The 144,179-nt window shown below is 42.0% G+C and overlaps 3 protein-coding genes across 14 annotated transcripts; 1 reads left to right on the top strand and 2 right to left on the bottom strand.

Annotated features, from left to right (window-relative positions):
• Nucleotides 1–27,230: 27,230 nt before the first annotated feature.
• Nucleotides 27,231–89,322, bottom strand: DNMT1 (DNA methyltransferase 1). 6 transcript variants are annotated; one of them, XM_076068744.1, is made up of 34 exons: nt 89,063–89,322; nt 81,100–81,159; nt 79,726–79,833; nt 78,599–79,046; nt 75,743–75,845; nt 75,548–75,623; nt 75,213–75,259; nt 74,982–75,039; nt 74,711–74,794; nt 73,878–73,987; nt 73,113–73,231; nt 72,648–72,740; nt 72,044–72,195; nt 70,296–70,483; nt 69,022–69,202; nt 67,989–68,086; nt 67,165–67,321; nt 66,061–66,176; nt 65,001–65,205; nt 63,586–63,725; nt 62,415–62,594; nt 57,309–57,524; nt 53,177–53,369; nt 51,903–51,993; nt 50,528–50,656; nt 49,960–50,242; nt 47,685–47,826; nt 42,654–42,820; nt 40,704–40,881; nt 38,153–38,345; nt 35,964–36,127; nt 31,589–31,705; nt 29,414–29,510; nt 27,231–27,931 (listed from the first exon to the last, which is right to left on the bottom strand). In XM_076068744.1, exons 2-34 carry the CDS (start codon nt 81,124–81,126, stop codon nt 27,906–27,908), a joined length of 4,686 nt encoding a protein of 1,561 aa, XP_075924859.1. In that variant the 5' UTR covers nt 81,127–81,159; nt 89,063–89,322; the 3' UTR covers nt 27,231–27,905. The 6 variants fall into 6 exon arrangements, with proteins under 6 accessions (XP_075924859.1, XP_075924857.1, XP_075924858.1 ...); XM_076068742.1 differs by having other exon boundaries at nt 81,111–81,159; nt 89,063–89,321; XM_076068743.1 differs by lacking the exon at nt 89,063–89,322 and adding an exon at nt 88,174–88,268 and having other exon boundaries at nt 81,111–81,159.
• A 1-nt stretch (nt 89,323) lies between these two features.
• On the top strand, nt 89,324–111,722 carry FIRRM (FIGNL1 interacting regulator of recombination and mitosis). 5 transcript variants are annotated; one of them, XM_032958952.2, is made up of 25 exons: nt 89,324–89,393; nt 91,790–91,892; nt 93,090–93,126; nt 93,412–93,500; nt 94,108–94,212; nt 95,487–95,627; nt 96,838–97,000; nt 98,125–98,209; nt 98,371–98,509; nt 98,795–98,881; nt 99,298–99,362; nt 100,117–100,265; nt 101,640–101,772; nt 102,400–102,586; nt 103,428–103,510; nt 105,724–105,775; nt 106,067–106,156; nt 106,711–106,887; nt 107,887–108,009; nt 108,456–108,551; nt 108,901–109,014; nt 109,437–109,541; nt 110,025–110,105; nt 110,402–110,536; nt 110,962–111,722. In XM_032958952.2, exons 2-25 carry the CDS (start codon nt 91,794–91,796, stop codon nt 111,181–111,183), a joined length of 2,757 nt encoding a protein of 918 aa, XP_032814843.2. In that variant the 5' UTR covers nt 89,324–89,393; nt 91,790–91,793; the 3' UTR covers nt 111,184–111,722. The 5 variants fall into 5 exon arrangements, with proteins under 5 accessions (XP_032814843.2, XP_032814844.2, XP_032814842.2 ...); XM_032958953.2 differs by lacking the exon at nt 89,324–89,393 and adding an exon at nt 90,355–90,762; XM_032958951.2 differs by lacking the exon at nt 89,324–89,393 and adding an exon at nt 90,355–90,817.
• Nucleotides 111,723–123,439: 11,717 nt separating this feature from the next.
• LOC116944960 (E3 ubiquitin-protein ligase Midline-1-like) lies at nt 123,440–140,662 on the bottom strand. Of its 3 annotated transcripts, none has more exons than XM_032958956.2 (8): nt 139,844–140,662; nt 137,003–137,702; nt 134,107–134,202; nt 133,259–133,495; nt 132,787–132,809; nt 132,186–132,307; nt 129,249–129,504; nt 123,440–126,338 (listed from the first exon to the last, which is right to left on the bottom strand). In XM_032958956.2, the coding sequence occupies exons 2-8, from the start codon at nt 137,669–137,671 to the stop codon at nt 125,975–125,977; spliced, it is 1,767 nt and encodes a 588-aa protein (XP_032814847.1). In that variant the 5' UTR covers nt 137,672–137,702; nt 139,844–140,662; the 3' UTR covers nt 123,440–125,974. The 3 variants fall into 3 exon arrangements, with proteins under 3 accessions (XP_032814847.1, XP_032814846.1, XP_032814848.1); XM_032958955.2 differs by lacking the exon at nt 139,844–140,662 and adding an exon at nt 138,953–139,837; XM_032958957.2 differs by lacking the exon at nt 139,844–140,662 and adding an exon at nt 138,953–139,837 and having other exon boundaries at nt 137,084–137,702.
• Nucleotides 140,663–144,179: the final 3,517 nt, after the last annotated feature.

The following is a 144,179-nucleotide window of genomic DNA, read 5'->3' as shown; positions in this document are numbered from 1 at the left end:
ACGAAGTGGCTTATCACGTGGAAATCTATAGTAAGCAAATACTAAGTGGGGGAGAGAAAAGCCGAAGGTCCCTGAGAATAATCCACGCGAATACAGAGAGAACGTCCAAACACCAAGCGTACAAGATTCAGGGTCGGAATCGAACCCGCGACTTTCTGTGTACCTGACGAGGTAGTCAATGTTGAACAAATCTAGTCCTGCTTGAGATCATTATCTATTCACTACTGTTATATTAGCTGTATATTTCATATAGAGTAAGGTCTTACACATTTATTACCAATATATAGTTCTCAATGGGCTGGCGAGATATTTAGCTGGGGAGATATTGGATCTATGAAGAACGTTGCAAATAACTCACATTGCCACACCTTTTGCTCCAGTCCCTTGTCTTTACAACCCTCTAGACAAAGATATATATGTATATCATGTAAATAATTGAAAGATATAAAGTTTAGGTAAGATAATAAACGGCAAGGTTCGCATTTTTTTACCGTAATGGTTAGCTCCAATTTGTAGCTGCAGTGTACCTGCCAAGATGTTGCAACCTAAACACTTGTTAGCAATAAGTATTTGCCTTTTATTAAACAACACATTGCTATTTATTTAAAAACAAATGCATGAGTTGGCACCGTAATTGTTTTCATTACAATGATTTATCAAATTAGCTCTGCTTTGCATTTATTTGCCCACGCATCCTTTTCAATATTCTGTTTTCTTAAATAAAACGCTCGTTAAGGCTGCATGCACATACATCTCCGAGCGCGCTGCTTAAATAATTAAACATGCATCACTGGCATGGACTTTTTGTTGTTGTTGTTGTTGATTCGCATTGTGCATCCGCGACGGGCCACACGCACGCACGCAGTGTGTGTAAAGTGACGCATCGCTCCAAATGTGTGACTCTCAAGGAACAAGTGGCAAGAAGATGCAGCGAGCGGACGAGCGCTCGTTTCTTCGCTCGGCAGCAGATTGCGGTGCATGGCCAGCTCCACCTAAAAGTCAATATGCAATCACGGCCACCACTGGGTTCTCATTTCAGGCTGTGGCAACCTGGGACCAGAGCCCCATGCCGGGCAGAGCGGTTCAATTGAATGAATTGGAACATCCAACCCCGCAAACTGGAAAGGAATATCCTGTCAATGGTCTGGGAGTGCTCTGCACTGGCTGCCCTGCCATCACTTGACCTTTCAAACCCATGTTTGGGGCCATTCAGAAATCCATCCACACCCTCCGAAGCCCTCGTTGGTTCACTTGACTGCCACTAAAGAATTCGGATTAAACTACAAGCCCACCTGAGCTGCTGAGATTTGCAATATTCCAGGCCACTCTTTCGCAAAGAGGTCAAACATGCCTGGCTTATCACTTAAAAATCCAGCGCTCCACCTTCTAAGATAAAGAAAGCTTCGGTGCATTTCAAGAAAACCTCTTTGCAGTAAAATTGAAATGCACTGCAAAAAACTGAGAATTTAAGTACGATTATAATGTTTAACAGCGATACAACGGATTCACACTATTCGTTTGTTGAATGGATTATGGTTCAATGCCATCCAATGTTACGTAACTCATTTTAAAACAATGGAAACCTTTATTCGACTCTCCACGCGTTGAATGCATATTCCTTAAAGTGACGATTTAGTAGCTTCCTGGAAACTTATAATTAAATATAGAAATGTTTACACTTTGTTTTGAATGCCACGGAACTGTCAATTTCTTTCAGCGATAAACTAAAGTTTCATTTCTTTCCAAAAATGTAATATTTATAGCTAAACAAAAAAAGATTTTTTTCTTGCAGGAATGAGCATTGAGATAACTATCATCGATTGTTTACGCACCTGAGCCAGTAATGGAAATTCCACATTCCTATGGCAGGGGCGAGTCTATGGTTACTTTGTTGTCCTTGCCCCACACCTCCGATTAGCACGGTTGGCTACATACAGTAAGGGAAAAAAATATTTGATCCCCTGCTGATTTTGTACGTTTGCCCACTGACAAAGAAATGATCAGTCTATAATTTTAATGATAGGTTTATTTGAACAGTGAGAGACAGAATAACAACAAAAAAATCCAGAAAAACGCATGTCAAAAATGTTATCAATTGATTTGCATTTTAATGGGGGAAATAATATTTGACCCCTCTGCAAAACATGACTTAGTACTTGGTGGCAAAACCCTTGTTGGCAATCACAGAGGTCAGAGGTTTCTTGTAGTTGGCCACCAGGTTTGTACACATCTCAGGAGGGATTTTGTCCCACTCCTCTTTGCAGATCTTCTCCAAGTCATTAAGGTTTCGAGGCTGACGTTTGGCAACTCGAACCTTCAGCTCCCTCCACAGATTTTTTTTATGGGATTAAGGTCTGGAGATTGGCTAGGCAACTCCACGACCTTAATGTGCTTCTTCTTGAGCCACTCTTTTGTTGCCTTGGCCGTGTGTTTTGGGTCATTGTCATGCTGGAATACCCATCCACGACCCATTTTCAATGCCCTGGCTGAGGGAAGGAGGTTCTCACCCAAGATTTGACGGTAGATGGCCCCGTCCATTGTCCCTTTGATGCGGTGAAGTTATCCTGTCCCCTTAGCAGAAAAACACCCCCAAAGCATAATGTTTCCACCTCCATGTTTGACGGTGGATATGGTGTTCTTGGGGTCATAGGCAGAATTCTTCCTCCTCCAAACACGGCGAGTTGAGTTGATGCCAAAGAGCTCCATTTTGGTCTCATCTGACCACAACACTTTCACCCAGTTGTCCTCTGAATCATTCAGATGTTCATTGGCAAACTTCAGACGGGCATGTATATGTGCTTTCTTGAGCAGGGGGACCTTGCACGCGCTGCAGGATTCAAGTCCTTCATGGCGTAGTGTGTTACCAATTGTTTTCTTGGTGACTATGGTCCCAGCTGCCTTGAGATCATTGACAGGATCCTCCCGTGTAGTTCTGGGCTGATTCCTCACCGTTCTCATGATCATTGCATCTCCACGAGGTGAGATCTTGCATTGAGCCCCAGGCCGAGGGAGATTGACAGTTCTTTTGTATTTCTTCCATTTGCGAATAATCGCACCAACTGTTGTCACCTTCTCACTAAGCTGCTTGGCAATGGTCTTGTAGCCCATTCCAGCCTTGTGTAGGCCTACAATCTTGTCCCTAACATCCTTGGAGAGCTCTTTGGTCTTGGCCATGGTGGAGAGTTTGGAATGTGATTGATTGCTTCTGTGGACAGGTGTCTTTTATACAGGTAACAAGCTGAGATTAGGAGCACTCCCTTTAAGAGTGTGCTCCTAATCTCATCTCGTTACTCTTAAAGGGAGTGCTCCTAATCTTAGCTTGTTACCTGTATAAACGACACCTGGGAGCCAGAAATCTTTCTGATTGAGAGGCGGTCAAATACTTATTTCCCTCATTAAAATGCAAATCAATTTATAACATTTTTGACATGCGTTTTTTCTGGATTTTTGTTGTTGTTATTCTGTCTCTCACTGTTCAAATAAACCTACCATTAAAATTATAGACCGATCATTTCTTTGTCAGTGGGCAAACGTACAAAATCAGCAGGGGATCAAATACTTTTTTCCCTCGCTGTATGGTGCGAAAGAAGTTCAACATACTGTACATATCCATAGGATGGCCACTGTTAATGTCACCGCAAACTTGGACTTATTTGATCAGCCTCAGAAAAATGATGGACTGGGTCAACCCCCTATCTGGGATGTGATCTCGCAAAACTTCTGATTGCGAGTCGCTCGCTCTACAGCTGAGCCACTTGTCTAAACACTAGAGAACTATATTCTTGGTTCTTTCGGTAAAGTCACGTAGAAGGGAAACAATAAAATAATAAAAAAATATGAAAAAATATTTGTTATCTTTTTATTCTTTTTTTGTTTACCGAAAAAACCGAGAATATGAATCCCTGCGGTCACGAAAGCTTTAAATTAAAACTGGAGAACTACATTCAATAATTTGTTCATAAAATATCAAATCTGTCCCGCAGGGTATTTCCTTTTAATTTTCTTTTTTATTTAATCCTGTGATAACCAAAAGGAAACAAATATAGTTAATCATGCTTTATAAGGTAACTTAAAAAAATGTATGTACGTACGTCTGAACTTCTTTCTCATCGTACGTAGCCAACCGTGCTAATTAATCGAAGGCGTGTGCAGTTATGTAATGTGGACACCCGTTACAACGCGTCGCGTGAGAAATAACTTCGTCAATTAACCTGTAAATTTAGTGGCGGAGCAGTGTTGTTAACCAAGGCCTTGGAGCCTCACCCACCACCAATCTGCGCTGACCCAGCATGGTAAAGTATGGTCAAACAGCCACTGACGCAGCATGGAGAGGCTGTGACACAGGGCTGTAAAAGTACCTTTTTTTAACTAATTCTTACACCATAATTTTCGTTAAAAAAAAATTGCCGACAAAGCTGAAAAAAACACTACATGATGAAAAATGATAAATTTCGCCCAACACTTTTAACCACAAAGCTAATTTGTGCATAAAGAATGCGTGGACCAGAGGAATTAAACATCTCTTCGACTGGGAATTGCCACACAGCAGCTTCAGCCAAGGTGATATTTGTGTGCAATAACTCCTCGTTAAATATTAATGTCGCTGTGGTGGCGAAATATTCACTCCCTCGCCTGTATGCAGGACCTCGTGGGTTCGATGTCAATCCTGACAATGCCTGTATATTTGAAGTTCACGTGTTCTCTCCCCGTGGTGGTCATTTGGATCTTTCTCTGGGTTCTGAAGTTTTGCCCTCCACATTTCTAAACAACGCGCATTTAGATTCTTTGGCTGCAGATATAAATCCCCACATCTAATGATATATGCCAATTCGATGAGCTATCGTGTGTGGCCAGGTCGCCTCTGAAAAGTAGCTCACAGCTAAATGGGTTTTGCCTGTTAAATAAATTCGTTTAGTCCGTGTCCCCTTTGGTGGAAATAATTGTGTTGCAGTGTGCTTGATGTAATGCGATTCATGAGTTAAAGCTGTGAGGGCATTTAGATGGAATGACTTTCCAAAGATATCCCACTGGTGATGTCTTGGCTGCTATGGCCACTTAATACACATTGTTAATAATTGTTTTAAGGGAGGGAATGGTGGCACAATGGGTCTTGCGTTGCATTTTTACGAACCTGAAAACTTGAATTGGAATCCCAGCCATGGCTAACATCAGTGTTGAGTGATGTTGGAACTGGTCCTAGCCACGTGTACCCCTTCACCAAACTGCAATGGCCAGCATGGTGAAGTATGGTTAAACAATCTCTGTGACTGACATGCTGTGAGGAGGCATTCATCCAGCAGGGGATTTATAAACAAAAAACAATAACATATAAGACTACTTAGCCCTTTAAATTACGAATACTTACTCACGGGAAATTGCAAATTACAGATTAAAAGTAAATGAGTGTGGCATTACATGGGTAATGGATTTACAGAACTTGGAGGCAATGAGATGACAAGAAAAGCCTTGCTATAGCAGTCGATCTATTGAAAAAGAGAAACTTAAAACAAAATTCAATACTTTGCAGTGCTTTCTCAAGTCACTGCTGGTCATCGGGCTCGTTTGACCATACTTCACCACTTTTGCCAGTGAAAGTTAGCCGTGGCTGGGAATCAAACCCAGGTTATCGGGTTTTCATAGCGCAGTGTCCTACTCTTCGGTTCTATTCGGTAAAGTCACGTAGGTAAAAAAATAAAACAACAAAAATCACCACGTTTCGGCCACAACACAAGCGGCCTTCATCAGGTGAAGGGACCAGACTGTCTCGAGGATAGCGCTGGAGTGAAACACAGCCAAGCTCAGACCGCGACCTTTAAGCTGTGTGAGAGTAATTAAGGTGCCTTGACAAAGGAATTAGCATAAAAATTTGCATTTAATAGGCGGACTTAGCATGATGAATGGTAGGGAGGGGGTCGACCTGTGCAGGCTGGCGAGGTGGCACGGCAGCGTCCACATGCTGGTGGTGTGAAAAGGGGATTTTAAGAAGCTGCGAAAGTTTGGGGTACCACTACTTGAAAAATATACTGTACCATTTAAAATTAGTTTAATGTTTGGTTCGATTTAGAACATCTTTCTAATGAATTTTGATTTAAAGCTTTCGTGACTGCAGTAATTCATATTCTTAGTTTTTTCGGTAAAGTCACGTTGAAGAGAAACAACAAAATAATAAAATATATATAAAACAATAAAAAAAATTCTCACGACGTTTCGACCATAACTCAAACGGTCGTCTTCAGGTGTGTTGGTTCGCGTAAATTTATTTTTAAACGGCCGTTTAAAAATAATTTTTTTATTGTTTTATATATATTTTATTATTATTTTGTTGTTTCTCTTCAACGTGACTTTACCGAAAAAACTAAGAATATATCTTTCTAATGGTTGCTTAATTTGAAACCATCTTCTCGGTTGAAATTGTGTCTGTGTTTGTAGATCTGAATTGCCTCGTGAACAAATCTCTGATAAAAACCCGTGGGTTTGCAAAGAACCTTGGTATCGGAGAAAATTATATCGTGATCGCCCACAGCGTTGTAACAGTGATCAGCTACGGCAGAAGAATTCGTTCTGCCGTGTTTCAAATCTGATTTGTGCTCGCGAATTCGGTCAGAGACATGTCGCTTCGTCTCCCCGATATAGCAATCACCGCAGGTACAACTCAATTTGTAAACCCCGGGGTACTGTAAGTCAGGAATGACATCCTTCACGGATGGGATCAGATCACGAATTTTGTGTACTGTATTGAACCGGACCTGGATCTTGTGTTTGTTTAGAATTTTGGAAATATGTTTTAGTAACGCCTGCTATATATGGTAGTGTGATGGTTTTGACCGGAGTATCAAGTGGTTGTTTCTGTATGGAGGGAGAAACAGCTTGGCGGATGGTATGGTCAGAGTATCCATTCCTTTTGAGGGCCAGGTGTACATGTTTTAATTCACTGGTCAGGTGGTGTTGGTCCGAAATGAGCCCTATGGTATAAAGTTTTGATGAGAGAATTCTTCTGAGCTGGGTGGTGGTGGGAATCAGGCTTCAAGTAGGAATTTGTGTGGGTGGGTTTCCTGTAGACAGAATGCCCCAATGAGCCATCAGGTCTCCTCTCAAACAGAACATCCAAGAATGGTAGCCTGCCATCCTTCTCCACTTCCATGGTGAATTTGATGGCGGGATGTCTGGAATTGATGTGGTGTAGGAAAAGGTTCAGAGCTGGGAGGCCATGTGGCCAAATGACGAAAGTGTCATCCACATATCTCTTCCACAGGGAAGGTCTGAGGGTGGAAGTCTGGATGGCGTCCGATTCAAATTTCTCCATGAAAACATTGGCTATCACTGGTGACAAGGGTGAACCCATGGGAGTACCCTCATTTTGCTTGTAGAAGGAACCATTCCAAGTAAAGTAGGTGTTGGTGAGGCAGTGCCTGACCAGAGTAGGTACCTCGGGGTTTAGTCCATGTTGTACCAAATTTTCAATTATATCAATGGTATCAGGTACCGGGACCTTGGTGAACAAGGAAACCACATCGAAGCTGACAAGGATATCGTCAGGGGACAGTACAACGTCCTTGACCATAGAAACCAATTGGGCCAAGTTAAGTACTGCTGAGGAGGTCTTGCCATTGAAAGGTAGCAAGGTATCTATCAGAAAACGTGCCAGCTTATAGGTATGGGAGTTGATCGTGGATACGATGGGTCGTAGTGGAGTGCCTTCCTTATGAATCTTTGGAATACCATAGAATCTAGGTGGTCTTGCAGCAGGAGGTTTTAGGGAGGGACGTTTAGTTGGTTCGATTAGGGAGGTCGAACTTGTGATGATCTTGTTGGTTTTCATAGTTAGGCTATTAGTAGGGTCATTTATGATTTTTGAGTAACTACCATCATTGAGTAGGTCCTGAATTTTATTGTTGTATGAGTTTTTATCCATAATTACAGTGGCATTGTCCTTGTCGGCTGAGAGGATGACTATATCATGTCTCTCTTTTAATTTCGCGAGTTCAGAGCGTTCATCTTTGCTGATGTTGCTAACAGGTTTCTTAGCATTCTTAAGAATAGTAGCTATTTCAGCTCTCGCGACGTCTGCTTGGATGTGTCCTATACCTTTGAGGGCTACATCGAACTGAGAAATGATATCATCTATCGGTATATGTTTTGGGGTGACAGCGAAATTTAGTCCTTTAGCCAATACTGTTTTCAGATTGTCCGAAATCGGGATGCTACTCTGATTGATAACAATTTTGTTAACATCTAGTTTTGTGATCTGTGCAACCGGGTTTTTCTTTGATAGGTGGTTGAATTTAGCAATTAGGTTAGCTTTGCATTTGATTGAAAGTGAATCGGCAGAAGAAGCTTGGCTGTGTTTCACTCCAGCGCTGTCCTCGAGACAGTCTGGTCCATCTTCTTTGGTTCTTTCGGTAAAGTCACGTAGAATGAGAATAAAATAATGAATTGATAAAATAAAATAACACAATAATATTCTCACGACGTTTCGGCCACAACACAAGCGGCCTTCATCAGGTGAAGGGAGCGAGACTGTCTGGTAGGACAGCGCTGGAGTGAGAGAGCCACGTTCAGATCACGGCTTTTAAGCTGTGTGAGAGGAACAAAGAGCCTTGACGAAGGAATTAGCATAAAATTTAGCATTGAAAAGGCTGAATGATTAGCTTGTGACTGGTCACAGAAATAGCTATGTTAAAAGTTAAAGCATACACATCCGCAGAGGAACCCATTGTTAAAAGGAATTAGCATAGAATTTAGCATTGAAATAGCTAAATTAAGGCATTCGCTTGTAACTGCTACAGAAATAGTTACGTTGAAGTCAGAGCATACACATTCACCGAGGCACTTAGTACAAATCAAAACAGGAGAATTTAGCATTGAAATAACTAGGCGAATTTAGCATTGAAATAACTGGGTGATTTGCTAGTGACTGGTCACAGAAATGACTACACATCTGAGCTATTCACAGTACTATATAGTGAACCAATAAAAACTAAAATATAAATTACCTTCATGTTATCAATAAACTCTATATTCTCCAATCAGCTAAGCTACCAACCATGAGTCGTTATATATCACAATGCTATATGGCGAAAAAATGGGTGGATTCTTACCCTCAAATTTCCGTACCACGGATAGCTACGGGCCCCGTTCAGACGGACGAGTTCGTCCATGGTCGGAACAGAGGAGGGGGAGAGAGACAGCTGCGAAGCCCTAGTATACTCCATGTTGTAAACCATACCCTTAACCGTGGTGTGAGAGGTATTAAGAGGCAATGCTGGCGAAAGAGCTGCGGTCTGAAGGTCATCGTAAAATTACAATTAATTAAGAACAGAAATGATTTAACACATCTTTCCAGTGGTTACTAAGCCTGAATCCATCTTCTCGGTTGAAATTGTCTCTGTGCTTGTATATGTGAATGGCCTCATGAACGAATCTCTCATGGTAGCCAGTTGGTTTGCAAAGAACCTCCGTCTTGGAGAAGTCAATGTCATGTGAGCCCACTGAATTGTAACAGTGATCTGCCACGGCAGAGGAGTTCGTCTTACCGTGTTTCAAGTCTGCTTTATGTTCGCGGATGCGGTCCGAGATATGTCCCTGTCCCCAAACGACCTGCTTGTCAGTTTTGATGTGGTGTCCTTGTTCACCAAAGTCCCGGTACCTGACACCATCGCTATCATTGAAGACCTGGTTCATCAAGGACTGCATACTGATGTACCCCCCCTGGTGAGACATTGCTTAACCAACACATACTTCACCTGGAATGGAACTTTCTACAAACAAACTGAGGGCACCCCAATGGGCTCCCCCCTATCTCCGGTTGTAGCCAACGTATTCATGGAAAAATTTGAAACTGACGCCATCCAGACTGCCACTCTACGCCCGACCTTATGGAAGAGGTACGTTGATGACACCTTTGTCATCTGGCCACATGGCCAGCCTGCTCTAGACCAATTCCGCGACCACATCAATTCCATACACCCAGCCATCAGATTTACCATGGAGGTCGAAAAAGATGGCAAACTACCCTTTCTGGATGTCTTAATTAAAAGGAGACATGATGGTTCAATGAGCCACTCTGTCTACAGGAAAGCTACCCATACAGATGCTTACTTGAAACCGGATTCCCACCACCATCCATCCCAGAAGAACTGCCTCATCAAGACTCTATACCATAGAGCCCAATGCATTTCCAACCAGGAACACATTACCAGTGAACTCAAGCACGTACACCAGGCTCTCAGGGCTAATGGCTACTCCGACTACACAATCCGCAAAGCCATCATCACTCCAGTCATGAAGAAGGATCCTCTTGTGGAGCCACTCAAAACCATCACCTTACCCTACATTGCAGGGGTCACTAAAAAGATCTCCAAAATCCTGAATAAACACAAGATCCAGGTCCGATTCAACACAGTACACAAAATCCGTGATTTAGTTCCATCTGTAAAAGATGCTCTTCCAGACATACAGTACCCGGGCGTTTACAAACTAAAGTGCCTCTGTGGTAGTAGCTACATTGGAGAAACCAAAAGACATATCTCGGACCGCATCCGCGAACATAAAGCAGACTTGAAACACGGTAAGACGAACTCCTCTGCCGTGGCAGATCACTGTTACAATTCAGTGGGCTCACATGACATTGACTTCTCCAAGACGGAGGTTCTTTGCAAACCAACTGGCTACCATGAGAGATTCGTTCATGAGGCCATTCACATATACAAGCACAGAGACAATTTCAACCGAGAAGATGGATTCAGGCTTAGTAACCACTGGAAAGATGTGTTAAATCATTTCTGTTCTTAATTAATTGTAATTTTACGATGACCTTCAGACCGCAGCTCTTTCGCCAGCATTGCCTCTTAATACCTCTCACACCACGGTTAAGGGTATGGTTTACAACATGGAGTATACTAGGGCTTCGCAGCTGTCTCTCTCCCCCTCCTCTGTTCCGACCATGGACGAACTCGTCCGTCTGAACGGGGCCCGTAGCTATCCGTGGTACGGAAATTTGAGGGTAAGAATCCACCCATTTTTTCGCCATATAGCATTGTGATATATAACGACTTATGGTCGGTAGCTTAGCTGATTGGAGAATATAGAGTTTATTGATAACATGAAGGTAATTTATATTTTAGTTTTTATTGGTTCACTATATAGTACTGTGAATAGCTCAGATGTGTAGTCATTTCTGTGACCAGTCACTAGCAAATCACCCAGTTATTTCAATGCTAAATTCGCCTAGTTATTTAAATGCTAAATTCTCCTGTTTTGATTTGTACTAAGTGCCTCGGTGAATGTGTATGCTCTGACTTCAACGTAACTATTTCTGTAGCAGTTACAAGCGAATGCCTTAATTTAGCTATTTCAATGCTAAATTCTATGCTAATTCCTTTTAACAATGGGTGCCTCTGCGGATGTGTATGCTTTAACTTTTAACATAGCTATTTCTGTGACCAGTCACAAGCTAATCATTCAGCCTTTTCAATGCTAAATTTTATGCTAATTCCTTCGTCAAGGCTCTTTGTTCCTCTCACACAGCTTAAAAGCCGTGATCTGAACGTGGCTCTCTCACTCCAGCGCTGTCCTACCAGACAGTCTCGCTCCCTTCACCTGATGAAGGCCGCTTGTGTTGTGGCCGAAACGTCGTGAGAATATTATTGTGTTATTTTATTTTATCAATTTATTATTTTATTCTCATTCTACGTGACTTTACCGAAAGAACCAAAGAAGATGAATCATTGCAGTCACGAAAGCTTTAAATCGAAATTTAACCGCCTCTACGGGGAGGGATTCCACACATCCTTAAGATCATTCAACAGACTTCGGGATAAGAAGGCTCAACTAATCGAGTCTCTCACCTTTCTGAAGAGATGCCGCGACTCTAAGGTAATACCAACCGCATTTACACTAACCTCTGCTGTTGCAACTTCTCTCAATGCAAAACGAATTCTAGCTAGAACTAGCTTCGCTCTTATCTCGGAAAAAATCAGACTTACACGCACCGAACTCGATCAGTTAGACAAGACACTCTACAAATCACACTTAAAATTGACAGCAACAATGTCTACATCGGATTGGGAACATGTAGACAATATGACTACCTCTTCGGCTGCCACTATGTCGAACAAATGTAGGGACAATTTGATTTCCAAATTCAATCACCTCTCCAGCAAAAAATCGGATCCACACACCGAAAAGATAGACGTCAACAAAGTCGTAATTAATCGCAGTAACAGTTCCATTTCTGATGGTCTGAAATCCGTTTTAGCTAAAGGTCTAAACTTTGCTGTCACACCAAGACACTTACCGATTAATGATATCATTGCCCATGTCGACGTTGCACTCAAGGGCTTGAGTCACATCTCGGCAGACGTAGCAAGATCTGAAATCGCTGCAACCCTCAAAAACGCTAAGTTGCCACCTAGCAACATCAGCAAAGACGAACGTTTTGAATTATCTCAATTAAAAAAGAGGGATGATATTGTCGTTCTCTCAGCCGACAAAGGCAATGCCACTGTCATCATGGACAAAACAGAATATAACAACAAAATTCAAGAACTACTCAACGATGGCAGCTATACAAAAATAAAAAGAGATCCCACCAACAGCCTGGTCACCAAAACGAACAAAATTATCTCTGATTCAACAGCATTAATTGATGAGAACAAACAGTTCTTGTTGAAACCCTCTGCTGCCAGACCACCAAGATTATATGGCCTTCCAAAGATACACAAAGAAGATACACCCCTTCGTCCCATCGTCTCTACTATCAGCTCCCCCACCTACAAACTGGCACGTTTTCTGGCTGATATACTGCGACCTTTCACTGGAAAAACCACCTCTGCGGTACTAAATTCTACTCACCTGGTATCGACAATCAAAGACATTTCCCTGTCCCCAAACGACCTGCTTGTCAGTTTTGATGTGGTGTCCTTGTTCACCAAAGTCCCGGTACCTGACACCATCGCTATCATTGAAGACCTGGTTCATCAAGGACTGCATACTGATGTACCCCCCCTGGTGAGACATTGCTTAACCAACACATACTTCACCTGGAATGGAACTTTCTACAAACAAACTGAGGGCACCCCAATGGGCTCCCCCCTATCTCCGGTTGTAGCCAACGTATTCATGGAAAAATTTGAAACTGACGCCATCCAGACTGCCACTCTACGCCCGACCTTATGGAAGAGGTACGTTGATGACACCTTTGTCATCTGGCCACATGGCCAGCCTGCTCTAGACCAATTCCGCGACCACATCAATTCCATACACCCAGCCATCAGATTTACCATGGAGGTCGAAAAAGATGGCAAACTACCCTTTCTGGATGTCTTAATTAAAAGGAGACATGATGGTTCAATGAGCCACTCTGTCTACAGGAAAGCTACCCATACAGATGCTTACTTGAAACCGGATTCCCACCACCATCCATCCCAGAAGAACTGCCTCATCAAGACTCTATACCATAGAGCCCAATGCATTTCCAACCAGGAACACATTACCAGTGAACTCAAGCACGTACACCAGGCTCTCAGGGCTAATGGCTACTCCGACTACACAATCCGCAAAGCCATCATCACTCCAGTCATGAAGAAGGATCCTCTTGTGGAGCCACTCAAAACCATCACCTTACCCTACATTGCAGGGGTCACTAAAAAGATCTCCAAAATCCTGAATAAACACAAGATCCAGGTCCGATTCAACACAGTACACAAAATCCGTGATTTAGTTCCATCTGTAAAAGATGCTCTTCCAGACATACAGTACCCGGGCGTTTACAAACTAAAGTGCCTCTGTGGTAGTAGCTACATTGGAGAAACCAAAAGACATATCTCGGACCGCATCCGCGAACATAAAGCAGACTTGAAACACGGTAAGACGAACTCCTCTGCCGTGGCAGATCACTGTTACAATTCAGTGGGCTCACATGACATTGACTTCTCCAAGACGGAGGTTCTTTGCAAACCAACTGGCTACCATGAGAGATTCGTTCATGAGGCCATTCACATATACAAGCACAGAGACAATTTCAACCGAGAAGATGGATTCAGGCTTAGTAACCACTGGAAAGATGTGTTAAATCATTTCTGTTCTTAATTAATTGTAATTTTACGATGACCTTCAGACCGCAGCTCTTTCGCCAGCATTGCCTCTTAATACCTCTCACACCACGGTTAAGGGTATGGTTTACAACATGGAGTATACTAGGGCTTCGCAGCTGTCTCTCTCCCCCTCCTCTGTTCCGACCATGGACGAACTCGTCCGTCTGAACGGGGCCCGTAGCTATCCGTGGTACGGAAATTTGAGGGTAAGAATCCACCCATTTTTTCGCCATATAGCATTGTGATATATAGCGACTTATGGTTGGTAGCTTAGCTGATTGGAGAATATAGAGTTTATTGATAACATGAAGGTAATTTATATTTTAGTTTTTATTGGTTCACTATATAGTACTGTGAATAGCTCAGATGTGTAGTCATTTCTGTGACCAGTCACTAGCAAATCACCCAGTTATTTCAATGCTAAATTCGCCTAGTTATTTCAATGCTAAATTCTCCTGTTTTGATTTGTACTAAGTGCCTCGGTGAATGTGTATGCTCTGACTTCAACGTAACTATTTCTGTAGCAGTTACAAGCGAATGCCTTAATTTAGCTATTTCAATGCTAAATTCTATGCTAATTCCTTTTAACAATGGGTGCCTCTGCGGATGTGTATGCTTTAACTTTTAACATAGCTATTTCTGTGACCAGTCACAAGCTAATCATTCAGCCTTTTCAATGCTAAATTTTATGCTAATTCCTTCGTCAAGGCTCTTTGTTCCTCTCACACAGCTTAAAAGCCGTGATCTGAACGTGGCTCTCTCACTCCAGCGCTGTCCTACCAGACAGTCTCGCTCCCTTCACCTGATGAAGGCCGCTTGTGTTGTGGCCGAAACGTCGTGAGAATATTATTGTGTTATTTTATTTTATCAATTTATTATTTTATTCTCATTCTACGTGACTTTACCGAAAGAACCAAAGAAGATGAATCATTGCAGTCACGAAAGCTTTAAATCGAAATTTACAGTCTGGTCCCTTCACCTGATGAAGGCCGCTTGTGTTGTGGCCGAAACGTCGTGATTTTTGTTGTTTTATTTTTTTACCTACGTGACTTTACCGAATAGAACCAAAGCGTATGGATCCTTGCAGTCACGAAAGCTTCAAATCTAGAATCAGTGTCCTACTGTTATTTCTTATATACAGGGTATTTGATACAGATGGACCCGATTTGAAATCGCTATATCTCTGCAACCACGAACCGCCCATGAATGAAACTCTTACCACTTGAAAGGGCGGGCCACAGAGTTTCAAATGATTACCGCTAGATGCCGCTCCCAGCGCACAAACAGCCCCTAGCTCAGTCATTCGCAAGATGGTGACGTTTTGCGTTCTGCAGTTCAAGACTGAATCCCTAATTGCGGTGCAGCGTGCGTTTCAAAGGCGTTTTGGCATTGATCCGCCAATGTCAAAGAGCATTCGTCGTTGGTACCGACAATTTGAGGAAACGGGCTGCTGTTTATGTAAGGGGCAGAGTACAGGGTGAACACGCACGTCAGGGGAAAACGTGAGAAGAGAGGCGTTTGGGACGAATTCAACTATCGTCTCGATGTTGTCCGTACAACAGGTGGAGGGCACATAGTGCATTTATAAAATGGTTAGTAAAACTTGATAACTCATTAAACCGTTTGTAATTTTTTGTGTAATTGTAACATGTTTGCCATCGTGAAATATACTGATTTGAAATTTGGTCCAACTTTTTTAAACACCTTGTACAGTAGATAAACTAAACTTCTCGTCCTTAAACGTTACAACGTGAGAAAATATTATTTTTTCGTTAACTGAAAGATAGAAACGTGGTTTGTAAGATACTTTACGTCGCAAATGAAAGCAGCGCATCGACATTTACTATTAACCTTAAAAACTCGTTTCTCAAGTAAATATGAAACGTAAAGAAGGGTGGGAGCATAAATCACTGGGCAGTTAGGATCGTTCGCTGTCAATTATACTCTGTAATAGTTTTAACTTGCTTTTACGAAGTGCTTTTACGCTGCCTGGAGCCGAGTAATTCATGTATAATGGCCGTAGTTCATAAAGCCGGCTGTGACTCTGGTTACACACAATCGCATTTGTGACCCCCGTGGGGATGAATGCGCGGATATGCCGCTTATTCCGATAAAGTCGTCAACGTTGAACCCAAAACAAATCTACAGGCGGACAGATTATCAGAGACATTTTGCACGTAATTTTACGACGCCGTGTCTTGAAAAAAAAAGACTTAAATGTTTTACATTAACAGTTTTTTTTGGTTACATTGAAGGTAAACAAATATTTAGCCCTCGCGCAGAGAACGGTGCTGTTTCAAAACGAACTCACGAGCGGAATACAACAAATATTTCGGGGACCATGTCTGTGAAGAAAATCCAAAATGTTATAGAACTGTGATAGAGGAAATGGAGACTTTTCTCTCTTTGGCGAACGATCGCGGCCGTTCGAGAGTTCCCAACCCTCAAGGCCAGGCTGCCAGCTGTCAAACGAAGCCGAATAATCGCGGCGTGGAGTGAAAATAAAAAAAAAATTGATCGTACCGGAGGGAAAACAGGTCGACCAAGCTTTTTGTTTATTTCAAAGTGTGACAATTTAACGCCAGATGCCAGGGAGCCATGGCATATTCGCTCAAAGAAAGCTAATCCTAATTGTTCTCACTGGCCAAATCTGCAGTCGTGTCATACAGACTCTCAACTTGGCTTATTGCACCAGGAGGTGCAACGCGATTCGCTGCTGTTCTGCAGCTTGACTGGGAATTACAATATGCACAGCTGCAAACGATAATTAAAATAACATTTGGCCGACTTCAAACTGAGTGAAGTAAAAGTGTTAATGTTTGCAATACATATTTTAATATGTAATCACACGTTTTAGGGGTGTTGTTTCTGATTAAATTATCGTTTTGGAATAATGGAAAAATGTGAAGTGTCAGGATATGCGACCTCACATCCATGACATAACATCTATGCTTTTCTTGAAAATGCAAACGATCCAAACATCTGAATATTAAACAAAATATTATAAACTATCCCTAAAATTTCACAAATCTCAAATGTTTTCATCCAAAACTCATCTCTATTAGGCAATAAAAAATATAGTGCATTTGCCCACCCATAAGGAATGGGATTGGATCACTAGCCACGGTCAAGTCACATTGATGAGCGTGTCCTGTGGGGAATGCAATGTACATTTCTTCTGCCCACGCTGATCTGGCTACCTGCAAGAGCAGGAATCCAATATGTTACAACAACAACAACAGCAGCAGCAGCAGTAGCTGCTGCGGACTTGAGGGTCATCCACAGTCCATTCTCCACACTGACCGATCCACACTCCATCCACTCGCAGATTACAAATAAGCAAACACCCCCCTCCCTCGCTCGCCACTGTTGGCCCACGAGGCCTGCAATTGCCAATAAATCCTTATCCTCCAGCTCCTATGAGTATCCAACAAAACATGTCAACCCCACCTGTGTTGCATTTGTTGTATGTCCATGTGCGGTGCGCGCGTGCGTTTTCAGAAAGGTGCTAATGGGAGATTGCACTCGTGGGTGATCAGGCATCAGCATATCAGGTACGCGGCTGCTTGGCAGATTTTGCTGATTTTTTTTTATAACGCAGTGATTTAATTTGCATTTGATTCAACTACACCCGTTCCCGATAGCTCGCCCACAACAAGTAGAAAAAAGGCACACCTTTTTTATGAGCTTTCAGGCTGCTGCTTGGCATGCTATAATACGACTTTATAGTACCTGTGGATGTTATGGGCTAAACATTGATCCTTTTTGTTGCCTATAAAAAAAGTGATTTCTTGCACCAAATAAGCATTGGAGGGCAGCGAGAAGCTCCTGTTTACAGTCCTGAGACGGTGGTGGAAATTCCACATTCCAATGTTGGACTTCCCCACAAAGTGGTACTTATTTTTATCGACCCCCGGCGGGAAGCATGATGGGCTGAGTCAGCTCCCAGACAAGATTTTGAACCTGCAACCTTCCAATTTTTAGCTGTTCCCTCTACCACTGAGCCACCTGCCCCAGCTCATACAAGAGGTAGCCGTGCTGTCTAAACAATTCACCGCACCCCACGAAGATTCCATTTGTTATTTTACCAGGTAAGGCCCACCGGGCCATGTTGCTCGTTTTCAGAAGCGGCCTGACCACACATGATTGCTCAACGAAGTGGATATTCACGTACACATTTATAGCGGCCAAATACTCTAAACGCGTGTTGATTTTAAGTGTGGAGGGAAAAAGCGGATGACCTGGCCAAAAAATCCACACGACCACGGGGAGAACATGCAACCCATGATCTCTTGTATACCGGGCGAGATAGTTAACATCTCGCCACCGCGGGGCCCAATTGCTGTGATTCCGGGCCATGATTCGATTCATGAATCTGTTTTTTTTCTTTTTACTTTTTGATGGGTGTAGTGGCCACTTGTGGCTGCCAAGGGTCACGTAAACCCATTACATACAACTCACGTGAACTGAAACACATCGACTCATACGCACGGAATTCGTTTGTACTCTGCCTTTGAGCTGAAGAATCGATATAACACTCAACGAAGGGATGCACCACCTCTAGTGTTGATATGCACTACAGATGCAATTAAAAAACGAAAAATACATTGGCTTCATTTGTCTTAAAAAATATATATCCGTGTAATTTGATACATTATTTTAAATTAACCCGAAGCATTGTTATCACGCCCTGTAACGAACGAAACTATGAATTTAATTCTAGATTTGAAGCTTTCGTGACTGCAAGGATCCATACTCTTTGGTTCTATTCGGTAAAGTCACGTAGATAAAAAAATAAAACAACAAAAATCACGACGTTTCGGCCACAACACAAGCGGCCTTCATCAGGTGAAGGGACCAGCCTGTCTCGAAGACTGCGCAGTCTTCGAGACAGGCTGATGAAGGCCGCTTGTGTTGTGGCCGAAACGTCGTGATTTTTGTTGTTTTATTTTTATACCTAGTGACTTCACCCAATAGACCCAAAGAGTATGAATTTAATATGACCACACTGTGTTTTTAAGGTTCTCTTTTAAGGAGTACCGGAAACAAATTATGAAACCAAATCTAAAATAACTCATCTGGCAAATGAATGAGGTTGAAGCTAATCATAGGCGTGCGCTCTCCGTGCAAGGCGTTTTGTTTTTAGGAACAATTGGTGCGGTGCAAAAGAATTAAAAAAACACGGGCAAGTGGTAATGAGCTAATTATTCACAAGCCGTAGCGAAACTTGAACGCCAATGCTGCACACTGCAGGCACAAGGGGGCTATATATGGAACGTGGCTTTTTGAGGCCACATGGGTTTACCCTCAGCTTTGGTGTGATAATTACAGCAGTACCTATGCAGGACACCGCTGATATAATGAAGAGATTGAAAGGAAATATAACGTGTGGTTGAGATTTAATTGGGAAAGAGTCTGTAGCGGGTGGAATATTCCATATTATAGATGTGAAATATGCACCTAATTATGACTCTGCACAGACCTATTTCGTGTGGCAATACTGAACTATCCGGGTGCTGCAAGGTTAACCTGCTGTTCCTTTTGTTCGAATTAACCGCAAAAAAATTGTCAGCATCCCTGCCGAAAGTATTGCGGCGTACCTGTGGCTACATCTAGCAACCCCTGGGTGAAGTGACATCATGGTGGCGCCAAGTAGCCTGGGCTTTTGCAAGATCCCTGTCAATGTGGAAAGTTTGGGGGGGGGGGGGGGACAACGTTGATCCAACGGTTCCAACGTTGGCGTATTTACTGGGATGACGGTGAATCGAGGTGTTTGCCCTGTGATGTGGGGTGGCAGCGTTGGTGTGTTCACGTTTCTCGTGAAATGATAACAGTTCGTCCCTAAAGGAGGCTGCCCGTGCGATTTGGTGCTACGCATCCCTCACGTGGCAGTGTGAGCGAATGGTGCAAATGGGTTGTGCGTGGACATGAGTCAGCGCGTTGCGATGTGGGATGATGTGAAAGTAGATATCCTAAAATAACCCAGAGAATCCTATCCTTCTGGCATTGAGTCGTTTCAACGCCAACGGAACAAATGCGCATGCGCGGCAGGAGAATGCCTTGAAAATAAGCTCAATTTAATTCACTCGACTTAACCTTAATATTGCGTGCAACTAATAGCGCAGGTAAACTCCACCATTGCATGTGTACAGGCATTGTCTGTTTCAACAAAGGAACAATCCAACCGGAGGTAAAATATATGACCATGCTACCAATACGCTGGGCCATTGGATTTGTGAAGATAGCCCAACAAATTCACCACTCACGTTTATGCCATTCGCGGGCTATCATTGACCTCATTCAAATGGTAAGGAAAAGTGGTGCGTTTTGGACTGCACATCGTCACCTGGAAGGCGATGAAGGTCGCAGGTCAAGAATAATTACGGAGTGGCATCCAAGGAAACAACGCAACCGAGAGGCCATCCACCGAGGAGACGGAGCAACGGAATCAGCACGTGCAGGCGCTCAGGTGGAGTATTACATCACACGACCGTGGTTGGCTACGTACGGTGCGAAAAAAAGAAATTCAGCATGCATACATACGGTGGCAAATTTGGTGAGTCATATGCAGCGGTGTATTGATTTAGCACGAACCAGGCTCGCTTCTTTAGAACCGCTTTCTGTGTTTAGATTGTTGACCTTCCCCCCCCCGCACCTCCGATTACCACGGTGGGCTACGTACGGTGCGAAAGAAGTTCAACATGCATACACACAAGGCCAATGATGGTTTGGCAATGAAATGCGGTGACGCCTCGGGGAGGTTTTTAATCAGCTCAGAGCTAAGGTGCCTCATTGTGATGGAGTACATCCGCAACCCACTGATTTGCAGTTCGGATTTGTGGCTCACACAGAGATGGAGACATCACGTATAGTTAGACACCCAGCTTCAGCGCTACGAGGGGCCTACAGGACACAGTTCAGGGAGTAGGCTGCTTCCACATCAGTGTGGAGTTTGAACATTTCCCCATGTACACGGAGTTTTCTCCAGGAATTTCACTTTTCTTCCACATAAAAAAATATATATCTGTAAACGGTATTGGGGAAAACAGTTAAAGATGAGAAGAAAAAAAAACCCTGAATATATTTAGTTCGTGACAATGTAGCCAACAAGCCACATCTTCGCTTTCCACACTTAAATATTATCTTATTATTACTGACTTGCAATTCTGTCCAAGCTTCGAGATACCTTTTACGAATTGCCTCCATTTACAATAAATAAGGACTGAATTATTTATGAACCTATTGCTTCTCCCTTCAAGCACGATTTTGCGGGAATACAATTAAGTGGCCCAACAAGCGAGCTCATATCTCTCTGGTAAGTAGCCTGCTGTATGGGGCAAGCAGTGGACAAGGCGAGCCAACGCTGCTCACGAAATACTCCCAACTATATAACTCTAAAATACACGTGGGCTGTAGGCCACATCCCTCCGCCAATTAAACTTCAAACGAAGAGACTGTTTAATCTTGCAAATTGCCTCTCTCTTTGAATGCGAGCTGATTTAACCCCTGATGCTTAAAATATCACAAGCGTTCGCAACATTTTGCTCAGTGATATTATTGTAATGCGTGCTACTGCGTGTGGCGTGTCATACTTCACCACTTTCAGTTGGTGGGTCAAGTTGTAGTGCATACACGTGGGAGCGTGGAAATGCGGAAGAACGATGGCTTTTGCTGCACTGCCTCATTATAGAAACGAGCTACATCTAAATAGTATGCTCATCGTACCCAGAGCCAGCACCGTCCTGGCTCTGGGCGGCGTTTCGCCATAGCTGCACCGATCGCCTGCACCCGTAGCATCATCCAATCACCATCCACCTTCCAGCAACTCGCCCGTTCTTGCTGTCACCCGTCCTGGCTTCTCACCTGCCCTGGCTCTCACCCGCCCTGGCTTTCATCCGTCCAGGCTATCACGCGTCCAGGCTATCACGCGTCCAGGCTCTCACCCGTTCAGGTTCTCACCTGCTCAGCAGTGACGGGCTAGTCTAGTAGCAAAAGTAGCTACATATGCTATGGGCCCCGCACTTTTAAGGGCCCAGCGCTAAATGCTTTCAAGCTATAAATTCGGGTTCAGTGATTCTGCACTTGCTCTATCACTATAGTACTATACGGCCTTCAACTTGTATGAACGACTGGGTGTTTAAAGTTAGCGATTTGTCGTATTATCTGGTTGTATAGCAAATACAGATTTGTGTTTTAATATTTACGTGTTTTTTAGGGCCCATTTATAACAATGCTACAGGCCCCGCACGAGCTTAATCCGGCACTGCTGCTCAGGCGCTCATCTGTCCATGCTCTCACCCGTTCAGGCTGCCACCGGTTCAGGCTATCCCACACCGTGTCGGTCAATGTGGGGTTGTTTGACTATATCTCTATATCTCTAATGCGCTCCGGAAAGGTTCCGATTTCACTCACCACTGATGTCAGCCAAGATAAGGAATTGATCGAACTCAGGTCGCCAGGTTCATAGTTCATACTGCAGTGAGCTCACCACTGCATCGTCACCATTTATCCTATATATAGTCTTTACAATACACGGCATAGAGTGTAAATACTATATTTATTGTATAATAAATGTATAATAAATATAGTCAGTTTAACACATTTATAAATAAACGCTATCTAACCCAAAAACCTTTATTATGAATAAATATAGTATTTACAATACACCAAGGCCGTAATTATAATATATTCAAATATGCTCAAAATATCCCCCACAATATATTGCTAAAAATAAATACAAAGTCCATCCTATGTGTTAATGATTTTTTTTATATTTTAGGCAAGAAATGGCAGGAAAATTCGTTTTCAAATGTATATTCTTTTCTGGGGGGGGGATCTCCAGACCCCCTGGAAGATTTGGTCCCCCCCAATGTTGAGTCCATGGCTACGGCCTTGCAATGCACGGCATTGATACTTGGTGGCATATTGTGCCGGGATTCATGAAGCTTTGCATTTAGGTCGCTTAATTATCAAAACAGGCAATTACACATTCCTGAATGCGTTGGCATTTCTGCATTTGATCAATTACGAGTTGTATGAAAGGGAATACCACATTAATTAGCACATAGCAAACCGTTTCTCAGGGGACACCTAGGTATTAAGAGAGGCTGCATGCAGCGCCAAACTGGTATATGTATGCACTCTTCATTAAAATCATATCTTGCCCCATGGTTGTTCGTGTTTAATGCAGGTTGCATTGACTGGTAAGCAGGGAGATCAAAGAAGCACTAGTTGATTATCACGGACAGAACCGCATTGATCACTATTGAGGCTTCGGGGTGTTAAGAGAAACGGGTGCTGATTGATGCCAATGTCAAGCTCCAATCTGTGCCGCGTAAATCATAACATTGTGGATTTTTTTTTTTACAGGGAAATAATACTACGAATCGCAAGCCAAACGTCAGTTCGATTTCGGGCCATGGCTGACATGAGTGATATCTAAATCGGTCCATAGATGCCCATCTCCCCACTAACCCTTCACCAACGCGCTCTAACCAGTGTGGTGAAATGTGGTCAAGCGACCTCCACGACCGACAGCTGTAGTCCTGACATAGGAGCCGGTGGGGTCCTGGTGCAAGGAATGAAATGGGGCCCCGTATTCAATTCCCCTGCCTCTCTTCGTATTCCAACTCCTGCCTGGGTCCCGTGCAACCCGCGAGTAACTGGCGTACTTAAGATCAGAAATCGGGAGCGAGATGTTAACTACCTCGCCTGGTGTGCAGGAGGTCGCGGGCTCGATCCCGACCCTGACGCATGCTGTATATTTGGAATTTGCATGCTCTCCCCAGAGTCGCCTAAAATTTTCTCCGGACCCTCCGGGTTTTCCTACACTTTTAGAAACATGCGTTTAGAGTATTTCGTCGCAATACATTTCCACATAAGCAACTTCGTTGAGCTATCATTTGTGGCCAGGTCGCTTCTGAAAAAGAGCTATACAGCTCAGTGAGCCTTACCTGGTAAAATATATATTTTTAATTGTTTCTAGTTTTATAATCAGAATATGTATTCATACTGGAGGAATCCGATGAGCGATAATGCTCTTTTTCACAATTGTCAAGGAGGGGCAGGTCAGATATCCAGTAGAGGGCAGGTCAGAATTCCAGTCGAGGCAGTTTCACTCGCAGCGTCTGCACACTCGATGGGGTGCTCTGTGCGTGATTGTTATTTAATGGATGGATCGAGCGCCTCTTCTAGGAAGTCACACGCCTCATTGTCCGTGGGACATTCCGGCTGAAGCTTCTGAATAAAATAGTGATGCGTTGATGTCTTCCCGGATTGCACTCAGGGTAAAGAAAAACTTACATTTAAGCGATGTCTCTGCTCCAGATGCATGTGCCATTATCACGAGTGCACATTTCTCTTGGGATAGGCCGTTTTTATTAATGCCGAAGAAAACCACCGCCCTTGATTATTTCAAGGTCGTTATTGGGAAAGGTGCAGCCCTGCAATTGCTCACTCCACGACACTGCTAACGGAAGGGCCCCCACTAGAAGGAGCTATCGAAAGGCCCCTCTAGAGAGTATTTTTGGCCTACTCTTCCATGCGGGCCAGATATCTTGGAAGAGGTGGGGCTTACCCACACTTTCCCCCACCACAGGCGAGCTGCCGCTCGAGAAACTGTGGTGGACGGATAAGAGGTTATGGGATTAAAAGAAAACTTGCACTATTATGTCGACTGCCTCTGGATTGCTCGTCCAGTGTGCTACCCATTACAACACCACAGCAGAGATATGGGGCCGTCCATAAATGACGTCACGCACCTAGGGGAGGAGGTCAGACATTTGTGACGATGTGTGACGAGGGGGGGGGGGGTGAAAAATGTGACGTTACATCAAAATGCGCAACTTTAAATATAGACAACACGTTCTACTTAATTAAATAGACGTTTTAATAAATGTTTTGTCCTACAACATCAGAGTGCAGCGCCACATTAAATACGCACTACAATGACAATAGTTTAAAGCGATTTGAAGCATGTTATCATTTTCAAAATGGAAATATGGTTTCGGGGGGAGCAGAGCTTTGTGACGTCATATTTGAGGGGGGGGTCTGACTTTTGTGACGCCGTGTGACGAGGGGGGGTCAAAAAACGTCCAAAACTGCGTGACGTCATTTATGGACGGCCCCTGACAACAAAAATCAACCCCTCGTGCGCCGAAACACCACAATACACGATTACAGCTGAATTTGCAATCGAAATGAAATGTATTGAGCACGTGTTTGCGTACTGGAGCTGTTTTTGTCCCTTGAAGGACAATGATTTTCATAGCAGTCGACTTTTTTCCATTGGTTATTTATAAAATGCTATGTTGAACGCCGTCCAAAAGATTTACATTGAATATTAATTATTTTAAAATTCTTGGGACATATTTCCATACTACTTTCTAGGTTAATTAGCCATATGCTTTTAAGTCAGTTGAGACGTAATTTTTGTTTAAATTTAATAGCTCGGAAGCCGGCGGAGTTGTTTAATGTGAGCTGTCAAAGGCTCAGCTCAAAACAAATTACAGTCCATGCTGGGAGTCGGGCACACTCACCTGTCTGACCAAACAGGCTTAGTTAATGTGCCACAACACTCAACTCTTCACATTTCTGAGTAAAGCGAATGCCTCTTTAACATCCACATCCTTATTCACAACAGAATTGCCTGCCACAGACGCACAACTAATTAGCTGTCATATTTGGGCACTAATTCAGTTGCCCATATACGTTCTTTTATTGTTTCATATTTTTATTATTTTGTTTCCCTTCTACGTGACTTCACCGAAAGAACCAAGAATACGTTCTGACCTGATTGACCTGCATGCTTCCTGCGGTTGATAAATGTTAAATCTTCTTTAATCAAAATGTCATCCATGGGTAATATAACAAGATTGCGATTTAGTTAGGGCATATTACTTCATTTTCCCCCTTCACTCTTAATAAACAGCTTGTGTCAGGCGTGTGCCACGTGTGCTTTCAGAGGTTCGATCCGGTCTTACCCAGCCCTGCAAGCACGCAGGGCTCTATGCACACACGCTCGGCAAACGTGGCCGGTCTGTTTGCCGTGAATATGCTTATAATGATGCCCTCTTAGGCTCGCGAATGGGTGTCACGTTTGTGAACGTGACAATCACTCTCGCAAATGCCACGAATGTCATGTCCGCAAGTTTCTTGACAATCTCTCGGTCGGCGAGGAGCTGGGAGAAATCTCAACCTGGCCGCCACATTCAAAAAAAGGTTTCGCACCCCACCCCTGCCCTTCTTACCTATCATCATCAGTCCCTTAACTGTGCACATTGTGGGTGCCAGCAGTGCTTGAGCAATCAACTCTCTTCCACCGTTTGCGGTATTTTGTCATCTTGTCTGCCATTGATGTTCCCTTCTCTAAACACGATGGTCATACAGCTGGTCCGTGACCGACCTCTCTTCATCTTGATTTTGACTGGACCCTGCAGGATAGTGTTGAAAAGTCCAACGGTTCTTCACGGGTTATGCCCAAACCAATGCACCTTCCGTTTCTTTTCGACGGCCAGTAGTGGTTCCTGTACCAAAATGTTGTCATATCTGCACAAAGCAAACTCATTTGCACGAGTAATGCAAGGAGTTGGAAAGTGGTCTTCAGAAGCACCACATCTCAAACGCCCACTCTCTTCTTGGGGTCATTTGTTAGTGTCTAGGATTTGCCATATATAGTATATTATTGTTCAGATTAGATGATGACTTGAGAAATGTCTTTCGATTTCCTGTTTAAATAGACAAGCTGGTCTTCATATAGAATTCTCCGATCCATTTTCTGTTTTTCATTAATAAAAAGGCCACTCATTCCAGTGTTTCTCTTGACATGTCCTTCAGCCACTGTTTTACAATTTTTCCTAGCACCCATCAACTTGTACTTCACTCATTTCCATTCAAAATGATGTTTCACCAGTCTCGTCTATGTTAGATCAGATTATTCCTCTGATGACCCTGCAATGACATTTATATAAACTACAGGCCAAAGATTGCAGGTATTCCTCCAAAACAGTCAAATAATGCAAGGGAGTGTGACAATAACTGGTCTCAATAAAAGTTAAATAGGCATGGTGATTCGAGACAAGCCCTGTTTTATACCAACAAAGTATTATCATCCACCAGAACGTATGAGTGACAAAACTGTTTAAATACAAACTTTATTGATGAAAAATGTGAAGATTTAAAACAAGTTAAACTGGTTGTAGGAAAAACACACTAACAGGAAAGTCTAAAAAACATCTTAAACGTTTTAAAAACTTTCATCTATGGTCACTTTATAAGACACCATCATTTTAATCAGTTAAAACTTTGAAATATTTAATCAAAAATGATCATGAAACAAAATAAACACTTGTCAAACTGTCAATTGTTAAGCTCCAGAAAATGTAAGAGATTAAAATATAGATATATGCAGGTGTGATAGGTTTACTCAATATTAGAACAGTGTTCATTAAAAATTGAGTTAAAAAAACCTGAAATAGTTGCAAGATAACATTGCAGATTATGCCCAAGACCATGTTTTACTGCATTGGAGAAAGGAACACCTTTTACGAACATCAATTACAAATTCTGATACAGACCCATCCCATTTTAACTTTACATAGTAGGCACACGATGTAAATGTGTAAATATTTTAGTAAATTTTATATCACCACATGCCATCTGAATTGTGCGCCCAACAGCAAATATCTTTCACTGCCCTATTACTTTTAATATCTTCATCTCTATTCCCCTCCCATGTCCTTCATCCCATTCATAGCACTTCTGTTGAACTTCTCTTTTACGGTTTTGGAGTCGGGGGCCAGCAGGACTGATGATTCAGGAAGACATGTCCATTTTCACAGCTTATGTAAAAAGAAAATGCATATACACGTTCATGTCAATACCTCCACTGCGATATTGTTTTTTTTGTTTTACAAGTCTTGTACAGTCATGAGCAGTTGACAAAGGCAGTGGTAAGACAGAGATATATTCAATACACCTTGTGCAGATGCACTGCTGTATTTTGTAAATGTCAGATGGACCATGAGACAATGTGTCCATGAGAGACATGGTATGTGTGGAAGTATTTTGTTATGACGTTTACTTGTGCAATTAATATCAGAATTATCAGTGACGTACGGTTGTGGTATGCCAGTGAATGTGAAACAAGTAGTCAATTTAAAAAGCAGAAAAAACAATGCGAAAAGATTTGTTTGACTTACCTTCTCACCGTGCAACTAATAACATGTAAGATTTTGCATTAAAAGCAAGAGTGGTTATGATATTTTTACATCCAGTAACCGAGTGCGTGCGAGTTATTAACTGGAGAACATTACAAACGCATGTTAGCTCATGCAGAACAAACCGTACTGCATGCAACGAAATCAAATCAAAGTACAAAATGTAATCGGGCAAGTAATTTGCGCTCACTCGTACGGTATCACATTTAAAACGCAAGCATTGCGAGCCAATCTATGGAGACATCACCGGCAGGGAAATGTCAAAAAAAAGTTTACGCAAAAGACCAATGTATTCTTATATATTCATTTACATTCAAAGCGAAGTCAAATATTTCACGATAAATAGTATGTTATATTTACACTTTAATGTAGTGAAACAAGTCGTTAATTACTATGGAGTTTTTAATTGCATAAAGTTTACATGTTTTTTTACATCAACAATGGCGCCTTCTGGATTTTCATTCATAAAGTCGGCATAATGATATTCTAACCTGTCCCAGTAGAAATTTGAATGGTTTAATTGGCTTCTAATTGGCCTCCATAGCCACTGCAAGTCTTCCCACATGCAGCATCACCGTTAAATGAGCACCTGGTTTACATACCATTGCTCAGAATTCAATAAATCCAGTATAATGTTATTCATCCACTAACCCCTTGTGTGCACGCGCCTGTTCAGCACATGTCCACTCAGCCACATAATCAGCTAAAGGGAGAATAAATACTTGCGCGATTCATTGCATTTTCAAAATAAGCAGTGTACACAAATCACTTTTACCTGAAGTGCCGAATTTACCAGCATTTTGTCACTCACTGGTGCAAATGTGGCCTCATTACCAGACTCCAGTAATGAACCTCAACATGAGGCAAAGTACCTTTGGAAAGTAATGATGCCCTATACCCTCACACTCATGCTAACTTAACTTAGACATTTATTTAAATCGAAATATATCAAGTGCATACATTTTAGTGCCAATGTAAAAACCACTGATGTGGACTAAAAGGATAAAGCGAAATGAAATACGGATAGCATTTTTTGCTGACACTTGGCCAAGCTTCACTTCTACCTCGGGTACAAATTCCAAAAATGCAACTTTGATGGATTACCATTTTTAGCCAGCTCGTTCTTTCTGGACTGCTCCACGCACTTTTTGATCTCCAGTCCAATTGCTTTTGCCAGAGGTGGTGGCACTGCATTCCCAACCTGTACATCAGAGACACAAAATAACAAAGGCATGCTCAACACAATAATATAGACAGGCCATACAAATATACATATTGCTTTTAGCCCATTTGTACTGTGGAAGCAACTGCTCTAAGTGATCATCTATGGGCAGCAAAGTCGCAGAGTGTTAACACTTGCACCTCACAGCAAAGATGTGTCTGGGTTTGTATGTTCTCCCCCTGGTTCTGCATGGGTTTCTTATGGGTTCCCTGGTTTCTTACCAAAGCTAAAAAACCTAAAATGTAAGTGACCTGCTTTTTGTATTTAGTTTGTTGTCCTTCCCCCGCACCTCCGATTAACACGGTTGGTACATTCGAAGTTCAACATACATACGGTATTGGCCAGTTTAACATGTAGGCTTTCGCGACCAATATCATCAATAACAGGTTTTTTTGGGGTTAGATCGTGCAAGCCACAACATTGTAACATTGTAAATGTTGTGGCTTGGCTCTCCAACACACCGGTGTGCTGTACTAGTAACGAATTGGCATGTTCTGTTTACGTGACAAACCCTACTAATTGGCTGTGCCGGGTGGTGGCGGATTTAACGACACATTTACATATTTATGCGATCTAACCCAAAAAAAACTGTATTATGGTATTGGCCAAATATCCAAATGCTGAAATATTAACTACATATTACTCGATTGATAAAACACAAAGCAAAATTGCCCCCGACTGCAAATACATGGCAGGACCCACCTGAGACTCAGTAAGGCTTTACTGGGTAAACAAGTGTTAACTATATAACGACTCAAATTTACATTAAGTGGCCTATGCCAGGACCACAACTGGCAGCTTCTCCGCACTGTTGTTGCAATGCCCCACCAGTTACGGAATAGATGTCGAGTCAACCTAAGAAAGGACACCAATTTCCATTGATGGTCAAGGCTATTAATATAATTGGCAGTGGTATATAGTGGAGCCAGATTTCCCGCTCTGTGCAAACATATGCAAGAACACATACACACAACAACAAAAAGGAAAAATAATGAACTTGTTTATATCCATTGCTCGGAAAAGATGAAAATCCAAATCTGGTTTTGGCAATACAGCACATCAAATTGTCTTATTGGCAGCGTCGACTGACATGTTTAAGTACACACATCAGAAGCACAGCTGGAGCTTTGGAATTGGTCACTAAAATATTAGTGGTGTAAATATCTGGTTTTCCATTAAGTTATGCGCTTAAACTATAAATTACTTATATTTCTTCCTGCCTCAGCAGTCGCCTGCTGTATTTTTTCACCTGAAGACGATTGCTTGTGTTGCGATCGAAACATCGTCATTTTTATTATTATTTTTCTATCTACGTGACTTTACCAAAAGACCCAAAGAGGATAAATTACTGTTAGGTGCACGACTGTGTACTTGTTAGTAATCTAACAAGATAAGAAAAATAATGTTCTGTTGCTTATCAATCCCCATGTTATAAAGGTGATTAACACAAAGTAGAATTCTGATGCTATTTTTAGCACATCAGCATGGTATAAAATAGTATTGAAGTTTTGAAGGATACAAATTATTGCATGCTTTACCACATCATGATCTTCCTTCTCATTTACAGGCAATTTGCTGCCAATACATAAAGTTAAACTGACAAAATAGATTATTACATTCATAATTCCTCCTTATTTAAGTCACAAGAACTGCACTCATAAATTACTACGACTCTGGGAGACAGAAAGAATACATGGTTGAGAGAACACATGCAGGTTAAAAACCTAATTTAAACTGTAAAAAAAGTGTGCTTGGGCAAGACACACCGCCAGAAGGGATAATGGCCAGTGGTCAAGAATAGCACCAGTGGCAGCAAAGGAATGGAACTCTGCCAACAGGACATCCACCGTGGAAGATGTTTCAATAAAATCATATCGTGCGCAAGTGCTCAGTGGATTGTTACATCACAGATCCACGAGAGATGGCAGTGGGTTGGGGAAAACTTTATCCACCAGTGGCTCGATCATGTTTGATAATAACAACTCTGACGTGCACAAAAGTCCATTAAGCCATATGCTGCATGTTCATCTGGAGATGAATGGCAGATGTGACGGCACCTGTCTGTGTTTGTCCAGGGTGTTTCCGAACAGGCGGTAGGTGTCGGGGAAGCCTTGTGAGCGCGCGCACTCCCGCACGCTCACCACCCTGTGCTGCTCGGGATGCAGCACGCGACCCTGAAATGGCAACACAAGACACACGCACAAACGAGTAGAAACAAATGAGAGAAAAAAAATCACACAGGCAATAAATGTCACGAACCTTCTCCTCCCCCGAGTCCTCCAATAGAGGAGGGTTACTCAAAAACACAGACTGTAGGACATGAAAATGATGCAGCGTGTAGTGAAAACAGGGTCTAGAACTACTTATGTTAAACCCGGCTTTAAGTTGGCCACCGACATGTTCCGATTTTACACCAATGAACTCCGTTCTAGGCCATTGTCACGCGAGCGCGGGCCCAGCAATAGCTCCTAAGGGGAAACCCCAAAGGAGGCAACCTGTAAGGGGGGCAACCGCACCCATCGCATATCATGCTCTCTCTTACTTGGAAAGAGTAAAGTGGTCTCATACCAGCACCGGAGTCCCAATCTCCGTGGCTTTATGACACCAAATGCACAACCTCCACGTTGTCCTATCTCGTGAGGGTAATGCCTTAAATCTAGCCCTGTAATCACGGCACTTATTGGCATGTGTGGGAACATTCTGTTGAAAACAAAATTCCAGCACTAATACAGTACTTGCACACACAGCAAATAACTAACGAAAAACGCTGCGTTGCGCTAAACTCATGGCAACAGCCGGTAATATTACCTGCGGGACGTTTTGAATGTCCAGCCTATGTAAAAATATCTTAAGCGTTAGCTCCTCATAGACGTCTAAATTCCAAATTGTAGCGAGAGCTAAACACTCTACATCCAGCACGGCACATAACACTGAAGAAACGTGATGAGGTGGTGGGGGGGTTCCACTAATACAGGAAATTAATTGAATTAGTATTGAACCGGAGCGTACCAACGGCCAACGTACGAATAAATCGTAACCACAATCGTCCGGGTGTGAATGCACACGGAAAATGTGTTGCGAGAGAAATACAATTTAAGTACAAGTGCAGCACCATTGCTGAAGCCTAGTGTGGGAAGGGGACGTTTGGCTGCACACCGATGCTTTCCACTACTCCTGCTTGCTCTCATATAGGCCGCCACACAGCATATACAATGAGAGAAAAAAGTATGTAATCCCCTGCTGATTTTGTACGTTTGCCCACTGACAAAGAAATGATCAGTCTATAATTTTAATGGTAGGTTTATTTGAACAGTGAGAGACAGAATAACAACAAAAAAATCCAGAAAAACGCATGTCAAAAATGTTATAAATTGATTTGCATTTTAATGAGGGAAATAAGTATTTGACCCCCTCTCAATCAGAAAGATTTCTGGCTCCCAGGTGTCTTTTATACAGGTAACGAGCTGAGATTAGGAACAGTCTTAAAGGGAGGGCGCAATAAGTTTAGGACAGAACTGCAACGGTAACTTCCCCGTAGAAGTGTGTTAATAAAGAATTAAAGCTTTCGTGACTGCATAAATTACTCATTGTTTTTTTCGGTAAAAGTCACGTATGTAGAAATACCGTAAAATTATATTAAAATAAATCAATCACGACAGTTTCTTTATTAACTGTCAATCTCCCTCGGCCTGGGGCTCCATGCAAGATCTCACCTCGTGGAGTTACAATGATCATGAGAACGGTGAGGAATCACCCCAGAATTACACGGGAGGATCTTGTCAATAATCTCAAGGCAGCCGGGACCATAGTCACCAAGAAAACAATTGGTAACACACTACGCCGTGAAGGACTGAAATCCTGCAGCGCCCGCAAGGTCCCCCTGCTCAAGAAAGCACGTATACATGCCCGTCTGAAGTTTGCCAATGAACATCTGAATAATTCAGAGGAGAACTGGGTGAAAGTGTTGTGGTAAGATGAGACCAAAATGGAGCTCTTTGGCATCAACTCAACTCGCCGTGTTTGGAGGAGGAGGAATGCTGCCTATGACCCCAAGAACACCATCCCCACCGTCAAACATGGAGGTGTAAACATTATGCTTTGGGGGTGTTTTTCTGCTAAGGGGACAGGACAACTTCACCGCATCAAAGGGACGATGGACGGGGCCATGTACCGTTAAATCTTGGGTGAGAACCTCCTTCCCTCAGCCAGGGCATTGAAAATGGGTCGTGGATGGGTATTCCAGCATGACAATGACCCAAAACACACGGCCAAGGCAACAAAGGAGTGGCTCAAGAAGAAGCACATTAAGGTCCTGGAGTGGCCTAGCCAGTCTTCAGACCTTAATCCCATAGAAAATCTGTGGAGGGAGCTGAAGGTTCGAGTTGCCAAACGTCAGCCTCGAAACCTTAATGACTTGGAGAAGATCTGCAAAGAGGAGTGGGACAAAATCCCTCCTGAGATGTGTGCAAACCTTGTGGCCAACTACAAGAAACGTCTGACCTCTGTGATTGCCAACAAGGGTTTTGCCACCAAGTGCTAAGTCATGTTTTGCAGAGGGGTCAAATACTTATTTCCCTCATTAAAATGCAAATCAATTTATAACATTTTGACATGCGTTTTTCTGGATTTTTTTGTTGTTATTCTGTCTCTCACTGTTCAAATAAACCTACCGTTAAAATTAGAGACTGATCATTTCTTTGTCAGTGGGCAAACGTACAAAATCAGCAGGGGATCAAATACTTTTTTCCCTCACTGTATCCCAGCTGTCAAGCGCAATGGGTAGTTATTGAAATCCCTGACATCATTAGGATGCCTCACCTGCTTGTGCACGAGCCAAGGGTCAAAGTGGGTCGAATGTAACGTCAAGTTTTGCTCGTCCAGTGGACTCAATGTCCGTATCTTTTCCCGTATTTTTTTGGTGTTGGAAGTCAGCGCTGTGGCTGCCAAAATTCACCCTGATGATGTACAGGTTGGCATTGTGACTTTAAATTTATCCCACCTGCTAAATCTGACAAACTACTTTTGACCCTTTCCCAATTACATTTTGTTCATGTCTTTGGTAATAAATATGTATTTTATTAAATATTCATATTCTTAAATACTTACTTGATTATATAAATATGCTACGATAATTATTTGTGCGACTATGAAGGGGCTGAAAATAAGTTGTTTTGATACATATGTTGAGTGCTTGTTGTAGATGGTAATGACTAATATTAGGCTAAATTAAAATTAGCAATAAAACTCATGTTAAGGCAACCCAAGCCAACATTTTTTTCAGTCATGTTGTTACGTAGAAACACCTCTCTCGGGCAGCTGAACCTTATTTGTATTGCTTGGAAAAATGAGAAAAAAGCCAAACACAACTTGTTTAAAAACATTTTGTAAGTAATTCAATTGTATCATATTGCAGCAAGTTTTCAAGAAACAATAAAATTAAAAAACAAATGTGTTCAATAAAAGTCCAGTTGAAATAATGCTGCAAACAGCAATTGAGGCAATACTTGAAGTTAAATTAAAAGCAACAACAAAATAAACTTAGGGCGACAATATTGAGAAATTATCCAAAAGAATCAGATATGAAATACATTCCTGGCGGATACTGGGTAACAATGTTTATTGGGCCGTGGAAATAATGTTGTTACACCTATTAAGTAGTATGGCTGCCTTCCAATTTGGCTAACACCTGTAAGCACATCTCCTGTGCACACCGAGAAGCAGTTAACCTGCAACCACTCGATTACCCGCACATTTAGTAAGCAAATTGTCAAGTTTAAAATGCCTCGACTTATAAAACCACGGCTTTATTAATTTATAGATTTACAAAGCTGATTTTTCTCTCATCACAAAACTGATTAAAATTAAGTTGTGTGAAAAAAGCAGACTGCTATAAATCACTTTGTTTTGGAAGCTGGCATTTATGAACAAGCTATGTTAATTAAGCACATGCTTAATACACAATATATTGTAGCTGTAAACGCAGGTAGTTTGATATGGTTACTTTAGTTATTCCTGGATTACAATTGTTGTGGCACAACGTATTTAACTAACATATCAAGCAGGCATGAATACGACATTTTTTTGAAAAATGTAAAGAAATGTAATTATTGTATGGGATCACGCATCTAATGTTTATCATTTGGGACAAAGACTGTTAAAAAAGATGACAAAGTCTGATACACCTACTCTTGACCAGTATTAATGTGTTCGGCTGTTCTTAGAAAATAAGATTCAGGAAATATTGTGGACACGGTAATCACATGTATTTCATAACAAAGGTGTACATGTAAACGTTTGTGTTTACGTATATAGGTCAGTGTTTGGATTCACTGCGGAAAGAAACACCGTCAGTAAGTGCAGCACAGTGAATTGCTCTTTCCAAAGTTCAAGGACGATGCAACCCTTGGTTCTGCCACGTGTGGCTCAAGTTACCTGCTTTCCCATTGGCTCGGGGTTGGTGACGGTCGTGCTGAAAAAGCCATCCCACTCGAGCCGGCCATACAGACCAGCCCAGTGGTTGTGCCGATTTCCCGTGTGCGGCAGGCACCATGGGATCAACGTGTTGAACTGCCGGTCCGCGGAGTCACACGGCTTGCCTGCAAGTGCGTGAAAAGGGGGGGGGGATTGGAGGGGGGGGGGGATTGGAGGGGGGGATCACCACAAATGGTGGGGGGGGGGGGGGGGGAAAACTGTTTGAGAGTAGTCCAATATGGTACGTTAAAACTTAATACCGCAAAACAATAAACTCTGTAAAGTCAACGATTTTCTCTCTCATTTCAATTTGAAGATATTCACACGCTAACTGCTAATTCTGGTGATCCATTAAAGGAATGGACTGTCACACTTTAAGACCTGGCAGGAAAAACTGGGCCATCATACGTTTGTGTAGTCTGCATCATTTATTACTGATAAATTGTTAAAGCCATGATTTGGCACTCAATTCAAGGCATGCACCAAATTAAGCCAAGCCCAATATTTCATAGTACATTTCATATTGCATAACAAGTATTACAGGTATTACATTAGTTGTTTTCATTTATTTTATTTTACCTACATGACTTTACCGAAAAAAACAAAGAGTATTACAATATGCCCACTCACTGCATTCAAGGCAATTCTTAACTACTGGCCAAATCACCACTTAAGTTAAGCTTATTATTATAACAGCTAAAGCGTGTTTTTTTCTCCTCAAAAAAGGAGATGTATTACTTTGCAGGTAAATAATGAATTATTTCCAACTTTATTTATTCATAACTGTGCAATTCACCCAATGGACCAAAGTGGATAATCGTATTAAGCCTCGCTTACGGGAAATGTTTACGACGCGAAGATGAGTGGAAAATTATAACGCTTGAGTGACTGTTTTCAATTCCTCTTAGTGGGTCAATGGGAAAAATGGATCACAGTACATAAAATGATCACCTCTCCGGAGAAAGAGGTATGCACAGCTCAAGATCATCAAACATTAGCAATGCAGTTCCCCGTTATTTTTCTTCATTAAACACTCCTGACAAGGTCATCTGGCCTCGCATGCTTATGTGCTGTGTGCGTGTCCCCACACGACAACGCAAGAAAAGTGCTTAATATGCAGCAGTCAATTTTGGCACAAATGTGGAGAAAAGGCACAGTCTGCGGTGGCTTAATTGAGACCCATGTGGTTACTGGTATCGATTGCAAATAAATATTTACGCCCTTAAATGCTGAGTCAGGAGAATTTTAAACCAGTAGAAACATTTTTTTTTTACAGCTTGGGATAAAACGATTAAATATACAAAAAGCACGAGTGGCAAAATGATACATCAGACATAGTTAGTTACTACCACTTTGTTGGAAGTCAAAAGTGGGTGTTCTGTGGAGGGACTCATCTGCAGAAGAATCTGGAATTGCAACCACCTGCTTAGGAGTGCCAAATATGTGTATATATATTTAATTTGCTGGTGTACTGGAAGCCCCACAGTGTGAAGTGCCAACTAGTTATAAGCCATTCTCTCTATTCTGTCAAGAAGGGCTGTTGGTCAAAATGTTAGCCTACTAAATATATTTTCCATTATGGGGCAGTGAGACCAATTGACGTGGCGAGTGTTTTTACTTGTGCCTGTGCTCCACTGCAAACGCAGTCACTTATTTTATTGTCTTGTCAAATACTGGTTTGTGCACCGAGATACTCTCTGGGCCAGATTCATATCTTGAAATGGTTTGAAACAGCTTCGATGATTTTTTCCCACTTTGTAGGGAATGTAATACATTTTCTTTAATCAGAGTTTATTTTGGGTTTGAGCGCGTAAACATAAATGTGTCGTTAAACCCGCCACCAACTGACACGGTCAATTAGTAAGGTTTGCCACTTAAATAAAACGTGCCAATCCGTTGCTGCTACAGCACACCAGTGTATTGGAGAGTAAACCCTCAACATTTACAATATGAGCACGACGTGTCGCTGGTGATTACAACCAGCCTCATCAGGCGATAGGTGATGTCATCACTGTGAGGCTATCAGGTGCGAATACAAGAGGGGGGGGGGGGGGGGTTAATGTAGTCCTATAAGTTTGTTTTTTCTCTCCCAAAAATAGAACGGTCAAGGCGATTTGACCAACGCGCCACCCTCTTGACGTTGGCCGTACCCTCGGAGCAGGAGCAGACTCCGCGCAGCATCGCCGAGCCTCTGCCGTTCTTGCGGTCGTGGTGCGTGTAGCGCAGGATCTTGGAGGTGGTGCCGTCGGACAGCCGCACCTCGATATTGGGCAAGTCACGCCAGTCCGAGCCGGGCGCCAGCGGGATGTAGCGCATGCGTGCCTCCACAAGTGGGCTCAGGTCCTGCAAAGTACCAAATGCGGAGTTTCGGTCAGCGATGTTCAAACCAAGGTATTTACTCGCCTAATTATTTTGTTCCCCACTTGATTAATTGCGGCACTCGTTTCCTCATTGATATAAAATAGATAAGAATGCAATTTAATTCTGCAGGAAAGCTTTGTTGAATCTCAAGGACTTCCAAAAAGGGTCGGATGTTGTAATGCTTGTCAAATTCCTTTTTTAGCAATGCATTGCATTTGGGAGGAAACTAGTACGCGGAGAAAACCCAAGCAATAATGGTCTGTGCAAACAGAATTAAAAATAATGTTTTACTGTACCAGCTCACAGGGGGTTTGGGAGTAAACTGGCAAACCTTATTTGCCAAGGTATTCCCCTTACAACTAGTGCCCTTCGCTTAGTTGGTTAGAGAGGACATATGAATACAGGGCAACTCAGTATGGATCAAACGTATTGATTTCACTATTGACAAAGGTTTAATTTGTGTTTTTCTCCCTTCTATGCCTAGTACAGTGTTTTAAGAACATATTTGAGGGTTCCATCCATTGATAACAAGAACAAAAACCCAAAATAACATCACAACTTTACTCCACTGCCCATTAAACACTCCTGCACCCCGCGCTGCCGCTCCACTGTTTTGGCTATTATAAAGCGCCGCACGGTTTTCAACAATGTGCGTGGGGAGACCTCCAGGGAACGGTGCTCCAGGCACGTGGCCCAGCACACGCACTCAGCCGCCAAAACCCACCCACATACCAGGGGCTGAATATCACCGTACCCCAGCGGATGCAGCGTTCTAACAGCACAGGCTGCACACCGTGTCAGACAACACTCAACAAAAGCCACGGGGGGGGGGGGGGGAGTGAGCCAAAGACTTGCTCGCTGCAACCAATCATCTGCAGAATGTAAACCTACGGCGCGTTAACTACACTGATGAAACCAATTCTGAAAGCAGACACTTTTTTTCTGAAACCGATGTCTTTAAAAGGTGTGTCATTGATGTCATCTTTCATGTTACCCCCTTTCATGTTCATGGTGGAATGAAGCAAATCAAAAGCAAAAAAAACCCAAGCACATTGCATCACGTAATCCGAAGTGTTTGTTAACATTCAATTATTCGTCAAGGAATGGCTGAAGGCAAGTGTGTGTGGTCATTAACTGCAATGGTTGAGCGTGTTTTTAGGTCGCTTTGGCCAAGCTGTTATGTTCTATAAATATGGTTCCACAAAAAGGTTGGAGAGGGTAAGGAAGGAGAGGACTCGATCATCCTCTAGTGTTCCCAGTTGTATCTCGCTAAGCAGATTGTGCAGGCTACAGGGTTGATGGTGCAGACTGACATAAGCATGCGGATCAATAAACACATTGGACAGCTCAAAACAATGGGGGAGGGGAATAGAAAAGCACCGTCAAATCCCACTCTCCATGCAGATTTTGTTAGCTAGTGTTGTGGAATTGAACATTTGGTAAATGCACGAGGGACATTTATAACCAGACCACGTAGCGGAGCTGTAAATAAGTGCACCATTGCACATGTTATTTTCTTTGTACCTTGCTCCCTTGGTTTTGCATGCTTTCTTTTTTTGCCATGTTGGCCTTCCAAAAGGGAGACTGTCCTGAGAGACCAATCTATAGCATAATCATTTTACAACTGTGCTTGTGTCAAGTTTTCAAGGCACCATACTACACAGTGCAATCTTCAACTATGAGCCTTTCTCTACCCTAATGGAGAGCCATTGCTAAAAATGTTACTTAATATATGAACTGTTTTTATGCTTGAATAACATTGTCAATGTTGAGCCTTAATTTCTCTCACCGGGTTACCACCTGTTTTAGAAAAGGTAAGGGCTGCAGACGGAGGACTGATTTACTCACAGTTGCTCTGCATATGCTGCCAAATCCAAAGCTCTCACTTGTGCAGCACATTGGATTTTACGTGTGCAAGCGAATTAAAACAAAAACGTAGCTGGCCTTGTCAGAGAACAAGGCCAGCATGACTGAGGTCCTGAGTTTGAATATGGGTAACATACATTTTTAAAAATGGTACTGAGATCAATCATTAGGATTATTCCAGCTTTGAGAATACAACATTTAACTTTATAAATACAAGAAACTCACTTGGCAAAAAAAAGTATGCCTCCATTGTGTAAATAAAGGGGCCTCATAAAATAACATTCTAAAGTAGTTATGTGACATTCTAGGGGGCTATTCTCTGATACAAGGTGGTACACCACTAGAAGCTTGAATTCAGAAATGCCATTTCCTAGTCTCATGACATGACGTTGATACCACAACCACAATATAATCGAAAGGGGGGGGAAATACATCAAGATCAATGTTTGTCAATGACACACTGTGGGTACTGGCCTTGCAGATGTGGTCGCGCAGTATTGGTTGGTATTGCATGCCACGGATCTGCCGCTGGAACCAGGACTGTGGCTCGCTGTTGTAGGAGATCTCAAGCGCCGAGGCTCCGTTGCGGATCTCGGGAAGGTCCGACATGGTGTCCCGTACGGTGATTGTGCGGAATGGAGCAGAGGATACCCTGCATTCGGCAGCAGAACATATGCATGTGTCCATAAGCATGTGCTCAGCAGGACGGGAATTCAAAAGTGCTATATATTTTGTCGCATCCCGAAAACGCATTGCTTTTTTTGCTCGCCATACGTATTTTAATGGTGTCAAGCGAGTATTCGTATATTTCGATTTAAAGCTTTCGTGACTGCAAGGATTCATCTTCTTGGTTCTTTCGGTAAAGTCACGTAGAATGGAAATAAAATAATACAACATAATAAAATAAAATTTCGTAATATGACAACTAATGAGACTAATATTGTCTACAATAGCGGTAGGAAATGTTTACAATCCCCAACACAGAACCACGATGGGATTTCTGCAATTAGTCTCCAGAAACAATACACAATGCCTAAAGGGATCATTGGGATGTAGAATTTCTAGCATTTTTTAAAATAGGGAAATGCCAAAGCATGGAATTGCCAAAGCATGCAATCTAGTGGCGATCCTGGGAATCGCCAATAATTATTAGGGTGTACAAAATCTAATTTATTTAAACGGAGTTGCAAGATCCACTTATAGAATCACCACAAATATTATTGACCATTCTGGATGCTCCATTCAAATTAAGGGGATTCCAGTAGGTTCTAAGAATTGGAACAAGACAGGACGCTAACACTGCTATAATGGAGATATTAATATGGCACTCCAGGGTAAAAGAATACCGATCTCTGCAAGGATTATCCATGGAAGAAAAATGGGATTCAAATCATGTTACTGCAAAAAAAAATCTCCCAGCACGAGTTCACACATATAACAACGCACTTGAAAATTGACTCAAAAAGTAATAATGGTTTGGTGCTTTAACTAGTCATTAGGTACAGGAAAGCTTGTACCCGAGTAAATGTTACCCCCCAAAAAATAATGAACATACATTCACAACCATTTTGGCAACAATCACTAAAAATCAGCATTGATCCAGCCCTGCTACATTAATTTTCCTTGAAATATAATTTTCCACTGCTGTGTGAAGCCCATTGAATTTTCTACCGCTGTGCAAAGCTTCTTGGTCTCCCACTGGGCTCCCAATGCGTAAAGCGTGACATGTGGCAAGAAAAGATGGCAATGGTTTCTGGAGTGCAGCGAGCAAGGAGATATTAGGTTACAGTTATTATTAAATTTGTTTACCCAGGAAAGTCTCACCTGAGACTCATGACTTTTTTCTGGAGGGTCCTACCAAGTTTTCACAGTAAGGGGGTGACGATTGCTATGCATATTCCAATAGTTATCTGCAGGTACATAAAACATTTTTGGACTAGCACGGCATCGCACAACGGCCTACTCTTGCGAATTACGTCATGGGATCTCTTTAACATCCACTGTGAAGCTGAAATTGAGTATTTTTATGGTTAATACGCCGCGCAACATTAATCAGGGCAGCCACTGTGAACCTCTGCAACAAATAGCAAACACACTACGACTGCTGGACCATGTCAACGTCCAAGTTAGAAAGGCACAAAGTGGATTAAAAAGCATTGGTAAACTGTTCTGAACAAGATAATTATACACAATCTTTCCTTCGCAGTATTATTCTGCATCAATTAACTTATGCATGGGTTTATCCAGGCAGTCCGGTTTTCTCCCATACACATGCCAAATCTGCTCATGAGCATAGCTGTTCAAAGATCCCATTGTAGCAAAAGTCTTCTGGAAAAGATGGCCGACACTCGGTGATGCTTTCCTGGGTAAAAGGCATTATTATTACTCTACAATGATGCTCCACCGCATGCGAGCGTTGCGTACTTGGTGACGTTGCTGACGTATTTCTTGTCGCCGACCACGACGCTGAGCTGGCAGGCGCGCGGGGCGAACACATGCAGGGGCGCGGGGTAGAACGGCAGCTTCTCTCCCGGGGCGGCTGCGAGGATTATCGCCCTGCGCCGTGTCTGCGCCACACCGTACTGCCCAGCCTGTGGGCACATCACCAGCAATGCCTTAACGCTGCATCCACTGCATCAACTGTACAGACCAATCTTCATTTGAAGCTTTCGTGACTTCGGTAAGTCACGTAGGTCGAAAAATAAAATAAAAAATAATATCACGACGTTTCGATCGCAACAGAAGCAGTCGTCCTCAGGCGGAAAAAATAATCCAGCAGTAGAACTGCTGAACCAGGAAGTACAGACCAGTGGATTGTTGTGTCCCAGACCAGGGGTCGGCAACCAAAACAACAAGTAGACATTTTTCCAATTCGGTAAAAAAAATATATTTCAAGAGCCGCAATGCACACGAATATGAAACGGTCCTTAATAAATAACATCACGAAGCAGTCCTTAAAGAGCCGCATGTGGCTCCAGAGCCGCAGGTTGCTGACCTCTGTCCCAGACAGATTTCTACCCTCAAAGCTCTGGCTCAGCACAGTCAAATAACACTAGCACACATTCATCAAGTAAAACAATTTCCTCACTTTCCAAGTGACCAAACTTGGTTTTAACACATGGTGTTCTGTGTACTGGCACACTCATTTAACCATAATCATGTTCAGCCCTTTTTCAATTTACTTCTGGATAAAAGCCTCACCATGCCATGCTGGCATTAAGGAGTTATTTGGCCACATTTTACCACGCTGGTCAGAGGTGGGTTGGTTGGCGAAGAGGAGAACCAGAAACGAGCACTAAAATGAGTCAGCACATGTGCACATTCCTACCACATGTTATAAGGAGGGTGAAGTTAGCATCGAACGGAAAACACCCTGAATTCCAGTATCCCAGTAACTGCGAGGCTGTACAAATCCTACAAATAATATAATTACAACTGAGGAAAACAAAATGTACTCCTTTGAGCTGTTCTTTTACAGCAGCTGTAATCCTGTTTACAGGCATTGATTTTCATTGCAACTTTGTTTCAGTGATCCCAAACACAACCATGTTATCTTTAATAACCTTTATATTGCTTTACACAAGTTTTTTGACACAACGATTTGAAATATACCAAAGGAACTAAAAAAAAAGTTTTTTTTCCAAGCATCACAGTGGTGCTTTATTTTAAAGGACAAGTTATGCATCAAGTGAACAAATGTCACCACAACCGAGGGAATGCATCCCTCTGTTTTACTTCTCCATTCCTGCCTGGAAGTCAAAGTACAACATGAGCACAGGAATATGTATGTATGTATACATGCAGAACTTATTTCGCACCGTACATAGCCAAACATGCTAATCAGAAGTGCAGGGGAAGGACAACTAAACACAAATAGCAGTTCTAAAAAAAAAAAGAGTTTTCAATCAGAATTTAAAAGTACATAGCTGAAGCGGCTTCCTAATATTTGAAGGAAGAGCGTTCCATACATATCCGACCAGGAACACATAGCCAGTGAACTCAAGCACGTACACCAAGCTCTTAAGGCTAATGGTTACTCCGACTACACAATCCACAAAGCTATCACTCCAACCATGAAGAAGGACCCTCTTGAGGAGCCTTTCAAAACCATAACTTTACCCTACATTGCGGGGATCACAAAAAAGATCTCCAAAATCTTGAATAAACACAAGATCCAGGTCCGATTCAACACATTACATAAAATCCGTGATCTGGTTCCGTCTGTAAAAGATGTGATTCCGGACATACAGTACCCTGGCGTCTACAAACTAAGTTGCCTCTGTGGTAGTAGTTACATTGGAGAAACCAAACGACATGTCTCGAACCGCATTCGTGAACACAAAGCAGACCTAAAACACGGTAGGACCAACACCTCGGCCGTGGCAGATCCCTGTTATAATTCAGTAGGCTCACGTGACATTGACTTCTCCAAGACAGGGGTTCTTTGCAAGCCATCTGGCTACCATGAGAGATTCGTTCATGAGGCTATCCACATATACAAACACAGAGACAATTTCAACCGAGAAGATGGATTCTGGCTTAGCAATCATTGGAAGGATTTGATTAACCATTTCGGGTCTTAATTGATTGTTCACGCTTAAGGTTGGCTTTCAGACCGCATCCATTATTTTCGTCTCTCCCCTCCTCTTTTCCGAACATAGATGGACTCGTTCACCTGAATAACTGCCAAATCGCTCTCCGTGGTGCTAACGTTAAAAAAAAACCGCAACTTTTTTCAAATTTTCTTGCTGTGGTTTTCACACCTGATGATGACTGCTTGTGTCGCAGTCGAAACGTCATGAGAATTTTATTTTTTATTATTTTATTGTTTCCCTTCTATGTGACTTTACCGAAAGAACCAATAATATGAATCCCTGCAGTCACAAAAGCTTTAAATCAAAATTTATTCTGTCTTTGCTTAATACAGTGTTGCTATCTTGATTTCAAGCTTTCGTGACTGCAGGAATCCATACTCTTTGGTTCTTTCGGTAAAGCGACCGTCTCTCTCTCACCTGAAGACGGTCGCTTGTGTTGCGATTAAAACGTTGTGATCTATTAATGTTCTATCTACGTGACTTTACCGAAAGAACCAAAAAGAGTACAGTGTTGCTACTTTCAAATTAGCTTCAGAGCATTCTTTAATAACCCGAACTCCTAGCTTCTAACATGGTATTAAATTAAACATAGTCTATGCATGCATTGGTCTGTCAAGCCATCGCTACTTTGTGTGAAAATCTATTTAAAGGATTCCGTCAAGACTCAATTCCGACAATTGAGCTACACCAAGATGACAGCGATTTGTAAGGAAGCAGGCAACGGTTTTGGCAAATGTTTCAGAAGCACATTGATTCATGTAAGGATTTTAATGTTGATTGTTTTCACTGGGTAAGACCTCAGGAGACCAGGAAAGAGACCATAATTTGCAAGAGTGACCAAAATGACAAAAGCTAAATAAATTAAGGTAGAGCAATAAAGCAAGTATTATCAAAGCACTCTTGATATGTTTTATTCATATAGACCTTTTATAACCATATATGACCTGGATGACCGTTTAATCGTAGAACCTTTAATTCAGGTTTAATGATGCTGCCAATTGCGACACCACTTACGGAGCGCAAAAGCACATGCAAACCATCACTTAGTGGATACTGCTGCATATGAGTGAAGGAAACGGTAAAAGCATTCCAAAAATACAGCCGAGGTAAAGGCAATTCCAGTTAAGCCTAAAAAAAGGTGGATGTGTCATTAATTCGTAAAGTAAAAATGTTCTTCTCATATTGATTGCAAGTAAATCCTTCTTAACATCGGTACGGGAAAAACGTAAAACTGTGTCAAATGTAAATGTGTTTTAGAACAATGGTCTGCCAACATGACCTGTGCATATGACCGTATTAGTAACAAATTACGTTATTCAGCAGTTTGTAAAATTAACACAGGGTTAGCTTTTTAAGACGTGCAAATAAACCATGCATTTCCTCTTCAAGATGTTTCACATCACGCAAATGCACGAAGCATCACATGCTATGAAGTTGACTAATTTTAGTTGTATACAGCCACATTATTCAAATAATCTAGATTGGAAGTTTTCGTGATTGCAGGGATCAATACTCTTTGGTTCTTTCGGTAAAGTCACGTAGGTAGAAAAATAATAAAATAAATACATTTAATGTGTTGTGCCCAAAATGTGATTAAATTTTTATTTTTATTTCTTATACCTACGTGACTTTACCGAACCAAAGAATACGTTATTCAAATACATTGCAATTTGTATCCATTGCACAAGGTAATTTCATTCTAATTAAGTCGAACGGGGAAATTTTTACCTTGACAGAGAACGAAGTTGGGGCAATAGAAGTACATGAGGCTCAGAAAAGTGGGGAACAAATTACTTGTTACAAAGTCTCCAAGGGGAATATGCCGAGTTTGTATGCTCATTTGACAGCTCAAATGCTGCGTACGTCAGACAGATTTGCTTTGATGCCATTAGTTTTGCTTATTTCACTTCACTATATTCACATTACCAGCTTCAACAAACACAGCTTATATATCATAACAAAGACACACCTTTGAATGTCCGTCAATCTTATTCAGTTTTAAATAGGATAATACATTATTCTGTTAATGAGAAATATTTTATCGGTAAATGTGAAAATAATGAACCCCTTTGGTCCGGAGGGTCTAAAACCTTCCCATCCTCGAACTCAAGAGTATAACAAAAAAGATGTGGCGTGTATTCAGGTATTCTATATTTTTTCAGAAAAATGGCACACACTGGCACAGATGGAATGAGTATGCAGAGGGGAAGGTAACTTTTTTTAACGATGCCACACAGATCAAATATTAAGGGAACACGTTGGCCATGGTGCACATGGACCAATGGCTCGCCAAGTTCGTCTCACACCACCTGATGAAAATATAAACCTATCGTTTCAATGACTCTTGTAAAATGTCAGCCTATTATCTAAAAACTCAGATAATACCCTGGGGATGGACGGGAGCAGATCACCGCTCTATGAGACTACGATAGGTTGATACGTTCACCAAGTGCATGCAAGTTATTCCTTCCTAAGTGTCCTTCCTTTTTATTTTTCCATTTCTCCCCCCATTCCCCGCTACCCCCCCCCCCCCCCCCACGGTCCCCACTCGGTGGGGCAGCGAGCCCAGGTCTCCCCCCTTCTTTAAACTCAAGTGCACTGCGTTCAGGACTTATGTCCGCGGGATTCCTGTACCCCCCCCCCCCACGTCGCGATTTATCCTCTGTATCGGGCTCCAATTGAAGTATAATAAAAACGCATTAAAAAAACCTCAGAAATTGATCCGAGTTGGCAGTGGCGCAAAAGGGATTAAATAAATAAAATATCGACACACTCAGGCAATGTGTAATGCTAAACGTGAAGTGCTGGTGACTCATCAAGACAGCAGAGGCTGGCAAGGGAGTGTGGCAGGCAGACAAACCTGCATGACGCCAAAGGTGCACTGATATCCCATGCGCACAAGGCAGCGCAGCGTGAGTTTCAGCACCATGGAGCGCTTGAAGGACACAAAGTTGCGCACATTCTCCAGCAGGAAGAAACGCGGACGGTAGTAGTCGCAGTAGCTGCGGACGCACACGGAGGGCAGCGTTAGCGCAGATTAAGACGGCTGCAGGCTCTGGATGGATTCGTAACGAAACACAGCAAGAGAACTGCTAGTGCTACTGGAAATTGCTCAGTGTCCAAAACCTTGTACGTGTGAATCTATGAGTGTATGTACGTGTGCTCCTTTTCGCAAGCACGTATTAATTAATAATGGCACCAGACATGCGAGGGGATGGTCGGTGTGGTGTGGCTAGCAACACCCTCTGCTTCCTTAGTCTACCCTCTGAAAGAGATATTCACATGCCACACCAGGTGAGTCATTTTATGCAGTTGACCTTGACCAACTTGATGTACGCGCAATAAAATCACTTGCACCAACGGCCTTTACGGCTAAAGGTCTTTGTATATATGTTCAAGTCTGTGTGTTTCCCATGAATGCTTCAACAAGACCTCCTGTACACTGCAGTGTTTAAATAAATAACACCTCAACGCCTTGTTATAAATTTCACAGAATCATAAATTTTGGGAAAGTTCCAAAGTAAGGCAATTTTTATATTTGAAACTCGGCTCGATGATGCACATGCCAGCAGTGAGCTTCTGTAGTATGTTTAATGCCATGGAGGCGCACACCGGCGCCAACTGAAATTCATTCCGACAAAGAAATGTCAGCACTGGACCCCTTGATGTTCAACATTTCAACCCCTATAACACAAGTTAAACGGATAAAATTACATTGTAATGTGTAATCTCACCAATAGCCACTTTTATTCATATATCAATGTTATTTAAATGCTAGGATGTTATAAAACTGCGTTTAGCAAAACAGTGTTTAGCCCAGCGTGTGGCTTATTTCAACTTGAAACATTTCCCTGGATAGTTTTTCATATGGTAGTCGCCAATTTGTATTCAACAGAAATCTTACATTTACACATCCAAACATTTCATCGCTTTAAATAAACTACGAGTGAAGTGAACCAACACTCCATAAATTACAGCTTGCACACAAGTGACCAGCCCTGAGTTCAATGCGTCCAGGAGAGGATAAGTAACCTTCGTACGGTATAACATTGCTTAGCCAGATTTCAAAAATATATTTTTATGCTGAATGATAACATGCAACATATAACACGGATGCAAAAAACAATTAACTGTAACCTACAAAGCAGACATACCTCTTGAATGCCATCATATGTGAATGCTTACATTACTTCGTGTTCAAAATAGCAGTTTGGAAATATCAACTTGTTTTTCCAGTGGAATGTTTTGTTTAATATCGTTAAGAAAGCCTGGCAGGTTACTGTACAAGGCATATGTTTAAATCCACTGACCACACATGTTCATGGTCCAACTAGACAACCAAGAAGCAATTATATCCGTGACCTGGAAAACCTGCAAACGTCTTTCTTCAAATATTTTTTTTTTATGTCAAGAAAAACCTCGAAATTGTAATGAGTATTTTAAAAATTTAAACACACTCCATGTATTCTCACACACCTTCAACCTATTTAATTCCACCAGCACAAAAAACTGTGACCGAGTCCGTGCTACAATCAAGCCGTTTACAGCAAGGTTACACTACTTAAGTCCCAGAACTTTGCACAGCATGCAACCCATTTATATGATAAAGTAATTAAATGAATGGCTGCATTTAATCATTAAACCACACTATTAGTCCAAATGAAAATAAAAACATTTCAGTGATGCTGCCTTGGCAGTATTGCAAAAAAACTCACATTCATAAATGTATTTATGTGCTATGAAGAAGGGCAATTCCCCCAAATATCACCACTTATGCATTTTTTCCCTTTTTAAGGCAGTATTATTCAGTCTTTTGTAAATATAAATTGTAATATAAAGGAATAATATTTCTCAAAAATATGTATACAAGGCTGTAAAGACATAGCCATGTTATTGCATCCTTGTTTATCATTTTGGGATATGGCCACATGGTGCATTAATTTTAAATCAATTCGATGGCGCACAGACACACAAGTAGAGCATTACATATGCAGGATATGCCAAGTTTATAAAAGAAAATTGCGAAGACATGGCTCCCATCCAAAAAGCCAACATTTAACCATGAAGCTGATATTCACATGCAAAAACCCACAAACGTGCTTAGAGGCAATGCCCTGCTCTATCTGTGCGTTCACCTGAGATAGGACACGACGAGCGAGTTCTTGAACATGGAGTACGTGCGAGAGTTGAATCGGTTCATGCCACTGAAGCCCTGGCAGGGCGGCCCGCCACACAGGAGCTCAACGTCGCCCTTCTGCGGCAGCCGCTGGCCTAGCCCGTTGGTTTTCTCTCCTGACATGACCAGCTTTAGCAGAATGTTGCAGTCCTCCGTGAAAACCGTGCTGCCCGGGTTGTTGAGACGGAAGGCCTGCGCGGCTGGCTCCCACATCTCGATGGCCCACTTAGTCTCTGTGATGCCTACAGAAGATATTGCAGACACATGGCGAGTTATATTACAACTGGCCCTGGCCCTCGCTTCCCGTTCACCAAATTGTGGTGACACATGGTAAAACAACCCCATGAACAAAATTGCATGGAGGCCTTCATCCAGCTGTGGATAGATCATGGAAGTCAATGATGATGGAACTTTTCCCTTATATACTTTCCCTCTGCGTGGAGGTACTCTCAATACCTGCCCTGAACTATAATTATGGTATACTGTGGATTTATGGATGGTCTAAATGCAGCTGAAAGACGTTGTACCTGCTTGGTGGAAGCCCTCCGAGAGGCCACCACAGCCCGAGAAGACGTCAAGACCCCGAAGCTTCCTCACCTTCTCCTCCGGCTCCTTTTCCACCGAGTGCTCAACACTCACCTTCCCCTTGCCTTTGCCTGGACGTAAAACAACAATGGAGATGGGTTACAAACCGCACACTGAACAGACCGGATGGCTCAGAAGCCATAGCACTCAACTAGCACCACTGAGGTTCTGGGTGTGAATCTAGGAAGCTGCCTATGATCAAACGGTGTCCCCTGAAGTATGAGTTGATGGTCTCAGCTCGGTCACCAATGACTGACTAATAAATCCATTACATTAAATGTAGTTTTGCAGTTAATTTGGCTGAATTCCAGTTCTTAGATTTAAATATATAACTTTGAATGTCATGCTGTCATGTGACAAACCGTATTCTCCTAGGCAGAGCAAATTAGATGTGCTGCCCTCTACTATGTGTGGGCCACAGGTCACTTGAAGGAATCTGAGGTAGCTCTGTTATTATTCACTTTCACGTAATGATCTCTTCAAGCGATTCAAAATGATACCGTATCACATGACATGGCGCCGATAGCACAATTATAAGACAATATTGGGGCGGGGGGAGGAGGGGCTTGCGGAATGATAAAATAAAACATTACTTTTCTTTTATCTTGCTGTAAGCCCAAATGTATTTACTTAAAAATGCTAAAAACAACTACAGTTGACAACAAATGTCTTCCTTCCAAAGGTCAAGATTATTTGTCCCGCAGGTGCAAAATGGCATGTAGCAATTGCGAAAGCACAAACAACTATTGAACTATTTTCTTTATGTACTTTATCAAAGTGAGATCAAAGACCCATTATGTAGGGGAGAACTGGAGATGATATTCCGAGCAAGCACTGACATTGTTATTTTTTTCAACTCAAGAGTAATGTCGAAACGTGGGCTCATGGCAGCAGAACGCAACGGGTTACTCTTACAAATGATTACGTGATGGAATCATTCACATCCACTTTGATATGAACATTATCAGGCAGCCATGGGAATCAAACCGCCAACAATGCACGCAAACCGACAGAGGGGAGAGCGCAAACTACTTTGGCTCTTCAGTCACCATCAAGTGCAATGAGCCTATGAATGTATTCCTTGCAGAGGAATTTATGCTGGGGGGGGGGGGGTGAATAAGACATTTTAAAAAGCAATGCTGCTAAATGCATGTACAATTTGGGGCAGTGCCATAACTACAGTAAACCTTATTATTTTACTAAAAGGTCAGGATGTACATGCAGAGGTAAAAAAAAAAAGTTTCCACGCAAGATACGGAACCAAAAGGAACGCTGGTATATATTGGGTGTGAATAAATATTAAGTGTGATATCTCACCTTTTCCCTTGCCTTTGCCCTTCCCTCTGCAGCCTGCACTGCGTGCATTGTAAGGAACATCCTCAAAGCTCTTTGTCTTGGCATTGTATGCCTGCAACGGTGAGGCAGGTCACAGCAGGCCACCAAAAATTATTCACAAAAATGCGTTCAATGGAGCAGGCTTGCAAAGAGGAATACAATTAAACACAGTAACCAGTGATTTTTGCTTTAAAAGACTCGTGTGTTTATATGAATGAACAAAAAATAACGAACAGTGTGACCCATTTGCCGAGATCACAAGTAACCTTTAACAATGCAAAAACGCATGGCAAATGTAAGACATTTCTCCACAAATCTGGATGTCGTCAGATGATGCGAGTTGTAATTACTGGTGAAATATCATACTGAAATGTAAATGTTGTGGGTTTACTCTCCAACACACCGGTGTGCTATACTAGTAACGAATTGGAATGTTTTATTTACGTGACAAACTTTACTAATTGGCTGTGTCGGGTGGTGGCAAGTTTAACGATACATTAATATTTACGCGATCTAACCCAAAAAAACTCTTTTGGATAACATGTCGGGAAAGCCTACGTGTTAAAATGTATGACAGTGGCTTTCACAATTCTTTAATGCTAGTGTAATTCACTTGGGTGGGGAAATCAGGGTCTACGATGGTGCACGACAAACTGCAATCTCCCCGCTAATTCTGAGCGGGGGTCGGGGGTTTGTGTGGGAGGAGAAAACTATAGTTGCCCAGAGAAAACTCACGTGAGATAAGATTATCTTAATGTTCACAGGTAGCAAATAGGAACCTAACTAGGACCTTAGTTGCTGTACCAATTCGATGTTTTACTCAAGACAGCTCTATCTGAATGATCCAAACCCACCACCACCTTAAACCGCATCCACACAAACCATGGCAGATACAGATACTCGATGCACAAATGGAAAATTTAAAACTCTCCAGTGTGCGACTGTAGTCATCCAGACCAGACCATACAACATATAATGGCGCAATGCCCGATTCACAAATACGAAGGAGCCATCACAGCGATAGTACTCTGCTGCTCCTGATGTGGTTATCTGGCTTGGCCACCTGAACGTGTAATTATAGTTGTTGCTCTGCATCTACATCAGCCATTGGAAAGAAGCAGATTTTATATCAAAAGGTGAATTTAGCCTTCATCTGGTCGAACACCGAAGCACATCCCCAATGCGTGGTCGTAAGTCCACAGCTGGGAGCTGTGGGGGTGTGGGAGGGGGCAAGCGTGGAGTTTTGGTTGCATCACCTCAAGGAAGTAGAAGCGGTCGGGCCCTCCCTGCGAGTACTCGGCCACAGACTCGGGCAGGTCCTCTCCGTACTCCACGCGGCATTTTCCCTGCACGTTGCGGAACTCCACGACAGTCTCCTCGTCGCTCCAGTACAGCAGGTTCACGTCACCATGGAATGCTGCGCTCATGCCCTTGTGCGTGTTCTCTGGCCTGCGGTGAGCACACGCATGCATGCACGCACGAACACACTTATAATGCAGAAACGCCACGTGCCAGACAGAGCCGGCTTAGCAGTGCCGTAGTCATTTTTTTTTACATTCTGTTGTATTGCTTTTGTAGAACATGTAAGTGAATAAAATTTGGTTTTCATGGAAGCAATATGACATAATTGGACCAATATGTAGACTTGCAATTGCTTACTCATACCACTACTGTCCCTAGGGCTTCCACTGGTGGGAGCACTAGAGAGCCCCTCTAGGGGGTATTTGGCCTGCACACTGGCCAGACATCTTGGAAGATGTGGGAGTATCCACACTTTACCCCACCACACGTGACGTATGTATGCATGTCGAACGTTTTCGCATCATACGTGGCCAAATGTGCCAATCGAAGGTGTGACCTGCCCACTGACAAACTCTTTTCCATAAATCCAACGCAATTTGAACATCGAGTGTATAACATCAAATACAATTGTTTCATTAGATACTTGACCAAAGATAAAAAAATGATATACAGTGAGGGGAAAAAAGTATTTGATCCCCTGCTGATTTTGTACGTTTGCCCACTGACAAAGAAATGATCGGTCTATAATTTTAATGGTAGGTTTATTTGAACAGTGAGAGACAGAATAACAACAAAAATCCAGAAAAACGCATGTCAAAAATGTTATAAATTGATTTACATTTTAATGAGGGAAATAAGTATTTGACCCCCTCTCAATCAGAAATATTTCTGGCTCCCAGGTGTCTTTTATACAGGTAACGAGCTGAGATTAGGAGCACACTCTTAAAGGGAGTGCTCCTAATCTCAGCTTGTTACCTGTATAAAAGGCACCTGTCCACAGAAGCAATCAATCAATCAGATTCCAAACTCTCCACCATGGCCAAGACCAAAGAGCTCTCCAAGGATGTCAGGGACAAGATTGTAGACCTACACAAGGCTGGAATGGGCTACAAGACCATTGCCAAGCAGCTTGGTGAGAAGGTTACAACAGTTGGTGCGATTATTCGCAAATGGAAGAAACACAAAAGAACTGTCAATCTCCCTCAGCCTGGGGCTCCATGCAAGATCTCACCTCGTGGAGTTGCAATGATCATGAGAACGGTGAGGAATCAGCCCAGAACTACACGGGAGGATCTTGTCAATGATCTCAAGGCAGCTGGGACCATAGTCACCAAGAAAACAATTGATAACACACTACGCCGTGAAGGACTGAAATCCTGCAGCGCCCGCAAGGTCCCCCTGCTCAAGAAAGCACATATACATGCCCGTCTGAAGTTTGCCAATGAACATCTGAATGATTCAGAGGACAACTGGGTGAAAGTGTTTTGGTCAGATGAGACCAAAAATGGAGCTCTTTGGCATCAACTCAACTCGCCGTGTTTGGAGGAATGCTGCCTATGACCCCAAGAACTCCATCCCCACCGTCAAACATGGAGGTGGAAACATTATGCTTTGGGGGTGTTTTTCTGCTAAGGGGGCAGGACAACTTCACCGCATCAAAGGGACGATGGACGGGGCCATGTACCGTGAAATCTTGGGTGAGAACCTCCTTCCCTCAGCCAGGGCATTGAAAATTGGTCGTGGATGGCCAACTACAAGAAACGTCTGACCTCTGATTGCCAACAAGGGTTTTGCCACCAAGTGCTAAGTCATGTTTTGCAGAGGGGTCAAATACTTATTTCCCTCATTAAAATGCAAATCAATTCATAACATTTTTGACATGCGTTTTTCTGGATTTTTGTTGTTATTCTGTCTCTCACTGTTCAAATAAACCTACCATTAAAATTATAGACTGATCATTTCTTTGTCAGTGGGCAAACGTACAACATCAGCAGGGGATCAAATACTTTTTCCCTCACTGTATAAGGTTGGATGAAACCCAGAAAAAGAACTGTAATGAAATGCACTCAAACACAATGACACCCCTGCTGTGTACAGCTCACGTGCAGCTCAGCTTATGCAATTATTTTCGGTCTGTGTTTGTATATGGATCATAGTATTTATGTCTAGTTTCATTTTTGAGAACACTCAGGGCATTTTCATATAGCTTGTAAAAAGGTCTGAAATGAATTCAATTTCTGTGGGCAATTATTTGTTAAATAATAACCACATCCCTATTAAAGGGGCACAAGGGCACTTCAAATCAAGATTGAAACCTTTTACGTTTTTCATATTCTTAGCTCTTTCGGTAAAGTGACGTTCGGTAAAGTCACGTTGTTTTATATATATTTTATTATTTGATTGTTTCCCTTCAACGTGACTTTACCGAAAGAGCTAAGAATACGAATTACTGCAGTCACGAAAGCTTTAAATCAAAACTTTTACGTTTTCTCTGTAATAGTTACAGGCGAAAGATTCAATTTTCACGATTTAAACTCATGGACTGAAGCATGAATATCTATAATGTGATATCTGTAATGGTCAAGATTGTGGTTTGTAAGTATTTAGCCAACTTTTTCGGCTCAATTCACAAGACATCAGAATTTTTTTGGTATAATTTTCTTGCTGGAAAAACCCCCCCCCCACTTTATTATTCTTACAGACTCCACCAAAGCAACATCTGCACCACCAACTTGCCACTTAGAACTCCATTAACGTTAAGCAAGCTCTGTTTCACTTTCCGAGTGAAGACGTCAGGGCATTTTTTATTTTTAACTTAATCTTAAGTGATCCTACTGCTATAAAACAGCTGTGGTTTCCTGCAAACTCACGTCACTGGGCGGTAACAACAGCTTTCATACTGTGGTAATGATTTCTACGCTAGTAGAAATGGAATTTTTTCGGGCACGGACATGATGGTGCACCATTGAGAATCTGAGACTACACTTGGATGTATGTTGACAAAACTGAGATGTAAGCAATCCACATTATAATCAATGGCATAAAAACTTAGCTCAGTGATTTCATGCCATAATAAAGTATTAAAGCTTTCGTGACTGCATAAAATTACTCATTGGTTTTTTCGGTATTGTCACGTATGTAGAAATACAATAAAATTATATTAAAACAAAAAACAATCACGACGTTTCGATCACAACGCAAGCGATCTTCATCAGGTGTCAAGAACAAATCACGGAGGTAAATACAACAAAAAGATGAGAGACGAGAATTCAACAAACCTGAAAAAACATTATGTGAAGCACATCCAGTCAGGCCAACAACACAGTTAGACACTTCCTGGCGGACCACGAATTTCAGAAGAGTGTTAAATTTCGTGTTCAACCTTTGGATTGCACATACCAGCGTATTTTTCATTCTATCTATGCTGGTAGTGTCTAACTGTGTTGTTGGCCTGACTGGATGTGCTTCACATAATGTTTTTTCAGGTTTGTTGAATTCTCGTCTCTCATCTTTTTGTTGTATTTACCTCCGTGATTTGTTCTTGACACCAGATGAAGATCGCTTGCGTTGTGATCGAAACGTCGTGATTGTTTTTTGTTTTAATATAATTTTATTGCATTTCTACATTCGTGACTTTACCGAAAAAAACAATGAGTGATTTCATGCCCTTATGAAGTTTACACACAAAGTCGGTAAGATTTGCTGGCTGAGAATATAACCAATATATTACTGCCAAGATTTGATAGACTCACAAAGCCCCACGCAAACACTTTTGACATTTAAGCAACTGGTTAACACAATTACAGCTGTCAAGCTGATGAATATATGAGACTACATTTTCAGTTGTTTGCCAGCACAGCTTGAAATACTCCACAGTTATTACTCCTCTGAATTTGCAAACGTAAAATCAACTATAAATATGACATGGTAGGCGTGTTTTTAGTCTACTCCAAAACTATATATTGACTTCCAACCGTACCTACAAGGCAGGTTACTGCTGTGCCCTTAAACAACAATGCCGAGGCCAAGCAGTAGAGTTGACAAAATGTATGAAGGTTTGGAAGACATCAGAAAGCACAAATTCACCTGTAAAATTTGTTGATTTTAAACTTGATGTCCGTCTCGCGGTTGTTGCGTTTGTTGCAGAAGATCTGTGAGATGCGGCCCACACGGTAAGGCTCGGGAGCATCCAGGTTGCTGCCCTTGATGTAGTCCGACGACTTGCGGTAATACTCTGGGTGTACCTCCTCATCAATGTCCTCCTTCCGTGGAGCGCGCTTCACCGGCGATGCTGGCTTTACGCTGCAAACAAATGGATATTTGTTATCATCACAGTTGCTGAGGACAGGCCCTCAAAGCCCAAAATGCCATGCGGCCAAAAATCAACAGCGCTATTGAAGGTAAAAGAGTTATTATGTTTGAATTGAGAAAGGTTATAAGAACTAAGAGACCATCGGAAGAAATTGCATAGTTGAGCATTGGGAAGAAAGAAGCTGAAAAAAGAGTGTTAACTGCAGCGTGGTGGCTAAACACTGAATGGATGGGACGAAACAGTGTGGGTGGAAGAATCAATGAAGTTCATAGGAAGAGGAACCAATCAATGCAGGACCAGCTTATCCCAAAATGCATGCCATGTAAGGGCATACAAGGATTATTTTATGATATATGATTTTATATCTATATATAACTTGGACCATATTGACACACAATGGTAATTATATTAGAGGTTCATTTAATACACTCTACAACGGCACACATGAATAACGTTATTACACTCTTGAAAAGACTCGCCGAGTGTCAAGACACCATTTGGGAGGGGTCGTAAACTAGGTTGTTGGGACAATTCCTTTTTAAATGAGGTTTGCATGTGAGAATACCTTGAGAAAAATTAGGTGATAATACTTAAAAGTTAGCACAGATGAGCTACAAACCCACTTGCTTGGGAGTTGTTACAAATGTCAATATGATCAACCAACCTTTGCATGCTAAGAATTGGTATATAGGCAATGTGCCACAACACCCAGCATTGATAATGTTATGCATAATTACTGGGTGGAGGTGTTATCTGAGGTTTCTAAATTCTTGACATTTTTTTTACACCACTTGCAGAGTATGCTATCCACAAGGATAACGTGCTGTGAAAAATTACAATATTTCATGTGATCATTTTATTACGTTTAAAAATGGCTTGCACATATTTGCCTTATGCCAGTTTTATTCAGCAACTGCCTCCACTGGTGATTGATTGAAAATGTCACTGTCCAATCTCTTGACATGCATTCTTCTGGACAAGCTTTAGAATAAAAATACAATCTGACCATCTGACAAGAATGCTTAATGGGCTTCGCAATGCTTTGCAGCTATATATATTGCATTAATGCTATACACATAATGCACGCATGCCTTTAAAAAAAATAAGCATTGATTTATAGCTGTGGAGATGTTTATAATTATGCCAGAGCTGTAAATGGAAGTTGTTTATATTGAGAGCTGTTTTCCATTGAATTTCAGGGAACTGAAAAATCCATTCTCGATTGCATTTCAGAAAATCCACTAATGTAAATGAGGAAACACTGGCACACATCTATATTTTTTTAACAAGAACCATTTTGCAGGGTGCTGAAGCACTTGCAGTTCGAATAAACTGCGTGCATTAATGCACAATCGGTGACTGAACAATAAGTGAACAAGAATTAACATTACTCATTGTTTTTTTTCGGTAAAGTCACGTATATGTAGAAATACCATAAAATTATATTAAAATAAATCAATCACGACGTTTCGACCGCAACACAAGCGATCTTCATCAGGTGTAAAAAACAAATAGCGAGGGAGCACATAGGGTGACGTCAACGCAACACATAGAGAGCGTTAAACTGCACGGAGGTAAATACGACAAGAAGATGAGAGACGAGAATTCAACAAACCTAAGGATAAATTACGTGATGCAAAACCAGTCAGGCCAACAACACAGTTAGACACTTGCCTGGCGGACCACGAATTTCAGAAGAGTGCTAAATTTCGTTTTCATCCTCTGGGTTGAACATACCAGCATGGACAGAGTGAACAAATACGAGGTACAAGGTAGCAGAAATACTTTATACAGGGACACCAAGAGGCAAGAAGAGGAAAGACGGACAGAGAAGCAAGAAAAAAGGGCCGAAGGGATGAACAGACAGAGGCTTAAAATAAGCAGTAGAGGTGGGGGGAGGGTCCGAAGAAAGCAAGGGGCACGGCAGCAGCAGAAGCGGGCTAGAAGAAAGCAAGGGGCGCAATAGGTTTAGGACAGAATTGTAAAGGTAACTTCCCCGTAGAAGTGTGTTAATAAAGAATTAAAGCTTTCGTGACTGCATAAAATTACTCATTGTTTTTTTCGGTAAAGTCACGTATGTAGAAATACCATAAAATGATATTAAAATAAATCAATCACGACGTTTCCCGTGTATGGGGAAAAGGGAGTTAAGTTTCCCGTGTTTGATGGATAAGGGGGAAAATCAATGTTTGATAACATTAATTCTGTACTGTACACATAAATAACATCCATATATTTAGTTAATACAAATAGATAACACAAACAATGAAAAAACACACATCAATTATTTATTCTGTAAATGTGAGTTTTATTTACTTTGGATTATGGGGGAATGATTATTCTAATTTGGCGGTCATCGATGCACTTGACGCCACACTCTCCCCAATTGCCTTCGAGAGTTATTTATATAATCGGATTGTTGACTCGTTTACCATGTAATGGCAGCCAACAGCTGACGCACTATCACCACGAGAAAGTCTATAAAAAAAACTCAACTTTTCGAGATAAACTCATTACATTGTTCTGCCTCGTGCTCCTACTCTCCCTTCCTCCATTTCACTTGACACTTAGAACCCATGATTAGAAATACATCAATAACCACCACAAATAAGGCAAGAATAGCACAAGGCAAAAACACTTGAAGAGTAAAAGCTCAAGCATTTGCAAAGCTGCACACCGGCCACAATCCACTGCTGTACTGCGTAGGTTCAATACTACTCCCAATAATGCGATATTGCCAAATCACAAAAGTAGAAGGGAAAAGGTGCGAAAGTTAACTAGTATACAAAAAATTTGCGAATTAAGAGGTTTTACTGTACTGAATGCAAAAACCTTAATGTCAACATTTTTAACCTAAAACTACACCAGTATAATTATGAAATGTAAAAAGAAATACTGTGATATCAAATCTTACCAGGAGTAACATGGTTAAAAGCTACTGACTGCATTTTTTAACATGTACTATATTAAATTTTGTATATATATTATATTCCGAATAAGTTCTGCTGGTAGAATTCCTGGCTCCCTGGCCGTATCCCTGGTGCATGATGACGTCACTCGCATCTCACAGTGTTGAGCAGGGTTCGTGCGTCATGCAGACGCCATTGATGCCTCCTCCCGCCCCCGGTCCCACCCTTCACCCCAGCCACGTTTCCCACGCAAATGTGTTTGATACGCTATCAAACTATCATCATACTACTTTAAAAAAATAATCTATGGCTCGAGTTTTCTGGCTGGCTGCTAGCTCAGCTCCTCTGTACCCCAAAAATAACTCTGTTGTTAGCGGCTGTGGGCTGTTGCCACCGAAAATAGCTGGGTAATTGGCTTTATGAGATTTTCTGTAACAAATAAACATTGCATTGAAACGGTGAAAGACGTTCGAAAGACATATCACAGATAGCCACACCAGAGGTGGGAGCAACGAGTACAGACTACTGACATGGTTCATTTAAAAATGCTACAACTTTTCAATTTGTGCTAATATAATTATCTCGCCAGAATATTCTTTAAATCAAAGAGTATTATAAAATAACTCACTACATATTATCTTGAATTTTATTATATTAAAAGCTAATAATTTTTACTGCTCCAAGTACAGGATTGTAAGCAGAGTATGAACTTGCCAGCTATCTCTTATTTTCCGCTCAGAATGGGTCATGTCGGAGGGAGGGGAAGGCGGAGGGGAACATCAAATATACAGTGGGCTGGTAGTCTTATCTTTAAAAAATATATAGGCCATAATAATTCATTGCAATATAAATAACATATAACATTACTTCACCAGAAAATAAGACTAAGATTAATTCAAGTAATTTTGTATTCAATCAACTATGGGAAGGCATTCCCCCCCTGTTTACAATACTGAGCCATCGGTGAAAATTTTATATTCCTATAGCAAGGTGCAGTAATGCATAAGAAACCAAATGAGGACGTGCCACTGAAGCGGAAATAATTCTATCAACCCCAGAGGAAAGAATGGCCGAGTCAACCTTACCCGGAATTTGAACTCGAATCAGCAAGCGGTGAGCTATAATGGGTGCACCACCACCCAAGCGGAAGGTCGTAACTAAACAATACAACTCAACAACGTGGTGAACACATCAGGTGACCTAAAAACAAGGCCAGTTTACACGGTCTTCCTTTATCGGTCCATTCAATCATCCATACTCTTTTCACAAAATGGTTGCTCAGCCCAAGCCCCAAAATACCAAGATGCAAGCAAAAAAAACAACACTTTTGGAAGTACAACAGATAAAAATTAATGTTTCTTTAAATGAGCAAGGTCATAAGAGCCTGGGAACAGAAACAATGGGAAGAGATTCCAAAATTGAGTACTGTGAGGAAAGAAGCATAAAGATAAGTGATACATATTTTTTGGTGAGAGTTTTGATCTAAAGTATAGCGGATGAACACAGTATAGATGAGGCTAAACAGTAAAAAGTAAAACTGTTTTATTTTACTAGGGAAGGCCCAGAGCAATATAGCTCTTTTACAGAAGCAACCTGGCCACCAATGATAGTTCAACAAAGTGGCTTATCACGTGAAAATTTAGCACAGCCAAATACTAAAAACGCACGTTTCAAAATGTGGAGGGAAAAACCGGAGGACCTGGAGAAAAATCCACGCAACCACAGGGAGAACATGCGAATTGCAAATATACAGGCGGCAGAGTCAGAATCGAACCCACAACTAGGTAGTTAACATCTCGTCACCGTGCCTGGTCGACAAAAGTCTTCGACATAGTCGGAATAATCAACGAGTGAAGTTCGTGAGAAAGGTAACAGAGGAACAGCACTGGCAAGACCAAAGATAAAAACGTGGGAGAAAAATAAAAAGACAGTTCCTTTTGAACGGTGGCAAAGGCGGCGTCGCGGCGCTACCTGAAGTTGAAGGCGTCAGGCATGAGGTAGACCCCATCCCCGACTCGGTACTCGACACCGTCCTTGAGCGCAAGCATGTACGTCACGATCGCGTCATCTTCCGGGTCATCCAATCGCGTCTCCACGCACGGCGTCTCCCGTTGGGTCAGCTCCGACAGCCGCACGCAGCTGGCGCAAAACCTGCACATGGGCCAAACAAACACAACAAAAACGGAGTTCGTCAGCGCCAGGGTGGGAGGCAGAGACTTCCTACCACTCGGACGTAGAACGCAGGGCTATCAAACATCAAGGAGTGACACGGTACGGCATTTATTCACGATGTCAACTTATGATCACCGTCTGAATTATGAAGCTGCCTTCAAAAAGTCTGTTAAGTTACATTTCTTCAGCCCTCGTTAATAAATGCATTTCTTTCACGGAGCATATAATGTGGCACAAAATGTAATGTACAGCTTGACAACATTACAAGAACCACCCACACTTACTTGTCTCCGAATTATTCTATTATTAAAATAACACAACGTGAAGTTGAGAGCTTGACACAGCAGCAAATGGTCCAATTGAGGGTAGCAGCTAGGATTATTAAGCAAGGGAAAGCAATAATAAAGCCACATACACACGTACAATATATATGGAAAATATATAAACTGAAAGACAGTACCAACCCTTGATAATACTAATTAAAAACCAGCCGATGGAATTCGGGGGCTACATGCCACAGTGCTAGCTCACACATTAAGCAGACGCAAGTCGTCTGAGATGTAGGTGTTGACGCTTTAATACTGTCCTATTCAGTGTAATCAGCCCCACAAAGTATGCATGTAATGATTCAACCCTGCTTCTATATGAGACTGGATGAAATGTCACAATTCAAATCAAAATCTTGTTTTGTCTTTTACTTTTCACGTATTTTCTGGAGTCTCTCTTGTTCGTTCCAACGACTTGCTTAAAGAAACAAGCGTGTACAAATTTGCAAGGTTCAAATGATTGAACTCTCACACGCACAATTCTATGGAGGTATCACGATCATAGGAAACAGTTTTGATTGACAAATCGATTAACATCGCGACAGTTTTGTTGGTTGCGAGAGTTTATGTTAATTAGAAGTCTCGTATAGATGTCACAAATTCAATCTACACTGTGTACATGTGGATGCTTGCAAGATCCTCACTTGAATTTGTTTTCCTCCGCAGGCGTCACTTCGGGAGGGCTCTCGAATCTCGCGTACTCCGGGTCGTACCACAGCTGGTAGAAGAAAGATTTCTCTTCGTCGTCTTTGCTGGTCTTTTCTTCTTCTGTTTCCATGCCACCCTGCACAGCAAGCAAAGTTACGTCCATGTCACTGAAACAGGACACCCTCGTAGCCCGGGACAGGGTCGAGATGTCATGATGGCAAAAGTCGCAGATGCCACCACACCGCGACACAGCTTTCTACCCTCTGCCAGATGCCAGATTTGCTACACAGGAGATGGCCTTCAAGATTTAGCCTGGGTAGAAGGGACATTTAATTTCCCATACATTTCCCTCTTTTCATTAACAATTTACGATTTGCTTTTTAGTTAATATAAGTACTCTTTATTTTGGTAATTTATACCAAACAAACCTATCCTGCTCATGACCAGGAAAAAAAATTCTGATTTTTTTATGAATAAATGTAGTTAGGAGAGAGCGAATGAAAAAGAAGTATAAATAAGGTACATGTGACAAATTCCACAGACAGCTCTTATCAGAAAGCATACAATGAATACAATGCATATTTACAGTACAATGTCAGTTATCGGTTGAGTAGAACATTTTTATTTTGAAAACGGGAAGCTGCATATGAATAAGGACATATTCTATGGTTCGTTCGGTAAAGTCACGTATGGACTTCACTTAAAATAATAACATAGTTTCAATTATTCTTCATACCTGGAGGTTTTAGCACCACCCAGTGGTAACAGTAGCTTTGTAAGTTAAAGTGTATATTGTACAGCATGAGCAGTGGTATCCACGTAGACCATTATTGAGTAGTAGCCAAATATACTGATCACTTTACAAAGTAATGATCTAATTTCATTTTTGCACACATGAAAAGTCACCATTGCATCTGCGACCGGTCTACTTGCGATCGAGAGCTTAGTTCGAGGGAGACGGCTGTCACTGTCGAAACGTCGCCCATCTCGATGCGCAGATTCCAACAAATTTCACCACTTCAGTTGGTGGTCGACATTCGAAGTGGACTGCTACCCTCAAAAGGAATGGTGCAGCCCCCATGGTTGCCGCTCCGTGATCCGTGGATTCAACAAATCATTCGAAAACACTGGCATGGAAGCAAGAGCAGTTTATGCGAATGCTGTCGCAAGAGGTCACACGTTTGACACAACGGTCCTTCGCTTCCTATGTGCAATGAATGAATGAATTAATGAATATCTAATTTCAAATTGGTTCAGAAACATCGAAAGGTACACACACACCCACAAACACAGTAATAGATTTTTCTGCACTGCCCTCTGCTGCCCATAGCATAGCACTAAACTACAGTGTCAATAATATGACCACTGACGCACACAGAATGAGCCACGGTGCGCAATGACTGGCACCCACCTCCATGAACCAGTTTGGCGAAGGGGCCTTGTACGTTACGGACACCTTCCCGTACACGTACGACAGCAACATGTCCTCACACTCATCCACCAGGAAGAGCTCCAGCGGGTCTGACGTCTCGCCCAGCACCGTGTCCGGGCCACGGCAGAACCAGTGTGGGTGGAACCACTTCTCCCCGTTCTCTTCTTCCCACATGGACGTGATCCTTCAAACGGGGGAGTAGGGGGACACAGTTCAAGTCCAGTTCATCCATTGCACGCTGTTAATCAGCGACGTGCCGTATTAGGCTTGGAGATGTGCAGCTTAGAGTCAATCTCGCATCCTAGGTCACCATCTCTTACAACCTTTTGTCAATCCACTGTTGGATTTCGGCCTCCCCTATGTCATGCAGGTGGTTGAACGCAGGGAGCATAGGGATGGAATCAAGAATACAATACAAGATCGATTTTGCCGTTCCACGTAGCCCCACAGCCACTTGTGGCAACCTGGCAACAGTGGCACTTGCCCATCTAAGTAATAAACCTAGCCGTCACGCTTAGCTTCCAATATCTGGGTCTATTGGTAATTAATTACATGAATACATTCATAAATTATCTTTTTTTAGACCATGTACACCAGTGTAACACTGCATTCGTTCACATGTGGAATACAAGGCTTCGACAACATCTAGATCTACAATGCAGTTAACACACACACACACACATAGTATGCCTGACATTTATTTCAAGTAAATTATTCATGTTCTGTTTTTTAACATGCACAAATCAACATGACATTTATTCATGGCCACTGGGAAAAGATTTCAATGTTGCTCCAAGCCAAGGGCCAAGTGTAATTAAGAATAAAATATTAAATTCACAGCTTTAATTTTGCATGGTGTGTTTTGGCATGTCTGATGTTAAGCTTTCATCATAGGTCAGATCCAGAACCGAGGAAGCTCCCCGCACGTGAAGCAAAACGTCATGTCGATCAACGTGCAATCTAACCAGGAAATATGTCGGAGAACTATACATAAAAAACACAAAAACCTATTCTGTAGTACTTTCGTTAGGTACCCTACCTGGCTGGGAAGAGAGGCTTAGAAGGGTCATCTGGACACACGACCACACAGTCTCCAACACCCAGCTCCTCATCATCCAGACGAACACGCTGGAAGTATTTGCGTTCGGTTTCCGTCTTCACCACATGCACAAAATAGCAGTCAATGGCACATGCTATGCATTTCATGGTCAATCAATACATTTTTCTTTTATGCACCAATATCGCCCTCAATAAAGTAGGCATCAGTGCACATTACAGCAGAACGGGAATAGTACAGGGGCATAAGAAAAAATCCGTCACGACCTCAGTGACTAACATAGACTGAGCAAAGTAAAGTGCAACTTTGATCAACGAATAGCATAAGAAAAGTAGTAAAAAAATCATTGGTAAAAAAAGCAGTTTTTTCCCCCTTCTTAAATTTTATAGGAAGGCAAGGTCTCCGATCTCTACTGAAAAATAAAGATAATTGAAGTGACAGCTGCAAGCTGTTTTATGAAGTTAAATTAATGAACTCAAATAATGCCTGTTACTTGCAAGGCGATAGCCAATGAACAAGAGTGGTGACGGAATGGTAGCCAAATGAGAGAACTCTGTTGAGAGAATGACCATTGCGGAAATACAGCGATGCGATTAGACCTTGTGTAGGAGTGAGATGGATTGTGGCATCTTTGCAACAAGAGGGATGGTAATGACAGTGAAGGCGTTCATCCAGCAGTGGATAAACAATGCATGATGGAGGTGTCGATAATGGATGCCTTCAACCAGTTTTTTTATCCACAGCCAAGCATACTTAATTCATTGTACTTGAAAATTACAGCAATGCATTCGGTAACAGGTGTTTAAATGTTAATTGGTTTACTAAAAATGTTACTATTTTTTATTTTACTGGGTAAAGCCCGCCGAGCTACAAAATACTTTTCAGAGGCGACCTAACCACGAATAATAGCTTATCATATGGAAATTTATAGCAACCAAACACTGTAAACGCACGTTGATTTTGAATGTGGAGGGAAAAACCAGAGGACCTGGAGAAAAACCCACACGACCACCCGGAGAAAAGGCAAGGCAGCTATAACATCTCGCCACCTGGGTGCCCTATATGCGTGCAATGCATAAACCTTACCTTCTGAGGCTCTCCAATCCATGAAATCTGAGACTTGGACTTCTTCTTTTTCTTGATGTCGGTCACTTTCTTCTGATGGATCTTATTCACCTCCTCCGAGTCGGACTCCTCAAAGTTCTCATCTTCTTCAGCCTCCTTCACGGCCATATTTGGACACCTGGTCGAACAGCAGCAGAAATCCATGCCACTTGAAAACCCACGCGATACGAATACCAAGGTGCAAACTGGTATAAACAAGGTGGCTAATCTGGTCAGAACTTGGGAGACAAAAATCCATATGAAGGATTATGCTAATTAATGTAAACATGGGTTTGTCTTTGGAATTATTTAATTAGCAGTATTGAAGCTGATGGGTAGATGTCAGGGCAAAAACATTTTCATATTTGCAAATCACCCTTTTTTGCAATCCTTTGTTCAATGTATTCTGTCTTCAAGAGAGCATGTTTAAAATAGCAACACAACTTTATACTACAGGTTGGTTCATATTGGATCATCTTTATAAGTTACTGTGCCCATATTCTTGGTTCTTTTGGTAAAGTCACGTAGATAGAAAATAAAAATAATTAAAAGCAAAAAACCACGACGCCGAAAGAACCAAGAAAATGAATTCCTGCAGTCACGAAAGTTAAGTAAAAAATTTCTGTGCCCACCCACCCCTTTATAGATGGATGGAGGGAGACAATGCGTAACTGGTTTCAACCTTTTTTTGGAAAGGATAGACAAGAACATCAACCTAAACAAACGTTGGTCAAAGATATAACCTGACTAAAAGAATACAGGCAGCTAGAGAACTACGTGTGTTCAGAATGCAATGGAATACGCACTTCCGGTTCATGCAGGCTTGCTTGAAGCGTCCGATTCCGCCAAATTTAGGCATGACCTTGCAGGTTGAACATTTCCCACAGTCTTGTTGCTGGCAAACCTATGCAATAAAAGACAATTTTAGGAACCTTGTCACCCATCTATATCTTAACAGATCCAAAGTCATAACAAACTAGACCTAGGTCAATATATAAAATATTCAAGCATATTATTACACTATTCAAATGTAACACGAATACATTCTAAAATATGCATTTTGACCTTGCCCTACCATACCTGGCTTACTGATACGATACACAACCAACTAGTGAATAATTTGGGTATCAGAGCCCGAGTGGCTCTGATACAAGTCATTTATAGGAAATGGCACTTACATTTTACAATAATTTCAGTCTTGGCTTGTCCTGCAAATAATTAGATTGCAATTTGTGACAATGTATGAAATACAAAGAGGTGAAGATAACGTAATAATCATGTGCAGGTTCACGACCTACGTGATTTTTGCGAAATCGTTTCAATTCTGGGTCACGATTTCATTCACAAAATCAATGAACTTTCGGAAATAGTTAATATACTATTTAGTTGCATGAATTTACAGAATGTGCTATTTATGCAACATTCGTGCTAACAGACTGAGGTATGGATATAACCAAATGAGCAAGATAAACAGAATTAATCCCCATTGCAAAAATGAATTGTGACAAATCTGTCAAATTTGTTGCACGGATGAATATGGAAATGTCAAGTTCCTATGTAGTGTATATCAAATCCCTCACAAAATCCGCATTGAATCACGCATTAAAAGAATGTATTACTTATGACTCACACGTTGTAGTTTTGTAAGGCCATATATCAGATGCATTCATGCATGCATGCATGGTGAACATTAAGTGTGAATTTGAAAGCATTGAAATGAATCAACGCATTATTATAGCCCCTATATCTCAAAATTTGCTCGACTGTAAGGCAGAGGAAAGTTGACCCATCACAGCTGCTTTCTTCCAGCACAGCGTCGCCGCTGCTGCACAGCATTACCTCGCAGACCCCACAGCGGCGGCGCTTTATCACATTCTCCTTGTCCCGCTGCTCTATCTGCTCGTCAAAGAACTCGTCGAAGATCTGCCGAACGAGCAGCGTGGTGGTGGCCTTGCTGGGGCCCTTGGCGTCCTTGGCGATCTTTGTCGGGTGCTTAATGGTCTGCCTACGCTGGGCTCTCCTGCAAGAGAGAGCATCAAGAACGGGGGAATAAACAATACGAAACAATGCGATATTGTGAAGACCCTTAAAAGCATGTGGTATTTTCATTCAGTCATAGAACTCTCTGCCTCCGAAAACTTCATCGGCCCTTTTTTCACCTCACAATGCATGTCCTTCACCGATTGTAAAAGAAAGACAATCCAGGTACTTTTAGAAGGGAATTCAATTTTACTTCCCAACACTTGTAAGAAGGTCATTCCATATTTTTGGTTCTTTCGGTAAAGTCACTTTACCGAAAGAAACAAGAATATGAATCCCTGCAGTCACGAAAGCTTTCAATCAAAATTTAAGGTCATCCCAATAAGAAAAAATGCTTTACAACATTCAACAAAGGACACATTTATGAATTAGATTTTGCTATGCACAGAACATTTACAGGCTACTATTTTACAGCACCATTTTAACCAGGTTTCCATGCATACATAAATGGCTCCAGTCGTCTTCATGCTTGTCCAGAGAGTGTAAAGGGGTTAAAGGGCAGTTCAAAACTCAATCTGCGCCTCGTCCCCCTCGGCTGGTCTGCATTTAACCGGTAGTAGAATTGTATGACTTCCACACCGAATACATTGCTACTAATAATATGCTTAACTTAGCCAAGCCACGATGGGTCTTTCAGAAGGGTCCGACACATTGTTTTTTTTGTCCATTTCCATAATCGAGTGCGTTGATTGGGTGGAACCTGAATAAACCCATGACTCTTACGAGTCAACATTCAAAAGGTGAATGTAATATATTGCTATATGGTCATCTCTTGACCAGCCTAAACCAAGTAGTAACCAGGCCAAACCTTGCTTAGCTTTGAAGATCTGCGAAGATTCAGGATTATTTTGTGGTAAAAAAACACTACTCACGATAAATGGGCCCCCCCCATTAGATTTTGATAGTACATCGAGGAGATGGTGTCATCGCATCACCTACATGCGTCAAGACCAAAAAAGAACCTGGCGCCTCCTGTGCCGAGCCAGTCTGGCTCTGTACGGCTCCGTTGTACAGTGGAAAAAGAGAGGCACCAAAAACAGAAAGGGAGGAGGCGGGATGGTGCCTGCACACACCGCTTCCCGAGTGTGACGCCGGCCAGCTTGATGAGGTCGCGCATGCAGGGCGTGATGATAATGGGCGGCTCGTCCTCGTCTCCCGCCTCGTCGTAGCTCTCCACTTGCTCCACAATGAACTGCGCATGGCGCAGCAGCGAGTCCTCCGTAAAGCGCGTGAAGCTAAGGCCGCACGGGGGCACCGTCGTCTGGTGCAAGAATATGCAGGCAGATGGAACGAATGAAAGCCAAGTCATTTAATCGCTCACTCACTCACTCATTTATCTCACAAAAGGCATGTAGAGTCCATTGCCTACAATCCATTTTTGATCAGTAATCTCACATCATAATGTGTAACGGAACGCTGGTGAAGTGGTTCGAGCACTACTCTATGAACTTGCCTTGATTCTCGGGCCAAGGCCAACACGAGTGGCGAGTTGTATCTCAACCGGTCGAGTTCACATTCACAAACCCTCACTGAGCAGCGTGGAGAAGTATTGTCAAATAACACCAATGACTGATCGTGTGAACAACAGGCCTTCATCCAGCAGCCGATTAAAACAATTGTTGTACAATATTACATAAGTTCTCCAGTCATTTGATGAATTTCACAATTCAGGAGCGCAATTTGATTGCTAAATCAAATCTCTTTCAACTCTTTTTTAGGGTCTTGTTTGCATTCTTGTTATTTTTTCTCATTTGCAGTTTTGTTCACTTCTTTAGCCTTAACACTGGGAAATTATTTTCAAATAATTTTCAAAATCCACAATTAATTCTCACAATGAGCATAATAATACATTTGAAATTGATGAATCGTTGCACATTTATGCGCATCATTTACATAGTCGAGACATATGTTATTCATACTGACATTGTCTTCATTCCGGTCGAGATGTAGACATTAAAACATATCTTGAGTATAACAATATATGATAAACTATGCTTTTTTTCTGGGATCCAACACAACAGTTCAAGTTTGCTATGAAGCCAACAGTTTGCAATCTGTGCGTCATGCCCCCCTGGAAGCCTTTCAGGGGAAGCGCAGACTGCGGCATAAATATCATGAAGGATCATTTTGAATGAGGGAGAATTTTATCTCTACGTCGCAGCAACAAAAGACATGAATACACAACATGACACAAATATGAGACCTCCTTTGCCAGTAACAAGATATAGGAATAGGTTTTTACCCTTTTAACTGGCACAAAAACTGACACCTTTATTCAAGGCATCATGTTTAGCAATAACCACAACACAAGCAGTCAAAATGCAAACAAAAAAGACAACTCTGATAATAATTCAAGGACAGTGCATATTATTATCAGAGTTGTCTTTTTTGTTTGCATTTTGACTGCTTGTGTTGTGGTTATTGCAGACATGATGCCTTGAATAAAGGTGTCAGTTTTTGTGCCAGTTAAAAGGGTAAAACCTATTCCTATGACACAAATACCTTACGAACACCACGTTGCCTCGAGGCAACACAGTGTTCGTAACCAAGGGGGGCAGGGTGGTCGTGAGGGACACCATACCAACAATGTTGATCGTCGCTGTTCTAAGCATATATTTATAGATTATGCAAGAACAATGTCAATGAAAGATGATTACTAAAATCAGTAGCACAGCACCATCACTCACCTATCATGATAACGCTTCACATGCAGTGGCATTCTAATAAATAAAGGGGACATGCAGAAATCCGGTGATATGCCATTTTTTTTTTTATTTTGCAATGTTCTCGTTACAGATTTCACCTGCGCTAAGAGACTGACCTCGATCTTGTTGAGCAGGTCCTCATAGGTGGCATCCCGATTGTGCTGCAGGAACTCGATGACGATCTTGAACATGTAGATCTTCTCCTGCATCACGGCAAACGTCGAGGCGTACTCCTCGCTTGGGTTCATTAAGATGTAGTCGGCAAATGCTGGAGCACAATAACACAAGCCATAAATAAGGCCTCTGGTAAAGTATTAGTTTAATGACATGACTGCTAATTTAGACCACATGGCCACTTGGCAAGATTGGGTAGAAATAAAATGTTCGTGGTACAACTGAGGGTTGAATGATAAACAAGCATCATGGACCAGACGCATTTTGACAAAATTACCAAAAAACATCACCTGAGTTGAGTTGTTAATGGAGTCATGGGCATGTCTTCCCAAAAATCGGACAGAGGAACTTTCAACATGTGAAATGAGCCACATACGTGTGTTTTAAGCATAACAGCACCCACAAAAAGCTGAATTATCATCAGCACATAATTAGTACCACTGTGTCCCTGTGTATTGAACAGTTATATCCACAATTATATGAGAAAATGTGTAATATTACAGAGTGAGTTCCTGAAGCTATGGAAGGACTCTTTTGCTCATTTACCTGTGGTGATGCCAACAAGGGCCTTTTCTCCTCCATCAAACCCAGTAGTCCACCATGAATTAATGGGACCCAGCTTCTTGGCACTCACGCCACCTAGTCAAACAAAGTAAATCCATCATTAGTGCAGCTTATCTATAGAAACCTTGCAATTATATTAACATGAAATGTATATCTCCTATGCTGATTTAATGCTGCATTATATATTTAAAATGAGCACCGTTTCTGATGGATACAAATTAAATATTGTTACATCACAAAACAATTACATTTTGACAAATAGCTACACTTTAACATGACTGTAAAAATGAAGTATATTTTAGTTGATCTCGATGTTTTCAATTAAAAACTAATGTATGGTTTATTCACATACTACATTATTCAAAAAGTCAGAAAACTAAAGGAAACTATGTACACATTGAAATAGTTTTTTTTTTTTTTATCAATGGCTATTTGATTTGTACACACCATCATTGCAGGGATTCTCATCATAAATAGGCTTGACGACTCCACTCAGATAAAGCTCCACATTTTTTTCCACGAGTCCGGTGTCGAATGCACACAGGTGCAGCTTGCGGTCGTACACGCTGCACTCGGACATAACCAAATCACGCGCGTAGATCAAAGAGAATGCAAAAACAATTAGTCTGCAATTCTCAGCAATTAATGGTCTACATTAAATGCACACAGGAATACATGGTCATAATTTAATTTATAAATGTACAGGCCTGAGTAAATCCACTGCTGGATTAATGGCTTACCCATGCTGTGGGCCAGATTTATATATTTTTTGGCAGTCATGGGGGCATTTACGTACATTGTACCATGCTGCTCAGTGTGGGTTTGTGAAGTAAGCCATGGCCAGCAATCGACCTCAGGTCACTGGATTCATAGCAAAGTGTGCGAACCACTGCACAGCCGGTCTCCATACATGACAACATAAGGAGCACATAATCCCAAAAAACATAAATCAGACTTCATTATAGTTGTAATAGTTTTTTTTTATAACATGGATTGTTTGTACTGTACGCACAAATAACATCATTTGGAACCAATGGAAGAAAGATCCAAAGTGGGCATTAAAACTTTCAGATAAATGTTCTATAGTTGACGTCTGTATTTTCCAAAAAGTTAAAAGAAATTCTCAAGGAGCTGTCTAAGAATATTAAGTTTACTTGCACACGAATGAGTCTTGAAAACATGCATTGGTGTATGCTGCGACGCAACACGTACCTGAAGTTTGTAACTTTGTGCTGAGGTAGGTCATCGTAGCTTTCCATCGCATCCGAGTTGCTTTCAAACACCGAGAGTCGCTCGTCAGTAAGCATCTCTGGCTCATCCAGCTGAAAACAACAGGGTAAAAAGTTTACATGAATAAATCTGACGCATCTTACCAGCATGTCTCAAGATGTGGTTCAGCACCCCCCACCAACAGCATTTCAGGGGAGGTGGTGGGGGACAGGCTCTGGCATGGATTCCGTACAGTATAAGTTGCTAATGTGCAGGCAGAACCATTGGCACCACATTGCAGTAACAAAACACGAATGCACAACACGCCAATAGATATTTTAAGTGAGGCTTGGGCTTGGCCGGTATGGGGCGAGGACAAATGGCCTTTATTTGGGGGCCAACAAACTAAAATTGTTGAGAACTACTGGATTATACCATGTTTTGAATTGTCAGGCAATTGACATTTCGGCAAAGTCAAATATGATTATTTCAATAAATGAAAAAAACATCATGACCTTAAGAGTCACCCTTAAATCTAAAAAGGCAAAAACATGTGCTTGGGAATGTCACATGACAGAAATTACATGATTTTTTTCAACAGCTCAGATTCTGACCATTTACCAAATTGGACTGGCCATGTTTTATATATATATTTGTAAGGACTTCGGTTAAATATATTTTTTACAATGGACACACAAGTGAAATGGATAAAACTGAGTGGTGAACTTATGCCTTTACACTATCAAATTAACACAATTGAGCCCTTAAATTACATCAGCAAAGTCAGCCTATAATGATATGCAAGAAGGCGGGAAACGATTACAAAGGAAACTTACTGCATCATCTGGGTCTCCTTGAAACAATTTCAGGTCACGGTCATCCAGAAACTGCTTACACTCCGTACACTTTGGTGGTGGGGTCTTCAGAGAGGCAAAAGAGACAAACCACCCATAAAGACAAAAACATGAGTAAATTTAAACGGCATTCATGCAGAAATGTTAATGGAAAAGCAATCCACAGTCTACTTAACGCGAGTTAAAATGCTAGTGAATATTCATTCTGTACAGCATATCTAATGTCATATAATACACTCCAACAAATACATACCCTTGCTGGTTTGAACTTTGCAGGTGAACTTTCAGGTGCATCAGACAGCAATAGTGACCTACAAACACCAAAGTTTAGAACGGACTCATCAGAATGTAATGCAATACAGCAATATTAAAAGAGGGGCAGTTGTCATACAGCATCATAATGGATGGACATGGGTGTCATCATGAAAGTTGAAGTTGTCTAAGCCATATAATTAAAAACTGGCAAAAGCAACAGCCTACTTACTTTTCAGCAACCAATTCCACTTTTCTCCTTTTGTCCTCCAGACCCTCCTTTATCAAAACAACAAGAACAATGAATGTTTAAAGGACCAGCAAAAAAATTAAGCATGTAATTAATGCGTATGACAATGTTTATACAGTGGAACCCCATTAAAACAGTATTTGGACAGCTTTCACAATGACTCAAATGAATTGCAATGAAAAATCCAGATTTACATAATTGATTTAAATTAAACACAACAAGATTAATGTTGGGCATAACGCAACTCGCATACACACACAAATTATTTATACTTTGAACAAATGAACAGCATGCAAATGAAAGTAAATTATATTCACCTCTTTAGTCTGGGAATCTTGAATGTCTTCTTCCTTCACCTTTCCATTTGCCTCCTCCGACTTGCGTTTTACAGACCTGCAGATCGCAACGTTGACAAAACCGATTAAATCCTCACGCCAGCCAAAGCCTCTCTCACACGATAGGCTGCACGATCTTGGATCATGATGTTCATGATGTGAGCATGAGACACTAACCCTTTGCCAAACATTGAAGCGATGGTTTGCTGGCTGCCCCCAGCTGCCCCCACCGACTTGCGGCCACGCTGACCACCTCGACCACGGGGACTTGCGAGTTCTGCTGCGAATATGAAAGTGTAAATTCAACTGTCATCAAGTATAAAACGGAACATCAACCGAAATTCAATTCTACAAGGAGACATGTTCAGAGTGTCAACCTTCGCACATTGTCAGCAACTAATGTATCACGTAATAGTTCTTCGTGAAAAATGCTTAATTTATTGGGCATACCCCTCCACTTAAACCAGTTAAGTGCCAGTTATACTAATCGTTGCATACACTGTAGGTAATTGGCTTAACATTCAACTTGCTCACATTGGATAACGTTTTTTGAATCACTATAACTACAGGATGTTTAAAAAAGATGGACCCGATTTGAAATCACTATATCTTTGCAATCACAAACCGACCATTAATTACTCTTACCACTTGAAAGGGCGGGGCATAGAGTTTCAAATGATTACCGCTAGATGCCTCTCCCAGTGCACAAACAGCCCCGAGCCTCAGTCATTCGCAAGACACACTGCCTCAATGTTGGATAGGTCGCACAGGACTCCAAGACTTGGCGCTACACTCTTGGCCCCCAAGATCCCCAGACATCACACCCTGCGACTTTTGTTGTGGGAATACGTCAAAGACCCGTGGTGTTTTTGTGCCACCATTAGCGACTAATCTGGATGACCTCAAAAACAGAATCACGGCAGCGGTAACTTCAGTGGAAGAAGACACTTGGACAGGCGTTTGGGACGAATTCAACTATCGTCTCGATGTTGTCCGTACAGCAGGTGGAGGGCACGTAGTGCATTTATAAAATCGTTAGTAAAACTTGATAACTCATTAAACCGTTTGTAACTTTTTGTGTAATTGTAACTAGTTGCCATTGTGAAATGTACTGCTATGAAATTGGGTCCCACATTTTTAAACACCCTGTACAGTCATACCTCGGTATACGACCGCTTTGGAATACGTCGAATTTGGTATACGTCGTGTTTTGACGAGAAAATATATCTTGGGATATGACGTCTTGCTTGGGAAACGACACGCTTGCTAGAACTTGTATGGGTCGGGATGAGTCACCGCGTACCCGCGAGTACCCCGTTCACGACTGAAACAAAGCGCCGCTCCTCAGTCTGCCTGTAGATCTCGTTCAGTGCACAACCCTTGTTATAACTCTGTGAACTTTCACATGCATTTATTTTAATTTATGTATGCATTTAAGTAATAAGTAGTGTCTACATTATTGTATACAACCCCATTAATGTATACTATGCCATATAAAATATAATTTCTTATACTCTGGAACGGATTATTTCCTTTCCCTTTATTTCTTATGGGAAAAATTCGTTTGGTATTCGTCATTTTCGGTATAAGTCCTCCTACCTTCTGGAACGAATTAACGACATATAACGAGGTACCACTGTATTTGTATTCATCTAGAGTGACAGTAATACGTCTAGAATTAGTTACAGATAATGGTGTGAATGTTCCGTTCGTAGGAATTATAAATAGCAAAACTGGACTCTATCCCAGGAGGAAAATTAGTGAAGGTTGGCATCTTAAAGGAAGCAGGCCACCAAACTAAGATTTACTTTTTGTTTGCATTTTGACTGCAGGTATTGTGGTTAATGCAGACATGAATCCTGGTAAAAAGGTTTCAGTTTTGTTGCCAGAAAAAATGGGAAAAACCCTATTAAGATTAATTTGTTCCTAGAACACTATAAAAGCTCGGGCATCCCCTTAAAGTGACGCACAGATTCACTCTCTGAGAGGGGTTAAAAGTGGGCAAGGGCTATCGGATTCATCACAATATATGCGCCTAAAAAAGCGAGCTGTGAGACAAAAAAATCTGAGTGTCATGCTGGAATGTTTTTAACGATGCGTAGAAAGATTGCAGGACTGGAAAAGATACTGAAGTATAGGCAAGTCGTGCCCATCTCAACTAAGTTGAGAAAAGAGCCGACTCAGATGGCTAGCACATGTCGTAATAAGAGACAAAAAGCACATCAGAAGAAAGGTGATGGACATTGAATGAGGTGGTTTCAAGTGGTGAAGCAGAATATCAAGAACTGCAGTGTGTTTAGAGATGGCCCAGGACAGAATGAGCAGAGAAGAACAACGAAGCACACCCCATGAAAATGGAAAATGCCAGAAGGAAAAGTGTAAAAATATTTTACTGACAACCAAAGATTGATAAGAATTTTGATAGCTTGATCGGGCTGAAAGTCTAGATGATTCTCAATAAAATTTCGGTTGGCGTGACATTTCCCCTTAATTATGTTTTCCAACTGCAAATGTTCTAATTGAACAAGCATCACAATAAATGGCAACAGCAGTTCATTATTTGCAATTGCATAACATTTTGCTATGCAACTATCCTGAAATAGCAGAGGGGAAAACAGATTCTTTTACTCTTAAGATCCAATGTAATCAGCATAAACGTGTTAACATGGACAATTCCGTGTTCTGCATGTTATATATATATATTTTTTATCCATTCATAACTTTTCCATTTTCTCGATTATTTATGATTTTCTTAGACCAATTTTAAATGTTGATATTTACTTCAGACTTGAGAAAAACTTTAGACTTATACGTCAGCATAGTACTGTGTTGTATTTTGACAATAAAGACCACTCTCATGGAGTGACAAATAAAAAATCTCATCACAAAACAAACTTGTGCACGTATATATTATCAATTATTTCACGAACCAATAAAACATTCACATTTAACGAATTGGTGATTTTTCCCCACTATAAATATAGGTGCTTTTCTCAATATTCCACAAAACAGCTGTCTTATTAAGGTGCCCACCCGCTTCGGCCGCCTGCTTCTTTTTGCGACCCCGCGTTTTCCCGGCAGAGGCCGCCGAGGAGGAGGACGATGACGACGACGTAGGTTCAGCATCATCTCCCTCCACTTCCCCATCGTCCATCTCCGCATCGGACTTGACGAACACAAGCCCGTCACCATTGGCTACTGCCTTGCCGGAGCATTCAGGCGAGCCATTGGCCATTGCGGGGTGCGCGTCTCCATTCTCTGTTGCCGCCTCATCCCCGTTGGCCTCCACAGATTCGGTTTTGCAGGCAGTGGCGGTGGTGGCGGCGGCGGCAGTGGCGGCATGGTGCGTGGTCCCATTCTTTCCGTGATTCACCTTGCCGTTTTTGGCAGCACCATTCTGGTGGGGCTTTTCCGAGCCTTCTTCCTCCAGCTTTGGAAGCTCCCGAAGGAGAAGTGTCTTAACTTTGTTTAAGTACCCCTTCTGTAGGGGGTACAGGGAGTGGGGGCACCTACGATTAGAATGGCTGGCTACATACAATATATATACATACATACCGCTGTGTTAGGAATTTTAAATAAATCATCATTTCTTATGATTTTTCTCTCACTATGAACTAGGGTGTGGGCTACATTGTAGGCAATAGACGGTAGTTCAGCAAAATAAATTGTTGTACTCAACATCTACGCTCCTCACTTTAACTAACTTGCATTTACCAGCATGGGCAATTTAGTCAAGTGACCGACATGGCCTGCACTGTATGTAATGCACAGAGAGAACTGGTATTTTGGCACAGTGATAACGTATGTCATTGTCTGTCATTGTGTTGGAGATGCATACCAACTGGAAATACTCAAAGCAATCCACAAAGGTGGCTACAATTTATGCGTAAAGTGAACCGTATACAAATCACTTTTGTTTAAACCGATTTAGAGTTGCAGGTGCATTGAATGTATGTATGTAGAACTTATTTCGGACCTTACGTAGCCAACCGTGCTAATCGGAGGTGCATTGTCAAAGCATAGCGGTGAACCAACCCTCGCCGCGGAAACACTCAAGTGATATTTTTTTTTTATTATAGGTGCTCTCTTAAAGCAAGAACACGTCTCAAATTGTGCTGTGTTGCTACAGTGCATGGATCATAAGTGTGTTACCACTTTACCTCTGTGATGTCTTCCTCCTTCAACTCTTCCTGCAGCGTTTCCAGCTGGGTTTTCACCTCACCAGAAAGAAAAGGTTGCACCAGGCCCAGCTTTTTCTTCATGTATCCCTGTGTGAAATAAGATGTCAACCACAGCTTACATTTGGGCTACATAAAAGCCTGTATGGATACCATAAACATGTAAAGATTCACTTCTTCAGTGATTTAAGGAATTGTCACAATTTGTGGTCATGATTTGATTCAAAGCTACTGTTAGCATTTTTTCATGTTCTGTGACATGTGTAGAGTTGTATTTGCATGGAGGGAGAAGTGGTGCCATGGTTAGTGCATTGCACTATAAACCCAGTGACACAGTTACATGCCTACCCATGTCTCACATCAGTGTGAGCGATATCTAAACTGGTCCAGGGCTTCCTCTTCACCAACTCGAACCGAATAATATAGTGAAGTATAGTCAACAATTAAGGGGCATTTTATCCTGCAGTGGATTGACAGAAGGATGTAACATTTATCTGGACTGCAATAAAACACATTCCTGCGGAGGGAGCTGGTAGGAACGTTGGGTTGCTCGGTCAATGGCCAGGGTCAACGGCGGCACCACGTGGTGTATTCCGCAAATATGCCCGACTGTGAGGGCGGGCACAAGCCGGCGTGAGTAGGTTAAACGTTGAGTTTTATAAGGTCACCACGGGGTGACCAGCCCCTCCCCACCCAGCCCCACCCCTCCCACCCAGCCCCACCCCTCCAACCCAACCCCGCCCTCCCCACCCAGCCCCGCCCTCCCCACCCAGCCCCGCCCTCCCCACCCAGCCCCTCCCACCCTCCCCTCTCCACCCAGCCCCACCCCTCCCATTTTTGGATGCACGACAGATGGACACAATAATCGTGGGCTGGTCTAACCAGGAGGTTCCTACCAGTAATACGCTTTTTCCATAAAGTGACTGTACTCTTTATTAGATTGTGTTTTAATATAAAAAATGACTTTATAGATTAACAGTTCAATCAGCAATACCTATACTATAATATATTTAAATCGATAAACCATGAGGCATCTATTCTCTCAAGTACCATTCAAAGCATTAAATGTGAGCTTAAAAATCAACATTAATAAAAACATATTTATATTTGCTAATTGTTTGAACAGTTGTTCTTTTCAGCCAATGAAAACTGATGGGAGCACATTGTGAAAATGCTTAAAGAAATACCATTATACGTGAATTAAGTACCTACATGCAGCTGTTTATGTTATGCATACAGCCATATCTTATAGAAAGTGCAGCGGCCACAATAAGGGTCTCGCTTTAAAACATTCATTCTGTGTATAATTGTTCTCACTATAGCCCTAGCGACTCTCAAATTGTGAAGTACAATTACCTTCAACTTACCTTCTCTGTTAAACATTCTGTCCGAAAGCGTTCTTCCAACTCTGCGAGCCTGCACACAGATTAACACAAAACATCAAAGTTTTCAATGAGTACTGTTCATAATCCGACCGATCGTACTTTTTCTATCTATATATAATTTTGGATATCTGAAAGAACGCAAACAGAGGAGATCGAGCGATTCAATAAGTTAATGTGTTGGATGGATTGTTCCATCGCAAGATCGTGAGAGGCAGTAGCAGATTGGTATGGCCTTCATCCAGCAGTGGATTGATCATGGCTGAGGAGTTGTTGCTGCAATTCAGATTTATGTTATCGAAGCTTTTTTTTTTACACCTCAAAGATTCTGAACGTATGATATAACCCAGGGCTGGCACCCTTGTGAATAAACGTCTCATTGTCTTATATTATTAGTTTCCATCTCCAGGTAAAATAAATGTAAACTTAATTACTCTTTTCATCACTGTACATTAGCATTCCTAAAATGTTTACAACTCATTTATGAAGTCCTAGACCATATCTACTCATCTTGTCCATGCAATGATTTTTAAATGAAATAGGGTACTGTATTTTTTGTATTTAAAGCTTTCGTGACTGCAGGGATTCATATTCTTGTTTTTTTTCGGTAAAGTCATGTAAAAGGTAAACAATAAAATAAAAAAATAAAACAAAAATATAATATTTTTTTTCATATAAAAATATAAAACAATAAAAATATATTTATATTATTTTATTGTTTCCCTTCTACGTGACTTTACCGAAAGAACCAAGAATATAGGATACTGTATCTTTATAGTCTTGAAAATGACCGTTAACGGCAGTTTTACCCACGTGCTATGGCCCAATTATACCACAACGCCTAACCGCCAAAGAAAAACTGACAATATTGCACATATCACAGCATGCTTAAGGAAAATGGTATATTTGATATCTGTTTCAAACCTCAGTAAACATGCATTATACTTACAATTGCACATATTCTGTCCAGTTTAACTAGTATTGGCATATTTAAGCTTTGCACATTATTGTCAAGAAGGCAGGGAACTTTATCTGCACATTTCTAAAAACCCAACGAGAGCAGGTGCCTGATAATGATTACGATAACGATGTCTGCCGTTTTTTCAAGCGACACTGTGCCATGTAATTTAATTGATGGACATAATTACTCAATGGCTTAGCAAGCGCACACATGACTGTGCGGGAGACATGAAGCGTGGATGGTTTAGTGTCAGAAATATTCTCAGACAAGAGGCCACCGAAAAGGCAGTGTGGCCTGTCTGCCCATATAAACAGAACTGGAATGGCTCAGTCCATTGAACGCACGCACTTTTGATAAGCACATTAGAATCCAAAAGATTCAGCCCAAGTTCCACATTCGAGGGGCCATGGCGACTCACAGCTTGGCTGTTCAAATTACTTTAATAGTGACAATAGGTGACATCAATGATGCAAACGTTCCCATTACTTCAGGTACAAAACGTCCCAATGCCAAGTAAACAGGACAAACCACAAATGAGTGTACAGTATCTGCCTGTATGAAGGTGTACGAATTATCCGATATTATGCAGTACATTATGGAGTAAATAATGTAAAAAACATGCAACATGGCACATTATTTTGCACGAAAAACTGAAGATGTTTGTTTATCACATGTTGCTTTTTTAGCAGTCTCAATGCGAGACATTGTCCGAGCAGTCTCACTTATAGTAGTCGCTATAAAGCACAAATTAAAATAAATTACAGATTCGCTCAACAAGGCCATACCATACTGCAACATGCAAAATTACATCATATGTGACGGGAAAATATAGAATGTTCTAATACCCAAGAACACACATTACATCCAAAACTGCATTCCACATGTACGCATAAACAATACAGCATCTGGTTACTATTGTTTTCCATTGTATCGTTTACATGAATAGAACAAAGCAAGAGGACTTCAGATGTAATCGGGAAGCGGAGGTTGCAATGGGTGGGACTTGTATTTTAATGAAGGACGGCAAGCCAAGTATGGCACCTAAGGGGCCGATTTCAATTCAGATGATGATGAGACCATAAGAGTGGCCCATGAAGGATGGGATTCGACAATAACAATCAAGATCCAAGGTCATAAAGTGCCGAGAAGTAGGCCTTGAAGGTTGGGTCTTGATTTTGCAATAACTCACGATCTAGCAAACAGAAATAAATCCATGGCATTGATCACGATGACCTAAACTATTATACCTTAATTTATAAATCTATAACTCAACCTAAAAGTCTGTGTGTATTTAATTGCCTAAAAGCTTTGCCAATTTGTCCCTATCTTAACTTATAACCTAGGTTAAGAAAAACATCTGTCCATTATTTCATGGATGTTGATGACCGCTTTGTATATTTTAACCGAGCCTTCTGTACTTAAGATTATTGCTTGTTTCCAGGTCCCTCTTGCAAAAGAGACTCATGTCTCGATGGCCTGTCACTTTGCGATTATCAGGAATTCTATACTTTTTTTATTTTAACCAAATAACCCCAATAAATTAATAAGCCCCAAAAAAACCCAACACAAATTGTTGCTCTGCTTGTGTTGACCTGAATGGAAACGGTTACTCCACATGTCAAAAAAAATATTTTATTTATATGCATATATTACAGAAATTGCATGGATTCAAAGTAAATGTCATTTCATATTCTTGGGTCTTACGGTTAAGTCGCATAGATAGGTTCAAAGAAAAAAAACTCTTCTTTAGGTTCAAATAATTGTTTTTTCTTTGAACCGATCTACGCGACTTTACTGAAAGACCCAAGAATATGAATTCCTGCAGTCACGAAAGCTTTAAGTCAAGATTTAAATGTCATTTATTTAGATAACCAATCGAAAAAAAGAGCACAAAAAATATGTATTAAGGACTTCTTTCACACCATCCGTAGCCAACCCTACTAATCGGAGATGCGGAAGTACCACGACTGCCACACGCAGCAGCATGGCGCAATCAGTAAATCCATGTCCTTGAGTTCCTCCTTAGTCTACCACGTGCACTTCAGAGTATGGAAACACTACAGAGCACAGCATGTACCTTAGGCAAGTTTTTGAAGGTGGACCATATTCAAAACGATGAAAGAGGCAAACAAGAGCAGGTTGATGTGCTTTTGCTGAGGCGACGGATATGAGAAAACACGGATGCTGTCAGCAACTTAAGTGTGGGTTGAGGCGACGCAAATTAGGTAGTGATATTAATAAAGTAACGACGTATTTGCGAAACGATGTAAAAGGGGGAGATGTAAACCGATATATTACTATAGTATGATATGAAAGGATACAGCACATACATGGAATGCAAAACTATTGAACCACCACGAAACTCACTTTTGGACAGGTAGAAAGTACTACATTTTTTTAAGAAAAATAAACACGTAAAATCAGAAGCCCTAATGATATGTTTATGCGTACACGCACTACCTCCACAAGGACCACTCGCCAAAAGTTCTCCATCACAGTATTGCACCCCACACGTACGTACAGACCTTTGTTAAATACATTGCTGGACGGGGGGGGGGGACTCCACACACCGTCTTGGGAGCTATTTTGACCACACTCCCCCACAACGTTCAGTGCAGGGTGGGGAGACAGCATAGGACAGCAGAGCAATGGATTGTGTTGCACTGCCCTCTAACCCCACCACCACATAAACCCACAGCCAATAACAACATTGTGCATGGCGGTCTTCCATCCAAGCACCAAACAGACTCATAACCTGCTTAGCTTTCTGTGATATCACACGATGTCACATTGAGAGTGATTTTATAGGCATAATCACTGCAGTGATTATAATTAGTCATTGTTTTTACAATACTATCCCATGCTTTCCAGTAAGGCTACAACTATGGCATATTTCTTGCTGTTTACATTTTTGAAAAACATATATACATGTATTATATATTGCACACTTCCTCAAATTTGGACATTTCATAAACTTGTATATCATCAATTATCGGCAAACATTCAATAACGTATTTAACTTTTTGATTTAAAGCTTTCGTGACTGCAGTAATTCATATTCTTAGCTCTTTCGGTAAAGTCACGTTGAAGGGAAACCATAAAAATATATAAAACAATAAAAAAATTATCACGACGTTTCGACCATAACACAAACGGTCGTCATCAGGTGTGAAAAAAACAACGGCAAGAAACATTTGAAAGAAGTGTCGGTTTGCAATAATGTATTTATTTTTAAACGGTGTATGTATTAATTAATTAAAAAACGCCGGCGCCACGCGCAGCGATTTGGCAGTTTACTTAGAAGGACGAGTCCATCTATATTCTGAGAAGAGGGGGGAGACGAAAAATTAATGTATGCTGTCTGAAAGCCACCGTAAGCGTGAACAATCAATTAAGACCTGAAATGGTTTATCAAATCCTTCCAATGATTGCTAAGCCAGAATCCATCTTCTCGGTTGAAATTGTCTCTGTGCTTGTATATGTGGATAGCCTCATGAACGCATCTCTCATGGTAGCCAGATGGCTTACAAAGAACCTCTCTCTTGGAAAAGGCAATGTCATGTCAGCCTACTGACTGATAACAATGATCTGCCACGGCCGAGGTGTTGGTCCTACCGTGTTTAAGGTCTGCTTTGTGTTCACGAATGCGGTCCGAGACATGTCATTTGGTTTCTCCAATGTAACTACTACCACAGAGGCAACTTAGTTTGTAGACACCAGGGTACTGTATGTCCGGAATCACATCTTTTACAGAAGGAACCAGATCACGGATTTTATGTAATGTGTTGAAACGGACCTGGATCTTGTGTTTAGTCAAGATTTTGGAGATATTTTTTGTGATCCCCGCAATGTAGGGTAGAGTGATGGTTTTGAAAGGCTCCTCAAGAGGGTCCTTCTTCATGGTTTGAGTGATAGCTTTGCGGATTGTATAGTCGGAGTAACCATTAGCCTTACGAGCTTGGTGTACGTGCTTGAGCTCACTGCCTATGTGTTCCTGGTCAGATATGCATTGGGCTCTATGGTACAGAGTCTTGATGAGAGAATTCTTCTGTGATGGATGGTGGTGGGAATCCGGTTTCAGATAAGCATCCGTATGGGTAGCTTTCCTGTAGACAGAGTGGCTCATTGAACCATCAGGTCTCTTTTTTATTAGGACATCCAAAAAAGGTAGCTTGCCATCTTTTTCGACTTCCATGGTAAATCTGATGGCTGGGTGTATGGAATTGATGTGGTCGAAGAATTGGTCTAGAGCAAGCCGGCCATGTGGCCAGATGACAAAAGTGTCATCCACGTACCTCTTCCATAAGGTTGGGCGCAGAGTGGCAATCTGGATGGCGTCAGTCTCAAATTTCTCCATGACAATGTTAGCTATAACCGGAGATAGGGGGGAGCCCATTGGGGTGCCCTCAGTTTGTTTGTAGAAAGTTACATTCCAAGTGAAGTATGTTTTGGTTAAACAGTGTCTCACCAGGGGGGGTACCTCAGTGTTTAGTCCTTGATGAACCAAGTCTTCAATGATTGCGATGGTGTCAGGTACAGGAACCTTGGTAAATAAGGAAACTACATAAAAACTGACAAGCAGGTCGTCTGGGGACAGGGAAATACCCTTGATTGTCGATACCAGGTGAGTATAATTTTGTACCGCAGAGGTGGTTTTTCCAGTGAAAGGATTTATCAGTAGGCTCACATGACATTGACTTTTCCAAGACAGAGGTTCTTTGTAAGCCATCTGGCTACCATGAGAGATTCGTTCATGAGGCTATCCACATATACAAGCACAGAGAAGATGGATTATGGCTTAGCAATCATTGGAAGGATTTGATAAACCATTTCAGGTCTTAATTGATTGTTCACGCTTACGGTGGCTTTCAGACAGCATACATTAATTTTTCGTCTCCCCCCTCCTCTTCTCAGAACATAGATGGACTCGTCCTTCTAAATAAACTGCCAAATCGCTGCGCGTGGCGCTGACGTTTTTTATAAATAAATACACCGTTTTAAAAATAAACAAATTAATTGCAGACCATCCACTTCTTTCAAATGTTTCTTGCCGTTGGTTTTTTCACACCTGATGACGACCGTTTGTGTTATGGTCGAAACGTCGTGAGAATTTTTATTGTTTATATATATTTTATTGTTTCCCTTCAACGTGACTTTACCGAAAGAGCTAAGAATATAACGTATTTAACGTTAACTTCCTTAAATAAGTTTTCTTAATACACCTATTTCCGGAAATGAAACAACCCAAACACAGCAACGAATAGCACGCGACAGATCGCTGCACGTGGTGTGTGTCCGCCCAGGCCAGAGCAATCGAACCGAACAAACTATCCAACCGGGATTGAACGTACAGAATATAAACTAGCTGCGTCCTTCATACGTCGTAGATTCAATTAGGCAGGCAATTGAGAATCAACAACACATTGAGATGCAGCATAGTTATATTGACAACTGAAGATGTTAAACTCTTGATATGACGATTTCATGTTGTCTACAATTGAGGATATACATATTTCAAAACTGCAACGTATATTCAATCAAAATTAGCAACCAAAGAGCGTGCCGTACACAGCACCCAAGCGTGTTCGTGGCAAGGCGATGCTGTCTGGCACCACTAAAACAAAGATCACCACGCCGTGTGGCCATGCACACTCTGGGGGTGGCGGGCGATTGCAAGTGGTGTTTGAAAGCACCTATTAAGGCCCGAGCGGCACACTGGTTCTTGGGTGATAACACCGCGCCCGGTCGTCTTTGTCTCCCCCTCTGATGTTTTGACACACACCGCACCAAGTCCCTCGGCGATTTCAGGAAGTCGACGCAAGGTTAAGGAAACACGTGCAACAGTGACGTCCATGGCGGGAAATTGTACAGCTAGAAGACTGTGATATCGTGGCACGAGTCACGCACGCATGCACACGCATATGTCAAACTACTGCTGGATAATGAACTCCCCAGCCCGTGCGGCGTACGAGTAATATTTGGCCCATACCTCACGCTGACAACGCGCAGTACCGCACCACAGACATGCCAACCTTACACACAAAAACGCCCAATAGCACCGTCGTGGAAACTGCTGTTAGCGAACACCTATTAGCGTCTGCACACATCAAGAGGGGTTGGCGATGGTCGTATCCAAGGCACGCTCGGCCACCTTTGTCTCCCCAGCGCAGGCGTTCTCACACACACACACCTGCACCGCGAACCGTGCATTACTTATTAATGGATGAGGGGCTGGCCTTGTTAGTCGAGGCCGGTAATCGAACCTCAGAGATTCCCGAATCGAAGTCTGCGGTGCCGCTCGCCGCGAACTTGGGCGAGAAGACGCCTCTGCCATTGTGACGGACGACACTAACGACGGAGTGGCGGGGGGGGGGCCCAAGGGGTTGGGGGGGGGCCCAAGGGGTTGGGGGGGGGCCCAAGGGGTTGGGGGGGGGAAGGGGTTGGGGGGGGCCCAAGGGGTTGGGGGGGCCCAAGGGGTTGGGGGGGGGCCCAAGGGGTTGGGGGGGGCCCAAGGGGTTGGGGGGGGGCAAGGGGTTGGGGGGGGGGCAAGGGGTTGGGGGGGGGGGGCAAGGGGTTGGGGGGGGGCCCAAGGGGTTCGGGGGGGGGCCCAAGGGGTTCGGGGGGGGGCCCAAGGGGTTGGAGGCGAAAGAAACGCGACCGAGGGTGCCCGTTGCCGAGATGTTGCGATTCAATTAACTCCCGTGTGCATTGACGGCGAGCCATGGCGACGATTCGGAGAGAAGGATTTATCCGGCAGTGGATAGACCATGGCTGACGATCATTAACCATGGCGCTGACCACTGCACCACTGCCCCCTCATAAATGAACGACTATACCACTACGACCACTAACACCACCATCGCCAACCACCACCACCTCCGTTATCATCACCATGACAATCATCAACTACCCATCCACCACGACCCACCAACCATCATCACCGCCATCGACGATCAACCACCGCAGCCTCCCTCACCTCTCCTTCACGTCGTCGGGGAGCGTGAGCGCCATGGCGAGTCGCCGCGGTGCCCGTGGCTGCTGCTGCTTGTGGTGGTGGTGGAGACTGATTGTGGTTAGTTGTTGTTGTAGCGGCGGCTGTCCTCGCGGTGTCCGTGCTGCTGTGGGTAGTGGTGGTGCAGGAGGAGACGCCGCTAAGATGTCCCTCAATGATGACAGCGTTTCCCGCGTAAAAGCGGCCTCGGGCGTAGCCAACTCGTGAGATCGCGGAGGGGGGGGGGGTGGAACCGAGACTGGGGTCACTACGCCTGGGATAGCGGTGATGACGAATATCGCCGTCCCTTCACCCCGTGAGATTCCGCTTACTGTCACGATTCTCGGCCACAATGTCTATATTTTGGTTGTGTTAAAGTGCTGCCACCGCCGCCCCCATCTCTCCTCTCTCTCTCTCCTCTGCGTGGGCACGAGGTTCAACTGCAGCACGTGGGAAAGTCGATCTCAGTGGTAGCTCTGTGAGGTTCGCTTTCGCGGGCCCCCGTCCTCTTGTTGCATGGGGAGGGTTGTTGTTGTTGTGTCGTCTGGTTTCTGCGAGAGTTCCGAATGGGCTTCTGCGTCTCGTGACATTGAGAGCACAATGGGGACGAAAGTTCGGAGGTGGGGGAAATTATATATTAAAAAAATAACATCTATCGCTTTGTAATCTTGGGATTGTTTGCAACCGTTTCCCGTTTTGTTTCCATGTCGTGTGCTTCGAGAGCCTCTATTTTAAATATTAATATCTAATCGCGCATATAATTGACTTCCGTCGTAAGTAACATGCGGTACACATTGCGCAGCATTTTCACCAATTAATGTAATCCAAGCCTAAATGTGAAATTTGGGACGAATCCGAAATTTTGGGTTTTGTTTTGGATTAATCCGAAAACCCGATGCCCCTTCCGTGATTTTCCCGCCCTAAGAGATGTGGTCACGTATCGGAAAACTTCACAATTGTTATAGCTTGGAATATATTGAACTATTTAATGTTATATATTATCCATCTAACAATCCGAAAAACCCGAAATGTGTGTAATCCGAAACGTATCCCTTATATTATGTTAAAATGCATCATCACCCATTGAACATCCATGATATTTTTGTCTGTTAGAGATTTAAACTGTGCAAGTATAATTCGTTACGTGCTTGCTATGGACACGAGGGGGGTGGGGGTGGCCAGCACCACGCCCGGCCGCCTTTGTCTCCCCCCAGTGACGATCTTTTTACACACCGCACCAGGTACTCACTTGAGGCCGAGCCGACCTAGTGGAAGCACAGGGTCGGTTCAGATAATCCTCACCGGTGTCGGTGGCCGTGAGCGGGAATCAAAACTCGGGTGGCCGGGTTCGTAACCTGCACACAGCGTGCTAACCACTGCACCACCGCTCCCCCAACACCCCCATTTCAAAGTGCGCGGGCCCGAGTTGGTAGAGTCCGGTGACCCCCCCCCGCCTCCATCACGCGTCACGTGCCGCTTAAACCAAAACCCCGCGCTTGTTAGTCACCGGGTGTACGCGTGTGTTCTCATTTTAAATTGCAATTTTTTTTTGTTATACAAACGACTATAACCTATTGCGACTGCTATTAAAAGCCGACGCGGTCAACATTGTTTCTGTTTGCGATCGGCACCCGGCTCGCGGCTGCTGCGAGGGTTCGCGTGCGGAGCTTTATCATACACAGGCGGTAAAGGCGCTCGCGTGGGCCTTGTCTGGAGCCTCTGGTTTCTTTTACCGCTTCGGTAGCTTAAACATTAAAACTTACAATTAGAATGAAATGATCAACATTGATCCAGGTTATTTCTGTAGTGGTCAGCTTTAAGTTGTATGTATCACTGTGTAACTCGCCTCAAGAGCTTGTGCAACAGCAGGTTTAGCGCATGTACTACTGATTCGAAGTAATGTTCATATAAACATCATTGCTACAATTACCGTAAATTTGTAACACTATTAGAAGGCATTTAATTAAAATGTGGACTTGCTTTACTGAAAATGTGTTGTTTAGACCTGAAGTGACCTGGAATATCCTAATCTATGAACTGTTAACTTATGCCATTAGTATTATTTTATTGTTTCCCTTCTACGTGACTTAACCGAAAGATCCAAGAATATAGGTATCGAAGTGTCAAGTGTAAAGTTAACGTGGTTATGAATGAAGTAAATGCTACATGATATGTTTTCAAATAACCACTTTCCTAGCTACAGTATAGTATTATTCTTGGAGTTATACGGCTATGAGGTACGGTGTTGTGTTTGAGATAAAGCGTCATACTCTTGAGTTATACTGTTTATATACTGTACTCTTATGCAATATTCGGATTTATAATAGGCATTTATAAAGCACTTCATAGTACTATATATTTAAAGTATCTGTAATAATTTTAAAGTACTTGCATGAATGTGAGGTATCCCAATGCCGCCACATTTAGACGCTTTATAAATACACATTGTGCTATTGTAAGGAATTACACTGAAGACGAGGTACTGGTACGATCTTATTCTGGCAATTGGAATAATTTGGATAATTGTTTTTTTACCCTTTTATCTGGCAACAAAACTGACACCTTTTTTTACAAGGAGTCATGTTTACATTGACCACAATACCTGCGGTCGGAACGCAAACAAATGAGGTTTCCAATGGTGGAATTTTCTTTCGTGTGGATGGTGTTGCTAAAATAACGTCTATGTTTTCTATGAACGCGCATGTTTTACAGAGTAATGTCACAAAGCTCTCAAACTTCCCTTTTGGAAGAGGTCTCGCAATGGAATGCTGATACCTGTCAAGAACAAATGGAGACTGTTCTACCCAAGCTTCTGATATCCTATACACAAATTAAGAATCTTGATTTGAAGCTTTAGTGACTGCAGGAATCCATACAAAGAGTACAAATGAAGAAGTCACAAATAACTTACAGTATACATTTTTGTAATATATAAATAACAGTACAGTATTGCAGAATTTTGGGAAAACAGTACTGTATTTGATATTGGAGGCAACATTGTCAACGGGTGGCAGTTATACTGTACTTATCCAATGTCTACACTGTACAACTTCAACCCAAACTGACCAGCATGGTGAAGTATGGTCTAACATCCCTCATCCAGCAGTGGATTTACATAATGCTGTGCATGTACTGTCAAGTCTAGTGTTTATAGACTTTGAAAAGGCATTCTAGATTAGAAGCTTTCGTGACTGCAAGGATTCATACTCTTTGGGTATTTTCGGTAAAGTCACGTAGGTAAAAAAATAAATAAAATAAATGAAAACAACTCAATTAAATCACGACGTTTCGGGCGCAACACAAGCGTCCGTCATCAGGTGGGGACAAACACAGCGAAGACAGTTGCTGAGACATATCTAAGCAACTGTCTTCGCTGTGTTGTCTTTGCTGTGTTGCAACACAGATATGTCTCAGCAACACAGCGAAGACAACACAGCGAAGACAGTGGCTGAGATGTCTCAGCAACACAGCGAAGACAGTTGCTGAGATATGTCTCAGCAACTGTCTTCGCTGTGTGTGTTCCACCTGATGACGGACGCTTGTGTTGTGCCCGAAACGTCGTGATTTAATTTAGTTGTTTTCATTTATTTTTTTACCTACGTGACTTTACCGAAAAAAAAAACAAAGTTTGAAAAGACAGTTGATTCAGTAAATACTGACTAACGTTTCATAATTGAGAGGACTAGAATTTGAATGACATTTGTTAATGCCATGTGGGATGCTTGTAATTTAAGACTTAATTTGATATACTCTCGAAATATTTGGTTTTAAAAATAAAACACTCAAAACTTATATTTATTCAATTCAGCAGCAGCAGCTTCATGATTAGAACATTTGGTCAAATAATTGACGTAAAAGTTATACACCCATTGACAGCAGTTGTATGTAATTATGTTGAACTTCTTTCGCACAGTACGTAGCCAACCGTGCTAATGGAGGGGTGATGCTTGGAATTTTGTCATTTGAACATTAAATATTTTCTCGAATAAAAGGTTCCCTTGACTAAGCTTACTGTCTATATTCTGAAGAGAACAGTTTCATGAAGATAAGTAAGTATATCTCTACATTCAAGTTATGTACTATTGTGTTCTGTGGCTGATATATTTGCAAAGTAAAAATTTGTAAAAAAATTGTATGGCTCCAATTAGACACCATACTTTGTATGGCTCATTGGAATATACACTTGCAAATTGCAGCCGAATATACTTCTTTATGTGGGGCAGTTTGATAAATGCATTGTGTTTATTGCTGAAGCCGTGAAAAGCTTTTGGTTTGGCTTAATGTCTATTAGGATACCACTTTTATGGGACCATTTTTTGTATTTTTGTTTACAGAGGTGCTAAAGGTGTTGACAAACCATTTCCTGCCACACATTCCACTCAGTGATGTGGAACCTAAACTGTTCTCCAAAGTTCTTCCTGGGGTATGGCACATCTACAAACACTGTACAAAGTTTGACGTTTTTATTTTTCCATCTCGAGGGCAAAACTATTCCACTTTCTAAAATATGTAAATTTGTAAATCGTTGAGGGCTCGGTTTCATTTGGGCACTCAAATCAAATTGACAATCGTGTCTTTACACTGGATAAATCTATTTACATTTCTCGTGATCATTTTCAATGGAAATATGCATCAGGAAAGGCTCAAATTATGGTGCATAATCATGGATGTCTGTTCCAATGAGGTTAACGTTCCACCTTGAAGCAGTAACATTTCCGAGAAAAATATCAAATTAGTATTGTGTTTCGATTTAAAGCTTTCGTGACTGCAATGATTCATCTTCTTTGGTTCTTTCGATAAAGTCACGTAGAATGATAATAAAATAATAAATTGATAAAATTAAATAACACAATAATATCAGGTGATGAAGGCCACTTGTGTTGTGGCCGAAACGTCGTGAGAATATTATTGTGTTATTTTATTTTATCAATTTATTATTTTATTATCATTCTACGTGACTTTACCGAAAGAACCAAAGAAGATAGTATTGTGTTTACTGCATGACTTGTGATATCACTGTTGTGTTTCAGGTAAGGGAAATCGTCGATGATTTTATTGAGGAATTAACATCTCAAGGTGCAGAGCTGTCCAGCCAAAACATTGAACTTAAAACACTGCTTCGAAACATTTTACAGGTCTGTAATCTACTACAACTGTTTTACAAGATTTTTAATATGGTAGCATATTTCCTTGCAGTATTTACGTTCTTACAAGTACACAATTCAAAACATGTATTCTGACCAAATAAATTTACTCAATATTTATAAATACCTAATATAGAACAATATCGATTTTTTGTAAAGATAACACGTGTTATTTCCACTTTATTTGTAAGTTCATGAATTGCATTATTTCACCCTTTCAAAAGAAGTACAGTATCTCAGTAGCTCTCATCTCCATATATATAAAAGGCAAAGTTGTGATTACGTGTGTCTGTTCAAAATGTTTAGCCTACTTCCCGACATGCAACAAACTGGAGATTTGTCATGCGGGTACTTTCCAGACTGTACACCATGCAAAAAATATAAAAATACACTTTTGTGGTTTTTTTGGGGGGGGGAGCTCAGTAATGCATATATTTTTTGCACGGCAAGTGAGCTGTGACGTCAAATCTGTCATGTGACCCGCGCATGTGGAAGCGTAACGCATTGTAGTGTAGTGGTTAGCGTGCTGTGTATGTGTCTGTGTGTGTAATCTGTGTGTGTGTGGAAGCGTAACGCATTGTAGTGTAGTGGTTAGCGCGCTGCGCTAAGAACCCGGCGACCCGAGTTCGATTCCCGCTCACGGCCACCACCGGTGACGATTATTTGAACCGGTCCTGGGCCTCCCCTATGTCGACTCAGCCTCAAACGAGTAACTGGTGTGGTGTGAGAACATCGCCACTGGGGGGGCAAAGGCGGCCGGGCGTGGTGTTGGCCACCCACCCCCTCGTGTGCCGTGCCGGCCTTCATAGGTGCTCGCTAACAGCACTTGCCCCAAACAGTCTAAAAGGCTACACGGGGGATCTTTGTCTTTATCCTGTGTGTATGGGGGGGTGGCAGCGACTGCGTAGCGATTCGCGCGCTGCGCTACGAACCCGGCGACCCGAGTTCGATTCCCGTTCACGGCCACCACCAGTGATGATTATTTGAACCGGTCCTGGGCCTCCCTAGGTCGACACAGCCTCAAGCAATTAACTGGTGTGGTGTGTGAACTTCGCCACTGGGGAGACAAAGGCGGCCGGGCGTGGTGAATCCAAGTCCCGGGCGAAGCCGGGTTGTAAAGCTAGTTATGAATAAAGCAATTACGTCAAAGGTCAACTATCAGTGTAATTTAATATATTATGCTACAATTTACCACATCCTATGGTATATTATTTCTGTTGTAAGTGAACATTACTCTGGTGGAATATGTATCTTGTGCTTTCCAGGCTTTGGTGTCCATAGTTGAATGTCTTGGGGCATGCATCCGACAAGTTATTTCTGGAGACAATGCATTGTATCTGGAAGCCATGCATTCCCTTCCATTCTCAGTTCTTCACATCCTCAAAAGCACCTTTCAGCACTGCAAGGTAACATACCACATGAGCACATACCACCCAAGCACATACCACCCACCATGGCCTTATGGTTCATAGAGGCAACTTTTTTTTATTGAGTAATAATATTTTACAACAACTGATACATCTTAATATGAGAATAGGTTTTCCCCCTTTTTTCTGGAAACACAACGGCTGTTAATATGTCAAAACACCAAACTGAAACCTTTTACAAAGAATCATGGTGTGGACCAATCATTTTCAAGGACAATGCATATATTATCAGTGTGTTTTTTGTTTGCATTCTGACCACAAGTAATTGTGGTTAATGCAGACATGATTCCTTGTAAAAAGGTTTCAGTTTTGTTGCCAGAAAAAAGGGGAAAAACCTATTATTATATTCTTGTTCAAAGTAGTTTTTAAATTTTTCTTGCATATGCAGCAATTCTGTGATTACCAGTGTAGGGTCACATGGTCATGCCAACATGAATACAAACGTTACACATTGCAGATTTTATTTTGGTTTGTGATGGCATGGAGAAATTTGAAAAAGAAAACTACAATGTATTTTTAAGATAAATGATTAACACATCTTGTTTATTACACTCCAACTGCTTATCACATTTATTTCATAGGCAAAGCATTTGCCTGCCAAATTTGCATATGCTCCTTGGGGCAGGCATCCAGACAAGAGGCGAGTTGGTGGTCAAGCCTTGGGCTTTCTGAGCCTATATACAGGCTGTAATTGACTATATTGTTTCAGTAATGTATGACAGCATTGCATTAAACAAAAGCAACAAAGTTCATATTTAACGTGGGGTGTTACATAGGTCGCTCTGATTACACACAACAGTGCTTGTCACAAATGAGCCACAATACCTTGCTGATCTCGTCAAGAAGCATACACCATCATTCGAACTCCGGCCATCCTCGCAGCACATTTTGGCTGGCCATCGAGTAAAGATGGTCACTGTATCGTGTGCTTTCAGATGTGCTTCTGCAGCCTTCTGGAACACTCTTCCGATATTAGGAAGCCACTGGAGCTTTGAATTTTCAAATCTAATTTAAAAACTAATTTTTTTAGAACTGCTTTTTGTGTTTAGTGTGTTGTCCTACCTCCGCACCTCTGATTAGTATGGCTGGCTACATGCGGTGTGAAATAACCTGCACTGGTTAAGCTTTGAGGCGGTTTGGCCCAATGCCTCTTCATGGCTCACGTGTGACTCTCGTTTATGCTTTGCAGAACAGCGAGGCGGTGTATGGCTGCAAGCTGCAGCGTGTAGCGGACCTGCTGCAGGCCGTATTCAAGGAGACGTACTCCCTGCAGAAGCTCTTCCTGGAGATGATTGATAGAGTGGTGATTAATCCGGAATCTTCCCAACAAGATGTCACAGACTTGATCGCAGGTGCTGACCATGATGTGAGGGGTCACAGAGTAAATGTTCCCTCAAGAGTGTACATCGTTAAAATTTTCCAGTGCAAGTTCCGATTATGATATCTGTGCCACACCAATTTAACACAAACTCCGATACACAGCCATTCTTCATTTATCTGTATTAACATATTAATAAAGGTGTCCCTCAGAAGAGACATCCTATTTTCCATTTTAAAACACGGGGGTTAAGTGACAGAAAATTGAACAATATTTTCACTTATGCATGCTTTACTTCACCTTAAAGGAATAATTTGTGAAGATGGAAACAAATATGATATTGTTCTCGCATCACTCACATCACCTTGGATAAGAAAATATGATTGTAATGCACCTGCTTTATTTAATTCACTGTCGTTGATATATTATGTTAATTTTAACTTTGTTGGTTGTTGCACAGAGGGCCAATGACTAAAATGTCAAATAGCCAGCAGCAAAGAGTAATATAAAAGTTGTAATGGATTACAGTTAATACACTCCTGAATTGAGAGGTTATGATAACTTTGGAAAAGAGATAATGGAAGGAAATGATAAAGTGGGCTGTGTGAGGGAAGAAACATAAAGAGAAGTGTTATGACCTGCAGTGTGTGTGGTTGAACACTGGATGAGATGAAATTGCCGGGGTCTTGTAGATCGATTCCTCAACATCTGGAGGAGGAAGCAGTGAGTGGAGCTCATGGGTATGGGTAGCTAATGGCAAAGGAGTGGATCGTATTATGAGTGGAAGAATACAAGTTCTTAATAAAGAAAATAAATGATGATGTGTAAAACATAATGGCAGAGTTGGCAGTGAAGGTATCAGACTGGCTACCAATAAAACTGCATATATCGACCTATTTAGAAATTCAAGATTGCAGATTTTACTTGATTTCACATTTATGGTAGTTTGGCAATTCAGGGCGGGATGCCAGACTTAATGAAATGCTTGAGTAGAAATGTGTTTTAAACTGACATAAAATTTGTATAGTAAATATAAGTAATGTTATTCTTATAAATTATAGGTTTTTGAATGAGTGTTTCATGTGATATTTATACAATAGTTAACTATATCTATGTCAATAAACATTGATGTTTGTGTGTGCATGCGTGCTTTTCTAGTGATTCATGGCGTGTTAGAAATATGTACTGTTATTGCCAACATGGACCACGCACTTCAAGCCAACACGTGGAAATTTGTGGTTAAGTATGTAAAAAAAAATCCATGCAATATGTTCAATTTAATGCTACATACAGTAAGCAAATTGTACACACATACAATCGTAAAAGTAGCAGAGTATAGAAGAAAAATCCTAATTCAATGAATTGTGCTCCAGTTTGCCTGTAAGCTCTTTTGTGCATTTTCAGGCAGAGTATGAAGCATAGGGTGTACATAGAAGCTCAACTTAATCACCGGGACATTGTCAAGGGCCTATGTGACGATTTGGTGTTCAACTTCAACGCTTGTCTACAACGGTCCGAACAAATACAGCAATCGACAAACCAGGTGGTTTATTTGACCCTTCCATACAACAGTCGATGGTGCTTTTGAAGGCCTTCAGAAGTTTAGTGTAATTGTGCTGTCCTTGTAAGTCTAAATGCTGTACATTATACGCTTGTTAATATATAATTAAAATACTTTGTGAATATTTGTTTTACTTGATGAATACGTTGGCACAACGATGGATGCATAGCATGTTGCAGATTTGTTAATTGGCAGTCGTTTGTTACAGTTGCACTGCGTTATTAATTTTGCCTACATGAAATGGTACTTGTGGCTGTTTTCCTCTAGCAAACCACCATGACCGAACAGAGAATTTTTACCAGGACTGTCAAGTTGTGTCGATTCTTTGCCAATACGCTCATTCATTTCATCAAGGTGCGTCTTTGCAAGACATACTCGCCATTTAATGTACTGTTTTGACACAATGTAAATGTCCTCCAGATTTTAAAAACTGATAATCCTTTATTCATGAATGAAGGAAACTTAACCTTTTAAGCATGTATCACACGGTCATACTTTTTTCGACTTATGCATACCAAAAAGGTCCGAGGTAGCGTGCAATTTAATATGAGAATTTTGGAAACCGTAGAATAGGTCTATGCAATCCTGTAAATGTCTGGGTGCTGCAGAATTTAACTATGTTGTCAAAGTTGTGAATATGTTGAACACTGCCATACTTGCAATTATACACTTTCGTGAATAGAGAAATACTTTATGTATATTTGATAACAATAACCACTGGACAAGGAAGTAAGCAGATAAATAAAGTGAACATCTATATCTTTTTTTAGGAGTTTAAAGAATATCTGGGAACCTGTTGCAAAGATCTCTATGACCTCTATCTTCAACTGCATAGGTATCTGCATTCAATACACCTTTTGCCTGACTTGTTATGAAGTACACAACTTTTGGTTGTATTCGGTATTACCTTAAATGAGCATTCGAATGTAAAGTATCAAGTAAATACATTATATGCGGTCTTAGGAAAACTTTCAAATTAACGCCTTGAAAATGGGATAAATAAATTAGTAATAATTTGTTTTTATACGTATTACATTAGTGTAGGGACTATAGATTAGGCACCAGGGAACTCAATCATGTTACATTTCACGGCTTCTGCTTATTATCTCGACATTGTCCTTTGGGGGTTCGTGTAATTACTTTCAGTAGTGAACTTTAACGAGCATTGGTGTGAGAAGTCAATTTACATTCCATCTACCATATTATAGCGCTGTATTGCAGATGTGCTCCACAAACTCCACACGCGTGTTATCTAAAACAGAAACCAATTATATACTTAGCTCTTTCGGTAAAGTCACGTTGAAGGGAAACAAAATAATAAAAAATATATAAAACAATAAAAAATTCTCACGACGTTTCGACCATAACACAAACGGTCGTCATCAGGTGTGTCGAAACCAATTAGTGTAGCTACATTGCCATATTTCCAAGTGTTCAAAGTATGTGTTGAAATGAAGCTTAGACATTATATCATCTACTTTGCGTATGAAGCAACATTTCAGTGTTTTGTTGCTTTTGGAAGTTCTGCTAAGCAGGACACACATTTGTCCATGTGCTTGCGGCCTAATGGTGCGTGCTATTGTGTGCAGCAAGATGCCTCCGAGTGTGACAGCCCCATCCATGGCCGACGCTCACATGCAAGAGCTGAGAGGCAGTGTGCTGGTGTGCGCTCACCCATTGCTGTCTGAGCTCATTGGCTGCTTGCGCTTTGCTGAAGTTGTGCTCTCCGAGACACGAGGTGAAACTGAGGGTGTTCTGCCTGACGAGCGTGTGTGCATATTGTTCGGGAGTTTAAATATAATTTGCCTGCTTTTGAGTGCAACATTTTATCTCAAAGGATTTTGCGTTTCATAAATATAAACTTTGCCATCCAATATTGGTGCAGATGTTGTGTCATTGTCAGTTTACATTCTACATTGCACCTGGTGAATTTTATGCTTCATCATAATCAACCATGATTTGTCCTGCTGGATGAAGGCTTCTCCAAGCAGTAAACATATATCATGGTCAACACAATGCAACAATCCGTATAGTTTATTCCATTCATGTATAATATTTAAACAAATATAAGTATCTCACAGGAATACATTTTAACTATAAATTTTATTGTACTCTAGGAAGACGTTTTGTAGCTGTGGTTAGTATGAACTTATACGTATATTTAACATGCCGCATGCATTTCTTGTTATACAGTGTGATATGGAATTTTTTAAAGAAACACTTTTTTTAAAGATATCACTTCAACCACAAACATGAAACCTACATCTAACATTCTTCAATGGACCCGAAAAAAATAACTTTAGATCCGAGAAAACGTTTGATCATGAAACACTTTTCCTGCCATAAAACAGCTTATTCTTCATGCTGTGTTTTCTCTAACTCTGCTTCTATTTCTCATCCTCACTACCTTCTCTAATGTTGTCAATTGCTCTCTTCTCTCATGCTGTGTCTGCTTGCCTGCATTCGTCTCCTGTGCTGTGTACATATCTCAATGCACGCTTCTCCATATTTTGCCTTTCTGTGCACACACCTCGCCTCATCTCAAGCCTCTCGTTCCATACATCTGCTCTCTTGTTTCTGTCTCTGCCTCTTTCGCTCCATGTATCTCCTTCATCTCACATTGCACTCTCATCTCCCGGCTCATGGTACATTAATCTCCCTCTCCACACATCTCCCGTGTCGAACTTTTTTGTGTTTAGTTTGTTTTTCCCCCGCTCCTCCGATTACCACGGTTGGCTATGTACAATGCAAAAGAAGTTGTACGTACATACATACTCTACGCAACCCAAATCGCTGCGCTGTGTGTGCTCTGGCTTTCTACACGCGACTTAGCGCTCAATAATTGCACGTCACTATGCGTACCACTTCGACGCGGTCGCTTTTTCATGCCACTTGCGAGGGTCAGGCCACGTAGATTGTGAGATGCGTGGAGTGAATTGTGGGAGGTGTGTGGAGTGAGATACTGAAAATGTATGGAGTGAGAGGTTGGAGGCTTATTTGCAACATGCAGGTGAAATGACAAAATACTAGGATTCATCTTGAAAAATGTATGCTTGTGATATGTTTTATGGGTATTGCTCATTATGTAATGTTGTGTTTTAATGTACTGCAGCAGATATCAGTCAAGAGTGCTATCTGCCACATTGTTTATTGCTCATGGGGGTGATGGACATGCTGCCCAGCCAGACTGAAGATGTCCTGGAGATTTGGTGCAGTGGCAGTGAGGATACAGAGAAACCACCCAGGTGACAATACAATGAGATTTTTACAGAAAGTGCCAAAAACAGAATACATATTTGTTTTACCTTAGGATGAATTATTGCAAAACTTAAATAAAACCACGACACAAATAACTGTTTTATACGTTCGCAAGAGAGTTTTCATAGACACTTGTAATCCAAGCGTGTTTTTTTTGGGTCGGGGTGCATGTTGAGCATATCTTCTGTCAATATTTCACTACGCACTACTACGGGCATCTTCAGGAGTTGAATTACTCAACAACAGTTACTCAACTTCTGAAGATGCCCATAGCACTGTGTGGCAAAAGATTGAGAGAATAAAATTCCCAACATGCAGCCCAATCTGGAACACTGCACTTGAGTGTATACTTTGTTGTATGAAGAATAACAATTAGATGTAATCTCCATATTTTCCCAAAACAATGCAAAAACAAATCTTACATCAACACTTAAGAGTTAGAAGATGCTGTTTTAGTGCGGTGTATCAGCAGTTTCACACATTCTGTAATATCGCAAGAACATACTGTTGTTATTCTTGTGTAAATACAATTGCAGCAGACACAATATATCTCTTTGGGTCCCCTCACTCAGCCAGGGAGGTGTGAATTGAGAGTGCGCCTTTAATCTCCGCAGGCACGGTCTATTCAAAGCTGTCTTTACGGCTTTGGGAGCGTGTCACGTGGAGCTCGCCCTCCCCGTGCTTCTGCCAGGCGTGATGAGGAACGGGAATCCTCTGGCTTACATCAGCCTCTACGAATACGTCTGCACTCACCTCTGCGCTTTCATCACCTCGCTGCCTGCAAAGCATTTTGGAAAACTGGTGCGTGAGAGCTGCTTTCTTGTGCATGAACTCGGCTCTGAAATTATGTGTGAGCACTTGGTGTGTTTTATGTGAGCTCCCCTCTGTGGTGTTATCTCTCTCGAATGTGGTTGTGTATGAGTTGTGTTATGCATGAGCTCTGCCACACATGCACAAGTTCTGTAGCGTGATATGAAACATAAAATAATATTACTTATGTGGTATGAGGGATGCTGTCATGATGTAATGGTCACTTCACTGGACTTAAAATCCAGAGGTCTCCGGTTTGAACCTCTGGCAAGGCAGTTGAAACAATGGGAAAATGTATTAAATCACCTCCGCCTCTTGCCACCCAGTGGCATAAATGGATACACCACAGTCAATCGGCAAGGCTCTTAAGATGTCTGGCTTGCGTGGAAGGTAGGCTAAATGCCCTCTTGAGCTGCCTTGGGTGGAGGCCCTTCCATGTGAACAAGCATTTGCAGGGCTGTACCTTTAGATTTTGAAAATGTGCACTAGCATTTTGTGGTTATTTGTTATATATTGGTTTCTTTCGGAAATTGTGACTCGTAAATATGGGCTTTAGTGGATTACATACAGATTGGAGAACAATGTATTTTGCTCGTCTATCATTTCATCACTTATCATCTGTACAAAAGTGATTAATCAGTAAAAAAAAACTTTTTTAACTTTTTATAGTGAAAATGTATCCAAGTTGTTATAACATGAGTGAGATATAGAGCTAAGTTTTAAGAAATATTTTTTGAGAATTATAGCCGTATGGACTGCCTGTGGTATAATTTAATTCAGTGTCTCATCTAGTAAAGTGCTTGTGTGGTAATGCGGTGTGCTCGTGGTTTAGGAATGCTGCCTTCTTGAGGCCGTGCTGGGAACTGACGTGATGTCTGCTCTGCTCGCTGTTGACAGCTGGTGCTTTCTTGCTCGGTGAGTTTCCTATTTTTATGTGCCGTTTACAGCACGTTTTTTTTTCTCCATTAACCTCTCATGTGTATAAACTGTCTACGAAGATCATAGAAACCCGAATAATGAACAATTTAGAGGCTAACCGCCGACGTGAACATGGACCACATGAACGACAGAATACAGTTGCTTTTAGACTCTTACCACATCACCAAGAATGTGCCTAAATTTGTCAGATTGTAAGCTAAGTGGGTTCCGACAGTGCTTGGTTTGGGTGACCATCGTGCGCAAAGGACAGGTGTAATCGGTGCCGTGGGCAGAAGAGGACAGTGCGTCGAAATCTATTGTTCAACATCCCCCCCCCCCCCCACCTTTCTCTCCAGCATGGTACAGTATGGTCACATATCCCTGACGGCCCACAAGGCATGGGGAGGCCCTCATAGCAGTTGATTGACAAAAATGGGCTGTGCATGAACTTTTACATCTAGATTATTTTTAAACAATGAAAAGGCATTTCTTCTATATATATAAAAGGGAAATTTGTGTTCAAGATGTTTAGCATACTTCCCGACATGCAACAAACTTAAAATTTGCCATGTGGGTACTTTCCAGACTGTACACCATGCAAAAATAAAAAAAAATAGACTGGGGTGGGGAAGGCGCAAAAATGCATACATTTTGCACGGCAAGTGAGCTGTGACGTCACAGCTGTCATGTGACCCGTATGCGGAAGCATAACGGAGTGTGTCTGCTGATGTCACCCCCCCCCCCCAACCCTCCGCGGGTAAAGTGCCATACAAATGTGTTGCAGGTCTAAGGCGTTCTTCGCGCAGCATTTCTTCATTATTTCAGTCGTTTACTGCCGTACGCACCCTGAAAGTTGTGTGGTGTGTCTGCAGCAAGCGCGTGTATGTGTACCTACGGACGCGCGCGCGTATGTGTGTGTGGGGGGAGCGGTAGTGTAGTGGTTAGCGCGCCGCGCTACGAACCCGTTCGATTCCCGCTCACGGCCACCGCCGGTGACGATTATTTGAACCGGTCCTGGGCCTCCCCTAGTTCGGCTCAGCCTAAAACGAGTAACTGGTGTAGTGTGTGAACATTGCCACTGGGGAGACAAAGGCGGCCGGGCGAGGTGAATCCAAGTCCCTGACGAAGCAGGGTAGTAAAGCTAGTTTTTTACAAACTGATGCAATCGTCCAAGCTTTCTCAAACCATGATCTTAATAAAATAAAAAATACGCGTGGAAATTATATACATTTATTAAAATGACAGATCTACACTAAGATTGTATGAAGAAAGCAGTTAAATAGAAAGAGGCATTGGACAGGGAGATATGTTCACCAAGGTTATTCACAATGACGTAAGATGCTTGCCAAAAATGGGATTGGGGAATTAAATACATAAACATACATTGAGAGACTAGTAAACACCTATGTATTGCTGATAAACATAGTAATTATAACAACTCATTGCAAATTAAGTGCAGGGTATAATTGAAGTACTTAACAAAGAAGGCTGAAAAGGCCAGGTTCGCTAAATAAAAGAATATATTTGAGGCATTGTTGGAATTGTTTTTGTATACTATTCCGAAGAAAACTATTGACAGAAAAAAATTATTCAATAAAGTGGCAAATGAGAGCAGGGTAGGGCACTTTTGACAAGCTGAATTTATTCACCGAAAGTCAAATATCAATCTTCTGAAATATTTTAACAAGTGCATAATACTTGCCATTAAATGAACCAGACATGGACAGAAAGAAAAGCACATGGATCAGAGCACAAAGGCAAATTAGAGACATTAATTGTAAAGAAAAGTTATGTTGGCTGTTGCACGGGAGTGGTAGTGAATTAAGTAAACATCCAAGAGGATGGCATTCGCAGATGTGGAGTGATATATTCCTCATGTGCTGGAGAAAGATTGTTTTTTGCATCACAGGAGCATAAGGGATGGCGTTGGTGTGGTAAATCAAGCCTGATGATATAATATGTTGCTTTATTGTTATTAATAGGATACTAGAATCAGAATATTTATTGATACTAGGGGAATTCGACCAATATTTATTAAAGGTGTGTTTCTATGGTTTACAGTTGGTAAATATTGGCAGTGCTTATCAATAAAGCCTGGAATGTTTACGAATAACAAAAGAACAGAGTAGTGCAAATTGTATTGTCCACTGGTGTGTACATTGTGTGTTGTTAAATTCATATTAACCTACCAATGTGTTAATGGTTTTCAGGTATGGATCTGCAGAACTCTGTGCACATCATGTGAACATCCTGACTGGTTTGGTACGCTATATTCAACAATTCTCATATTCATTTATTTTTTAAATCGACAATTATTTTAGAATGTTTATGTTGTCAAGCAGAACTAATTAAGGCGTTTGAAATAACACTTATTGCATGTTTACTTTAGGATTTAGCCTTGCGTTATTATATATTGTTTGCCAAGCCCTTTAATTTGAAATGTGTCATCTGTCATATGTTGTGTTGAGGGCAATGTAATTGACTAATATAATACAATTGAATGAAATTGGCATTTGTTTGGCCACTTTGCTCGCGATATTTACATATTTCCAGGTTGAACGCTGCCCAGAACAGACCTGGAGAGGGTCCTGCCTTTTCTTGCTGCTCCGTCGACTGCTGTTCTTCATGGCTCCCGATCACCAGGTTTTAAGAACATCTATACATAAAGCCAGCAATGCAATAGGCATAACAGAGATTATTATATTAAAGTCTAAAGGTCACCACTGCCAGTGCCATTGATTCTACTACACCTCACCATTTCTTCATTCTGTTAAATCTTGTATCAAAGTTTATACATGACCTCCAAGGTCTGTTTAAAGTGCTACTACCATTAAGCTTTAGGTCTTCCCCTTCTGTCACCTACCTCTCGGTGCCACTCCAATGCCTGTCTCAGTAAATTGCCCTTCTCCATCCTGCACGTGTCCTACTCTCCACATCCTCCTCTTTCTGGTACATCTGCAACACATTTCTGAATTGGAATATTGCTATTGTTATCTTTTTGACTTTGCATATCCATTACTGATGACTTATATGTAAAACAATTTAATAAAAAGAAGGTAACTATCAAAACGCACCTCCAATTAGCACGGTTGGCTGCGTATGGTGCGAAAGAAGTTCAGCATACATACATACATAGAAAACAATGGGCAGGAAAAGACCTTGTAACAAACGGCATGTGTGGCGCTTACTGCCCCCAGGCCGAATTCCTCGTGAGGCTGCCTCCAGGCGAGCCGGCGAGCCTGCCCGTGTGGCAGCACCTGAGCGTGCGAGCGCTGGCTTCAGCCCTGCAGGAGAGCGCCACCTCCGAGCTGCTCACGGCCTCCACCCAACAGTGCTGGAACTCCGTCTCCTCCCCGCAGCAAAGATCAGACCTCGTAAGTTCCACGATAGCAGTGGCATGAAAGGAGTGCATTGTATCCCCATTTTTTGTTTGTTACCCACAACTGTACGCTATGTATGTCGGTGCAAACGATTCTTTGTTTTGGACAACACGCTTTTGGTGACGCATCTTGACAAAGGTAAAATGCGAACGTTTAAATTTGGCAGCTAAAATGTTAATTATACATTTTTTTCTCTACTTTTGCCAATGATATCCAAGGCTAAAGGCATTTGGCTTTCAAGACCAGCCTTGTTGCTTAAATGATTTGATATATAATTCTATTGCATATATGCACACACATTAACAGCACAATCTACTCTATTGTGTTGTGGATAGTTTACAACCAATTGAGAATCCACATTGTTTAGCATTCCCGATATTAATGCTATGTTTTTCACGTGTCTTGTTAATGCACGTATGTTGCTTTTCATTATTAATTCAGTTTTTGAAATACATGCCTGATCTGGTTAGCCTCTTTCATCATATTGATCCAGGTCTGTCTTCCATAATTTCCCAAGATACACATACTTAGATGTGTTTTCCAGCTATGTTTCTGTGGCAGATAATCGGTGTGTATCGTCTGCTCTGATGTGGATCAGAAATATGTAAATTGACAAAAACATGTAAAAAAGTAGAAAAACATGCAAAGAAGTAAGGAGAGCTGCATGCATTAGAATTGCATTGAGAGATAGATAGAGGAATATGACATCATTAACTTCAGCAGTGTAAAATGGCCTGGACAGAAGACATCGCTTGAAGTGATGTTCGGTTGTGGAGTCTTAACAACAGTGCCTAAGAAACATGTCTACTGCAGACATGGAGCAAAATAATCAGCTCGTGTGCAATGCTAGACAGCGTCGCTTTCGCTAGAATGTGAGAGATGGCTTGGGGAGGCCTTCACCTATCAGTGGATAGCTCTGGGCTGATGATGGCAATGATTGTAGTGCTTCCTTTAAAGCACTGCTTCCAGTTCACACTTGCTGTTTATCTGTAGAATACTGCCCTCTCCTGCCTGCTACACCTATGCCAAGATGCTGACCTGAGCCCAGAGGACCTGGAAAAGTCATCGTTGCTTCCTCTAGTTTCTCAACTCTGGGAGATCACCGTGGCCACACAGGTATTTTTTATTATGGGGTTTGATTGTACTGTCCTGCATTTTTTATTTGTGTCAGGCATATTCACTCAACCATTGTTTCAAACGTTGCTTTTTTGACTAAAATAATCAGAAGCGACATTGCAAAAACATTGTAAAGAATGCTTTTGACTTAATACCATAATTTACTGATGAGACCCAGATGGTTGAAACCAGTCAAAAGTTTGCTTGTTTAAACAAGTGCTGCTTGATCATATTGATATCAGTAATGGAAATAATTTGTTTTGGATAGAGTGCCCTATGCGCCGAGGCATGTAAGATCACTTAACATCTTATCTCATAAAGCCGATAGGTTTTGTAAAAAATATGTTTTTGGGTGTGAGGTTATTTCTTGGTACATTGAACCCATATGTTACTTTTCAGTGCGAAGTCAAGTTGCCTGTTTTAAGAACGAATTTGTGTGCATACAGGTAGTAGCTGTGCACTCAGTTGGACAGCGAGCCTGCCTTCTGCTAGCCTTGTGTGCTGTGCTTATACAGAGTCTGGAAGACAACATCATCATACAGGTATTTATTGGTGTGGGGGTCATTACTCATTCACGTATTATTCACATAGTGCAAGTGTGTGTTTAAAATTATTTGAAGCAATGTTGTGCATTTAACTCTTACGACCAGGATCAAGAATATGAGTTGTGTGCATATCCCAATCACTCCCTGCTGTTACAAACCCAAACAATAAAGCAGGTGCTAGACATATATTTGTATATTTATGAAGACATTTAATTATTTAAATACCACTTCTAAAACATACATTTGTCCATTTTATATGAAGACAGAAACATGTTGTATTCTGAAAATAACATAAACTGTAAGTGATTTGTTAAATATATCTAAATATATGTTACATTCATTGCAGATTGTGAATTTCTTGGAGTTGTTAATGAGCATGAAGCCAGCTGTTTGCTTGAAACTTGCAGCGCTGGATTTCCTGGGTACCCTGGGAAATAAGGTTATTCCTCCAGAACACCAGGTAAATCATTGTCTATTCATGTGGATATGTTTATTCTATAACTCATAGATTTCAACATTGTGGGCTCAGGCTGAACTCAAATGATTTTGACATGTTTTTTTCTTCCAGTTTATCATCACCAAACCTTACAGGTGCTGCGTGTACCATGGATACATTAATATTCATACAATCCTTAAAATTAATAATAAGCATGTCATACTTGTGCTACTAATTTACAGAAATTATGTCAGGATAGTAGAGTTGTTCTTGTATTATATTAAGGTTATAATATAAATGTCATATATACTTAAAATAGTCTCCCCAATGAATGTAGCTAAAGCATATTGTAAGCACCATCTACGCTGCCATAATTTATTTATTGGATGGTAGAGCCCTGCTTAGCCTCGTGGATTATGGAGTGTTGCGATTGTATTCCTTCGCAGTCTAAGGTTCTTAACAAGCTACCGGCCCTGTTCTCCTCTATGCTGGCTGACAGCCACTGGATGGTACATCACCGAGCCCTGCAAGCTTTCACTCAGTTTGCAGAGGTGAGCATTCAGCATTGGCTTTGTCAGGAAGCTACTGTCTAAAGTCTAAACCCAGCACCCTTCGTGCAGTTATTCATTGAAGGTGTAATACTCTTCCGCTGCATACCAGATGACCGGTTGTTGAATTTGGGAATATTTGAATCCGTATCTTAATTTTTACAATTGGTCCCATCTTTTTGCAGCTGTGTAATTTGTGAATTAGGATTCCCGTTTGATAATTGGTTTTGTTGCATTTTGGTAGCGAGTCGAGGCATGTTAAAGTATTGTCAAAGCAGTACATTTGTGTTTCAATAATTAAAACAATGCCTAGCCTTTTCAAATTAATAAGTCATGCATCGAGATGCATAGCTCAGGAACACAGTTATTGAATAATCTGCATTGTGACTTTTTTGTCATTAACTAAGAGTTTAAACTTTGATATCTATGTGCAGTTACAATGAAGGGTGATATTTAATTATTGTTTCTTCCTTCCAAAAAAATCAGGAAACCAGCCATGAATTTGTGGTACCCCTCTGCCTGGGAACGGAGGAGATAAAGTCACAGGTTGTTAGATATCTGAACAAAGTAAGTATGTTAATATTGTGTTCTAACACTAAAAGCAATGCAATGATGGAAGTAAAGCAAAGCAATCGTAAATATTAACTCAAGGACCAGCATTCAATTTAATCTAAAAGTTAATGCCAAAGTATGTGAATTTGCAAGACAGAGTGTGTGGAAACTTTTATTTCAAAATTTACGATATGACGTTTTACCTACAAGTGATAGGTACAAAGTGCATACATCCATGTTTGTGTGAGTTATAAAATAACATTGTTGTTTCTTCACTTTGTCGTTCGCTCTTCATTTAACTTTTTCTGAAGGAAACTGTTTCTGCTCAAAGCACCGAATCCCAAGTGCAATATTTAAAGCAAGAGCAACTTGTGCTGGAAGAGTGGCATACACAGTCATCGGTGCCAGTAAATGTACATCAGAGAGCACCTTCTCCCAGTGTTGAGGTAAGTCCAAAGCACAAGGCCATTGAGTAATCATGAAGCCAAGTTTCGTCATGGTTTACTTGCTACATTGAAAGCATTGCACAATAACATTATGGCTCTTCCAAAAGCACTGTGCACTTCATCTTTTTCTTTCTTGGAAAGTTCCGACTAAAGTTCCATTTTAAGTCCACTGTAAATTATAAGCATTTGTTGGCTTCGGAATTCATAAAAATGATTCTCGCTTCTAATTTAGTACATGTACTCTGCTGATAGCATATTGATATCAACATAAAACAAAAAAATGTTGGTTCCATTATAAGCACACATCTTTCCCACTTAAAATCATAGGAGGGTGACTGCATATTTGTTGGCATTTAAGGAACAATGACAACGATTGACACGCAGCCTGATGTCATGTCATTATTTGTTCATCCCTTTTGATCCAGGCACCTGCTAAGCGGGCGAGGATGGAAGATACTAACGCTGACTCGGAGAGTGTGCAATTGGCCCTGACTCAAGTCCTCGGCGAGGTGGAGTGTGGCCTGGACAGGCTGAGCCGACTCTTACAGCAGAGGGTCCCCCCAGACTGGCTAGACGAGCGGCTACAAAATCTGGAGGCCAAAATCCTCCGTCTGAGAGCATCTGAAAGGTTCTCGTGCTCCCAGTGAGAACCCAACCAGATGTGCCAGACCGCTACAGTTAGCAGCACAGCGTCATAGATCAGGGCATCGTGATGGATATGGCTGGTGCAAATGTGTCAGGAAACTCCCACGAGTTGAATATAACCTGGAGCGTAACACTTGATTGGATTAGCTCTTGCCGCATAATTGAATTGACCGGTATCTGGTCCCATAGATGTTCACAGATGTACTTGCTAATTAACTTTATACTGTACATCTGTATTTTTCAGAGTTGCCAAATTGATACTTTTTAGTAACTGATAGGCTTTCTGCACGTTAGCCTTTTTTTGTAGGTAAGTTGTAACATATTGTAAATGTACAGTAATTTTCAAGAGTGTACAATGTAAATGTGTGGCTTATCGTTCACGTTGTAATATGTTATTTCCATGTTTAATGTTTGCTGACCACTTTGATAAAAATGTATGTTTTAAACATGTTTTGCAATGCTTTACGTCTTCTTGCATCTCAGCGTTTTTGTACTTATGTTAAACATAAATGATGCTCATTGAATAAAAAGTAAATTTGCACTATTGAAGATTGCATTCATTTTAAGAGAGGCCAACAATTACATTTAATGTACAGGTAATCGTTTTCTGTGGAGCCTTTAACATTACCAAGTTAATATGCTGTTTTAGAAACAGCAGTGATATGTACTGTTATTACAATTCTGTAAATTGTCTGTTTGTCAGTTTTTTAAATAACTCGTAACCTTTGTTTTAAGTTCATTTATTAGAGTTAAAGGTAACTCCTTCACAAATTAAAGTAACAATGTACATTTCACAGTTTTACAAGGTAATGATAATTGTGAAGCGATGAGCTGTGTTTCAGAAAGTTTTTGTAAAAACTCTTTCGGAACATGATCAAGCTTATATTTGTAAGTGCAATAGTGAATGTCAGAGATTAATTGAATGTGTTGCATATGCATTGCAGTCTTAGCTAGCCAGGCTTACAAACTAACAAGGCTTTCAGCACCCGATCCAATGCTTGTTCAGTGAACTTCACCCGACACACGTCGAGACCACCTGTACACACGGATCATATACAACCATTCTTGATGATATGTCCACTTGTTAAAGTACTGATGAATCCAGTTAACCAACAACTTTGAGATGATCGAGTTCCGTGGTAACTTGATGAAAACCATACAAATTCATGCACTTGAACCTTTCAGTCGAAAGAGAAAACATTCACGATTTCCATCTTTGCTTGTGGATTTAATTGTAAAGTTGTGGATGTGGTAAATGGTTTGTTTTGGTTCACTTCTCTTCTATTCACCTTTATGTATGGACTGGTAAACTATTATTGCATATATATTATATGGGCCACATTTCAATTCAGCCACACAATATAAACAAAATTACCATGCACAGGGGCATTCCGAAGAAGAATGAAAAGCAGACGATGAGCAAACTGCACCTCTGGTGGATGCTTTGCTGCCGTGAGAGTACGAGTTGTATTGGTATGACGTACGCGTTGTGATCCTGCATTCCACTGGAGTCTCCAGCAGCTGATGTAGCAGAGGCAATGGTCCAAGGCACAGTCCCACTGATGCTGTAGATGGGCTGAAGCGATGCATTTCTAAGGCCCGTGAAACCGACATGGTCCATCGATGTCACCACGTCACTGCGTTGGGTCTTCACGTCTTTTTTCTTCAGCATATGCGCTGCCAGGTTTTCCATTACACCTTTGTTGATGGGCAGAGCGAGCGGACCTCCCTTCTTCAGCACGGTCACCTGGCGGCAGTAGGGACAAGAGATGAGGCCTTGCGTGTAGGCGTGAGAAGACAGCTTGGTGAGACAAGTCTTGCAGAATGTATGGCCGCAGTGAAGCAGCTTGGCGGTTCTCGTCCGAGGATGGTAGATGAGGTAACAGATTCTGCACTCGAGTTCCTCCACAGCACCGTGTATTTCCTCCGCATGTTCCATCGCCGCGTGGTTCTGTCGGTGTGCCAGTGCTCGCTCCTCTTGTGCCAGCAGCCGCAATGCTGTTTTAGGGCAGCGTTGATCGTACATTCTGATATGTCTGCACATTTTTATCTATACCCGGTCTCATATTGTATCTGTAGCAGGTTAATAAATGGAGAGTATTAACTCGTGACCTTGGCATGGACACATTCTGTACCGTGTCAGCAAAACTAATATTGCACATTTAACCAAACTACAATGCTGAGGTTTTTTTTTGTTTAAGCTCTGATGAACACTAAAAATGTGGGCCTTCTAAATCTTGAAGAATTGCAATTAATACTTGTAGTGTGTGCACACTGTTTTTAATGCTTCTCCTTAGAAGAAATAAACTATTCAGTTGTTCTGCCTCGCCATTGTAAACGTCTTTACAGCTACAAACTGTAAATTTGAATACACCAAAATTGTCTCGAGTTTTTAAGTGGGTTTTATAATGTGATATGAAAGAGGTAAGAATAAGTTTAACATGTAATCTAACCGTGAATCCTACCATACCTGTCAACCCATACGGATTACCCGTATTCTTTTACAGGGAAATTAAAGTTTTCAGGTCCTTAGAGTATACAGCCGTTTCAATGCGGGCACATTTTTTGGTATATTTGTGTTTCTCCCTTGTGATGAGACTTTGTCGAATGAATGTTGAGATTTATAAGGACACAGGGTGACCAATAAGGTCTGAATTGGTCTTATAAGGTCGGCACTGATAAGGGGTTGACAAGCATGTACAGAGGGAAAAAAGTATTTGATCCCCTGATGATTTTGTACGTTTGCCCACTGACAAAGAAAATGATCAGTCTATAATTTTAATCGTAGGTTTATTTGAACAGTGAGAGACAGAATAACAACAACAAAATCCAGAAAAACGCATGCCAAAAATGTTATAAATTGATTGGCATTTTAATGAGGGAAATAAGTATTTGACCCCCTCTCAATCAGAAAGATTTCTGGCTCTCAGGTGTCTTTTATACAGGTAACGAGCTGAGATTAGGAGCACACTCTTAAAGGGAGTGCTCCTAATTTCAGCTTGTTACCTGTATAAAAGACACCTGTCCACAGAAGCAATCAATCAGATTCCAAACTCTCCACCATGGCCAAGACCAAAGAGCTCTCCAAGGATGTCAGGGGCAAGATTGTAGACCTACACAAGGCTGGAATGGGCTACAAGACCATTGCCAAGCAGCTTGGTGAGAAGGTGGCAACAGTTGGTGCGATTATTCGCAAATGGAAGAAACCCAAAAGAACTGTCAATCTCCCTCAGCCTGGGGCTCCATGCAAGATCTCACTTCGTGGAGTTGCAATGATCATGAGAATGGTGAGGAATCAGTCCAGAACTACACGGGAGGATCTTGTCAATGATCTCAAGGCAGCTGGGACCATAGTCACCAAGAAAACAATTGGTAACACTATGCCGTGAAGGACTGAAATTCTGCAGCGCCCGCAAGGTCCCCCTGCTCAAGAAAGCACATATACATGCCCGTCTGAAGTTTGCAAATGAACATCTGAATGATTCAGAGGACAACTGGGTGAAAGTGTTGTGGTCAGATGAGACCAAAATGGAGCTCTTTGGCATCAACTCAACTCGCCGTGTTTGGCGGAGGAGGAATTCTGCCTATGACCCCAAGAACACCATCCCGACCGTCAAACATGGAGGTGGAAACATTATGCTTTGGGGGTGTTTTTCTGCTAAGGGGACAGGACAACTTCACATCAAAGGGACGATGGACGGGCCCATGTACCGTCAAATATTGGGTGAGAACCTCCTTAATTCAGCCAGGGCATTGAAAATGAGTCGTGGATGGGTATTCCAGCATGACAATGACCCAAAACACACGGCCAAGGCAACAAAGGAGTGGCTGAAGAAGAAGCCCATTAAGGTCCTGGAGTGGCCTAGCCAGTCTCCAGACCTTAATCCCATATAAAATCTGTGGAGGGAGCTGAAGGTTCGAGTTGCCAAACGTCAGCCTCGAAACCTTAATGACTTGGAGAAGATCTGCAAAGAGGAGTGGGACAAAATCCCTCCTGAGATGTGTGCAAACCTGGTGGCCAACTACAAGAAACCTCTGACCTCTGTGATTGCCAACAAGGGTTTTGCCATTAAGTACTAAGTCATGTTTTGCAGAGGGGTCAAATACTTATTTCCCTCATTAAAATGCAAATCAATTTATAACATTTTTGACATGCGTTTTTCTGGATTTTGTTGTTATTCTGTCTCTCACTGTTCAAATAAACCTACCATTAAAATTATAGACTGATCATTTCTTTGTCAGTGGGCAAACGTACAAAATCAGCAGGGGATCATACTTTTTTCCCTCGCTGTACTACATGCTTCTGAATTATATTATTTGCATATTACTACCATTGACATGTATTCCCAATGGGATAAAAAAATAGGCACAGTGTGGTTGTTTAAACATTACATGCAGAAAAATATAACCTTGGCAATTATACATTTAGTCTTGGTGATCTGTGCCTCACACCTGACGCTGCACGCTGTGTGTAACGCTGGGAAGGCGACATAGATCCCAGTGACGTGACAAATTAGCCAGTATAATTTTTGCAACATGCTGCTAACAACATCTGGAAAAGTACCGCATAAATTGTTTTTGAAATAAGGAACCATTGTAATGCCAATTGGAAATATCAACCCCCCAAAAATATTATGCAATGGCACACACGTCTGGTGATTTGAACCTTATGGCAGTACCCCGAGGTACCATAGTACCCCGGTTGTCGCATAATGTCCGTGATGTAGTCATGTTTAGTCTGTCCATGGTCGGCGATGCGGCAATCGGCTCATCTCGACGAGCTGTACACCAGTGACGTGCGGTGAGGTCAATGGCTGGGGAGGCACTGGCGAGTGTCAGAGCAAGATTCACACACTGAGGGGGGGCGTGGCCTCACTGAGGGGGGCGTGTTAGACACGTCCCCCTCAGTGAGGCAGATGTGATAGCTGCCTCCCCTGGTGCTTTTTCATTGCAGTTTCATGGCGAGACCAGCGAGCCTAAATATCTTCATACACACGTGAAATAAGTTACCTGGAGTATGGAAGGCGAGGACATGAAATGAAGGGGTCTACAAACATTACACTGGTGACATACTGAGATAGTAACAGGCACGCGCTTATTGCCCGCGCTCCATCCAGTTACTGAGGCGTTGCGCAATCAGAGGGGAGGCTGAGCTCGTCGCTGCCTCACCTCTCGTCTCTTCCTGTATTTGCAGCGGAGCTCCGCAAATTTGGCGATTTTGACTATAAAAATAATTGTAATCGTACAGAAATGACATTTATAACACAGATCAGTGGAAAATCTTTATATTTATGACAGGTGAGGCTCTGCCTCCCCTGCCTCCTCTGACCGCATGTCCCTGCTGTACACGATGCACTCTGGTGCATACGAGCGTTCAGGGTTTTAGCGCAATCGTCCTCGCTGTGTTTCGACATCACGGAGTAGCACTGATTTCAGATTGATTAGTACCCCAGTCGCGGAGTTAAGTACACCCCTGGAAAAAATAGTGTCCCTGAAATAAAATATTTCATTGCCTCGTCAATCTTGTATTATTTGGTACCCCGGGGTACCGCCAAAAGGATCATTCGTGAAATGCACCGTAATTTTGTTGTGGCTGAAATCATTTCAATCGTGGAGATAGTCTTAATTCCCAGAACTGATCTGGTACCGTCTGATGTGAATCTACCATTTATTCTGAAGTGAAGACAGTTTCCAATAATTCCTGCATTTGCTATCACTGTCAATACGTCGCAAGGACAAACTGTGAGTATGTTGGACTTTATCTCAACGAACCTTGTTTTCTTCCCATGGACAACTTTGTGTTGCTTTGTCAAGATGCAAACATCCAACCAACATCAAAGTGCTGATTCAACAAGAAAAACTTTTGTGAGCTGATCGTCAATTCACACCAAATGTGATAAGAGATTTTTATTATTATTAAATAAATTCAATACAATCTTTACATTTTACACGTTTTCATTACATTACATTTTTTATGAACCCGTCATATGACAGGCAATTACACTAGCTCTTTATAATTCAGGTGTATTATTGAAAAGTGTATTTTCAGCGGTTAACTTGATAAAGATGTGTGTTGCTTTGCACCCTCTATAAAAAAAAAGTCAATGTGTAAAGTAACAACTGGTATATTCCCTCTGAACCAGTTAATGCCAAGGAGTCCTGACCCCAAAAAAGTGATTTTTTTCGGCGGAAATTATCAATAGACCACATGGCATGTTTAATATACAATGCACTGTTTAATGAATGCAAACCACTCAGAGCTGCACTGGCGTATTGAATACGTTTAACAGAAGCAGATATTTGTTTGTTTGTTACAAAGTACACCCACGCCACGTGTTGGTTTATTGCGACGTGTCTAATGATACTTATATACCAGAGGGCAACTTTTTTCATCGATCGCATAGTTTAAAAAAAAAATCACACGACTGGAGCCATAATGGCTGTGGATCATTGGAGGTACACAACCGGACTATGCTGAACACAGGGTAATTGCTAACCTCTGTGAGGCGCGAATACTCTTTCCTCTGATTTTGCACCCTGATAAATTTCGTTACGCCACAGTACACTTAAAGCCAATATGCATGTGTGATGAATAGTATTGTACTTTCTACTGCATGGCTGTTAAGCACGGCACAATTTGTCTGCTTACATCAGAAAGCTTCCTTAATTGGACTCACGATTAATTCTACTATATTTAGCTCTTAAAGGGGATCTATTAAACCATGTTATTCATTCCGTGAGCCTAAATTAAAGGGAAAATAGCTGGCAAGACTGAACAAAATACGTAGGTTATGGTCACAAGGGACTGACTTACAATATTCATTGGCAGTGTTGCCTCTTAATAGCATGTTAATGCACATTTAGTTGTTTAATCTAGTAGTTTACTTAAAATGTTCGTTCAACTTTATCTCTGTACAAAAATACCACTGAATTAACATTTGAGACTTATTCAACATGTAATACATTACAAGTGATTTTAAAGCACTGCGACAGCACATTTGAGCCTATAATGATTATCCAGCCAGTGTTTACCAAAGTACTTATTGGAGTCATGCAACATACATTTTGTATATATACAAAAAGGTTCTTAAACATGTATTTTTAGCACATTAGATCTATTACAAAACGGGTTGTTTTTTTACCATAGAAATTCTGAATTCACTGCAACAATAACACAAAGCCCTTTAAGCTTGTTTTTATTATGACCAATTCCAGAGTTAGATATGCTAGGAAAATATACCTTCATACCGAGTACTTGACCAATTAACACCGTATTGTAATGTAGTTTATTTTTATTCTTGGTTCTTTCGGTAAAGTCACGTAGAAGGGAAATAATACAAATAAAACAATTACATTCTCACGACGTTTCGATTGCAACACAAGCAATCATCATCAGGTGTTGCAATCGAAACGTGATAATTTTATTGTTTTGTATTATTTTATTCTTCTTCTACGTGACTACCGAAAGAACCAAAAATATTAATCCCTGCAGTCACGAAAGCTTTAAATCGAAATTTGTAGTTTCTTTTATTTTTGGCTGTGTGCATACATTACTTCCTTTACTGCATGGCAGAGCTTGACCACGTGTAAGCGCAGGTACATTCATAATCATGTTTCCAGGGCAAAGAGCTCAGATTGGAAGCTTGTGAATATCATAAGATGGTTGCATGGGCTGTTGACAACATCAAGTGCATTGGTTAATTACAATAGTAATTATGATTTAAAGCTTTCGTGGCTGCAGGGATTCATATTCTTGGTTCTTTCCCTTCTACAGGACTTTACCGAAAGAACCAAGAATATAATAGCAGTAATTATGTTTTAGCACTGTTCTGAAAATAGTTTGGAACCATATTTCCTGGATTTCCAACTCGTTGGGAGGAGCACTGAATTATGAGCCTGGCACCCTGAGTGTGATTCCCAGCCACGGTTTACATCAGTGGTGAGCGATATCTGAACCAATCCTGCACTCTTCACCATACGCATTGACCAGCATGGTGAAGTATGCTCAAACAACCCCCATGATCGACTTGTCGTGGGGATGCCTTCATCTAGCAGTGGATTGACAAAAGGCTGTACTCAAATTCATGACACTTTGTTTATTAACGTTTGTGGACTTCCATAATATAGGTTTTTTGGGTTAGATCACGTGAATATAAATGTGTCGTTAAACCCACCACCACCTGACACGGCCAATTAGTAAGGTTAGTTACGTAAACAGAACATGCCAATTCGTCACCAGTACAGCAACACCGGTGTGTTGAAGAGCAAGTCCACACCATTTACAATCTGAGTACGACGTTTCACCAGTAATTACAACTAGCTTCATCAGCCGACAGACAGATTTGTATTTACGCACTCTAACCCAAAAACCTATATTGTGGATGATATTGGTCGCAAAAGCCTACATGCTAAACTTTGTTGGTGTTTTTACAAGACAGGAATACATTGGATCCAGGTTAGTACAAATTTCTAACCGTAACACCTTTCATGATATCACTTTAAACTATGCCCAAATGAACAACGATGCACACTTTGTCAAAACATATATATGCATTTCAGTGCAAGTATTCGGTATTTATGTTGGAAAGAACCATCCGATAAGGAAGTTTATGCATTGTTGTTAGGCAATATGTAAAGTACTATATATTACAATTGGATGCAGGAGGGATTGTCACAAAAAGTAGACAAAAGTTCAAATAAAGCTGCCTTAAGAAAATGACCATTGAGACGAAAAAAAAACTGGACAGGATATACATATGTGTGGAAAACAAGTGCTCACTTGATTATAAACAAACTACTCAAACACTTTGAATTGAACAACAAAAGTTTTTCATAAAATCACGTCTAATGCAAAGCATATACTCATATTAAAACAAATGCACATTAGCACTATTGTGCCCAGTCGTCTGGAGTGGCCAATGTTACATTGTCAGCCTCTACAGAGTGGTATAAATGGCTGATACGAGTAATTTGTAATGTACAGACTGTACGTTTTTCTTTTATGCAGTTACTAAAATGGTGAAATCTACGTAGAAAACAACGTGATAAATACAATGTCGACAGCAGGAACAGTCATGGTGTTTTGGTGATTCCAAGCAATATTCAGAGGGCAGCTGCATATCTATATCTGGAGCATGCAGATTGTTTTACGTGCATAAAAGCAACACTTGACACCAAGGGATATTCTTTCCTAAACAGTTTCACTACTAATACTTACATGAGAATGAGGTAGAACTGAGATAATTTTTATTTTATGCATAATACATTGAGATATAAAATGTAAAACTGATTTATTCTGTCACAAATAGTCATACAATATGCATTAGCAAAAATCCGAATCTGTTTTTGACTGAAGTAAAACAGATACTCTGTATAATAATATTGAGAATATGCTAAATTACTTTATAGTACACCCTTTTCTATAAAATGCATCCAAACTAATTTTAAGTAAAAAAAATCTACCCCTTAAAAAAGCTAAAAATTTGACAATGTATTTTCACTCGAATGTGCTTTTGCCTGCATTCAAAATCTTAATGAAACATGCTGAAATTATAACCCGTGTAATTATCCACAAAGGACTGCGAATTCTTTGTTCCTATGAATCCTATACAAGTTTGGTGCCATTCTGAGCCCTGTTCATATCATAGCCAGCTGATCTTGAGGAAGACGGCACACAATAGCGAGGAGTTTGGCACGTGTTGTTAGATGTGGGCAAATCCTATGCTCAGTTCCCTCCAGACATACTCGGAGAAGCCAGGTCGTCGAGTTCCCATATGAGATGCAACAAAATTAAGCCCTACTCGTGTGAGTTGTATCTCCAAACCATACTTATAAACCTTTACAGGTGTGCACAAATAGATGATTGTTGCTACACACATCAGAGAGGATCGTCAGTGTGTGTCTCAAAGTACTCAATCGTTAATGCGGAAAGCGATACTGAAGTTAATGCTACTCGGTTGCATATAGCATTAGAAAACTGTTATCACCCGTGTGCACTCTCTAAATCGGTGTTGATATAAAAAAAATTGTGCAGCTTTAAAGCACTAGGGGGCCGTCCATAAATGACGTCACGCACCTGGGGGGGGGGGGGTTTGAGAAATGTGATGTCACATCAAAATGCGCAACTTTAAATATAGAATTGTTATAACTCATTGTTATAACACTCCTACAACATCAGAGTGCAGCGCCACATTAAATACGCACTACAATGACAATAGTTTAAAGCGATTTGAAGCATGTTTTATTTTCAAAATGGAAATGTTTTTTTGGGTGGGGGGGGGGGACAGCTTTGTGACGTCATATTTGAGGGGGGGGGTCTGAATTTTTGTGACGCCGTGTGACGAGGGGTAAAAAAATCGTCCAAAATCGCGTGACGTCATTTATGGACGGCCCCTTGGGGAGAATTGACACCGCAGTATGATAGCTCCGTCTGTTTCTTCCTGCTAATAAAACAAATGTTGCGTGGGTTGCGAACAAGTAAAGGTTTTGGTGGATTTTAATCAAGTGTTCATGTAATCACCACAAGCATGAATTATATCAATAATATCTGGGTAATGGGTGGGTGTTCATTGTAACAAAATAATGGGCCAATGAGCAATTCCAAAAACGAAAAAACCCGTTAATTTTGTAAATTCAAAACTATTTTGGTTTAACACTATCATCCAGTCGAGCAGTTTATTTTCACTGTAAAATCTTAAAATGTTCTCAATTATTTTATCTTTACATATACCAACTGCTTAATTGCTGTTGGCATATATAAAAAGTGCTCAAACAAGCTTTATGTAATTGAGACTATGTATTATCTCCCTCTAGTGACAATGCAATATCATTGCATGATTATATTAAAAATACAGTACACAACAGTACAATGGATGCAAGTAAATGATCACAAATAAATATATGCATTTCACTTGTTAAAGCTGTCTTTTAATAATGGCTTTGTTTAGATAAATCAAAAGCTATATGTAAAATGTTTTAACTTTGTTGTCAATTAGTACTGCAGTAGCAACCCTTCCAGGTTGTATGAAATATAATGGTAATAGGTTCTAGATCTTCATAATTTTAGTAAACCAAACCAGTGGCTCGACGATGAGCCAGGGTCGAATTGCCATGCAATGGGCCACCACAGTTCAATAGAGAAGGTTCAATATCTTTGCAGTATAGAATTGAACTTAATATAGTAATAAAAATCTGTGGTGTGCAAAGTGCAATTTGATTATCAAACTGTTCACGGACTCAAACTACTGATTTATTTTTATCCCCTACTGTATAGGAATACCCAGGTGAATGTTCATTTGTAGCAACAATTATGAGTAAATATGAGTTTGTGTTGTGTATTATTTTTGTATGGGGTTTGCATAATCCAGCCACGTATTTTTCAGTCCTGCGGCATGGTTACAGAACGTTGTATATTACGTCTGACATAATAAATCGCGCGGTCTTAGTTTCACAATCCAGACTGTCCTACCGACTAATGTAAACACCAATTGGCTCCGATTGGATACAAGATAGTTTACAGTAATTGCTAAGAACTGGTACGAAAACGAAAGGGTAACATTTGCAGTACAAAACAAACCTTACAAAACCTTTACACCATTGGAAACCTCATTTGCCAGTAACAAAATATGATAATTGATTTTTTACCCTTTTATCTGGCAACAAAACTGACGCCTTTTTTTACAAGGAGTCATGTTTACATTGACCACAATACCTGCGGTCGGAACGCAAACAAAAAACAACTCTGATAATGTATTGGCACTGTCCTTGAAATTGATTGGTCCACACCCGAGACAGCTTTCTTTAGAGCCTCGTCTCACATGGTGTTGGACCAGAAGACGCCAAAAGACGCACGTTTTCTGGTCCAACACCATGTGAGACGAGGCTCTAAAGAAAGCTGTCTCGGGTGTGGACCAATCAATTTCAAGGACAGTGCATACATTATCAGAGTTGTTGTTTTTTGTTTGCGTTCCGACCGCAGGTATTGTGGTCAATGTAAACATGACTCCTTGTAAAAAAAGGCGTCAGTTTTGTTGCCAGATAAAAGGATAAAAAAACAATTATCTTACAAAAACCTAGTTGCATGCTTCACATTGGTCAAGTTCAGTACGAGTAGTTTTTAGCACCAAGTTTTTTTTTTTCAAAGGCAAAATATCTGTACATCACTTACCCACACTAATCGCTCGTAAATTGCTACAAAATGTACAAAACTATTTTCAGTATGAATAGGCATATTAATGTCATTTTTTTTTCACTGTTGAAGGTACTAAAGAAGCAATTCCTTCAGTATGTTTTTATACAATTAAAAGGCCAGACTTACTGGCAATACATCCACCAGTCTAAATCATTACATGGGGGGATCCATATGCATTTAAACTACACCTTGGTAAGAGTTGTTTTGCTCTGGTAAGCTGACCCAAGTATTATTGGTCTGAATGACTGAGTAAGCAATACAACTCGTGCTCAATAGTTTTGAGGCGCAGGCATTAGGCAAAGCATGTCATAATTTTTTTATTTTCTTTGGTTCTTTCGGTAAAGTCACGTAGAATGTCCTCCAAACAGTCTCGTCCCTTCGCCTGATGAAGGCCGCTTGTGTTGTGGCCGAAACGTCGTGAGAATTGTTATTGTTATTTTGTTTTATCAATTTATTATTTTATTCTCATTCTACGTGACTTTACCGAAAAAACCAAAGATGAATCCTTGCAGTCACGAAAGCTTTAAATCGAAATTTTATTTTCTTTTTCAATGGTAACCAAGCACATTGCCATTATAATGTAACCTTGTACGAAAGTACATTCCTGGCAAGACATGTTAAGCAATAAAGATGTCTGGAATGGAACATGGCAGGTGTTGTAGATGAGGTTGAGGCAACAAAGGCTGGGCTGGGTGGAACGTGTGTCGGATGGAGGATGGGGAAGTGCCGATTTTGCCGTGACCGGCATTGGAGTGGCCTCCATTAGTCCAGCGACCAAGGGCAATCCCTAAGACCAAGATGGTGGGGAGACTCTTAGGGGAGATCTTGGAGGTGATGTCTTAATTCGCAGCAGCAGCTACAGGATATGGCGAAGCGCAGAAAGTTGTTGTCGATATCTTGATGACTAGTACATTGAGATAGGATGAAAAATAAGTCCATTATTAGATTAATAAGGCTTTTATTAGTTTCTTATATACATGAGGCTTTGCTCTTTATACACCCCACCCACACTCAAGGGGGTATCAAAACAATGTACAATTTCAGAAACAAAATCGGGTAGAATAGTTTGACTTGGCATCTTCCGTTGCCTAAAGTTCATCCTCTGCCTCCGATTTCTTTTTTATTATGCCATGCTTGATCCCAAAGTGGGATACGAATATCAGTGCGTGCTAAAACATCAGCTAATAATACCTGTATAATCACGTCACCTTAATATAGCATCCAAAAAGAGCTCGGAGTACCCAGATTGTTCCCTGTCAAACAGAAGGATACTATTACTTTTATATTTTACGAGGTCTGCCAGTAGCTTTAAGCTATTGGCAACGTGTTTTTTGTATGTAATCTATTCATCCAGAGATGCTTGATTTTTTTCAGGAGGGTTATGTATTGGATATTGAGTTGATTCCATGTGGAGGAGTGTTTTGCATGTAGGAGGAAACAAGTCCCAGAGAAACCCTCGCACTCAAAAGGACAACACTAAGACGTCTGCACAGACAAGTTCAAGAATACACTTGCTGTACTACTGTCTCCTAGGCGCCTTGTAGATCAGAACGTTTCGGAGTGCATCAATATTATTATTTTAAATACACTCTATAACAGTGTAGCTGTTAAAGATGTATTCCAAAATTCGTAGCCAAATGTATTTCAGATAGATCCAGTCCAGGATTTCCGGGTGTCTCAAGTGTGTCAGTAGGTGTTTTCAATGGTTTTAATGCACATGGGACAATTTAAGGTCCATGTTTTACTTTTTGCACAGATGGTTTGCTGGTGAGAAGCAACATTATATTGTAATATTGTACTGTAGAATCTTGCCAATTCCCATATCCTCTGAAAATAATCCGTGCCTTATTTACAATCACTTGTGGCAGTAAGCAATGTTTTTGAAAATATGATTTCACACAGTTTTAAGTCCAACATTATACAACTGTAATTGGTTTGTCGTGCAGTAAAAATTACCCCAGTTGCAGCGGCAGTCACGGGCGGTTTATTTCAGTGTCACGTGACACGGCGTGCATGCCCTCCAGCTGCTCCGATCGCTGATGCTCTAATGATCCCACGTGCTCCTTATTAAAACCTTTTTGTATATATCTGTGTAAGAACCTAATGCCTTGTTAATGTCACATTTAGCCCACTATTATACACTACTGGATGGGCTGAATATTGCTTATATTTATGGGTCACGGCAAAACAAGTGTTATAATTCAACTTTATGTTAACTTTATACTGTGTATGTGTATGTATAACTACATACCTATTTCCGATTAAGCATTAACGTATCTGACAATATGGAAACTGACCAAGGCTAATACACCGCACAAAGTACATAATATAACTAAATATATATTTTTTTAAATCCAGGGCCACATATTGAGAAGAATTTAGAATCCTGAAATAAATACAAATCAGAAAACATAAACAGTGCACATATAACCACCACTGTGCTGTTTCACGTCGCCAAATTATTCCATGCTTCACCACAAACCTCATCCACAGCAGGCTCAAGTTCTCTCCACGGCCATCGAGCGAATTTTAATCCGAAGGAGTTGTACATGTAAACAAAACCACAGGGGACAAGCGGCGTGCTCGCTCACTCGCTCGCTCGCTCACACAAGCGTGAGGAAATCATTGGGGCTGCCCAAGCAGAAGCATGGGTACAAGGGCTCCGAGAACTTGCTTACGAAGCAGAAAATCTCTAGCTTGCTGTCGGCGTCGTAGTACGCAATGCTGCCCCTGTCCACGTCCAGCACGACCATGAGGCGGCGCGGCACGCCGGGGCACTGCACCACTGTTGTGACGTTGCCGTGCCAAAAGGTACAGCGCGGTGTGAAGTTGGCCACCCACTCGAGGGCCCAGGAGGAAGTGCTGCGGCCCAGGCGAGACTCTGGCCCCGAGCGTTCCACCTGCCGGTAGGCCACGCCGGCCGCCCAGCCAGTCATGCTCGGACTGAGCATGACTTCCCAGTAGTGCCTGTGTAGAACGGAGAGACGTATGCATATATATGGCGAGGTCGTCATCAGCCATGGTCAGTCCATTGCTGGATGAAGCCCCCTCCAAACGGCAAGGTCAGTGCTGCCCTAATGCAGCACCAACACTGCCTACCTTCCTTATGGGAGCACAAATAAACATAGGTATATGCTGTATAGATGTGGGTCTCAAACTTTCTGGATCTGCAGACCATTGTGAAATGTAAAACAAAGTTTGCAGCCAAACCTAAAACAGTTTGCAGACCACCGTGCATTAGAAATTTGATCTTTTGTGAAAAATAAAATCTTACCAAAAGTTCCACAGACCACTTCCCATGGCCTTGCAGAACACCAGTGGTCTGTAGATCACAGGTTGGAAACCGCTGCCTAATAGGCATGTAATGATGCACAGGTTCGTCAAACAAATTCAGGTCTTATGCAAATGATACACCGATCGAATTGTGCTTAAAGGAATCGATTATTGGCAATTCATGAAAAAATTTACAATTTGTAAAAATTATGTTATTCATTTAAGCAAAAAGAATGAACAAAGCTAATTAAAAAAAACTAAATCACCAATCAAATGAGATGAGAAAAACTACAAAAGAGCACAATCTGTAATTGTAACCCCACCCCCGCCCCCCCCCCCAAATTGTAACAGGTGAATAAGTGCATGTCTTCTGCTCCAGCTGTTTACCATACAACGCGGATCTGTTTATAATTTTTCATGTAATTATACTTGGCAGTGTCAGAAGAATGACCACAATTTAGGGAATTAAAGAGAACGGGTAAATTATAGCACAATTAACAGCTTGTTATGGACATTTAATCGGCCTTCTCAAGGTCCCTAGACTTGATTAAATGCGCATGAAAACACAAGTCTAATCAGTATATCATATGTTGCAACCTGGATTTGAATAAGTACACGTGCAAAGTACATTATTACGTGACTAATGTTATTTGCTTTGAATTCACATTATGAATACCATGTACCTAGGTTTAGTCAGAATTTGTGGATTGCAGTTTAAATTTGAACCCTTTACAAAATACACGAATGAATAAACTTCAGAACGAAACATGATTGAGAACATCAAGAATAGATTTCATTCTAACAATAACACTACACTTTTTAAAATAAAATTTGTTTATGCAATTTACAGATTGACTGGCTATTTTAAAGTCCAAAAGATAATTTGCTTTCTTCAACATAGTGTATTTGTATATTTTACTACTAGTGTGGAATGATCTACTGATGCACTGTACAGCTCCTATTAATAGAGTACCATTGAAATTAGTTTCTGTTTTGGGAATAAGCTGCAGTGAATTCATTCAACAAGTGGGTTGGAGTGGTGGTCGTGACAGACACTGATAGCAACAACAATGACCATCACACAAAAAGATAAAGCACAACTGCAACACGCTAAACACGTCAGTAAAAGTGATTTACTGCTCCAGTGATCACTGAGGCAGTACTGATCTCCTGTTTACAGCCCTGAGCCAGTGGACACAAATCCTCCATTCCTATGATGGGGCAAGTCAATAGGACAACCATTGTTAATTTCCTCACCAAGTGGTACTTATTTTATCAACCACGATTGTGAGCTGCTTGCTCTACCGTTGAGCCACCTGGCTGGAAACACACTAACACATGTTTATATCGGGATCATTAAGTCAAACCTCAGTTACACTTTGACGAAACAAAAGATGAACTTAAGTAATTTCCAATACTTTGTAGGTATGTAATAGTTCTCCGCGTTTCCCACCACCCCCAGCCCCATCCCACCCTACCAGAAATTTCATGAATTGTGACCATGATGTGAATCAAGACTCTTGTTTTGTTGTGTCGATATAAAAATCTCATTGTAAGTTGTCTTTGCTCCAGTAGCTTAAATATTACTTACATCATTTGCATGGACGTAAAAAATATTCTTATTCGCATGACTCAATGCCTGTCCCTTGAACCTTAATAAGTATTAATAAAAAAAGATGCATCAATGCACCCTTAATATTCAGCTTATGACCAAATCACTCTAAAAAGCGCCCAATTTCTTGAGGTTTCGGAAGCTTAAAACGGGATTGAGCTCGGACAGTGCTTGAATAGGTGATCACCGCGCATAAGACAGGTGTTATAGACTGTGGGTCTATGTGGTGGACAACAGAGGACAGTGCTGTAAAGTAAATTGTTATACTGCACTTTGTTCCCATATATAAAATACCTGGCTTCATCAACCTGCACAGAATATTGTGTTGATGATCAAACAAATTATATTTCCCTCGTAGTTACAACCAGCATCATTACGCAGTTGCCAGAATTGTGAAAATGTCCTCCACTCTTGGGCCTTATCAATAAAGTTGATGAAGCGACTGCCTATTGCGCTCATGCCAAATGCCATGAGTCGACATTGGAGTCATCCACACTTTCACATCCAGTGCCGGATTAAGCTAGTGTGCGGGGCCTGCAGCATATGTTATAAAGGGGCCCTAAATTAAAAAATATATATTAAAACACTATTTTTTTACTTGCATTGCAAAGTAATTGTATGTTTTCATGTTCTATACAGCCAGATCATACGACAAATCGCTAACCTTAAACACCCAGTCGTTCATAAAAGTTGAAGGCGGTATAGTACTATAGCAATAGAGCAAGTGCAGAATCACTTAACCGGAATTGATAGCTTGAAAGCATTTAGCGCGGGGCCCTTGAAAGTGCGGGGCCAGTAGCATATGGCACTTTTCCGACTAGGATAATCCGGCACTGTTCACATCCGCCGAAGGAACCATAGGTACCATTGCCAGGCGGAGGACACAAACGCTTTCAACAATGCTAAGATCGCTGTGAAGTACACGAGGGTGCCAAAAACAACACCGGGACGGTGGTGGTGTTGGCGATGGTGGGGTGAGAGGCGATGGCCACCTTCCATAGGCGAACCCTTGCGAGCACATGATGTTCCACATGTCCTTGAAGGGGTTTCCGTGCAGCGGTAGCGGGGCGTGCGCCAGCTGCCTCTCGCCACGTGGGCGCGCGGACCGCCCGTGCCGCCGGTGGGGCGGATGGTAGAGCCCCGCGAAGCCCAGCTGCGGGTGAGCCGACACCGTCACGGTGCGGCCCTCGTTGGAGATGCGCAGCATGGCGTGCTGCACCGCACCCTCGAACGCGAGGCTCGCCTTTTCTGCACGGGGTTGACGGCAGTGCAGGACAGAGGGATGGTATCAAAAAGCTCGGACGGACGGATTCATAAATGAAGTCGCTTAAGCGATCCAAAAAGAAATTGTGATCTAACTGCTTTTTACGCGGTCGATTACTTGGGCCACCTTAAAAAGAGTGGTCGCCCACCCACTGTATCAATTGCACGTTTTGTTAAACGCTATTTTGCTCTCCCTTTGATGTTCCCACTGTATTCTTGGCTCTTTAAAAACAATGCTTATATATAAAAAAGTGGTCACCCTGACTTCCTGCCTTATGAAGGCAGGAAACCCCCCTATATTCCATGCCGAGTGTGACGTAGCTGATGATGTCCATGGCGTCATCAAGCCCCACTAATCACCTCATGTCCAGTATCACACGTGGGAACAAAAGTGGACCTTTGTTCCCAACTAGTTTCCATTAGTTATATGATTTGTTGAGTAATACAATAAATTATTGGAAGAGTAATTTCTGATTTCAATAAACGGACAGTCCAACTAAACGATATACAAGAGATGAGTGGGGAAACACCTTAAATAACGTGCGCACAACCTGCTGCAATTGTTTGTGATGAACTTGTATCAACATAAATACAGTACAAATCACTGTCGCCTTTGACAAAACCACCCAGATTGCACCGATTCTCGTCAGAACCTTGGAAGATAAAAAAAAAGTTGAGCCCAGATAGTGCTTAGATGGGTGACGACTACGCACCACAGGTATTGTAGGCTGCGGGGTTGTGGTGAACAACAAAGGGCAGTGCAAAAAAATACATTGTTGTAATGTACTATGCTATGATGTCTATGCTACCAGTGTGGTAAATTATGGTAACACAACCCCGATGACTAATATAGCATTTGGGGGCCTTCCTCTAGCAGTGAATTTTAACAGAGGTCTGGGAATATATATTTTAAACATTATATACAGTATTTATTATAGCAGTGTCATCTGAGCGATTCATGTATCCTTCCAGATTTCTCAGATCCAAATATTGGAGAAATTACACCAGAAGACGGCATGGCAGAATTACCTCGAGAGTCATTTAACGGAGCTTCTCTCTTTGCAACATCAGACGGAGCTCCTCCATGCACTCTCAACAGTGGTATGTCACATGCCAAGATATCTGACATACGAATACATTTTAGCTGTCGGCATAGTTCGTCACCAAGTTCATCGCTAAAGTGATGAACTTCGTGACGAACTATACTTAGTAATTAACTATAGTTTTGTGCGTGTAGTTATCGGTGACTGATTCTGAGACCATCAAACCTGTTAAGCTTAGAAACCGGGAATAATCACGGGTGGCTGTCCAGATTGGAACCCAAGGTCCCAGCAGTGCGAGGAGCTCAGTGCTCTTAAAATGTTGCCACTCTGGCTGATGGGTGAAGCGTACATGAAACTGATTTTTAGGATGAAGCACGCCTTACAAATGTAAAGTATTATTATGCTCATTCATCATCATCAGCTATATTCTATCCGCTGCTCTCATTCTCTGTATTTCATGAATTGCCTTCGAAAGTTTACTGAGATACCCTGCATATATTGCGTTGTATTTTCCAGTTGTGTCCCACCAAGTGATTTTATTTTGTTTAGCAAACTTTTTGTGTGGGACTTTTTACTTGCTTATATTTATCTTGAGCCCAAATATGCAACTTGCTCTCTTAAGTTCGTCGATCGTTTCCGATACTTCATTTCCATTTGTTATAATTACTGTTGTTGGTAAATTTGAGATGGCAAATGCGTTCCCCAATAATACTTTTTTTGATCCAATCCAATGTTTGTTCAATATATTTTAATGTTACTTGAGAGCCTTAGTGAGACTGTATAGCCATGCATAACTCATCTTCTGAAACTGGTCATTTATTAAATTTCGATTTAAAGCTTTCGTGACTGCAGGGATTCATCTTCTTGGTTATTTCGGTAAAGTCACCACGTAGAAAGAACCAAGAAGATGGTAATTTATTACTTTCTTTATGCAATCGCAATGTAGTTCCATCTTCATCATCGGTTTTTAATGTTTTTCTTAATTAAGCCTTGATTTGTGAGAACTTGGATGAATGAATTCGTTTCTACCGACTCCAAAAGCCAAACAATGGTATTTGATATTTATTTGTTTGAGAATGGTTGATACATATATACTATATCTAGGCAATAGAAAAACATCAGAATTTGTCTTTTACATTGACCATTGCTGTGTTCATTAATATATTTCAATGCTGGCGCTTATAATCACAGTTGACCTTTGAATGAGATCTTTCACAAAAATAAGATATTCTACGTAATGTGTGTGGAGAGAGGAAGTGAAGGTGGGTCCTTAGCACAGTTAGGTGTCCAGTGTGAGCAGTCCAGTGCCTGATACGAACACTGCAAGCTGTGGAATGGCAAACTGTGCCCCCACGGGGAAACGATACTGTATGGGACGAGAAAACAGCTGTGGGTGCCGACAGTGACGAGTGCAAATGTGCCATTACCCCCTGTCACGATAGCGAAGCAGTACCGGGAAAAAAGACCGACTTACAATTAATCAATTATTTTTAGGTTTAGGCCACGTAAACGATCTGGCCAAACATAACGTTTGGCTGCGAACACATACGCGTTGAGACGCGTGGACTATCACCTCCGCTGAACCAATCAGCTTTTGTGTTGGTATGCAAACTGCCTGCTAACCTGGCTCCTTGATGGGGATTCCCTTGACGACTCGTTGGAGCCAGTCGGCCGGGACAACCTCATCCTGCACCTCAAAGTCTCTCTGGATCTTGGGAACGGCGATGGCGCTTACAGCGTTTAAACTGTGGGGATAAGCAGGCGACGCTTGTTAGTGCATTTTCAAAGTCAATAGTCTCAAGTGATTTCTTTGCTCAAATAAGCAGAGGGGCTACTCATCTCCTGTGGACAGGCCCTGAGCCAGTGGTGGAAGTTCCACACCTCTGGGGGGGGGGGAGGCTACTCATAGGACAACCACTGATCACTTTCCAACAAAGTGGTAGTTAATATTATTGAGCCTGGATGGAAGAGGGGCCGAGTCAACCCCAAACCAGGAGTTGAAACTTGCAACCTTCCGATTGCGAGCCGTTCACTTTACTGCTCAGCCACCAGGCATTTGGTGCAGAGTAATTATGTTGATGTGTAAATTTAAGTAAAAAAATAAGTATATGGATTGCGGCTGGTTTTATGTACGAATGCACAATCATGAGTGTAAACAATGTTGTTGTTTGTACAGAATACACACTCAATTTGCTTTTTGTAAAAGTATGATAAAAAGCATTACCTTTTTACATGGCTGCTGTAAGCCTGCAAAATAAACAGTTATGAACGTCAATCTCTGTCCAGTACAAAGAGCTACTGCATATACTCTTGAAGACACGTAACATTTGTCTTTATTTTAAACAAGGTGAAAACCCAATACGAGACCCTCATTTGTGAGAGACATGGAACCATCACGAACGAGAGACCGTTACGATTGCAAAATTCACTTGTGGGTAATTAAGAAAAGATCTGGTTAAGATATACTGTACTGCAGGGCAATGCCCCCATCCTTCAGTGTATTGTGGTGGTGAAATAATATAACCATTCACAACCCCTGGTGATTTGATGAACTGCCATGATGCAATGCTGTGATCTGGAGAAACACGCATTCGGCGGTGGATCGATAAACGGCACACATGCGTGCATACATGCCGTGCATACGCAGACGCACTGGGGTAGCGCAAAAAGCATGCTCCCAGAGCTCTGCGACGCACCTTAAGCAGGTAGAAGTCGTCCTTCTCCTCCGTGATCTTTTCTATGGTGGTCTTCACTTCGTGCAGGGCCTTGAGGTCCGAGCTGGAGACGTGAGCCACGGCGGCGGCCACGACCTGGCGCGCCCGCGTCGCGTCCTTCTCGATGTTGCGCCGCACCTTCTCCTCCTCCTGGATCAGGTGGTGCCGGATGGTGTCCAGCATGTCCGACGCCTCCTTCTTGAGACGGTCCGTCTTCAGCTGTTGTCGGCGCGCGGTCAAAAAAAAACAAAAACTGTAATTATGGCTAGTGGATTTTTGTGTCGTGTAACACATTTGTTCAATGAATGCAATTATATTAATTTCCCCTCCCCCCCCACCACCACCACCCAATTTTCATGTCAATTTAACTATCGGCAGCATGTCGGGAGACAACGTATGCTTTCCTTTCACATCTCTCGCAGAGCAGTGCATCCGCCCATGTTGGAGAACGGCCCAAAGAAGCAGATATTACAGAGCTACAGCTCAGATCCCTTCTAGTGACCTCTGTTTCATACAACGGTAGACGGTAGCACTTGCTACCTCACTCTGCTTACGCCACGAAGTTCGTTGCTAAGACCAACAACTCACTATACTTGAGGACCTGGATTAATCAGAAGCAACTGTCTGGATTTGAACCCAGGACCTTACCCATGACAGCTCAGCACTCTGACCTCTGATCCATCTCTAACACATTTACTCAACAACAGCTCTATTAGAAGACTATTCGATTCTTGTCCAAGATGAACTGTAAATGTGAATATACATGCTCACACAAAATGCTGGATAAATATTATATGAAGGAAAACGCATCTCTTTGTAAGGGGTGTCACCTCAATCTCCTGATTCTTCTGTTCAGCTTGCTGTAGGAACTTCTCAAACAGCCCTATCTTCCCCTCCAAGTTCCTGGTCTTGTCTTCCAGAAGGTCCTGAGAAATAAAAACGCTCACGGTAAAACCCCATAAAACTCTGATTAACACTAAAATTGTATGAACATTGAAGGAGTTATGCGCTTCATTTGCAAAACTAAAGCATATCATAACTTAATCTTTAAAAAATATACTTTGTGGTTTTATTTACTTGTTGAAGCATGTAACTGAGGTATGGGTGAAATTAAATTGAATTTAAATAGAACTTGAGTGATTGCCTCTGTGATCAAGGTTTTATGATTTAATCTCCAGCCTTATGAACACACTCAATGCCATCGGGAGGTGAGACTGTTAATTGATATTTGTGTGTGCAATTATTGAGATCTGTAAAGTGCTTATAAGAGATGCTTTGTGAAACAGATAGGGAAATGTGTTTTCTTATCCTTTCCCCGCACCTCCAATTAGCACGGTTGGCTACGTATGGTGCGAAAGAGGTTCAAGATACATAATGAAACACACCAAATTATCATGTTCAGTTTGATTTTAGAGATGATTTCCAACCGTTGCATTCATGATATAAAAATAAATCTGCTCATTCTTCAATAACGGTACAGGCAGACCTCGCTACCTTCATTCGTTATGGCGCTCTGTCCTGTAGAACTCTTTCGCACAAAAAAATAAAAATCTAAAAAGCACTTACGTGGGAGAAGATGCAGCACTAACATATTTGTTTACATACTCTCAGCCAATGAGAGATACGAACGCTCTGAGCCAATCAGCCGCCCACCCTCCGCGATTCGATTGTTGCAATTCATGGTCACGAATACAGAAAAAAAACCTACTTTTTGAAAACGTTATTACATAATTTGTTATTTAATGCTATTACAGTGTGCCTGGAGCCATTCTGCGTTAGCCAGCTTAAAAAAAAAATACTCGCCTGCTGACGCGTGTTTACTCCATCTTGGCCTCTGCCTTATTTACGCTTGTTTTTTGTGAGCATTTTAGACCCATCACGTCTGAAATATAGGCTGCAATTGTTAGTGCTGGAAATGTGAGCAAAGCATCACTTTTGATGTTAAAATGCAAGTGATGAGGTGGGCCGAGGTGGATCTGAGAGCATCTGGTAGTTGTGGGTCGTGTCAGGTGGATGTACTGGTGAGTACGGGACATAATACTGTATACTGATGTTATTATAGTAAAAAAAATACTTATAAAATGTTGGCCATCTGAACTATTATTAGTACTATCACCGATACCCAATGAGGCCCTCATATTCCTCATATGTAAGAAATAACGACGTCGGGAACCCATGCCCATAGACACAACGACCCCATTTCGTGCCGATTTGATGAGTGCTCACTGCTTCAGGAACGCATCTTCAGCGCTCAGTGAGGTCTAAATGGAATTTAACTGCAGATGATGGCTGCAGTGCTTGTAACAGCCACCATTGGAAAAGCTGAATTAAGGAGATGATTCTCATTGTTTTTATCTTCATCTTAAACACGTGTGAGGGAAGCAACTGCCGTATAAAATTAGAAGGCTGTGTTAGAAGACATGCACTTGGTTATACGATGTACTGTACATTCTTATATTTAAACAACGGTGTGATCCTGTGATGTTGCATGCTCATACTGTTTGTGTGCCAGGGCTTGGCGGTATTAAAATAGCAGACATGGGGAACATCAGATGGTCGATGGGTCCGGTTATGTATATAATCTCTACCGTAGATATTCCGTCAAGTCCAATAGTAGAATGTTATTACAGGAAAATGTAATGGTACAGAAAACCTGTGCATGTTTTTTTCTCCTGAAAATGTTGGGAAGATAAGCGTAAGAGCCAAGAATGAATTTAATATTCAAAACACTGCACTATACTTATGGATATTCTCACAAATTCTACCGAATATCATTTCCAAGCCGAGCTAAGTGGCTTAATGTTCACATCCTTTTAGACAACTTGTGCCTGATGGCTTGCAAGCGTAATGTTTAAATTAGGAGATGTTTGCATTTGGTGCCTGGTGCTATTTGTGTGTTGTTGGATAATCTTTAAAGTAGGAGGGCGGGTAGGTCTTCACATGTGCACCATAGATGGGTGTTGGTTTACGACGGACCACCCATCTGTTCATGCTCACTCAACACCATACCACCCATCACCTGTCTACCCTCACAACTACCAATTATACCACCAAAAACCCTACACCCACACCATCCCTTATCACCCAACCACCTATGACATCGCTAGAACCAGTCTTCTCACCCCATCCCTCACCACCAATACAGCCACCACTTGAATATCCTTTCATCCATCCATCCATCACCCCACCAAGACCCTTTTATCCACCCATCACCCAGCTATCCATCACCTGTTCATCCTCCTGACCACCCATCACCCTACCCAAATCACCCAGAGATCATGGAACGTATCTTGGTCTGGTGCTTCCAGGAGGCGCTGTGCCGCGTGGTGGACCTCACCAGGATTGCAGACACCCAGAACCGGTTCAAGTGCCACTCGCCACTGATATTAGCCATGGCCAGGAATTGAATTCAGGTCGCCATGTTCATAGCTCAGTGCCCAAACCACTGCGCCACTTTTCCACTCCCACATGACTGGTCAACCATTATTCGTCTATCCACCCATCCACTTGTCTATCCACACAAACACACATCACCCGTTTGCCCTCCCAACTTACCTACGATTCCACCGAAGCCCATCTACTCACTCATCAGCCATCGCACGTAAAAAAAAAAAAACAAATCCTTCACATTTCTAGTCATCCGTCACCCATCATCCCATATGACCCACCACACCACATCACCCATTACTCGTACATCACCCGGCCGCGGCGTGCGCACGCACGCACCCGGACGTGATGCGCGTGCTGTGCCAGCGTGCGCACGGGGTGGTCCCGGTGGCCGCCCGCGAGCACGCATACGCTGCACACCAGCGCGTCGTCCACCGCGCAGTACAGCTTCAGCGGCTCGTCGTGATCGGTGCAGCGCCGCTCGGCCAGCCGCGCCGTCGGCTGCAGCAGCACGTGCCCGCGGAAGCAGCTGTTCTCGTAGTGGGGCCGCACGTGCTCCTCGCAGAAGGACACCTCGCACTTGGCGCACGTCCTCACGGCCGGGCGCTGGGCATCGCGCCGGCAGAAGCTGCACGGCACCGCCGGCGACGACGACGGCGACGACGGCGACGACGGCGACGGCGGCGACGACGACGACGACGTCGACGACGAGCACGCGTCCAGGGAGCGGCAGCCGCCCGCCAGCTTGAACCTGCCGCCGCCGCCGCTGGTGATGCTCTTGAGGTAGCTGTCCACCACGTTGCGCAGCTTCATGTTGGCCTCGACCCGGCGGCCCGTGACGTCCGTCTGGCACTCGGGGCAGCGCACGTAGGTGTTGAGCTCGCACATGCGGCGGAAGCAGGCGCGGCACAGGTTGTGGCGGCACTGCAGCTGCACGGGGTCGTCGTACAGCGACAGGCACACGGAGCACGTCAGCTCTTCCTGCAGGCTGGGCGCGCAGCTCGCCATGGGATCCGTCGGGCGAGGTGCTTCCCGCTCTCTGTCCGCGTGCACACAAACGCAAAAGGCGCACAACGCTCATTCACTGCGGTCAGTCGCTGGCCCCACACGGGAGGTCAGTCGCTGACCCCACACGGGAGGTCAGTCGCTGACCCCACACGGGAGGTCAGTCGCTGACCCCACACGGGAGGTCAGTCGCTGACCCCACACGGGAGGTCAGTCGCTGACCCCACACGGGAGGTCAGTCGCTGACCCCACACGGGAGGTCAGTCGCTGACCCCACACGGGAGGTCAGTCGCTGACCCCACACGGGAGGTCAGTCGCTGACCCCACACGGGAGGTCAGTCGTCTCCTCGTCGCTCTTCTAACGCAACTGCCATGGCTGATGCTCCCGTGAAGTTCACGTATCGATTTTGCTCCACCTTTGTTGAGGATTCGGTCTCCCAGACTGTTTTGTCTCATCCATGCTGTGCTCGACGACCATACTGGAGGTGAAACTCTTCTCTTGCGAGAATCTCGCTCTGCTCAACTCACTTTGGAATTCCCTCCAATTACCTCTATTACCAAGTTCTTGTGAGTTTGCTCAACTCACGAACGATATTAACTCTTATCGAATGCATTATATCTTCAATAAGTCTGGTTTGCTGCTGGCCACAAAACAGAACTCGGCCAGGTAAACATTATGGGTGGGCGAGTACGTGACTGATACAATTAACTATTGTCACATGCTGGTGGAAACTAATACCCACTAGACACAGTACTGCAAGTAACAACAGTGCATGGAGTTATGTGCAGAGTTTAAATTCTCAGTCGATAGTTCTGCTGACTTAGGAATAGCAATTACTGGAACAAGGCACTAACACTAGAGTATAATGAACGCCTACCCACAATAGTCCAAGCATTGCACCCTATAAAGCTGTGATGCCTCGTGATATCACGAACACAAAATGAGGCGAGATGGATGTGGTGGTACCAAAATAATCCCAGGAAGAGGTTTCGGGTTCGATCCAGACTGAAATGGAGCACTGAGTATGTGACACACATACACACAACCTACATTGGGTATTCTATTTCGGTCTAACGTTGCTGCTATAGTTAACTTAAACATAATAATAGGGCAGTTAAACGTAACTTAAAATGGCCACGAGTTGACAAGTCACAGCCTAAAATGTATTATTGAATACAGTACACGTAAACATGTTACCCGATAATAAATGCAGGCACGGTGGTAGTAAGAGTGCACGTGTGCTGTGTATGGATGTGAATCTACACGCATGTATAATTACATACCGTATGTGCATCCCTTTCTGTCAACCCACTGCTGGATGAGGAATACCTTACGTCCACAGCATACCGGTTCATGCAGTGCGGGTTGGTTGAGCTAAGGAGGTTGGTGGTGGTGGGGGCATAGGCATAGAGTACAACAATTCATGTTGTCCGCTGCCCAACCACGTATAGGACGACCACTCAGCCTATGCACGGTGGTCACCCATCCAAGGCCTGGCCAGGCTCAACTCTTGCGTATCTCATAGGGATCGGTCGATTTAATCACGGGCAAAAAGTACGCGTACCGCTTCCGTCGCGTATTTTTTGTTCCGTATATTTGAAACCGGTCGGTTGGCATTTCGTTGTTGTTGTTGTTGTCGTCGTCGTCGCAGACATTCGCCGAAGCAAAAGGTTGGGACGAAACCCCATCGTCACCGTCACCCACTGCGGCGAAAGTATGGCCAAACAACCACCACCAAACCACTTTGACATGCGACGTCTTGGGAGCCGCGTGGCACTCATCCAGCAGTGGGTTGACGACAACTGGCTCGCGACACGTCAACACACTGAGTCCTGTGCATCACGGTGTGTGTGTGTGTGTACGCGCACACGCGCGCGTGCGTATGATACGTACGCAGTGTCGTATCATACGCACGTGTACACGCATGTTGCGGTGATACACACACACACAACAAAAGGTCACAGTCAAATAGCTGAACCTGAACGATGTAAACACACCACGCCACACGCACAACTCTCGCAAACCATTATCCAATGCATCCTGACAGCAGCAGTACGTCTGCCGAAACTTCCGACTGTGTTTTAATGTAAATTAATAAAAACACACGTAACAGTGTACATCGCACGGCTGCAGTATATATGTCGACTGTATGGTGGTGGTGGTTATATACACACCGGGTGTCACGACGTTCAGTCCCCTGGACTCTTGTTACCAGCGTCCCCCACTCAGCCACTCGCCGTTACAGACGAAGTCTGAGCTCTTTGTGTGTTCCTTTGACAAGTGGCGCACAGCACCGCCGCTCGAGTCCGTGCCGTTATTGATCGACACGACGTACACAACAACAACGACAACGGCTGCAGCTGCAGCAGCAGCAGCAGTCGAAACGTTAACAAGAATGGCCAAAGATGGAGACGTCTCTTTGCGAGCAACGGGGATCGTTGCTGCCTGCTGCTGCTGCCTGCTGCTTTGCTGTCGGAAGCGAGCGACTCTTTGTTTACCAAAAAAAAAACCCACCCCAGGCCAACCGAAGCAGGTAGCCAAAGCCCAGCAGTCACCAGCAACCACCACCAGCAGTCACCATCACCACCACCATTAACCCCAGCCCTCTCTCGCTCTCTCTCTCTCTCTCAAGCCTTGCTTCCCCCGAAAGTGAGCGACGTTGCGACGTTTCGACTTCACGGCCAACCACAGCCAGCCTTCCCCCCCCCTAAGCCTTCCCTTTCCGCCCTCTTCACTCGCGTTCACCACCACCACTCCTCATGCGCTACACAACGACGGCGTCTCTATGGCAGGTCGAGTTGTTGTTGTTGCTACTGCTGCTGGTAGCAAGGAGAAGTAACGGCGACGAGGCACTGTTGCCGACTCCGCGTTGTGTCTCTCTCTCTCTGTCTGTGTGTGTGTCGATGGCTTCTGCCTGCGGGCTGCCACCGCCCCTCCGGCTTGTAAACAAAGGAGGAGGAGGAGGCCGCTCAGCTGTTGCCGGTGACGCGCCGCGCTGCTCAGTCACGTGGGGAGTCCCTTTAAATCATTATTATTCCTGCTACGAATATTGTTGACTTCGCTATGTTATTTGCCGGGATCAAAACGATGAAAAAAAATATATGAATGGGGGTTTTTACCCTTCTCTGGCAATAAAACCGGAGGTTGTTAAGGCGTTCAAACACCAAATGTATTTTTCAAGGCGTCAAAAGTCTGCATTGGACGGCACGTACTTGTGGCATAACATGAAAACGTGCTCTGATGATGTATGCATTGCCTTGGGAACTTATTGAGCTACAATAAGTTGTACACCAGTGGTACACCAGACAACGCCACAAGGCGAACAGTAGAAAGACGATGCAAGTATCAGAGCATGTCTCGCTCGTTTGTGAGCAGTTATATCGATAGGACCTTTTTTGCCAGTACCAAAAATTATGAAAAACAATAATAGGTTTAACCCGTCTCTGGCAATAAAACAGGAGGTTGTTAAGATGCTCACATTTCAAATAGATGTGTTTCAAGGCCTCAAAAGCCTGCATTAACGGCACGTACTTGTGGAAAAAAACATGAAAGCGTGCACTGATGATGTGTAATGACGAACTCGGAGACGATAAGGGGCGGTCCATAAATGACGTCACGAGATTTTGGACGATTTTTGACCCCCCCCCACCCCCTTCGTCACAAGGCGTCACAAAAAGTCAGCCCCCCCTCTCAAATATGACGTCACAAAGCTCTGCCCCCTCCCCCCCCAAAAAATAAAACATGCTTCAAATCACTTTAAACTATTGTCACTGTAGTGCGTATTTAATGTGGCGCTGCACTCTGATGTTGTAGGAGAAACATTTATTTAAAAGTCTATTTAATTAAGGAGAAAGTGTTGTCTATATTTATTTAAAGTTGCGCATTTTGATGTGACGTCACATTTCTCACCCCCCCCCTCCTCGTCACACATCGTCACAACTGTCTGACCCCCCCCCCCCCCTAGGTACGTGACGTCATTTATGGACGGCGCTTAAGACTTGGAGGCACTTATTTTATTTAACGAGCACCATCGGTATAATACACACCCTACGTGGGTACAGTCGCTCGCCTATACACAACACCACGTGGGTATTATTGTTGCTCGCCTATACACAACACTACGTAGGTACACACTATTATTGTTGCTAGCCTATACACAACACCACGTGGGTACACACTATTACTGTTGCTAGCCTATACACAACACCACGTGGGTACACACTATTACTGTTGCTCGCCTATACACAACACTACATGGGTACACACTATTACTGTTGCTAGCCTATACACAACACTACGTGGGTACACACTATTACTGTTGCTCGCCTATACACAACTCTACGTGGGTACACACTATTACTGTTGCTAACCTATACACAACACCACGTGGGTACACACTATTACTGTTGCTAGTCTATACACAACACTACGTGGGTACACACTATTACTGTTGCTAGCCTATACACAACTCCACGTGGGTACACACTATTACTGTTGCTAGCCTATACACAACTCTACGTGGGTACACACTATTGCTGTTGCTCGCCTATACACAACTCTACGTGGGTACACACTATTACTGTTGCTAGCCTATACACAACACCACGTGGGTACACACTATTACTGTTGCTAGTCTATACACAACACTACGTGGGTACACACTATCACTGTTGCTAGCCTATACACAACACTACGTGGGTACACACTATTACTGTTGCTATCCTATACACAACACCACGTGGGTACACACTATTACTGTTGCTAGCCTATACACAACACTACGTGGGTACACACTATTACTGTTGCTAGTCTATACACAACTCCATGTGGGTACACACTATTACTGTTGCTAGTCTATACACAACTCCACGTGGGTACACACTATTACTGTTGCTAGCCTATACACAACACCACGTGGGTACACATTACTTTTGCTAGCCTACACACAACACCACGTGGGTACACACTATTACTGCTGCTAGCCTATACACAACACCACGTGGGTACACACTATTACTGCTGCTAGCCTATACACAACACTACGTGGTTACATGCTATTACTGTTGCTAACCTATACACAACACCACGTGGGTACACACTATTACTGCTGCTAGCCTATACACAACTCTACGTGGGTACACACTATTGCTGTTGCTAACCTATACACAACTCTACGTGGGTACACACTATCACTGTTGCTAGCCTATACACAACACCACGTGGGTACACACTATTACTGCTGCTAGCCTATACATAACTCTACGTGGGTACACGCTATTACTGTTGCTAACCTATACACAACACTACGTGGGTACACGCTATTACTGTTGCTAACCTATACACAACACTAACCGTCACACTGACGGCGCTGAACCGAGACAGCCAACAACACTCTAGCAGCGCAATGTCGAGTGATCTTGAACATCACGACAGGGATCCCACTCCAACAACAGCCACGAGGTCCCTCACAGTGGCCCTTCTCATACTCTCAGCGTGGCCTCGCTCCGGCCCGGCCATGCCCCCCCCCCCTTCTGGAACCTACCAGCGGATTCCCGAGGCTTCCCGATGGGCCCCCCCTCTGTGACCTTTCCACTAGATGTTCCCCTCTCATGTCTAACATGGCCTGCTGAACTCAATACTGCCGTACACCGCAGTTCCCATTTTTCGCCAGCAGCTAGCACTATGCCACTGCACATGCATTACCTTGGAAATGCATAGGAGGGGATGCAGCCCTTTCCCTGGTTATTCATGATAATGTTATTATTTCAGATGCCCTACTGCGGCCGTCTCGAACGCTCTTACTTACGATATTATGAAGCCAGTGGAACTATGGTTTTTGTGTTTAGTTTGTTGTCCTTCCCCCGTACCTCCAATTATCACGGCTACGAAATGTTTCCAAAGAAGTTCAACATAAAAAAATAGGTTTTACCCTTTCTGACAGTAAACAGGAGGTGGTAAGATGTTGAAACACCAAATAGTTACCTTTTGCAAGTCATCAAGTCTGCATTAACCATATGTACTTGCAGCAAACCATTCACACAAAATGCTCTGAGAAGTCTCTCAAAGTCTACCATAGTCCAAACTAGAGGGGCACTCCAGCTCTGCCCGTCCCACACCCCTCCCCTTATGTAACCGTAACAAAGGGAGACGTTATCATCATGAGCCGTTATCTATCCACTGCTTGATGAAGGCTTCTTCCTAGCATGCTCATTCCATCGCCATCCTTTTCACGATGCTGCAAATCCACTTGGTGCGTTGAGCAGTGTGGTCTCCACTGTCGTTGACCTTGTGGTTTGAGCCTCCTCCTTTGGCTGCTGATCTATGATCAGTCCATTCCATCGGCCATCATAATCTTCTGGCAACGTGTCCTACCTAAGCCCACTTACTTTGTGTTTTTTTTACGCAGTTAATATGATGTCTCTTATCTGCGTTATTTCTCCGACCCGTGTTTTCATGTTCCTGTCTGTCAAAGTCAACTGAGTGGACATTCATGTGCTGTACATGCACAGG

This window comes from Petromyzon marinus, chromosome 22, assembly GCF_048934315.1.
Source record: "Petromyzon marinus isolate PM22_M1 ecotype Great Lakes invasive population chromosome 22, UKy_Petmar_22M1.pri1.0, whole genome shotgun sequence".
NCBI lineage: Eukaryota > Metazoa > Chordata > Hyperoartia > Petromyzontiformes > Petromyzontidae > Petromyzon > Petromyzon marinus.
Note: the sequence above shows the minus strand (reverse complement) of the source record. Positions and strands in the feature narration are given on the sequence as shown.

Excerpts from the sequence above, each read along its gene's own strand:
- LOC116944960 (XM_032958955.2), bottom strand. Across the intron at positions 134,203-137,002 it reads AGCACGCGCATCACGTCCGG|GACCTTCTGGAAGACAAGAC; the intron begins GTGCGTGCGTGC and ends TTTATTTCTCAG. Across the intron at positions 132,810-133,258 it reads ACGACTTCTACCTGCTTAAG|GCTTACAGCAGCCATGTAAA; the intron begins GTGCGTCGCAGA and ends TTTATTTTGCAG.
- DNMT1 (XM_076068740.1), bottom strand. The coding sequence starts at position 87,940 with ATGGACGTCACTGTTGCACGTGTTTCCTTAACCTTGCGTCGACTTCCT. Across the intron at positions 75,846-78,598 it reads GAAGCAGGCGGCCGAAGCGG|CAGAACTCGCAAGTCCCCGT; the intron begins GTGGGCACCTTA and ends TCATATTCGCAG. Across the intron at positions 57,525-62,414 it reads CCTGACGCCTTCAACTTCAG|CGTAAAGCCAGCATCGCCGG; the intron begins GTAGCGCCGCGA and ends ATTTGTTTGCAG.
- FIRRM (XM_032958949.2), top strand. The coding sequence starts at position 91,779 with ATGTTTTACAGAGTAATGTCACAAAGCTCTCAAACTTCCCTTTTGGAA. Across the intron at positions 99,363-100,116 it reads CTCTATCTTCAACTGCATAG|CAAGATGCCTCCGAGTGTGA; the intron begins GTATCTGCATTC and ends TATTGTGTGCAG. Across the intron at positions 102,587-103,427 it reads CAAAGCATTTTGGAAAACTG|GAATGCTGCCTTCTTGAGGC; the intron begins GTGCGTGAGAGC and ends CTCGTGGTTTAG.